At 45.3% G+C, this 144,179-nt stretch overlaps 1 protein-coding gene and 1 non-coding gene across 2 annotated transcripts; one reads left to right on the plus strand and one right to left on the minus strand.

Moving 5' to 3' along the window:
- Positions 1-17,955: 17,955 nt before the first annotated feature.
- Positions 17,956-92,503, plus strand: LOC146868751 (uncharacterized). The gene is made up of 3 exons (XM_085616178.1): positions 17,956-18,028; positions 84,418-84,478; positions 90,974-92,503. The coding sequence occupies exon 3, from the start codon at positions 91,030-91,032 to the stop codon at positions 92,329-92,331; it is 1,302 nt and encodes a 433-aa protein (XP_085472304.1). The 5' UTR covers positions 17,956-18,028; positions 84,418-84,478; positions 90,974-91,029; the 3' UTR covers positions 92,332-92,503.
- A 34,704-nt stretch (positions 92,504-127,207) lies between these two features.
- On the minus strand, positions 127,208-127,361 carry LOC146868752 (5.8S ribosomal RNA). Its single transcript, XR_014968897.1, has one exon. It is a non-coding gene; the product is annotated as a 5.8S ribosomal RNA (ribosomal RNA).
- Between the last annotated feature and the right edge of the window lie 16,818 nt (positions 127,362-144,179).

The following is a 144,179-nucleotide window of genomic DNA, read 5'->3' on the forward strand; positions in this document are numbered from 1 at the left end:
GTCCTCGTCATGTTGATTCAGGATGAGTGGCACAGCTCTTTCAACTGCCATGTTGTGCAGCATGCAGCAGACCATGAAGATCTTGCAAACCTTTGCCGGGGCATATGGGAGTGCGCCGCCGGTCTTGTGGAGGCACCGGAATCGGCTCTTCAGCATGCCAAACGTCCTCTCTATCACTCGCCTTGTCCGGCCATGGGCGGTGTTGTAGCGGAGCTGGGCCGGCGTGATGGGGTTGCGGAGAGGTGTCAGCAGCCAAGGCATGTTGGGATAGCCAGCGTCCCCTAAATGGAAAGCACATGGATATCGTTAGAACTGGCGAAGCGGTAGTGCTGCTCGGCCAAACAGAATACAGGACAGACAGACTGTACCCACCAACAACACATGCTCGTTCGTTGCGCAGCTGCATCATCATATCAGGCATCCCGCTACGCCTCATGATGTAGGCATCGTGTGCTAATCCTGGGAAACGAGCACAGACATGTGAAATCACCATGTTGGACAGACACACCACAAGGGCATTGATGGAGTGGTAGTGCTTCCGATTGCGGTACGCCACCTCCCGTGTGTGTGGTGGTACCAAACCTACATGTGTCCCATCTATGGACCCAATGACATGGGGCATCCCTCCCAGGGCATAGAAACCACGCTTGACCTCAGTCATCTGTTCAGGGGTTGGGAACTTGATGAAGTCATCCAGGTGAATCAACATGGCCTCCAAGAAATCATGCAGCACACCGCTGAACATGCTCTGGGACATGCCACCAACATGAGCTATGGTATTTTGGAAGGTACCCGTGGCAAGGAAATGTAGGGCAGCCATTACCTTCAGCTGGGGTGTCAGTGCCGTAGGATACCTGTGCTGCGGTTGCAGGTGTGGTGCCAGTCTCGCCGTCAGCTCCAGAATCAACGGTTGGGTGAAGCGGTAGAGCCGGATCCTGTCATTCTCCTGCATGGTGGCCAAGTCTGGAATTCTTCGGGCAACAGGAGGCGCTCTGCAGTAATTTGGAAGTGACAAGGAAGAGTGAGTGCACTACGAGAACAACTCATGTCTACTGAGCACATGTAAATCTGGCAATACACACATGCCACATAGGGAGTCAGGCATGTGCTACATGCCCAGGACACGTATGGATGCAAGGTGACACTCCTTCCAAGACCCAGCTACACACGGTGATTGAGAACCTCCCCATGCCACGCCATGGAAATAGCTGTGTCCCAGTGCAAGTGCACTGCCCGACGCAAGACAGGAGTGACATACACCCACACATCAGCAGAAGTGTGATGCCGATTGCAGAGACTGGCAGCGGAACACTTGAGCCACAGGTCACATGACATTACACTAGTCCAGCCCACACACCTTGCCATGAAGGTGCACATGTCATGACTCACCACACATTCCTTGTGAGTTTGCTGACATGGCCTTGTCACGCTACTCCGTGTCCCTTGCATACATGTGCACCTCACATCCGAGAACACATGTGGCATGGTGTTGGGAACAGTGTGCAATGACAATCTACACACAGCCACATGTTGGTTGCTGCAACGGCTGCAGCTTTTGAGGGTGCTACAACATCAACCTGATGTAAATCCCGGACACATATATGGCATAGTCACATTGTGCACTGTGGGTAGTGATAAGTCATGTGTCATGACCCCTGTACCTGGCATCATGGGACACTTCCGTGTGTTGGTGTCGGTGCCATGCCAGTGACGCTCACCCCAAGTGCGCAGTCCCACATGCACACATGTCAAAGGAGTCAAGGGCATGCCTGGCACACATTGCACCCTCACACAGTACACATGTACACATCTCATCATACATCTGGTGCCTTCTCCACTCAGGAGGCATGTTCCACATCACAGCCTGTGACACCTGTGCCCCACACATGTGGTAATGCACAGACGATGCCTTGATGTCCATTCCTGGACAAGTATGTCCATCCATGGACAAGTATGTCCGCCCTATTCCTACATGTGTGTCGCCTATCACCACAGTGATGTGTACAATCCGCCGTACTGCTGCTGAGAGGGCCTGTGCATGTTCCCAAATCACTGTGGGAGTGCTGCCGTATGTGTACCCATCGTGATGGCGAGCGTAGATGCGAGTGTACGGTCCGTGTCACTACGGGTACGCATACGCGTGCAGACCCATAGTGATGGAGTGCGTAAATGTGAGTGTACGGTCCGTACCACTACGAGTACGCATACGCGTGCAGACCCATAGTGATAGAGAGCGTAGATGCGAGTGTACGGCCCTATCACTATGGGTCTGCACGCGTATGCGTACCCGTAGTGGTACGGACCGTACACTCGCATCTACGCTCACTATCACTATGGGTCTGCACGCGTATGCGTACCCGTAGTGGTACGGACCGTACACTCGCATCTACGCTCACTATCACTATGGGTCTGCACGCGTATGCGTACCCGTAGTGGTACGGACCGTACACTTGCATCTACGCTCACTATCACTATGGGTCTGCACGCGTATGCGTACCCGTAGTGGTACGGACCGTACACTCGCATCTACGCTCACTATCACTATGGGTCTGCACGCGTATGCGTACCCGTAGTGGTACGGACCGTACACTCGCATCTACGCTCACTATCACTATGGGTCTGCACGCGTATGCGTACCCGTAGTGGTACGGACCGTACACTCGCATCTACGCTCACTATCACTACGAGTACGCATACGCGTGCAGACCCATAGTGATGGAGAGCGTAGATGCGAGTGTACGGTCCGTACCACTACGGGTACGCATACGCGTGCAGACCCATAGTGATAGTGAGCGTAGATGCGAGTGTACGGTCCGTACCACTACGGGTACGCATACGCGTGCAGACCCATAGTGATGGAGAGGGTAGGCATGCATGTACGGGCCGTTGCCATGCATTTGGGGTGCCCTAGGGCCCCCACACGCACCGTACCTGTGTGTGATGCTCCAAATTACATAGGGGACAAGTATTAAGGCCTACATGCATGCTGGTTGTCATGGAGACCAAGTTCAAAATTCGAAATTGTTCTGGAAGGTGCACAGCAGAAGTCAGTTGGAATTTGTCTACTTTGTTGCAATGTGTTTGTGGGGCTGACATCATGCAGGAGAATGAAACCGATAGAGAACACACAGACTGCTAGGTTTGTAGGGATTGGTGGAAACATAGGATGCAAATGCGAGTGACCAATCTCTCTGTACTCCTGTGCATGAGACTGGGCAGAAGGGCACATATAAGGCAGCCAGGTCCCATGAGGGAGCACTTGCCTGCACATCTTTGCATTCGTCGACCCAGCTGCTGCTACTGATTCCCTGGAACCATGTCAAGGGCTGTGGAGAGGACACAGCCATTCACCCTGGAGGAGAACATGGCTCTGCTGGATGTGATCCTCCCACAGTACCCCATGCTGTATGGGCGACCAGGGTATCAGGTGAGTGCATAGGCCACTGCCACAGACTGTCCCTATGTTGTGACTGTGACTTCTGCCATTGCGTCCAGGTGTAACACACATGCCATGTACTGTCGGGGGGGTCCCGGGGGGGGGTGCCTGATGTCTCCCAGCAGTGCCCTGAGACAGGAGGGGTGGGGGCCTATCACTCACAGCAGTGCCCTGAGACAGGAGGGGTGGGTACAGAGTGCTCCCAGCAGTGCCCTGAGACAGGAGGGGTGGGTACAGTGTGCTCCCAGCAGTGCCCTGAGACAGGAGGGGTGTGTGCCTATCACTAACAGCAGTGCCCTGAGACAGGAGGGGTGGGTACAGTGTGCTCCCAGCAGTGCCCTGAGACAGGAGGGGTGGGGGCCTATCACTAACAGCAGTGCCCTGAGACAGGAGGGGTGGGTACAGAGTGCTCCCAGCAGTGCCCTGAGACAGGAGGGGTGGGTACAGTGTGCTCCCAGCAGTGCCCTGAGACAGGAGGGGTGTGTGCCTATCACTAACAGCAGTGCCCTGAGACAGGAGGGGTGGGTGTGATGCACAGTGTGAGCCTTGATCATTGATTGTGACATTGCCATCATTCCACCTGTGTACCCACTGTGGCACGTAGTGCTTTTTCCCCTCACCAGGGGATGATGTCCCTATGACAAAGGTGCAATGCGTTGGCTGCATGACATGCCTTGTTGTAACCAGCTAATTTGTACCCATATGTCTCTCTGTGACATGTGGCTGGTGTATTGATGTGGTGTCACTTGTTCTACCTCACAGGTAGGCGCCACTGCCAAGGAGCAGATCTGGCTGACCGCCGTCAGTGCCGTGAGGCGTGTGGATGGTCGGAGGCGGAGCCTGCCCCAGGTGAGGAAACGCTGGCAGGATATCCGGTGCTGGACGCGGAGGATTGCACGGCTCCTGCTGGGGGACTCACCTGAGAGCCACAAGAACCGCGGCCGCCGCCGTCTGAGCCACCTCCACAGGCGTGTGCTGCCGGTGGTCTTTCCAGACCTGGAGAGGCGCTTACAGGCGATGCAGCAGCCGGAAGGGGGTAGGTACATGTGTGTTTGTTGTGTGTCACCGGCATTTGTAAGGGCACAGTAGCATGAATTCACTGGCAGGGTTTAAAGGTGCTGTGCAGATCCTGTTTGCCCCAGTATAGCGCTGTGCCCCTGCCACCCTTCCCCTCCTTGCAATGTGTTCCCTGGTCTGTGTGTAGTCACTCCTCCACAGGGTAATGTAGGCTGGCGCTTTGTCCACGGGAACAATGTCTGTAGCATCATGTGTGGGGGTGGTGTGTAACAAGTTCACTGCATGTGGGTTCCATATCAGTTGGCACTGATGCTGACTCCAGACATGGGAGTTGGTCTCTCATGTGTCATGCCTTACAGCGCGCATGTCCCATGTAGTGGCCTGTGACATGATGTGCATGAGTGTGCGATACACATAGTGCAGGGATGGTGACGTGTGTTGCAGTCATTACCATTCAGTAGCATGTAGTTGCGTGCCCACTACTGTCCCCTGGGGCACCTTTTCCTCAGTGGTGTATGTGTCATCATAAACGTGGCCACTGTCAGTGTCTACAGCGTAAGTTGTGCTCTCTGCCATTGTCCCCTGTCACCATGTATATAGACGTGCTATTTTGTACAGGTGTCCACTGTGCAGCCTGACCTGATTGTCCTTCTTCATACTCACAGTTGCCAGTGCCTGTGTGTCTTGCTATACTCATCTGAGGATGGGCACTGGTACCACATTATTTGTACAGGCGCACCTTGGCTGTTTGGCGTTCAATCTCGCTTTTTGCCTGCCCCTGTGTGTATCACCCAGACTATGAGATGTTGGTGCCACCTGTGTCTCAACAATTTGCCTCGTGTAGGGTCTTGTTGGGGCGGGCAATGCCTATGTGTTAAATCCTGATTACCACTTGCTGGGTCTGGGCAGTGTGTGATGTGTCTGGACACACACGCAATGTGCAGTGACAGAGTCATGTTGTGCATGTTTTCAGCATTACCTATGCAGCATGTGTCTCAAGTTCATGGATATGGTCCCTGGTCATCGGTATTTTCGCCAACGCTGTGTGGTGCAGATGCAGTGCTGGATTGTCCCCAGGGCCTGGGTGCTATGTCAGACTCCTTTTCCTGTGTTTAGCTATTGTCTCATGCTCTCCATGGTATTTCAGTGGCATGGTGGCTCAACCAACTGTGTGTTTCATGCCCTACATCGGTACCCTGTTCAGTAGATGTTAGGGATCTTCCTTTTCAGGCCATGCAATGTTACCTATGTGGATTGGACTCATGTGACAGATGTGTACAGATGTCTGATTATTTCTGTCTCTCCACCCTGCCCACAGCATCGTCGGGGGACACAGAGGGAGACATGGACACAGACCAGGCGGAGGGACCGAGCACCAGTGCCAGCCGTGACATCGGGTCTGGCACATCGAGTGGTACAGAGGCGGAGGAGAGTGTGGCCGAGGACCTGTCGACTGGCACATCAGACTACGAAGCTGACAGGTCCGGGGACGATGTCTCCGAGTGGGCGGAGGCTGCACCAGCAGCTGACAGCGGAACAACACCTCGCACCGCCCCCTCAGTTTCCACCAGCCGCCTCCCACTTGCTCGTGTCCCTTCCCAGCGTGCCCGGTCACAGCATGTCTCCTTCCTGCCAGGCACCGCACCCCCTGCCCCTGTCTCCACTGCTGCCGCCAATGCAGAGTCTGTGGACATCCAGCGGCAACTGCAGGTTGGTCAGGCTGCGATCCTTAATGTCCTCCATGCCCACGGCAAAACCCTCACCAACATCGAGGCTTTCTTGGAGGGCATTCATTCATCGCAGGCTGACCAACGCAACTTGCTGAGGTCCATCGACTCCACACTGACTGCAGCAGTGGGTCTCCTGCAGCGTGACCTCCCCCCACCTACCCCTGCCCCATCCACACTTCCCACTCCCATGCCTGTCACACGTACACCCAGACGTCGGCATGCACCCACATCAACGGACACGGGCACCACACCAGCAGGGAAGGTCCACCGCACTCCTCCTGACACGCACACACAGGGTGAGGTAGGCACACCCACTGGGTCGGGGGGCAAACGTGTGACACGCAGCCATAGTGGGAGTCCGCATTCCACCCAGTCCACTCCCTCCAAATCCCCTCCCCTCAGCTCTCCTGGCCACATCTCCCCCAAGGACACCTTCATGGCCGCTCTGTCCCTGAGCCCCACAGTTACACCACCACGCAAGCGGTCAAGGAGGTCCCCGGTCAGGGTGGTTGAGTCTCCCCCCCTGTCTCCACCCTCCCCCGGTGGCGCTGCGACCCATCCCTCTGACCCCCCCCCCTCCTTGGGGCCTGAGGTCCCTTCGGGTGCAGGGGACTCCCTGGAGGACCTTGCAAAGGTGTGTAGTGCCATCCTGGCCTCCGCCTTTGGCACTGACCCACCCCCTGTGGTGGAGTCCTCCATCCCTGCACCCACAACGCCGCCCCTTTGCCCTGATGTCCCTGCGGTGCCTGTTGCTTCCCCCCCCCTGATGCCCTCACCAGTGTGGAAGACGATGCCATTTGACTGTGCAGGCAATGTAGGGGACACGCATCCCACTGTGTCCCCCATCCAGCTGAGAATCATTGACTGCCCTATGGGCTTTGTGAAGATTGAACTGCCTGCGATCCACGGACATTGTGCTCATGCTGAATAAAGCTTAATTTTGTTTTCATTATCACACTACTGCTATGCTGGTATTGGTGTTGGTGGGGCTGCTACATGGTTTTGGGTGGTGTGTAAGGGTTTGGGTGTGTGGGATGTGTAGTAGTGTACTGCTCATTGGTGGGACCCTGTGATCTGTGTGCCATCACAAGGTGTTGGCTAACTTTCTTTGTTCATGTAAGCAGTTACTGCATGGTGCACTTGTCCCAGGGTGTATTCCTTCCTCTGTGTACCCAGCTTTCTTCCCTGCAGGGTGTTCCCAATGTTTAGCGCAGAGCTGTGTCTACATGAGCTGTGTGTGTGACGGAGCCCTTCTACTTTGGCCATGCATGCAGGGCCATGTCTCCACCTGCGACAATCGTGGCATCCTTGGTGATCACTGTACTTGTGTGTGGAGTCTGTTGACATGAGTTCATGGGGACATGTTCCCTTGTAGCCAGTATGCATGTGGATAATTCTGGCCTCACACACATGTGTTACACCCCTCCTGTATCAGGGCACTGCTGGGAGTGATGGGCACCCACCCCTCCTGTCTCAGGGCACTGCTGGGAGCGCTCTGCACACACACCTCCTGTCTCTGGGCACTGCTGGGAGGACTCTGCACACACCCCTCCTGGGTCTGGACACTGCTGGGGGGACTCTGCACACACCCCTCCTGGGTCTGGACACTGCTGGGAGGACTCTGCACCCACCCCTCCTGTCTCTGGGCACTGCTGGGAGGACTCTGCACACACCCCTCCTGGGTCTGGACACTGCTGGGGGGACTCTGCACACACCCCTCCTGGGTCTGGACACTGCTGGGAGGACTCTGCACCCACCCCTCCTGTCTCAGGGCACTGCTGGGAGGACTCTGCACACACCCTCCTGTCTCTGGGCACTGCTGGGAGGACTCTGCACACACACCTCCAATTTCTGGATATGTACGCTTGGGACATACACGGTGTGGGTGCGCTCCATGCATTCGAGGTGAGGGTACGGGTCGTACTTACACTGTTGGCATGGGGGGTACTCTCCATGCATACGCGGGTGGGGGTACGGGTCGTACTTACACTGGTGGGGGTGGGGGTACGGTCCGTACGTCCGCGGGTGAGGGTTCGAGTCGTACTTACACTGTTGGGGTGGGGGGTAAGCTCCTTGCATACGCGGGTGGGGGTACGGGTCGTACTTACACTGGTGGGGGTGGGGGTACGGTCCGTACGTCCGCGGGTGAGGGTTCGAGTCGTACTTACACTGTTGGGGTGGGGGGTACGCTCCATGCATACGCGGGTGGGGGTACGGGTCGTACTTACACTGTTGGCATGGGGGGTACGCTCCATGCATACGCGGGTGGGGGTACGGGTCGTACTTACACTGTTGGCATGGGGGGTACGCTCCATGCATACGCGGGTGGGGGTACGGGTCGTACTTCCACTGTTGGCATGGGGGGTACGGTCCGTACGTCCGCGGGTGAGGGTTCGAGTCGTACTTACACTGTTGGGGTGGGGGTACGCTCCATGCATACGCGGGTGGGGGTAGGGTCCGTACATATCCGTCCCCACGCTATGTGATGCTTGTGCGGGCCGTACCCAGGCCTTTGCCACGTGGGTACGATCCGTCCCGCCATTGTTGGGGTGACGTGTGTGTGGGCGTGGTACGACTCGTACCCACGCTCTTGAGGCGTGGGTACGGGACGTACCTGTCTGGTTGTGTTGCCGGTTCGCGTGGTGACGGACTTCCGTTGTGGCGGTCGCTGGCTTATCAGGACACACCCCCACCCCCTCGTGGTGACCAGGGCATGGGAGTCAGGTATGTCCAGGCCATGTGTGACTTATGTGGTTGTTTTGTGGTCTGCCCTGGTCGTGCCACCCCCACCCCACCCCACTTTCCCCCCTCCCTTAGTTATTCTGACCTTCTGCGGCGTCTGCGTCGGTGCCTGTAGAGCAGGTGGACTGCTATGAGGGCAGGGATGACTCGTAGGTTCGGGTCCATGTCTGTCCGTCGCGTACTGGTACTCCAATCGCGTCGTCCTGTCGCGTACGGGTCCTCCTTGGTGGCGTCGTCCTGTGTGTCCGTCACGAACTGGTCCTCCTTGTTCGCGTCGTCGTCTGTCCGTCGCGTACTGGTGGTCCTTGTTCGCGTCGTCCTGATTTCCCGGCAGTTTTTGGCTGCCGCAAAATATTCACCGTGCGGGGTGACGTCGGTGCGAATCGTGATTCCTGGGTCGTGAATGGCTGGCTGCGAGCGTCCCGACGTCAGGTCGGCACTTTCCCGGTTCGCATTGGTAGGTGTTTTTTTGTTCGGTCGGACTTTTTTACGAATCGTACGGTCATGGTGTACCCGTGCGATTCGTAATTCCTTGTTTGTAGAAATTGACGACCGGGTACGCGTCGGACGGAGAATATGCTCCGTCCGACGGTTCGTACCCGGTTTTTACCGGATCGTGATCGGCACCTTAATGTTAACTGGAGTGGGAATATTAAATTATATAGGGTTACTATATAGCACCTTCCTTGACTTTATGTTAACTGGAGTGGGAATAGTAAATTATATATGGTTACTGGCCAGCACCTTTCCTGAGTTTATGTTAACTGGAGTGGGAATAGTAAATTATATAGGTTTACTGTCCAGCACCTTCCTTGACTTTATGTTAATTGGAGTGGGAATAGTAAATTATATAGGGTTACTGGCCAGCACCTTTCCTGAGTTTATGTTAACTGGAGTGGGAATAGTAAATTATATAGGGTTAGTGTCCAGCATCTTCTCTGACTTTATGTTAACTGGAGTGGAAATAGTAAATTATATAGGGTTACTGTCCACCACCTTCTCAGAATTTATGTTAACTGGAGTGGGAATAGTAAATTATATAGGGTTACTGTCAAGCATTTTCCCTGAATTTATGTTAACTGGAGTGGGAATAGTAAATTATATAGGGTTACTGTCCAGCACCTTCCTTGACTTTATGTTAACTGGAGTGGGAATAGTAAATTATATAGGGTTACTGTCCAGCACCTTCCTTGACTTTATGTTAACTGGAGTGGGAATAGTAAATGATATAGGGTTACTGTCCAGCACCTTTCCTGACTTTATGTTAACTGGAGTGGGAATAGTAAATTATATAGGGTTAGTGTCCAGCAGTTTTCCTAACTTTAATGTAGGTGAAATGGGAATAGTAATTTGTATAGGGTTAGTGTGCTGAATGTATATGTATTGTGTTAATGAAGTATGTTTTTGGATTAAATGTTGGAAAAAAATGTGATTATTTACATTTTTAAACAATTAAATTAGCTACATTATATATGTGAGAGTTATAAATTATGAAATCCAATGACACATTTTATATTTTTAGATAAGCTTTATTTTTGTTGAAGAAAGTAGACAGATTATTTTTTTTTTATTTACAGAATGGAGTATACATTAGTAGACATACAGCAAATATGCATTCATTTGTGTCTTTTTGCAATGTTTTAAGGAAAATAAAATGTATTGATATTATCACATTTTATAACAGAAGTATTGATAATTACAAAAAAACATGCATAACATTTATTACTTTTTAACATTGTTTGCAAATAAACATATTCTTACAGTATTCATATCATAATGTTTTTGTTGGCTATATACATAAAAAAAATCATTGCATATTTAATTTCTGAAGAATATTGTTTCATTTTTATTTTGTTGTTGTACATAATTAGTACATGACAAAAAGTATATTTTTATGCTATGTATTTTTAATGATGATTAATAATATTATTGTAGGAAATGTTAATATTATTAATTTTTATATTTTATAATTATATGAAAAAAATTGTTTTGCAACATGTACATTTTGTAAATAATTTTTAAATAATAAAAACATTTTATTATAGTTTGTACAGTTGTGAAAAAAAATTACTGTATTATAATCATAATAATAATGTATTTATAATTATTATGAATATAATTTTTTAAGGTATTGTTTATTACAAAATAATTTTCAAAAAATTTAGATACATTTATGTTATATTTATATATGATTATAATGTTTTAATGTATTTACACTGATTTAAGTAGGGACTTTCATTTGAATGGGATTATTTTGTAACCGCTTCATGTTATTTTGGGTCATTTTGGACTGAGGAAGCTCGCGGTTGGAAGCTGCGTCGCGTTGAGCAAGGTAAGGGGTGTTTTAAGTATTAAGTGTTATTAAATACTTATGTTTAGGGTAGTTAGGATGTTTATAGTGTATTGATAGATAATTTAAAATGTTTTGGGTGTTTTTGACGTGTTAGTAATGATTTAGTTACGTCTGGTTGTTTACTGGTTGTGACGTAGTTTTCGAAGTAAATATTGTGATTAAATATGTGTTGTTTTGAAATGATGTAATTGTATTTATTAAATGTATTTGGGTGTGATTGTGTGGGTGGGTATGTTTTGTTCTGTTTTTCAGGTAAATGTTGATCGATGTTTTTTCGAAGACCAAGACGCGTTTTTTTTTTTTAAAGTGTGTGTTACTTGATTTAAGTAATAATGTTAACACACTTTTTAACTTTTTACGGGATTTCATGGAGCGTTTATTTTGATTTTTCACTTCTTTTCGGGTTTTTGAGGGTTTGGATATTATGATGGAAAGAGAGACGTTATTTTTTTTTTTTTTTTACAGTGTGTTTTAGTTAATGAAACTAATAAAGTTATCACACTGTTTTTTTCACCGGGATTTCCAGGAGCGTTTGTTACTATTTTGACCTATTTTTCGGGTTTTTGAGGGTTTCACGTTTTTGGATTTGTCGAGGATGGATTTACATTGGATGTGTTGATATTTTCATTTTTGGTGCGGCAAATGTTTTATTATTACTATGGATTGACATAGAAATGGAAGGAGTATTACTTGGTGGAATTCATCTTGTATGGCTACATCAATGGTAAGTTATATTTTGTTATAATTTGGGTGGGAAATGTTATTATAGTTTATTGTTATATATATTATATTTACAGAAATAATATTTAATTGTACAGATATATTTCCTATATGAAAATGAAATGTATCTGACAATTATATATTATTTAGGAAAATATAGTATTAATATATGATTGCAATTGTTTATTGTATTGACCTATTTCATTTATTAGCTGTGTGTATGTTAATTATAAAATGCTTTTGGCTATTAGTGATAGGTAGTCTAGGCCACTTGTTGATGGGTATAGGTTTACTTGACTTTGTAGTAGATCAAACATTTGTTTGGTTTGTTTAGTTAATTTAGGACCTATTTGAGTAACAGATTGTTGCATCCGTAATTCTTGGTAGCTTTGTTCTTTTTGTAGAGATTCCAGGAGTTTTTGTAGGGTAGGTTTCCCTCTGCTTGTAGTTGCTTGGAAGGCATTATGCCATCCTTCAACACTATTGTTTGTTTTGTATTGTTTATTTAAGGTACTCAGGTATACATTCCACCAAGGAATGTGGAACTTTGGTTGTCTTCTATGTCCTGATCGATGTAATCTTCCCACCCAGGTGTCCTCAAAGTAGTCTAGGAGTTGGCTTAATTTGTCTTCGTTCTTTTTGTAATAGGGACTTTCTATTAGAATATTATAGTGTTCTGCTACATCTGTTACAGGTACGTATGCTAGTGCTATTAGTTTTTTAACCTGGTAGGCAAAAGTACTATCTGTAGCATATTGTACACTTAGGGTGGACTTTTGCAGATGTCTCCATAGACTCTGGTTAAAATGATAATAGCAACCTTGGATTGCTGTGTGTGGATAATTTTTTAGTATTGAATTGATCATGGCTAATTCGAAATCAATAATTATTTTTTGTGGGAAATAATTATTGGTTTCTTCTTTAATTTTGGTTAATATTTCTATGTATGTTGTTTGCTGTTTATTTGGTAAGAGGGCATAGATGAATGGAATGTTAGAATGTTGGTACAATCCATGCACTGTGTACAGCTGGTAAAATGGTTTTGGACAAACTTTAAAAGTTCCATCCATCATCCAAGTGTCACATTGTTGTAATTTCACTAAATTGTTTGCAGTAGCAAACATAATTATTCTTTTCTCAGGAGATTTGTTGTCAAAAAAAATAAATGGTTCATTAGTGTGAGTTATGCTTAATTCTGGGGGAATGATTACTGTATCAAATGTTTTAGGGGTAGGTAAAGTTTTGGTAGTTAGTTTTTTTTGTCTAGCTATAGTTCTTTTTAAACAATCAATTGGGGGTAATTGTGCTGATGCATGGTGTGGTATTTTTATTAACCCCTTCCCCGCTCATGACGGAACCGTTCCGTCATGAGCCACGGTTGCCGTGTGCTCATGACGGAACGGTTCCGTCATGACACGCCCGTTGGCGGCCGCTCCGCCTACGCGGCGCTGTTTCCCCGCCTGTGCGGGGGGACAACGCAAATGGGCGGAGTCATGACGGAACCGTTCCGTCATGAGCACACGCCAACCGTGGCTCATGACGGAGCGGCTCCGTCATGAGCACGGCGCCACCGCGCTGCCCCCCCGCACCCCCCCGCGCCGCGGCGGAATTCCCGCCGCGGCGAAAGGGTTAATTGTTCTTTGAGTATTTGGGTGGTGGGTTTATCAGTGCTAGTACTTGCTTCTTTAATGTTTTCAAGAGCATTTCTAACTTCTATCTCTGTAATATTGGGGGGGTGATTATGTTCTTTTACAGAAAGAACAGTGGTTTCTTTTGTAATAGCTCTACCATAGCATTTGTTTGAGTAGTATTTGCTACATTTCCAAAACATTTTCAGACCACTTTGCTTTTCTTGTGTATATACATAACCCATATAACATAACAACATTTTATTTTTTTGAGACGTTATAAATTCAGCACCTTCAGTCATGTTGTTCTGTATTATGCTAGGGGAGATGAAAAAATATTTTGTAAATATAAACAATGTTATCGATATTTTAAATATATTTACATTTTAGTGAATATACTTACAATGTATAATTTGATGTGTTGAAAGATGTTAATTAGCTGACTTCAAGCTTTCAGTTTAATCTTGGAGATAGATTTTCTGTTGATAAGAGAAAAAAATTTGTTAATAGTTGGATACATTTTTTTGAATGTGCTACTGTTTTAAGGGGAAAGTAACATTCTGGCTGCGTATTTTAGGCTGTTTAATGATTGAGGTTTATATACTTACTTATTTCTTTGGTCCAGTAGGTGATTGCGTAGAAGGTAGTTTTGGATGGTTCAGTGGTTTTCTGTAGAGGAGACAAATAAGGAATAAATATTTTTTAGAATTATTTTTTTATTTAATAGTTGTAGGTGGGTAGGAAAAAGTAAAACAATACTTACATTGATTAATATTAGAGTTGTGGGGATGTCCAAAATATTTCTGTCTTTTTAGAAGGTATCTATAGAGGCGAAATGAATGTAATTAAATGAAGTGTAGTACATTAATTTATAGAAATAGTTTCAGCTGTAGCATTCTAGATTAGTTGCTTTATAAACAGAGTTTAACTTACTTTCTGTAGTTGTTAAATTTTCTTTTGGACTGTAATTCTTCTTTCAGGAAACAGTTGAGTAGAGTTTCGTCTTATTTCTTCTTTTCAGTTTGTAGTGTGAAAGAGATGTTGAAATGTAGTGTTTTTATAGTGTGCAATTAATTAGTTGCTTCATTTCATTGGTTTAATTTGAAATGTGAGCATGTCATTGGTCCACCTTAATTTTTTTTTTCTTTTCTGGCTGTTTGTTTCCTTGTAAGGGAAACGCTAATTAGCAACTTATTAGTAGTAAGTCATTGTTTATTTGTAGTATTAAATGCTTTACAGAGATTTTTAAATGTGGTTTAATGCATGTATAATAATTATAAAATTATTTATGTAGTGAAATGTATTCATATTGTTTATGGAATGTTTATTTTTAAATGTATGTGTTTGAACGAAAATTTTAATGTTATTTACGTGTTTTATTATGTATTGCAATGTTAATGTATGTGTTGTGCTTAAAGTATATTTTCTTCATAGTTTTTTAGATAGTCGATATTGTGAAATATTCTATATTTTGGTTGTCTATATTTCTGGTTTCGATAATTTTGTCATTTACATTGTCATTTAAGAGTAGACGATAATTTTGTTAACGATATTTTTAACTTCGATATAATGATATACGATATTTTGTTAAGACGATATTGTGTACTCGATATTTTTGTATTTTGTTTAATAAGTATGGTGAGTCGATAATATTGTAGTCGATAATTTAGCAACGATATTTTAAGTAGTCGATATTTTGGTAATCGATATTATGTCAGTGATCCCACTCAACTACCTGTTGCCAATGGCAACTTTGTAAAATGATGTCTTGCCGTGGACCAGGAAAGAGAGGTGGGGTCCCCAATGATTTCGCACGTATACAGTGTCCCTGGCTGGAATTGTTTTATAAGGATTGACCAAACAAAAGATTAGGATGCCTTCCCAGACCTAAAGTGGTAGTGATGTCTGATTTCATTTGTGTACCACAATACCACCTCCTCCACAACATCACACCTATCAATGTCTGTCACACATAAGACTTGACCTTTCTCACTTGTCTGGCATGTCACTACTTATCTTCACCAATCATGAAGCTCACCATTTCTCAAGTCACACTGAATTGACTACAACTACCAAGAGGACTTGTATTTCAAACACCGACCAAGATGCCTCAGTGAATATGACATGATCACAAGGCGCACATCCCTGCTGCCGTCGTGAGGTGAAAGTATCATCAGAATGGATGTGTCGTCAAAGTCAAAAACACCTTCTTAGCTACAACTCTGTAGTCGACTCTCACACATATCCTACATCAAACGGCAATGTCACTCAATGGGATTACATAGAAGCAGTGGGAAAAAACATCCTAAGTGCACAATGGAAACACTCTCTGCAGGATAACTATGCCTCCATCGGGGTAACCATGAAAGCCTGGGGCAGTGGGCACACTTCATTTTGCGCATGCCTGACAAATTCCATGAGCATTAGACATAAGAACTGAAGTGTATCAGGGACAACCAATGGACTAACCAAGTGCCAGGCATCTGTAGGCAGTGAGTAAGTGCAATTTAGGAAAGCAAACACAGCACTAACAGCATCAGGCACACATCTAGAGGAAGTAGCTGAAATATATACACTGCAAAATGGACACAGAAATACACAAAGGAATGAGAAGTTGACACCCTCCATGTGTGCATACACAAATATCTAACTTCAACACACCTAACACATACCCAACCTACATCGTAGAGAGAAGGGCAAGCTAGATGTGGTTGACTGTGGCCAAGCCGAAATACTTACCTAATGAAAAACCACACAATGCACCCCTATTTGTTTTTCATCCCACATATTCATTCAATGAACATGTCCCCTAATCTACTGAAATTCCAGAACAGGTGAAAAGGTCAGATTACACTCACCACTTCCAATGGACCACTAATCTGGCTCAAAGTTACACAGCTGTAGTCGCACGTTCTTAAGAAAGTCATATCAGCCAACAGCATGAAACGGAATGGCAGGACTGAGGTGTCATCAATTAGTAAACAGTTTTAATTTAAAAGAAAAGATAACAACGAAGGCCAATGGCCAGTCCAGAAGTCCAATGTGGCCCAGCACAGTGCTGTACCACTCCACTTGCCTACCATGACAATGCCAGGCAAACCTCCCAAGGAAGGGGCATCCAGTGGGCAGGGTTTGGGCCGACTATGGGGGGGGGGGGGGGGGCAGTGGTTGTGGTAGAGGAAACTCCATGTAGAAACTGAGAGTTTTCAATGGGAATCTCAGGAGGTGGGATGACAGGGGGTGGGCTTTGGGAGTTAGAGGAAGTGTTGGTCTGTGTAATGGGTCTGCCTGTTGTTGATGCTGGTGTCTGCGGGTCTGATGTCTATTGTGTCTGGGCTGTGTCTGTTAATGCTGGCTCAGTGGGTATCTGTGTGGTGTTGCTGGGGGTCTGTTCTGTGGGTGCATGTTTGGATTACTTTCTGCGTTTGGGGAAGGGGGTGCTGCATGTGGATGTTGTTGAGGGTGCATGCTTCTGATTGCATTTGCATTGGACAGGTAACTTTATCTCTTTGACCTTTAACTTTATTCTAGCTCTCTATCTTAACCTTTCTCCCAATCTGCCTTTAACTCTGTCTCTCTTCCTCATGTTGCCTTAAGGGTTTTTGTGGTCCCAAGAAAGGCATTAGAACTATTTTTTTGCCTTAAAGGGCCCCCAAAATGCTTCTTGCGCAAGGCCCGAATCCTTAACATGACTCCGGGGGTGTCATTCTTGGTTGATGCACAATCCATTCTCTGCTATCTTCACTTGGGTGCATGGGTGAGCTGTACCCATGCCTAGGGTGCCAATCGTCAGAGGGGGGCATAGAGGGGTCTGCATTAATATCCTATGGACACTTTGCAAATGCCCTTTTACGCCCCCGTAGGCCCCTCCCTTCACCTCTCGAGCCCTGCTGACGCACAATGACAACCCTATCCACCACACCAACAACTTGCCCCCAGTGTGATGGTGTTAAGTTGTGAATGAATCAGGCTATTTCAGGGGAGTTGTTCGTTCAGAGGCCAGTCACTGCTTGGATGTAATCACATCGTGACCGACCTGCGCACACTCAATGGGACCCCTGCTGCCTCCGTGTATTCACCGGCAGCAGTGAGGGGGCCACGTTTCTATCCGCCCAGGGCGCTATCCGAGCAATGACTGGTTCTCTAAATGGGTTGGTGGGATCCCTTCCTTAAGCTCATAGCGTGCGGCACGAGCCTCCTTTGAAACGGGACGCTCGCTTGTACGAAATTGGCTCCGCGTGCGGATATAGCCGGATTGAAAGAAGTGGTCACACCCTGCCTCTCCTCCCTGTATAAACACTAGTGTCGCCGGCGCGTGCAGCGATAACAAGGAAGGCAGTGCACCTTGCTCGGGTGACATTCACGTCTGAAGGAGTGCTGGAGGACGCAGCGGAGACTGCAAGTAAGACTCTCTTAGAAGATGCGGACCATGCGAGGGTCAGAGTGGGGTGGTTCTTTTCCTGCCTGCCTCACCCTATCAGTCCCGCGGACCTGTTTTCGTCATCTGACTCGTTTTAAGCCTACACACTCTCTCTGCCTCAAAGCCCTCCTTCCTCTCCCCCTCACCGCCTTTTGTTCCCTTTTTCAGGCGGGCTGGCCTCACAGGTGGTCCAGTTTTAGCTGTTAGGGGACCATTTCAGTGGTCTGAGGGGCTGTTTTTAACAATTGAGGGGCTTATTTACAAGCCCCTTGCGCCACTTTTGCGTCATTTTTACTATGTTAAAAGTGACGCAAAAGTGGCGAAAGGGGCTTGTAAATCTGCCTGTGAATTCTTACAGATCACACAAAGTGTGCACAGCAATCACACACTCATTCAGTCTCCCACACCTGTACAGGGCCTGTCTTTATGAGTTCAAAGCTGCTCCAATTCACAAATGTGGCCACCTTTTACCTGTCTGATTCGATTGCACTTTTATATTGGTTCAAGGGGCTAATGTATGTCTCAGTCCGACCATGTTATTGCTCCTGTCACTAGTCACCAATAGTGTGACCCCCGAAGGTCAACGCCACTCAGGAAGCTGCCCCCCACCGCCACCCATTCCCTTGTGTGGGACACAGGACATGAATGACTTTGAATTGACTCCGTGTGCCCACTGCCAGTCCCTGCCCAGGTGCCTTTTATCACACAGGTCTGCTGCCCAAACGACTAAGAGCCCACTCCGGCTTCAAACGCTGCTGTCATCTGACGAAATTGATGTGAGACTCGCTTCTTTCTGGGAATATACTTCGGTCTTCGCAGATGGCTCTGAGAAATATTGCTTTTGGTGCACAGTCTTTTCATTTTCTAGCCAGCTGTGAATTGATTCTAAAACTTGCATTCGTTTATTGAGAAATATTTTTGAGGAAATAGACGAAGAGTGATACAATGTCCCTCAAAGTGAGTTCGGGGGTTTCAAACTTGTTTTGCCACTTAATAAATCCATTTGTCAACAGTGTCTTTATTGAAGGATTGGCTAAAAACTGGTGCCATGCAGACTGCGCGCACCTTTTTGCAGAAAGTGCCTGGCTCACCGGACTGTAACTTGCGACCTGCAGTTCGCAGAATGATCTCTGCAGCAAAGCATTTACTCATTGAGCTATCTAACACTGAGCGACTGGTTCTTTGCCGCAGGCATGGTCAACCTCTGAGCTATTTTAGGATCATTGAAACTTGTTGAAGATTTCATAAAAGTATTTCACTTTTTTATTATTTTTTATTATAAGGTAGGACATGTAGTGGTGTGAAGACCTTAATGTGTGATGCTATTTGTTGTGCTATATTATGCTACGTAACCATATGCTCTATGAAGAGCTTTATAAAAGACAAGTCATTACTTAACACTGGGGGAATTGTGTTCAGACGTCAATAATTGATAGGAAAGACCGGTATTTGCTTTGAGTGTCCCAGTGTCCTGCTTTACTTTTAAAAAAAATTTATTTTAGCCAGAAAGGTACAAAAGTAGAAATACATTACAGTTTCAATAATTTCATCAATAAATAGATTACAGGTTCATCTATAACATAATATGCATGCTTGTCGGGCTGACAAATTTCGAGACTGGGGGAACCGCTTTAATATGTTTCATATACTAAATCCATCTTGCAGTCTCCCATTGTATGCATGATTAATCCCTGGCTTCTACCCCAAGAACCCCCGGTGATCTCTAAAAAGAGTAGATGTTTCTCTTGTTATACAGTGGGCTATACATATGTCAACCTCTTCATCCTGTCTTTTTGCTAAGCCACATGGTCATGAATGCCCAGATCTTTCAACCTTTCTCCCTACCCCGAAGGCCATTGTTCTTATATAATGCCGTTTCTTGAGTATAAATGCTTAGCAAGCGATTGAGCCATGCCAAGTATGTGGGGGGTTCAATATCCTTCCATGCCATATCTATCAATAACCTAGCTACAGCTATTGTGATGAATACAAAATCCCTTTGTGACGTAGGTAATCCAGCTCGGCTATCGTAACCCAGTATCATCAGTGCTGGACTAATTGGAATCGCCCTGTTGATTGTTTGCTGCCAGAAATTTTCTATGCCAGTTTTTGAAGACGTCAGTTTACTACATGCATAGAACATGTGTATGCTGTCCGCCGGGCCGGTTTGGCATGTAGGACATTTATCGGTCTCCCTTTTCCTCCATTCATAAAGTTTCGTGAGGGTATAATACAAATTAAAAAGGGTTTTATAGTGCTGAGCTTTTAAATTTGCAGATAGAAAGATCTTCTTCCCCAGTTCAATTGACATATCTAAATCAACCTCCTCATCCCCTGTTTTTTCTGCCCATTTCGCCTCCGTTTTCTCCAGATCTTTGGGGAGGGTTTCCATTAATATCGTATAATAGTCCCTGATCCTACCATCCCCTCGGCATATCGTATCCAATAATGGTATTTCGCAGAGATTGAAAGACCCTCTAGGAAAGTTCCTTAAACAGCCTCTGAACTGTATGTATTTGAATTGTGTCCTGTGATCTCACCCCAGGTTTTGGACTAATTCTGAAAAGGGAATGATCTCTGAATTATTAAATAAGCTCTCTATCCTTTCTATTCCAGCCTGCTCCCAACCTCTACCCATGACATCATACATCTACGCTGGAAGAAATGAGGAGCGCCATAAAGGCGTATATCCATTATATTTTGGAATTTTTTGTAGTCTGGTGACTTTACCCCACATCTTCCAGGCAACCTTTATGCATTTGAACCGTGTTTTTATGTAATAACTGGATTCCAACTACCTAAGAGAGAGCTCCACCGCCTCTTTGCCAACAGCTAAGTGATAGATGGAAGGTAGATCTTCCTCACTTCTCGGCCTATGTGTCATCAACAGAGTGCCCATCTGTTGCAAGGCAGCAGCCCAGTAATAAACCAGCAAGTTAGGAGCAGCCCCCCCCCCTATCTTACAGGAGTGTTAACGTTTTCAAAGCCCGTCTAGTTTTTTGATAATTGCGTATACATTTTCTGTATTATGGTATCTGTCAATTCCAGGGGAATGGAGCGGAACAGTTATAGCACTCTAGGAAATATTTTCACTTTTTATACATTAACCCTGCCTCTGATTGTTAGATGCTGTTTATCCAGACGCCTCAGCTCCGTGACTATTTCATCCAACGCCGGGTCAAGATTAGTAGGCCAAATTGCATCGATGTTAGAGCTTATCCTGACCACCAAGTACACGGCCGACTCAGTTTGGCGCTGGTCTGGTATAATGCATTGCCGTGAGCTAATTATATGTGTCTTCTCTTTGTTCAACAGATATCCTGACCTGCTCCCGAATTCCTATGCCATGCTCTCAGTTTCTTTGATTGCCTTCTCTGGTTTGATGTAATAATAGCAATATCATCCGCATAGTCCAAAACCTTGGTCTCATACCAATTAGTTGCTATAGTTTTAATCGCAGTGTTTAGAAGTATCTGATTGATAAAAGGATCTAAATACATGGTGAAGAGAATTGGGGAACACGGGCATCCCTGTCTCTTCACCCTGGCCACTTCGATTCTCCCCGATGTGTTCCCCATCATCTGCAGCCTTGCATAGGGTGTATAATACATTGCTCGAATAGCTGTAATTACTTCTGGGCCAAACCCTCTCTCTGATAAGACTTCCCAAAGACATTGCCATGCCAAGCGGTCGACAGCTTTCTCAGCGACTAAGAGGATCACACCCATATTGTCTCCTGTTGCCTCTGCTATATCCAGTAGGGAGATCACCCGTCTCACATGGTCTGTGGTTTCCCTGCCCGGTACAAAGCCGTGCTGCCATGGTGAGACTAGTTTGGCTATGACCCTCTGTAGCCGGTTTGCTAAAACTTTGGAATACATTTTGGCATTGGAATTTATCAGAAAGATAGGGCGATACGAGGCAGGCAACGCCAGTGGTTTCCGCTTCTTAGAAATACTATGTCTGTTCCCTGCTAAGAAGTAGGTGGAATTCCACAGTACACCTAGAAAAAGATCATGTAATAGTGGGGCCAGATCGTGTTGAAGCATCTTATATAACTAGATCGGGAGTTTATCCGGGCCTGAGGCCTTCCTGGAAGATAGAGAGCATAGAGCAGTCACCACCTCATCAAGCGTAAATTCTGCTTCCATCTCCAAGTATGTAGCTTCGTCAATTTTATTCATCGCCGGCTGTCTACTCCCAGTTCCCATTTGGGCGAAGTCAGTGGGGCCTAATTGGTATAGCTTTGATAAAATTGTTCGAAAACCCCTTTAATCTCCATAGGTTGGGTTTCATACTGCCCTTCACTGTTCTTTATTTTAGTTATACTATTCCTAGCTATCTTCTGCCTTGTCCGAAGGGCCAGTAGTCTTCCTGCCGCTTCCCGTATTTGCAAATCTCCCTTTGGTGTGTTTGAAAAGTCTGGGCCACTTGCACCTGAAAATAGCTGTTTATTTCTGACGTAGCTGTAGCTATTTTCGCCATGACCTCACTTGATGTCTCCTGCCCCCGACAGATCAGTTTTGTGTGCTCTAGCTCCAGTTGTGTCAGCCGTACAATTAAAGAATTAACCTAATTTCTCTGCGTCTTACGCCGCTGGTCAACATAGCTTATAACTTCCCCCCTCAGCCCAGCATTAAATGAGTCCCACACTATAGTACATGAGGCGCTGTATTGATTCATATTGAAAAACTCTCTTACCCACTTCTTTATATAGAAAAGGAATTCTTCGTCTACTAGTAGTTTCTTATCAAATGACCAGCAGCACTGCTTCCCCTCTATTTCTTGCCCTGTTATTTCCAGCAGAAGCGTGTTATGGTCCGAAAAGAGTTGGGCAGTTTGGTTATCTCTACCTCATCAAGCACATTAGTAGGGATCAAAAAATAATCTAAGCAAACATATTTTTGATGGGGGTGCGAAAAGTAGGTGTATCTTGGGTTAATAGTATTCTTATATGTCCAGACGTCTGACAGACCATGACACTCCTCAAAAATGTTTAGTGCTCTATATACCTGAGGTTTCCTCCCATTGTATTGCAGCCCATCATCCAGAGAGAGCCCCAGATGTATATTAAAATCCCCACATATTATTAATGGGGTCAGCCAGGAAGCAAGTTCCACTCGCAAATCCTCCCAAATTTTAGGGATGTCTTGGTTTGAACCATATATAGGCCCTATTGTCACCCCAGTACTTAATGTAGCTATTGCCTAGCGCCCCCACTTATCTGCCATTATGCGCTTTACTATCCCAGCCTGATGTCTTATGTATATGGCAACTCCTCTTATCATAGAGGTTTGTGTAGAGCATACTGCCAATTCATAGCCCCTTATCTGAAGGGCATCTTTATTGCACCATGGGATATGTGTCTCTTGAAGACAGATTACCTCTGGATTCATACATTTCCACATCTCATAATCCTTTGATCTTTCCTTTTTATCATTCAGCCCCCCTACATTCGCTGAACAAATCCTCAACTTAGCCATAGCTAGTTACAGAGACCATCCATCTGTATTGTCTAGTTCTAGGACACGAGGGGAAGCAAGATGGTGGTGGGCTAAGGCAACTGCTCACAGCATGTAAACACCCTGATCTAGTGAGACCCCCCGAAATGCCCCCCCGGCAATAAAACAAGGATTCTACTGAGACTTTGAACTCCCTGTTGAAATTGCTAAGGGAAGAGACCAACAGCTGTCCCCCACTTGCAGGATTGCAGCTAAACAGCAGGAGCTCCTACTAACCTGCCAACAGCTCTACGGCAAGCTAAGCCTCTCCGGTTGCTGCTGCACGGAAGTGCGGCTCCTAAATGGGCTGAAACCAGAGGGACAGCCGGTAACCTGAGGGAAGATGGGGACAACCCAGGCCACCGGTGGCCCGACATCTGCCCGCTCCACATCACAGTTCTGTGCCGGGACAGAGGTAATGGCTTGACAGCCCGGGCGCTGAGGACAAACCGCGACCCTGAAGAACGATATTCCAGACTGGAAGGGCGGGCCAATGCCCCAGCAGCGCCTGCCCAGTCCGACGATTGTGGAAGTACTCGGAGGTTCCAAGCCACAAGCAGGGCTTAGAGCTGGAGTTAGGACTGCGGAGCAAGGTGGAATGGAGGATCTAGATGCTGAGACGAGGAAGACAGTAACATCAGCCAGCCTACAGGTAAATGAAAACGTGAGTATCTATCCAGCCAATACCAGTGCCTAAGCATGCAGCTCTCGTCTCGGTAGAGGCCGCCTCCCCATAGGTACGGGATGACTGTGTAGGGGAAACTAGGACAATGAATGCAGGCAATTTGGACTGGAGCGGAAAAAGAAAGGAGTAAAGAAGACCAAGTTGGGGATAGCAACACCCATTCTAGCAACAGCATACAGCTTGAAAATGCAATAGAGAACATCGCAGGTGGGGAGGAGGCAGAAGTACAATCAGAGCTAACAAAAAACGACTCTGAGAACTCTCAACAGAGTAGGATTAAGAAAATCCGAGACAAAACTCTGGGGGAAAAATGGCAAAACCTAACAGGGAAAGAAGGCAATAAAGGAAGGATACTGATGTGCAGGTAACGGACTACTTCTATTCATTATCGGACGATACTGGGTCAATGGTGGATTCTCTATCCTTATCAAGCTTGAGTGAAAGCGAGAGCGAAAGTTTACCCGATACTAGTGGGATGGACTCTGTCTAAACCACGTTTAGAGCCAAACGGGCTCTAGAACCTTCAATTTAGTAAAAAAAGGAAAAGTTCTAAATTGGGATTGCTGACCATCAAATCAACTAATGGGGGAGGCTGGGGGCAAAGCACCGGATCCTGAAGATGCACCCATCACAACTTTGGACGCTATCTTGCAATCCATCATGGCACACTGGGAAGAAACAAGGCAGGATAGAAGACGCTCCCAGGCAGCTATTCGCAAGGTGCAGGGGTCAGTACGGAAAGTTGTTCAAGTATGCAATGATATTTCTGACGACTGACAGAGCTGGAGACAAGAACTAGAAATCTTGAGACAGATATTGCAGCAACCCAGAGTGAGACGGAATCGCATGAGGCCATGCTAGTAGATATTCAATGGAACTTGGAGGATCAAGAAAACCGCCAACGCCAGAACAACCTGCGATTCCTGGGCAGTCCAGAGGATAAAGAAGGCATGGACATTTGTCTCTGTATGGTGAAGCTATTAAGAAAGGTGTTTCCCGACGTGGAAGGGTGGAACTGGACTCAAGAAGTTTAACGGGCCCATCAGGTCCCCCTGACATTGAAAAAGCTTGTTGGAGCAGATGCAAGACCCAGATCTGTGCTAGTCTACTTTGAGAATTATCTTCTCAGGCAGAACATCTTCGAGAAAGCTAGACCAGAAAGTAAACGCAAGATAGATGTATTGAATTTTTCACCCGACCTGACTGCTGCCAAGTAACAGTTGAGAGACGCTGGAGACTACTGCAGATGATCAGCCCATTCCAGGCAAAAGGCGCACAGGCTTACCTGATGAATCCAGCCAAACTAAAGGTGGTAGCTGGGGACAGGACCCGCTACTTTACATCCGAGATTAAAGAGAAAGAATTCTTGGGAGAACTTAATGGAAGGGCTCAGGGAAAATAGGATTCAAGATATACGTGAGTCGCCTTGATGGTAAGGAGATGTGATCAGGCGTAGAATAGGGATGGAACAGAGACTTACTGAGATTTAGTCTAATCACAATGTTCCTTTCTCTTTTTATCTCTCTCTCTTTTGTCTCTCTTTTCTTTCTGCTTTTCTCTTCTTCCTATTATGCAAGTTTGGATAGGTTGCTGTTTCCGGAGGGACCCTTTTTTTTCCTTCTTCTTCTTTTGGTGTGCTGGAAATTTGATGGATCTAAGGAAGGGGGGTGTTCACTGATCACGGTGCAGGGCTGCCTCATCTCTTCACAGACCACCGATCTGGACGCTTCCTGGGGAAGGGAGACGGGGGGGAGGGCTAGGGGTTTGTTTACGGGCGGCGGGCAGAGGGGGAGGGAGACGGCAGCTCCAGGGGGGCTAGGAGGGGCACTAAGGGGGAAAAAGCCAGAAAAGAAATACAGAAATGGAAAATGTTCATAAAAGTATTTCTAAGAAGTTCGTTAACCAAGTTTTTTCAGAATATTATATCCTGAAACTGGACGTACACAGATGTTTGCTGCAGGTGGCTAAACCTCTAAGATATGTTAAAATGTAGTGTTGGTATGACCACTTATTTAAGCCACGATATCTTCGCAGGCAGGTTTATTAAGAGATAAAATGATCTTCTCAGGCTCTACGAGCATAGGCTGACTCTCAGGAACAGGGCACTTTATTCCTCATATTTGCAGACCCTCGGCCCACCCATGATCTGAGCCACTGTGTGCTGCCACTTCCCACTGTGAGTTTCCGGATTTTTGGTGTAACTTTTGTTCATTTGCTGAACTTCCTAGAAGTTCAGAACATACACTCACATTGCGATACAAACATTATCATAGACCCTGGTAGCTGTGTGTCTATCACCTTACCTCCTGGTATGTCTTTCAGCGTCCTTCTATGTTCTTTAGCTTTCCACACATGGGCTCTACTTTGCTGTTTATTCCTCTGGAGTGTTGTGAAGTAGGCCCGGGCATAAAACTCTGCCAAGCTTGCAGAGTTTGTCGATATCGGGCACTTACCGAACCTGCAGAGGAGCTCGGAGTTACTGAATTCTGCCCTTCGGGAGCAAAGCAGAGTTCTGTTTCCATTTGCGTGCTCAAGGTTTGTTTTGGCACTCACTCACGAGTGCCACAACACTCTTGGGCCACTAGCAAGCGAGTGCTAGACTTTGTGCTCCCTTGCACCACTATCTAGCTTTCTGCTAGGCTTCGCGCTTACTCGCACTACTTCTGGCCGCGACGGTGCCAATGCAGTGCCGATTGCTATTGAAAATGGAGCGCTCGAGCAGCTTGTGTGCTCAAGAAGCAGCTGAGAGGCTTTTCAAGTGTATTTTCTTCTCCATCTGTCCATTGGAGCAGTTTTTTGTGCAAGAAGCTTTTTTTTCCAACAGAAAGGAAGTGCCTCAATGACTCCAACTTCCTGTTCCTGTCCAACAGGCTCCCCTCAGTGTATTGTCCACCTCCTGTTTAAGTTTCATTGGGATTTGGAGCTGGAAGGATCACTCTCCTTGTCAACTGCATATATTCCATTGGATTTAAGGACTTTGTATTGAGATTTCAAGAAGTAAGTTGAAAAACGGGTGTATAAGTGTGTTGTTTGTGTGTTTGGTTGTTTGCACCAGGATTTGTTTGTACTTTATTCAATTTTTAAAATGTATTGTGGTGGGTGGCCTGCATTTTCAGTAGGGGTCTAGGTTTTTTATTTTTGCATGCAATTCTTTTTCTTTTGTAAAGGAAAAATGTTGCACAGTTTTGTACATGTTCTCCATGTTTTTTAATAAATTTGCAATATTCATTACATTTATTATGTGGCTTAGTCTACCAATGGGCCTTTCAGCCAGTAGGCCCAGTAGTAGTTATGAGTGCATGAAAGAACTGTTTCTGTGGTGTCCGTTGAGTTGAAACTAGGCCTGGGGTGTGAACTCCACTCCATTCGCTGAGTTTGTGGAGTTTTCAGCACACTGCAAATTCAGAGAGTTTTTTCCTCGCTCCTGCTCGCTAGTTGGCAATCGGGTAGAATCCAAGGCTAGATCACCTCCTAGTGAGATTTCTCAATGCGAGCAGGTGCGGATGGTCGTGACCACTCGCGTTGAGAAACCAGCTGTTCGCGTTGAGGAAGCTGCTGAGTGGCAGAAAGAAGCAGCTCTCTCTTGTTCTGTGCATGGTGCAGTTTGCTCTGATTTTTCAGTGTGGGACAAACACCCGGTGCTAAAAATCAGAGTGTACAGTGAGTTTTTTAATAACTGTGCAGAGTTATGCATAGCGGAACTCAGCGAACTCCACCCACGCATAATTAAAACATCATTTAGGCCATAGATGGCATTGGATTAAATTACTAAATGTGTATTCTTTGCTGCGTGTTTCACATTTTTCTGCAAACAGCAAATAAGGGGGTAATTATATTTGACACCTTTAGGGGATGTGTGTTGTTTTAAAATGTCTTAGCCCAGTTAATTTTTGTTTTAGGCATTGCTGAATTAATTATATTTTTTCTGTGTTACCATGCCTCCTTTGTTTGGCCAGTGTGTGAGAGTGTTTGTCATAGGCCACCATTTGTCTTTGTTCCCTATGCCATGTGGCCAGGGGCCATTTTTTTGTATAGTCGGTGTCCATAGGCCTGTATGTGTTCTTTGCTTTCCATGTCTCCTGCTTGTTGTTGTTTGAACATGTGACTGGTGGCCATTTTGTGTAGGCAGCCAGTTTGCTTTTGCCTTATGCCTGCATGTGCTCTTTGTTGCGACCATGCCTCCTTGCTGGTTATTGTTGTTGTGACCATGTGGCTGGCAGCCATTTTATGTAGCCAGCCAGTGTGCTTTTGCCATACGCCTGCATGTGTTCTTTGTTGTGGCCATGCCTCCTTGCTGGTTGCTGTTGTTGTGACCTAGTGGCTAGAGACCATTTTGTGTAGGCAACCAGTGTGCTTTTGCCATAGGCCTGCATGTGTTCTTTTTTGTGGGCATGCCTCCTTGCTTGTCATTGTTGTTGTGACCATGTAGCTGGTGGCCATTTTGTGTAGCCAGCCAGTGTGCTTTTGCCATAGACCTGTATGTTATCTCTCTTTTTCAGGCCTCCTGCTTGTTGTTGTGACCATGTGGCTGGCGGCCATTTTGTGAAGGCAGCCAGTGTGTTTTTACCATAGGCCTGCATGTGCTCATTATTGTGGCCATGCCTCCTCGCTTGTTGTTGTGACTATGTGTCTAGTGGCCACTTTGTGCAGCCAGCCATAGTGCTTTTGCCATAGGCCTGCATGTGCTATTTGTTTTCCAGGCCTCCTGCTTGGTGTAGTGACCATGTGGCTGGCGGTCATTTTGTGTAGGCAGCCAGTGTGCCTTCGCCATAGGCCTTCATGTGTTCTTTGTTGTGGCCATGTCTCCTTGCTGGTTGTTGTTGTTGTGACCATGTGGTTGGTGGCCATTTTGTGTAACCAGCCAGTGGGCTTTTGCCCTAGAACAGCATGTGTTCTTTTTTTCCCATGCTTTCTTGCTCAGTGTTGTTGCTGACCACGTGGCACTGGCTGGCAGCCATTTTTATGTGTCCAGCCAGTGTGCCATTGCCATAGGTTTGCATGGAAAGATATCAGTTTAATAATATGCCTGATGACCATTCACTTATTGGTAATATTTTTGTATTACATTTTTTTGAATCTGTTGTTTTAATTGTCATTCTTTTTATAATTTTCAATGTAGAAATTTTTTAATGTACAATTTTTTAATGTTGCCATTTTTAAATTTTTGTATTTTTTTTTTTTTAATTGTAAATAATTTTTTCCCGTTTTGCCTCGGTCTATCCAAAATCCATCTATCCATCCACCATAGGCTCACAGCCTCACAACAGCATTCAGTTTTTTAGGCATATAATTAAATTTCTTCCTGGTGGACACCCTAGCTGCGGTGCACTCTAGACTCTAGCATTATTAATTTTTTTAAAGATTACTATTCCATTTACCCAATTAGTTCATTGAGTGCCACAGATGTCTCTTTTTGAATATATGAACATAGAGTAAAGTGCTCTATCATTCTGTATATTCTGTGTTGTATTCTCATGCCCAATTATGGTATTGTGGTGTGGTTTGACTTTAAAGTAGTTACCTAAGTTAACAAAACAATCACACTACTATTGCCTTTGTCTGTACTAGTTCAAACTCCTAACAATGCCACGTTTCACACTAAATGTTTTTCTTGCTTGTTTGCTTTTAGATGTACAAGACAAGGGAAGAGACATCACCCGCAGTACTGCCAAACAGAAAGCCTGTGCAGTCACACATCAGTCCCTCAATCACTTCCTCTTGTGCAGCTTGATGCAACTGCCAACTGAGAGCTTTAAGATGGCCCCAAAGAAAGATGCTGCCAAGAAAATACCCAGTGAGAAGAAGTAGCTCTCCGCCACTGACGTGGTGAACCAGAACCTTTTTTGGCAAACTTGTGCCTGCTGCACTGGTCTCTGGAGAGCAAGCTGGGAGCAGCACTCCTGCATCAACAGCACCACCCCAACCTAAGCCCAGGACCATCTCTGTCAGTGAGGCAGCCACTGCAGTCATGTCGACACCAACAAGTATTGACATTGAATTGAATTTGACTCTTTTGCAGAGTAGTACACAATTGGCTTAGGAAACACAGTAAAGTGGACAGAAGCTGCAATAGTACATTTTCCTGATGTTGGAGCAGAACGGGAGGTTGAGTTCCGTCCGAGCAAGAACCCCCTCTTTTAGAATAGTTGGCTCCCAGATCTCCAACAAGGTAAAGTAAGGGTACTACTCTACCATCTTTTCCAAGCACCACTTCTGACGATGATAATAGGGACATGGAGAGGTCCTCGGCAGAGTCCAGGAGACAACAGGAGATTCAAGGGAAAAGTAAAGTTGCTGAAAGACTCAGACTTATGGAAGGGGATGATGAGGAAGGAGGATGACGACGACGAGGCAGTCATTGTGGAGGGTGACACAGAGGAGTATGAGATTGCTATTCAACCTTCCCCGAGGGATGAGGCATAGGTAGCACCGGCTGCTCCCATATTTGCAAAGCCCCAGCTGAGACCTGCACCAACCTCTACCTCAGGCGAAGCAGAAAGGCAATAAACAACATGCCCACCTTCCTTCAGTTTTTCTTCAGGCATTGGCAGTGGCACATTAAAACAGTACTCCTCCCCAGTTTGGGACTTTTTAATGGTTAGCAAAGAGGGGGAGCACATTGAAGTATGCATCATTTGCCGCACAAATGTTTGTTGAAGTAAGCCTGGTAAAATTATGGTACTGGAGGCCAAACGACCCATATGAAAAAACCCCTAAAAAAAAAAGTGGGAAGAGCACCTTAAAAATATTGCTGAACGTGGTCGTGATGGTGAGCTGGGGAACATCAGCTAAAAGTCCAATCACAGTGGAAAGTGATGATGAGGAAGAAGAGGGTGACATCTTCGCACAAAGCAGCCCTGTCCCCAGCAGTGCACCAGCAGATTCACCCACCTCTGCGACTTCACATTGGCACAAAATTCGGAGTGAGATGGTGACAGCACAGCATACAGTGATTGCCCCCAACAACTCACATTGAGTCTACCAACACCATCTACTTCTCTAAAGACGCCGATGTCAGTGGCCCCAGAAAAGAAGAAAGTCCAGGCTACTATTACAAGTATGTTTAGGCAGGAGGTGCCCTATGAGCAGAACCACCCAACTGCATGCTTGTAAAATGGGAAACTGGAAACATTTTAGCGCTGGTCCTCTTCCCTTCACTTTTGTGGAAGGAGTGAAATTCTTACAAGCCATCTGCCAAAAATGGATGGTACCATGTCGGACCTATTTTGCCAAAGTTGCTGTTCCAGTGCTGCATCACGATATGCTGCAGTTGGTTGGAGAAGCTTTACAGAAAAGTGTTCTTCATACTATCCGCCTGACGATAGACATGTGGAACAGTTGTCAGGTAACTGATTACATGTGTATCACTGCACACTGGATCACTTTTGCGGGGGTAAATTAAAATAAATCTGCAGGTCTTGACCCGGACAAAAGTTTTAATAGCGCTCAGCGGCATGCAACACTACTTGATCCTTTTTCTGAAGGGGATGTTTCAAAACATAAGAGGTGGATTGTAGAGCAAGCTGGAGACCTGGAAGAAGAATGACTGAAACTTAGAGTCCCTCCCCACAGTTCTAGGGTGCCAACTTCAACTTCCAAAGAGGGCAGTCTTGTCTCACAGCAGCCAACAACACCATCAACTATAACACCGTCAACAGCAGCAACAGAAGGACTGGACCCAACTTCTGCATTGTATTGGTTTCAATCAGCAGGACTTAAGTTCAGTGAAGGGGCGATTTCAGACAAGGTTGCGCAAGTGGCAGCACAAATGACCATACACAGGATGTTCCAGGAGTAGCTGGATGATCAAAATCTATTGTTGTGTTGGTATGGGACAAAGCACCAATGGCCAAAGCTCAAGAGGCTTGTAATAAAGTATTCTGAAGCCAGTGTCTCCAGAGCATGTGTTCATTGAAGCTGATGCAGCTGTTACAGTGAGAAGGACCAGTCTCTTGCCTCAAAATGTGGAACGATTGACAATGATAAAAATGAACCATCATTTTATGCCATACAATTACACCATTCCTGAAACAGCACAGGTGGAGGAGGAGGATGATTGGTCCGAATTAAGGGCGGGCGATGAACTCCGCTCCGCCATCAAAGATTGTGGAGATTTAGTCATTTGGAGTGGGAAGTTTTCCAAATCTCCACCTATGCAGTGGAGCAGGGTTTACCGTTGTAGGGAGGCTTACCTGCCACCCAAATCGGTGTCTCCTCTGTCCTGCTCCTGCTGCTGGGCCTCGCTCCACTTCTTCCACTGCTCTGGGAGAATTACAGGAAGAACTACAGTGAGCATGACTTACTGCGTGAAGGCATGCCTGACCTATATCAATGGGGGGCACTATGCCTGGCCACGGGACTCTGCAGAATTCCACAGAGTTTTCTAGTACTTCATGAAATTCCAAGGAGTACCACTACGTGAGCTCTGCCCACCCCTAGTCAGAATCAAGTGTGTTAGCTGATAAACATCTGGGTAAACCACCTGAGTTTGGGGACGAACTCTGCTTCCTGGACTAAGTATGTCAGTGCCCCGACAGAACCTTTTAATTATTTCTCGTTGAACTCCTATCTTTGCAACAAAAAAAGTAGCTTGTGGAACATTATTATTTTTGCTGCCCCACCATTTTTTAATCACATATTATGCTGGATAGCAATTGGATCAGTGTGCACTGAAGAAGCCTCCACAATTTCTTCATGACATTTGTAACAATGCCTGCCCACCTCGCATACCTATTGCCTATCCTTTTTTGCATCACTTAGCACTAGCAGGCCTGCCACAGAAGATCATTGATTTACAAGAGTGCCAATACCAAATTCCAATGTGCTGCCTGCGTCAAATATGAATACCTAATACCTAAACTATCCATGCTTGAATTGGAAGAGGCAACTACAATTATCGCATGTTAGACCTGGCACCATTGGCGTGAGTCTCCCTTCCATTTTTTCACTGTGCCTCCTCTGTTTTTTCTGGTAATAGATGCTCTGGGCGCTGCACCACTGCCATTCAGTGCCGCAGCGTGGATGCTCCCTGTATAAAGATGACACATGGATTGGTGTATCCCTGATTGGCTTATTTGGTCTACCTGTTAGTCCCTAGTAATGTGGCCTGTGTGTGCCCAGGGCTGGTAACCCAAGTGCTGCTGGTGGGCCTGCAGCGCTGATTTGCGCCACTCACAGAAGCAGCTAGTAAAGTATGTCTCAGGCCTACCACTGCAGTGTCTGTGTGCAGTCTTGAACTGCCATCTTGGCTGTGAAGTGCACCCACTTCCCAGCCCTGAACCTTCCCTTGGCATCATGTAAGCCACCCCTATGGTAAGGTGCATTGTATGTGTAAGGTAGGACATGCTCTGATGTGTGTAGCATGTCCTGGTAGTCAATTACACCCAATTTAGTTTTTCACTACTGTAAGGCTACCTGTTCTCCATAGGCCAGAATGGGAGGTTTTGGCTATTACATTCTATAGTCCTAACTGACCCATAGAACATGGTAGAAAAACAAATTTAGTATGCCTGAGCTCAGAATATTAAAATACATCTTTTAGTGAAGGTTATTTTTATATCCTGTGTTTGAAACTACCACTTTTAGAATGTAGGTACTTTCTTGCCTAAGCCTTCCAGTGTGCTCTGCTATTATGTGTATTGGCTGTCTGGTTTTGGAGGGACAGGGCAGGCTGAGTCAGACCTAGGTTGAATAGAGAGATCTACCTTGGAGTGAGGGAAGGGGTAGCTCCTGCACTTGAATAGGGCTGTGCCTGGCAAGGTGAATGATGGCTCCACCTCCCACTGTGCGTCTGAGGGCAGGCCCCCTCTTTCTGCAAGGAAGGATGCAGCCTGGTAAACAAAGTGCTCCAGGGCTGGGCAGAACTGGTTCTGGCTGGGTTCAGTGACTTGTAGCTTCTAAGAACAAAGACTTTGGGGGTATAAATATTTGTGCCCAAACCCCTACAATTTGTATTGCCCCTGGATTTCAAGACGAACCTCTGTCGGTGGAACTGAAGAAATCTGCAGGAGAGGACTGCCCTGGTGTTGTGTGCTGTTCCCTGGATTGGCCTGCAGTAGTTTTCATTGGACTGGAAAAAGGAGGGAAAAGGAGCTGTAAGAGCACTTTTTAATCTTGACTCTGCAATCACCCAAGGGCTAGAGAGAGAACTAGCCTCCTGACTGAAGTCTCAGGACCAGTGGACTTCATTTTCATCGCTAACAGGCCTGTTAGCAAGCCTCCGCAGCCGAGGAGCGTGAAGAAAATCATCGCTGCACTTGCTGAGCGTGAAGAAAATCTTCGCATCACTGCCGCTGAAGGCTCGCTGGCCTGATCATCGCCCCACATGTTTGCGGCCAGTAAATCATCGCTGCAACTGCTGAGCGTGAAGAAAATCGTCGCATCGCTGCCGCTGAAGGCTCGCTGGCCTGATCATCGCCCCGCACGTTTGCGGCCAGAAAATCAACGCTGCAACTGCTGAGCGTGAAGAAAATCATCGCATCGCTGCCGCTGAAGGCTCGCTGGCCTGATCATCGCCCCGCACGTTTGCGGCCAGAAAATCATCGCTACAGCTGCTGAGCGTACAGAAAAACGCTGCTAACCCCTGTTAGCGAGCGGCCGCGACCAGAGCGTGAGGAAAAACATCACTAACCTGCCAGAGCGACATTTCTTGTGGATTATTTGTCAACATCTCAGAACTGTGAGTAGAGGGGTCGCAGAGACCACTGTCCTGAACTAAACTATACCTTACTCCTTGGAACTATTTTTGCAGCATCCAGAGAGAACTATTTTTGTACAGTATAGGGATTTCCTCGTTATTTGGTCTTGTGATGAGCCTCTATAAATATAACTACTTCCTTTGATAACTACCTGTGTTGTGTTCATTTGTAGTGTTCCTCACTGTATTTACTGTGTATGATTATCAATGCTTTACACATTGCCTCTGAGATTAGCCTAACTGCTCGGGCTACGTTACCACAAGGTGGAGCAGGGGTTGTCAAGGGGGTGCAGCCCTTCACTCTGACTTAGAAAGAAGGGTCCCTGCTTGGACGGTGGCCATCCACTGCCAACCAGAGACCCCCATTTCTAACATTGGTGGTCAGCGGTGGGGATCTGGACTTGCGTTGGTGACCGCATGCAGTAATTATAGTGTACACTACTAGTGAGTGCAGACCATAGCGTGCCACATACGTACTTGAGGATTTTTTGGGGATTTTTTTTTAAGTCTATTTTTGATAAAGAGTGCCAGTTGTTGTAACAATGGCCAAGCCCAGAGTTGTTGACCCAGAAGAGTTTTCCTGGGAAGAGGAGAAGATAGATACCTACACGTCCAAGGAGCTAACAATAAATTGTGAGAAATTTACAGTCCCCACCACAGGGTTCACCAGGAAAAAATAATTCTGCAAGGCACTGAAGGCCTGGCTAGCAGCCAGGGATGCCCCTAGGAATGTGGGAGAGCCTGTGGTGGAGGGAGAAAATGTGGATGAAGTGTTTGATGCAGTAGGTAGGAAAGCGCTTTCCAGCCCGGGCACAAGTGTGTCGGCGAGGGGTCTGTCCCCAGAGGAGATGGAGGACAGGGAAAGAGAGAGACGCCATAATAGGGAAATGTGTGAACACTCGTTTTTCTGACACAGGAGCCCATAGGCCCATCAATGTGATTGAATCCACCTACATGGTTGTGGTGAATACAAGGTGAACATATATTGTCAATCTACTTACCTTACCATTAATCGTTTCCATCACCTTTAGTAATGTGGTCATTTTTATTTTAAATAACCCATAGGTGGCTCCATTTGTCCTGATGAAGACCCCGTCTTAAGGATTCAATTTACCTTCACCTATCATTGGGCTCGAAACGTCGACTGTCCCTCATTCCTGTACCTGTACCGCGCTTATATTCACATATAGACAACAGCAATTGATTTACTGTGTCTCTTCAATACTGTATATTTTAATTCATCTCTAGCCAAGAATGTGGCTGGACATGTTAATCAACTATGTAAATACTGTGCATTTCCCCATCTCTTCTCTTTGAAACCCTCACTAGAGCGCATTCTCAAGCACACTTTTTTCACTTCCCCATGGAGCACCTCTGTGCAATTGTATAGATGTTTTGCATATCACTAATGCTCCTATAAATACACTTGAACTTGAGAGGGAATTGAATAATGTGTTTATTTTGGGTGATGGTGACTTGTTCTTCCACTGTGACCACCTTATTCTGTACTGTTCTTGATACGGTCCGGTGGATTTTTGGGTTTCCCCATTGTTTTGCAATGCATTAACTATAGCAGGCACACATTGAACAGCCAACACTGCAGTCCAGAATTGAATCATACTGCACTTCGGTCATGAGTGACAAAATTCCATGGGTGGGGAGGGGAGGTGACAGGTGGGATACATCTGGCTCACTTAACAAATGTAGGTCAATGAAAGACTTTTGGTGTTGGATGGCAAATGCAATGGGAGTGGGACCTCATCAATTATGTCCAGCCAATGTCATGGAAAACTCCTGGTATACTGTATAAATGAATGAGACAGTACACAACATGAGGGGTGTCCATGACCATGGTCGCTCTCTAGTGAACTCAACTGTTAGAGCATGAGCAGGAAAGAAAAAGCCTTCTCAACAAACATACATGGTGAATATAATTTATAATACTAGCTTACTTGGGTGTGCAATCATCATGGTAAACAGTAGAGTACCACATTTTTTTATTCTTAGTCTTACTCTTACAGTACCACAAAATATATAGGAGGGAGGGAAAGATTGCCAACAATGCAGAATATAAGAAAACTAGAGACTAGAGTAGAGACCGGAAAAAGTGAGCTGCCAAAAAGAAAATCATGTAATATAAGGGTAAAAAAGATAATACAGGGATTACAGGTGTTTGTCGCAACGTGGAATTAAGACGGCTGGTAAGGGTGTCAGAGAAATGTTATTTCTTACCTGCAACACCAGCCTCCAGGCAACAATTTTCATACTAGAAGCCGGCACCAGCATTCCAATACCCCAAGATTCAACACTAAGCCCACAACAATCATAAAAACCGACATTAGGGAAACAGTAATAATAAATAGTAAGACCTGCTAGCAGAGACCTCAGCAGCTGCACTGATGGATGCCTCCTCGTGCTAACCAGCTACTCCTTGACCCACCTCCTCAACGTTCCTCTTCTTGCCCTTGGGTGCTGATGTAAGAAATGATGAAGACAAACAAAATATATTAGTGAGTCAGGTAATCTCCACAACATTATTATGACAGGCAAACACAGTCACATTGTGCTTCTCTAAAACAGATCACCTTCACCTATAGTACTAGTTTTGAGTCTATTGACTATCATTGCGTTGCCCATATTTACTAATCCTAAAATCCATATTCAAAGTTTCCATAACAAAAACTACCTTTGTAACTAATGCATTCTAGTGAATGATCCTTGACTCTATTTCATTTCTCAACCCCCTTGATGGACCAACTCAGTCTCCCTTTTATGCATTGCATGGATGCATACTACACATCCCTGTGAAATAGCTTGGAACTGTATGTGCTACATAAACAAAGTCACAGAGAAAATGCACTACTCACTGATATCAATGATTCACTATAGTGACAGGATGACAGTCTGCAATGGCTTCTTAATTAATCAGCTAAAGCAAGCATCAATGATGAGTATGATTAGGTAGCATTGAGCACCTGCCTAGTAGAAACTAGAAATTAGATCACATAATAATAGTATTCCAAATTAAACTAAATGTAACTTACCTCTGAGTGTTAGCAGCCTGGCATTCTGAAAAAAATGTTAGCAATGTAAAACAAAAAGAAAAATAATTTATACTCATTGAGCCCCAGAATCTTGACGCCTAGCAAGTCGAGCTGGACGGTGCGCCGAACCTGGCTGGTGTGCCACACCTACCGCTGCACCCTCTCCCAGTGTAGCCAACACTCTCACAGGGGGTATCCACTGCCAGGTCTGCCAACAGCTTGGAGGAGAGGTCGCGCTGCACAAAATATACGGATGCTGCCACCTACTCCTCACTAAAGACTACCCTGGTCTGCACAACTGGGAGGCAATGCCACCTACAACTAAGACACCCCTCTGCCATAGTGATGGGTAGTATAGAAAAGAAGGAAAAGGAAGGGAAAGGAAAGAAGAAATAAGGAACTAAGGGGAAAAAAACCAAAATAAAAAAGTCATGAAAAACACCAAAAACAATTTCCAAAAAACATAAAATACAGAAACAAAAAGACACCCACTAATACAATAAATAAAAATGAGGGGTGGATAAGTTTTAAATAGTGAGGATTACACATATTAAGAGGGATTCTGAAAATAGGCCCGCACCATAGCAGAGAGTAGAAGAACAAGATGTCTGCACCCAGATGAACCGCGTGGTGCAGTTTGTGTGTGATTTCCAATGCAAAGATGTACATGAGAACCACATAGTGCCGTTCGCTCGCAATTTGCAATGTGAGGATGCACTCCATGTTGCACATTGCAACATGAACGGGTGCCTGGCAAACTGCACCCGCACGTGGAACTCTACGTAAAACGGAGGATTTTAGTCACGTTGCAGAGTTCCATGTAGCAGAACTCCGCTAACTTCACCCAGGCCTCTTATAACACAGGCTTAGAATAGTTTAAGCACTGGATACCTTCCTTTCTTTATTTTTACTAACCCTGGGCATAGTTCGCGGAGTTTTGCCACGCGGAACTCCACGAAAACTCCTGGAGTCCCGCAAGTGGCAGAGTGCAGTGCGAACTGCCATTCGCATTGGTTTTCTTGCCACTCAGGTAGAAATTCTACCCGAGCTGCAGCTCGTGTACGCGAACTTGCCGTTCGTGAGTGCGAGTGGGGAAAAATCTCCTTGGCACTAAGTGAAGCGGAGTTTTCTGCATTCTGCAAGCTCCACAGAGCGCGGAGTGCAGAAAACTCAGCAAACTCCGTGAGCGGAGCGGAATTCACCGCCGAGGCCTTATTGTTTCTCCTCTGCCGCGTTCGCTTGTCAGTCCTTTTCACCTTAGTTTTTTTAATCAGTCTGAAGGCGGTCAAAGCGCTTCAGAAACACATAGCATGAAATAACGTCATGCTCTCTTCTCTCTCAACAAACATTTCTCCCATCTATCCCTTTACTCATTCACTCTCATTGCCAATCTTTTTCTGTTCCCTGTCGTGCTTTGAAGCAGCTTTATTGATGTATGAGTGATACATAAGTAAGTAACAAGGCACCTTTTTCTTTTTTGTACAGTTTTTATTCTCTGTACTTCTCTCTACATCCTACGTCTTCTCACTTGCTTCATCCAATAACACATTCTTTCAATGCATTCTATATGCTGCAGCCATTGATGTAGGTATTGTGTGATGCGTTTGCATGTCAGCATAGGTTTTGTAAATAAAGCATAAATCCCATGAGTTGCAATTCCCCTCTTTGGAGCACGTCCCTTCGAGTCCAGTGCAGATGGCCCTCTAAGGTAATGAATCTTCTTCAAACTTGCGTCACAGTCAGAGAAAGCACACCTTCTGTTAGGGTGTTTCAAGGTGAGTCATTCCACAGAACATGAATCCCCATCAAATTTTACAAATCACACACATTTATTCTTCTAATTTTGATTTAAGTTGTACAGACATAGAGCATTTATGTTACTGTATGTTATGCAGATTTGTAGAGCACACTATCACATGGAAGGGGTCCTGGCACTGAGCAGGTATTAGTATAGGCACACTAAGGCCTAGAGGGACAACTCAAAAAGCCAGATCTTCCACTTCTTGCATAATTCAAGAAGTGAGGAGGAGGAAGCTCTTATGTCTAGTGGCAGGTAGTTTTTTGCTTGAGAAAAAGTAGATATGGGTTCTGGTCTTCCATATGTGTAATGTATGTGCAAGTTGGAGTCCGAACAAGTGGAGGTGTGTAGAAGGTATGAGAAAGCAGATGCAATTGTTGGCTTCTGCTGGGCCTGTGTTATATAGTGTCTTGAGAGTGTGGGTGAGGAGTTTGAATTGTGCTCTTTTGTGTATGAGGAGCCAGTGGAGACCCTGCAGGTGTGGTGTGATTGAGTGAGCGGTGGGAGGTTGAGACAGATTTTGGCCACTGAGTTCTGAATGGTCTGCAGCCTGTTGGTGAGTTCCTTGTTGATCCCAGCAATTAAGGGTGTTCCCATAGTCCAGCTTACATGTGACAAGACTGTGCATGACGGTTTCCTGGGTGCTGACTGGGAGCCAATTGAAATTATTCTGTAGCATCTTCAGGTTATAGATGCAAGCATGTTGATGGCATAGACTTGGGCCATCATGCCTAGCTTGCTGTCTGATGATCCCAAGTTTATTTGCAAGGGTGGTAGGGTCAGTCCTAGCTCTGTTGACCACTATGAGTCCCACCGTAAAGTGATATTCGTGAAGCTCATGATTTCAGTCTTTTTGATGTTCAGTTTCAGACAGTTGATCTTCATCCAGTGGGCAATTTCAGTCATGCATGCATTGCATTTATTCCGGGGACTAAGCTTCTTGTCTGTGAGCGAGAGAATGATTTGCATGTCATTGGTGTAGGAGAGGACATTGATGTTGTCAGAGCTGGTGATGGTGACTAGAGGAATTATGTTTGTTTTGAAGAGGGTCGATCTCTGTGAGGATCCATTCTGACCTCTGCAGATGAGGTTGTGGGCATTTGAGGTGTTCGGTGCCAGGCTGACTGACTGGGTCCTTCCAGTCAGGAAGGAGCAGATATTTTAGAGTACATGTTCTTTGTTTACAATGTTATGTGGCATTAGATGAGGATGGGATAGAAAACCATGTCAAATGCTGTGGAGAGATCCAGGAGGATGAGGGCCACCGTGACTCCACTCCATCCATAGTCATGCGGTGTCCTCTGTGGCAGTGATGAGGGCAGTTTACTTGCTGCGGTTGGGTCTGAGACCAAAATAAGTGGTGTTGAGGAGTTGGTGGTCACTAAAGTATTAGTAAGGCATATTTTGTGATTATTTTCAAAAACCTTGTCTGGGAATGGTAGCAGGGAGATTAGCCTGTATTTGAAGAGTATTGAAGGTTCCACAGAGGATTTCTTCAGCAGTGGGAGGACAGTTGTGTATTTCAAAGTATCTGGGAAGGTCGCAGAAGTGGTGGAAGTGTTGAGAATCAGTATGAGCATGACTTTGGAGAAGGAGTGGTTGGGGCAGGGGTCAGATGGGGCCCCGGCTGGATAGATTTGATGGTGAATCAGTTTATCCTGGGTTGATGATGGCCAGGTGGTTAGCATGTCGTTGAATAAGACTGGGATGTTTTTGGTGAGGTCTGAGAGAGATTGCTGCAAAGGTCCCACGGGGGGGTGGCAAGTGCAAGGTAGTCGCTGGTGAGGTAAAATCCTTCACAATGATGAAGATGTCTTTGCTTATGTTGGTGCTGGCATCAGTGCGGTCCCCCAGAGTGGCCCCCCAGAGTGGCATGTTTGTTGTCAAGACAATTTTGTGGTAGCATCTCTTGGCAAATTTGAACATTCTCCTGTCTGCATTGTCTGGGATCATTCTCAGGTTCAGTTGCTTGTAGTAGCATTTCATCAGTCTGTGTTACTCCAAGTAGGAACTGTCCTGGAGTCTATATTTTGTTGCATTGCTGTGCTTTTGGGGGGGGGGGAGCATAGAAAGTTGGTGCTGGAGATGATCTGATTGTTGAAATTCCCGAAGACTTTAGGGAGGCTGTTGCTATGTTTGGGTTGCTGGGTGTTGAAAAGCGTGTTCCAGTTCTTGTCAGTGAAGCTTTTCCAGTTTCAGCAGGCTGGTCTGGCGGTGGTGCATATGTGTTGGATGAGGACGAGAATTCTAAACTTGATGAGGACGTGGTCTGTTCAGGAGAGTGGTGTGACTCATTAACTCAGATGTTGTTGAAGGTGGTGAAAATAAGGTCCAGGAGTTGTCCAGCAATGTGGGTAGGTCCCTTCACTCATTGAGTGAGGTCTAGGCTTCCAAGGTGTTAGATGATTGCTTTTGATTTGGATTTAGCCTGGTCTTCCAGGTGGAAGTTCAGGTCTCCAAGTAGGATGTAACTGCTAGTGTTGAGGGAGTGATGTGCAATGGACCCTGTGATGGTGTTGATGAAATTGGTGTGTGCTCCCAGTGGTCAGTAGATAAGAGTGCCACTTAGGGTGACGTTTGCTGTGATGTGGAGCTTGAACAACAGGTGTTCCATGTTGCAGGGTGATGTGTCCGCGAAGTTGTGCAGCTGATGGCATTCCTGTGGATGATGGCAATTCTACATGCGAAGTCTGTCTTGCCTCGCAATCCTGTAATGGGGTGCTTTGCTGTGACAGTGTCAGCTGCCGATGCAAGGATCAGACAGAACTCCCTCAAAGTTGAGTGGTGTGTCAAGGCACCAGTGTGTGGAGTGATGGGTGGAGTTGATGGCATGGAGGATCACAGCCGGGTAGCGGCGGGAGAGTGGAGGATCAGGGTTTCTGATGCTACGTGTGGTCCAGGAAAGGACATGCATAGACGGACTTGCCTTTGGCACCTCTACGGCATGTCTGCTGTTCTCGCCTGCTGCATGCAACCATTGAGGCCTCCATTAAGTAGGTCCTGGAAGGCAGCAGGAGTGAGATAATTTCCTGTGCCGATGGATGATGGGAAATCCATTATGAAACGTCCTGTACAGATGGATGTGGTGAAATCCAGTGATTTCACTTCTTAGATTTTCCGGATTAACTCCTGAATTAAATATGTTGTTCTTTGGAAACCACCAGTTCTGTTTGGTTGAGAGGTAACTACAGGTGTTTGTAAATGGGCCCAGTGCTGAATTAAAATGCACCAACAAACATTATTATATTAGACCAGGTTTCTTGACCTAGCCTGATGTCAGAGTAGAAAGACAAAATTGCAATGGATAAATAAATTACCTACTGGGGTTTTCCAGTAGGTAGTTATAGCTAGGACCTAGTTTCCATAACTTGTGCCCTAAGGTAACTATAAATTGCGCCCTCGCCATGCACAGCTAATTACCCCAGATATTACAACACTCATGACATCTTTGATAACATCATTGATAATATAACCATGACATTTTCAGTAACTTTATTGATGAGAAAACTGTGCATTGCAGAGGTGCAAGTTATAGTTACCTTAGGGCAAGAGTTATAGTTACTTGATATAACTAACTATAACAGATGAATTGGTATGGTTTTGTACATCTAAAATATGAGCCTAACTATAATATCTCTGTAACTTTTAGTTTTTTAAGTGAATCTCTATGTTGTTTTTTTAATTCGTTTTCCTAACTATAATGTCCCTGTAACCTTTGATTATGCACATTGAATACACACACACACACACACATATATATATATATATATATATGTGTGTGTGTGTATATATATATATACACATACATATATATATATATATATATATATATCGCTCTCGTCACCACACAAAACTGATCACTTCAACATGGATGCCGGTGCCATCGACGGGCTGTTGAACCCGTAGGTATGTCTGCTCCTGAGATAAATATAATTTAAGGCACTCCTCCACAGTATCTATATAGACTTTTATTTTTTATTTGTTTTACATCATAAAAATACAAATATATTCATCATGTGGAGGAGTGCCCTGGATTAATTTTTTCTGAGGAGTGTTTGTATGTGTGTGTGTGTATATATATAGATCTATATATATACACACACACACATACAAACACTCCTTAAAAAATATAATCCAGGGCACTCCTCCACATGATGAATATATTTTTATTTTTATGATGTATTTATACATATATATATATATATATATTATCTACTGGTAGTTATAGTTAGGACCACGTTTCCATAGGAAATCCGCAACATTCTATTTGGAATAACTTTGGCGCCGATCGACGAATCCTCGCAAAATTTTCAAAATAGGTGGGGCGCTATGCTCGGCTCCTACCCTGAAAGTCTCGGGGGGATTCATCAAGCGGGGGCTGAGAAAAAAGGGGGGTCCCAAACGCGTTTTTCCCATGCATTTTTCCATAGGACCTTTAGACACAGCTACAGACCGAACGGCTGAACAGAGTTACTTGAAATTTGGCAGAGAGGTAGTCTACAGGTCATGGAAGTGCCTTTTGTAGGTTTGGTGTAAATCTGTTCAGTAGATCCTGAGAAAATAGCCTTTAAATCAATATATATATCTGTGGCAGCTTACGGTGCGCTTACCGTGCGCTTACGGTAAGCTTACCGTACGCGTACGGTGCCGTGCGCGAGCGCGATTCTGATTGGCTGTTAGATCTTAGTAAACATTCGAATCGGTCGAAACCAGGAAGCGGCGGCCGCCATTTTCTATCTCGCACTCTGAGGGGGGGGAGGAAATACAAAGGCAAAAAACATGTAAAGGGGCTGTTTAGACTGCCCCCAACCACCTAGCCTTGATGAAGGTGTCCCCAAAGAACCCCCAAGGCAAAAAATTCAATTTAATTGTTTTTTGAAAAATCGCCGTTTACCCTTACCGTACAAAAAAAAAAATATCCACACTCTCCACACCCCGTGTGCAAATGGTGGCCGAAGGGCACCATTTGCGCATGGCTTATGTAAACGTCATAAATAATCCAACATTACCTTTCACAACGAAGCGCATAATATGTCCTCCATGTGCCCACCATGCGTGCACGGCACTAACTGCGTAAAGTGGGCGCGCGGTGCGCGAAGCGCACCGTGCGCGCACGGAACAAACTGCGTTAAGTGGGCGCGCACGCCACGAATGGCGTAAAGTAACTTAGCATTTAAAAAACCGTACAAATTCACTGAAAAAACCATAGGTTTCACACACGTTATAGTTAGGAATTAGCATTTAAAAAACCTTGCAAATTCACTGAAAAAACCATAGGTTTCACACAGATTATAGTTAGCTGGACATTTTACTGATAAAAAACCAATGAAATTCCCCCGTTATAGTTAGTGCAGGCAACTATAACTCACGCGACCGCAATCCTCTGCTGATGCTAATACTGTATTTAGACACTTATTTGCCCATGTCTTCTTCCATTAAATTTTAGCTATACATATATTACAAATATTTTTTTTTCATAAAGACACATATGTCATCAGCAGAGGATTGCGGTCGCGTGAGTTATAGTTGCCTGCACTAACTATAACGGGGGAATTTCATTGGGTTTTTATCAGTAAAATGTCCAGCTAACTATAACGTGTGTGAAACCTATGGTTTTTTCAGTGAATTTGCAAGGTTTTTTAAATGCTAATTCCTAACTATAACGTGTGTGAAACCTATGGTTTTTTCAGTGAATATATATATATTCAGTGGAATTAAAACCCAAAGGTTATGGGGACCTTAAAGTTAGGCTCAGATTTCACTTGTACAAAACCAGCAAAATTCAGCAGTTAACTGAGCTAAATATAACTTATGCCCCGCAATGAACTGTTGTCACCTCTCATATTACATAATTCATGACATAGTCAGTGGCATCACTGATGACATCATTTATGACATCTCAAATGACATCACTGATGACATTATCCAGCGAGGGTAAGTATTTTGTAAGAGTTTATGATTGTTAAACATATATACTAAGGTACTACAAAAGTTAAAGTAGTGTACTAGGTGTACTACTATTTCTAATATATATTATGTGAGTGGTTGTGTGACTGTATGTATCCTTAACCTCTTCAGTGCCCATGACGAGATAGTCTCGTCATGGAGCACGGTTGTGCTGTGCTTATGACGAGACTATCTCGTCATGAACCCCACCCACTAGTGCAACGCCCGGCACAGGAGGGGGAAAGGGCGTGGCACTGAAGGGGTTAAGAGTATGGGTGTGTGAGTGGCTGTATACGTGTGTGTGTGTGTGTATCTGTGTGGGTAAGTGAGATGCTGTTTGAGTGGCTGTATTGGTGAGTGAGTTTGTGTGTCAGTGACTGTATGTATCCTTGAGAGTATGGGTGTGTGAGTGGCTGTATAAGTGTGTGTGAGTGAGTAGCTGTGTGGGTAAGTGAGATGCTGTGTGAGTTTTTTAGTAAGTCTAACAACCCGTCGGTAGAGGCTGCAATAGAAGAGAAGAAATGGGTTGATTTTTTCTCTGGTGTCTATAATTCACAGGCAGACACTGAAAGGGACACAGCTCCTCTGAGTCAGCTTGGGGGACGTTCCCATATTTTTTCATCTATTGATCTCCAATTCACTCATTAGGAGGTTATCCGGGCAGTAAATGCAAGCAAGAGTGTAAAGGCCCCCGGTCAAGATGGGGTGCCAATTGATTTGTAATCTTCCACTCTGGACTCTGCTAATAACACGGGTCCTACAAGCCTGCTGTGTGAAGGGTTTTATTAAAACATGGTCGGAGTCAATAATTGTACCCATCTTTAAGAAGGGGGACCGGGAAAATCCGGCCTGCTACCGCCCAATATCTTTACTAGATTCCCTGATGAAGGTAGCAGGTAGGATTGTTTTAAACTTGGGCAGAGGAAACTAATATTTTAACAGACGTGCAATATGGTTTTAGGCAGGGGCTGGGAACTACGGAGCAGGTTTTAAATCACAGCATTTTAATAGGAAAATATACCCAGGCTAAGGCAGGGAAATTTGATCTTCCATTTGTAGACCTCACAGCCGCTTTGACTGTGTCATACACAGCAAACTATGGGCCATTCTAACGGAACTGAAAGTGGATCCACTATTGGTTCAGTTTCTGCAACAACTGTACAGCGGGGCGACTGCCAAGGTTTGATATTGAACCAAAGGGGAATGCACAGCGTTGTTTAAGGTAGAGAGGGGGGTTAGACAGGGCTGCATCCTGGCCCCATTCTTGTTTACCCTATACACAAACATCTTGGAACAAAAATTGGTGGAAAAGGCAAGGGACCCACTTTATATTAACAAGAGCTCGATAGTCTCCCTGCTCTACGCAGACGACGCAGTGCTGATGGCCCGCACCAAGAAAGGCCTACAATAAGCCCTCGCTTCTTATACCACTTTTATGGATAATTTGGGCCGAAAACTGAATGCTGAAAAAACATACGTTACAATCTGTGGCAAAAGGAGACAGAAATGTAGAAGTATACCCCTTGGGAGCAGTAGGGTAGAATCAACTAAAATGTTCACGTATTTAGGTATTTTATTTGATAGCACTGGTTTGTGGCTCCAGGCCATCAAAAGTAGGAGTCTTCTTTTTATGAAGTCGACTGCTGCAGTGTCCAATTTTGCAAAAAAGCTGGGAATGAGATACTCCTTAAGATCTACCAGGCAAAATGTGTGAGCGTTGCCACCATTGGTGTGGGTGTGAGGGGTTTTTATGATTCATATCCCATCCAGTCTGTCGAGAATACCTTTTTAAAGTTTATTTTAGCAGTACCCGGTAGTATCTCTGTTTACAACTCTCATAGCGAGTTGGGCATTCCATATATTGCGGATGTTATTAAAGCTCAACCAGTGTTACTTTGGCACAGGATCCGGACTTCTAGTAGCATAGGTTTGAATCAAGAAATAATTAAAGATTCAATCAAGCTGGACCATTCTGCCAAGATCTCCTGGTTGAAATATATAACACAAATTATGTATGACCTAGGTACCCTGAACAGTGGTGCAGCATCAACTGATTTTAATAACATACAACATTCAACCTTATCTTTTATTTTGTTTAAGTGGATACGACAGATATGTTTTAACTCGTTTTATATTTGGGAACTTTCACTGATTAATTAGCTACCCAGAAGTGAATAACTGGTCTAGAGAATTGTGCTGCTGTCCTTGTGATGACTTATCCCCACAATCAACGATACATGTGGTTCTTTTCTGTAAATTTTATACATAGGAGAGATCGAGATGGATTTTGCCCATACTAAGGACAGGGAGTTGGAGGCAGTGTTGACCAGCCTTCTTATATCTGCGGTTTTTAGGCAGCGAATGCAGCATTGGAGCTATGGCCAGTTTCTTAAAAAACTTACTCAGAGCCAGAAAAAGTGCTAATGTTGAATCCCTGTTAAGACCTGGAATTAGTCAAAATGCGTAACATTGAACTGTTTCTGATACGTGTTTGGTACACTAATCTCCCCTTTTAATTTTTAGAGCTATGTGTATTTTAATTTCTTTTTAAACTATGAGGAAAATGAATTTTTGGGTATATTGTATGTTCATATCCAGATTTAATAATGTGCAAACCGTCGTATTCTTTTATCGGGTATGCTTGCTTTTGTGATTTTACATGACTAAAATCGAATAAAGCTGATTCTGATTCTGAGTGGCAGTATTGGTGAGTGAGTGTGTGCGTCAGTGGCTGTATGGGTGGGTGCGTAGGTGTGTAGTGACTATATGGGTGAGTGAGTGGGTGTCTCAATGGCTGTTTGAGTGAGTGACTGGGAGTATGAGTGGCTGCATTGAAGAAAGAGTGTGTGTGAATGGATGTATTGATGAGTACAAAGATGTGTGAATTGGTATGTGAGTGGTTGAGTGGGTATGTGAGTAAGTGTGTGAGGGTTTTAATGGGCAAGTGAGTGGCTGTGTTAAGAGGCTGATTGGGTGAGTGACTGGGTGTTTTTTTGACTTTTAATTAAATATGCGGGTGTGCGAGTAGCTCTATGAATGAGTGTGGTTTTGTGACTTGCTGTAAGGGTGAGTATCTAGTTGTATGAGTGGCTGTAAGGGTGAGTGAATTGTTGTGTGAGTAGCTACATGAGTGAGTGAGTGAATGAATGGGTGTGTTAGTGACTCTATGGAGGAGTGAGTGGGTGTGTGAGTACTGGAATAGGATTATGAATGGGTGTATGAGTGGTTGTGTGGGTGTGTGTGTGGGACTGTGGATGATGTCATGAGTGATGTCACTGACCATGTCATGAGTTATGTCACTGACCATGTCATGAGTGATGTAATATTGCAAGGTTATAAGCAGTGCATTGCTGGGGCACACGTTATAGTTAGCTCAGGTAACAATAATGGCCGAATTTCACTGGTTTTGCACAAGTGAAATCTGAGCCTAGCTATAATGTCCCTGTAACCTTTGATTTTTCAGTGAATTTCTAAGGTTTTTTTAATTCTACTTCCTAACTATAACAACCCTGTAACCTGTGGTTTTTCAAGTAAATATCTAAGGTTTTTCAAAATCTATTCCCTAACTATAACATCCCTGTAACCTTTGGTTTTTAAAGTGAATGGTGGAAAAAGGGAGCCGGGCCTCCAACCAGCTCTCAGGAATCTTGATGTGTCAGACTTCTGGGCCCAGAAGAACTGTCAGCATCCAAGAGGACTTCATTTCCCAACCAGCAGTGCACCAGGAGGTGCATTTGCAGAGTGGTAGAGAAAGGGAGCATGGCCTCCGAAGATCTTACAGCAATTCCACTGTGTGGGACTTACTGGAGGTACCAGGAGGGCTTGATGGCCCCCAAGGACCCTCAGCACCCAAGGGGACTTCATCCCCCAAGCAGCATTGCGTCAGAGTGGTGGAGAAAGGGGGGGCTGGCCTTTGGTGACTTACCAGTCTTTTTTTATTTTTTCAGTTATTTGGGAGGGGGGCTGAGTTACCCCTGTCCTGGGTCGATTTCGGTCCGGGGACCCCATCCCCGGGCTTGGCCTCACTTGTGGTTACCCTGGTCCCACCCAGGGAACCCACTCTGTTGTGGTCCACAAGAAGCACCTCAAGGTCCCTGGTCCCTACTGGCTCCCTGCCTCCTGTGGGAGCCGGCATTTCTTTGACAGAGAAGGAACTGCTAAAATGCAGCTCCCTCTCTGTCAAAGCAATGAGAGCATCAATGCTCTTGCTTGCTGAAAACAAGCACAGTTTGCCATAGCAACCAGCTATGTCCTGGGGGTGGGCACCCTGGGGGGCCGTCTGCAGACGGCCCCTTAGCCCCGGGGACCACGACCTCCCTGGGGCTTTTGCAAATTTGAATGCGGTGGCACTCTGTCCCCCCACAGCCAAGGTGACCATCACCTCCTCGAGGTAAATGACAAAGAAGGTGGGGGCCCCTTCCTGGAGCCAATAATGGCCCTGGGGACCACTACTCCCCATGGCTGGCTCCTTTAATGTCCTTTGGTGCCCACCACTGCAACATTGCAGCTTGCTATGGCTTGGTGGGAGCATTACAAACTCCCACCAAGCCATAGCAAATGCTGATCTGCTTTCAGCAAACGACAGCATTCGGCAGCGTTTGTGGCATTTGGTGGGAAAAAGGAAAAATATATATATATCGTAGGAAATCCTTGTCCTGCGAGTCAGGTAAGGAAGGAGCCACTCCGGTTTTAGATGCTTCAATTTTTGTTTATTCGGCAAAGAAACAAGACCCGTTTCGACCTCACACGGGGTCTATATATATACCACCAAGCCTCCCCACAATGAGAGATATTTAATGTTTATTGTTCCAAAAACCACTGAAAACACTGAACACAGATGTGAAGCGTTCCTCAAATTGCAAAGCGCCATTTTGTGCTAATTTAAATACAAATAGTATCAAACAAACATAATGAAAATATTATGTCTTAGTTCTCTTATCAAATATAAATGAACACCACATCGGAGTTGAAAGCCCAAAACTAATAATGCTAAATCATTTGTGTGATACAAGGTAAGAATGTAACAAACACAGCAATACTTTGTATATCATCCTACAAACTGCGCTGATCGATTTCCATGTTGAATTCTTTCAGGAGACTAATCACATAAGACCTTCTGTCCCCCCCTTCAAGACACTCAGGAACATTCAAAATTCGAATGTTGTTCCTTCTGGCATTAATTTCCAGGGATTCCAGCTAATCTCTCAGATCTTTCTCGCTATTCTTCAAACTCTGTATCTCTCCCTTGTTAGCATTCACTATTCTGGAGAGATCCTCTACTGAAACCTCCAACACCCCAACTCTCTCCATGATACACAAAGAGTCCATAGGGATTCATATACAAGGCGACCAGGAAAGAAAACCCCAAAAAGGATACTTGTGAACTTTAAATCCTATACTATAAAAGAACAAATCCTTAAAGCAGGAGTTTTTAAGAAAGATGACTGGTCTTTCTGTATAAGATCAGATATTTCTCGTACCACTCAAGACAGACAGTGGGAACTGGGAAAATGTATTCAAGAATTGAGGGAGATGGGCGTCACTGCAAATATAAGACTCCCCGCCTCGCTGAGGGTAATGCGAAACAATAAAATGTATAATTGTAGGGACCCAGCTGAAGTTATTACATTTATGGACCAGATCAAAGCACAACAAATATCATCTCTAGTCTTTCACTATAGCACAGCGGGAGAGCTTACATGAGGCAAATAACATAGTTTACCTCTAGATAATAGGGAGGGTTCCCCGGGGTGGGGAAATTAGCAAGGAGGGGAGTTCACAAGGAGATGTAAATAAAACATTCTTGCACTGGGTGGGGAAGCATGTGGGAAAAAAATATGAAAAAGATCTGACTGTATGCGGACGATCTGATGATCTTTACAGGTCACCTAGCCCCGTCCCTCCCAGCAATTTGGGAAACGCTTGAGGTTTTTGGGAAAGTTTCGGGTTATGCTATAAATCAGTAAAAAACTGAGGAAATGCAGTGGAACACACACTTCCCAACTGACCTAATCAAACACAACATGAGATATTTAGGCATCTAAATTCTGCAAAATCTAACTAAAATCGCAAAAGTGAATTTTGATATTTTTAGCATTAAATGTACGGAAACAACTACAGGCCTGGAGTGCTCTTCCTTTATCGTTCTTAGGCAGATCTAATTTGATTAAGAAGTCCATTCTTCCTAAATTCACCTTTTTGTTTAATTCCATACCATTAGAATTCAGAAAAGATTGGATTAGGAAGGTCCAGGGAGACTTCACGAGTTTTAATTGGGGAAATAAAAAGCCGAGATGTGCTTGGAGAAAACTTAGAGTGAAAAAGGCATCAGGCGGGATAGTCAGCCCGGATCTTTTTCAGTATTATCGGGCTTTTCTTTTAAAGATTTTTAGACAAATGTTGAGAGATACCTCTGAGATGTCATCACTTTTTCAGGCCCTTACAACTGGTCCCCCAGATTTCAACGGCTTTTTCCTTTTTAAATTTGGTCATCCTAAGTTTTTCAAAAAAGTTAGGCTAAAGATCCCTTTGAGTGCATGCGAGGTTTGGTATCAGATAAGACAGTCTCTACAAATACCCTACTTCGGTCATAATGCCCCTATCTGGAATTCACAGGGTACGCCTGCCTGTCTTCAAGACTCCTTAGCAATCCCGCTAAAGCAGTGTGGCATTCATAGATGGGGCCAACTCCTAGAAGACACAGAGTTAATCTCTTGGCACCGCATACAGGAATTGTCAAAAGGGACGGTATCAAGATTTAAGTACTATCAATTAACGAGTTGGGCAAAAACACTGGGCAAAGACGGAAAAGGGAATTCATTTTGGGAGTTAAGGTAGTTTCCCGTCCCCTTTTGCCAAAGGATGTATGTGAGTGGTACTGGATTATGATTCAGGTACCTGAGGAGGAGCAAGCCCCACCGGTGTCGATCTTGAGGAGGGAACTGCCGGCTCTAGGCCTTGATTGGATATGGCAAGTATCTATGTCTTATTTATGGCTGTATGCAAAGTCTGCTCCACTCAGGAAGAATCATCTTTTTACATTCCACAAGGCCTACTGGACGCCCATCGTAACTGGGTACTCAGGTGGAAAAGAGGTGCCGCAAGTGCGGTGAGGTCAATGCAAATGAAGCCCACATGTTTTGACAGTGTCCCTCGATTCAGATTTTTTGGCAGAAAGTAGGTATGACACTTTCTGGTATATTGGGGCAAGAAGTTCAGGTGAGATTGGCTTTGGTTATTTTGGGGGTGATGTTAGAGGGGAAGGGAATAGGGCACTAACAAAAGCACATAGAGCCCTTGTATTTATGCTAATTCTTCTTGCACGTAGAGAACTCTGCATAAAGTGGATTACACCCAATCCCCCTCTAGAAATAGAGTGGGTGAAGTCAATAAAGAGAATAGGGACATTGGACCAAGCCACAGCTAATTCTAAGAGAATGATGATATGGGATATTTGGGATAACTGGACAAAGATAGCTCGACACTGATTGGTATCTCTTTTTCTGCTTCTTTCTTCTTTTTCTGTCTTTCCTTCTTTTTCCTTCATTATATTATGAGTCCTAATATTATTCACTGGCCAAATGAATAATACCAAGGTAAACAGGTAGCTTGAATGGGGAAAAGGAGTATTTTCCCCTATTGGTATCATGGTCTAAAGCCTAGCATCGGTTTAAAGTAGTCTGTTCCGAGCCGGCAGCATGTTTAAGACTCAGCATGTTTTTTAACATGCCTCCATTTGAGGAGAGGCGAGATCTTCTAGTCAGCTGCAGCTACTTGGATCTTTTGACACCTAATACAAAATGGCAAATGAGGACTAAAAAAAGAACGCAATACACCCATTCACACTTCATACTTTCCAGGCTATCTAGAAACCCACCGCAATACACCCATTCACACTTCATACTTTCCAGGCTATCTAGAAACCCACCGCAATACACCCATTCACACTTCATACTTTCCAGGCTATCTAGAAACCCAGTATCAGCAATGCGTTACATACTAAGAATTGATAGCAATTCAAATTCTTGTTCTGCAAGGCATGCCTCATGTTTAACAAAGATCTAGGAGTTTCTTTAGTATAGTATTGGCTGCAATTAACATTTCTACTCCATGTACCGGCATGCATCATTTTGAACATAATCTCCTTTGCTGAGTAAAGAAAATGCAATTCTTTCATGTTTTCTGTCAATTAATTACTATATCACTATCCCTGTCACTAATAAAATCCAAATTGGTATATATATATATATATATATATATATGTGAAACGAGATCCTCCTTTCGTATCCTCAATCTATTGCAGGGTGGCGCGAGACCGGCGGAGCAAAACCGGCACTTTTTCTCCATTTGCTAAGCCATACCTTGGGGGTGTGGTCTACCCCCATATGCCGCACCAGCAGTAAGAGCGCGCCGCAGGTCTGACCATTTTGCTTTGAATAACTTTACCATCGGCAGCGCCCGGTGCACGGAAATCGTACGGAGCGGATGAGGAGATACATATCCCCTGCGGAGTGCACTTAGCACTTGAAGACTATTAGACTGGAATGTCTGCATACTTCAAATTCCGCCTGGCAGGGCTCCGTTTCAAAAGAAGAGCCTCATCGTTTACTAAAGGTGATGCTCGAATCTTTGGTTCTAGAGCACCGATGCGGCCCGTGAATGAAAGGGGAGAATGGGTCTAGGAGTCAGCATTGAACTTAACAAACAAAGAAATGTTGTATGAATTAAGCAAGGAATACTTATGGGCAACCTAGCACTGAGCTTAATAGTGATCTGCACTCAGCACAGAACTACACATCCCATAATACCCTGCATCAGACAAAAAGCACGACACAAGCAACAGCTGCAAGCAGTTACCATCTGAGGAGGTCGTAAGACGAAACGCGTCATGGAACTGTTCAAATCAGCTGAAAAGAAGCCGGTGCAAGAATAAAGAATTGCTTGTATTTAAACTCCTGGGAGTGCGGCATAATTTTTCTCCATTTGCTAAGCCATACCTTGGGGGTGTGGTCTACCCCCCTATGCCGCACCAGCAGTAAGAGCGCGCCGCAGGTCTGACCATTTTGCTTTGAATATATATATATATATATATATATATATTTTTCAAAAACGGAATCCCACTCGCGCTCTCGGATGGCAGTTGGCAATTAGACAACGAACTTCAATCCAAACAAAAGGGAGTTTATTCACTTCATAAACTCGCCGTGACGCGTTTCGCCACTGTCGTGGCTTGTTCACACAGCGATACACCGTAAAAAACACCATTACATAGTTTCGCTTTTCATAAACAAAGAAAGAGGACTGTATCCTCGCAACATCGCTGGGAAACTTATGAACAAAACGGTCGCCATATTGGCAAGTGCAAAATGCAATGTTACGTACAAGATATAAATGTTAAATGGCACCATTGTTTACGTAGCAAGGGGCATTATGACATAGAAACATTTGTCAAAAAAACTCTATAGTTATTCCAAAATAATTAGTACATAGGAAATTGGAGAAAATGGAGAAAAATTATGCCGCACTCCCAGGAGTTTAAATACAAGCAATTCTTTATTCTTGCACCGGCTTCTTTTCAACTGATTTGAACAGTTACATAATGCGTTTCGTCTTACGACCTCCTCAGATGGTAACTGCTTGCAGCTGTTGCTCGTGTCGTGCTTATTGTCTGATGCAGGGTATTATGGGATGTGTAGTTCTGTGCTGAGTGCAGATCACTATTAAGCTGAGTGCTAGGTTGCCCGCGCGACCGCCACTCTATCACAAGGATGATGTCATTAGTGGTGTCATGAGTGATGTCACTGACCATGTCATAAGTGATGTAATATGTGACGTCATCAGCAGTGCATTGCGGGCGCGCGAGTTATAGTTATCTGAACTAACTATAACGGGGGAATTTCAATGTTTTTTTACGAGTGAAATATCCACCTAACTATAACTTGTGTGAAACCTATGGTTTTTTAAGTGAATATCTATCAAAGAAATTCCCTTTCAGGCATAGAGTGACGAATAAATTATGCAAAAAAGAAGCAGAGAACACTGGGTAGTTCTCAGGTTTAGGTGGAAAGCAGCTCCTGTATGGAGCACTCTCAACACCAGCGACACTCTAGATCTGCTCACCTCAACTGTCTGTTTTTCTATCAAAATCTTTAAGCATAGGATTAGCACAGTGCCATCCACGCCGAGATAGAAAAGGACAAAGTCTTTTGCCATTTGTACAGCAAAGTCTTTAAGCTTAGGACTAGCACAGTGCTGTCCTTGCCGAGCTGTAAAATGACAAAAGCCATTTACCACTCCAGGCACAGTATTACAGCTTTGAATTGGTAAAATACCAACCAAGCCAACCTGAAATGAGTAAAAGCAACCCCTGACACAGTGTTTCGCTCTAATTAGAGCTCTTCAGAGAGGTATAGCTTTGTCCAGGCACAAGGGAGCACCCAGTATAAGTCAAAGAAATACCCTTTCAGGCATAGAGTGACGAATAAATTATGCAAAAAAGAAGCAGAGAACTCTGGGTAGTTCTCAGGTTTAGGTGGAAAGCAGCTCCTGTATGGAGCACTCTCAACACCAGCGACACTCTAGATCTGCTCACCTCAAATGTCTGTTTTTCTATAAAAATCTTTAAACATAGGATTAGCACAGTGCCATCCACGCCGAGATATATATATATACTGACTGCGCCAGGCACAGCAGCGGTTTGCTGCAGGGCCCGTAGCACATGGCTTTCAGCTGTGAGCTATGGGAGATTGGCCAATAGGCCTGGCCCTGGAGACCTTAACCCCAAGGGCTGTTTTTTTTAATTAATGGGGAGGGGGGGCGTACGCCCCCTTCCTTGAGCCATTATTGTTCCTGGGACTCCATCAACTTGGACCACTTATTTAATTAAAGTGGAGGAGGACCTTGTGTCTCCCTGCCCCAATCCTTGTTAGGCCCTGGGGACCCCATTGGCAAGGGTCACTCTTTAAAATAAAAGGAAGGGAGCACATGTGACCCACTTTCCTGGTCGATTTTGGTTAAGGGGACCCCATTTCCGGAAACCCGGCATAATTTCCAGATCATGCAGCCGTCCTTCCAGTGCCAATGTTTTCAATGAAGGGGAGGGGGCACGCGTGGCTCCCCCCTTCCCAGGCCAATTTTTGGTCCTGGGGATCCCATCTCCATGGAATGTTTTTTTTTTATTAAAGGGGAAGCGGGGTCACATGGCCCTCTTCCTGCAAGCTTATTGCCCCGGGGACCCCATCCACTGGGACCACATATTCAAATGAAGGTGAGGGGGGCCATGAGGCCCCTCTCTTCAAGCTTTGTTAGGCCCTACGGACCCCATCCCCCAAGGCCACTCTTTTAAATAAAGGGAAGAGGGCACGGGGGTACCCCTTTCTGGGCCAATTTTGGACCCAGGGAGCAGATCCCCCAGGAGCTAGTGTAGTTTTTATAGGGAGGTGGGCATACAGCCCCCTCCCTGGTCCGGATTTAATCCCAGTGACCCCATCCCAGGGCCCGTTGCACTTTTCAGGGGAAGGGGGACTTGCAGACCCCCTCTCCAGGGTAATTTCTTTCTCTGGGACTCCATCCTCTAGGCCTGGCATAACTTTGATGGGGAGGTGGGTACACAGCCCCTCTCAAAGGGCCACTCTATTCAATGAAGGGGAGGGGGCACACATGGCTAACCTTTCTAGTTCGATTTTGGTCCCGGGGACCCCATCCCTGGGGTCCGGCATCCTTGTTTGGGTAGGGGAGCATGCAGCCCACCTTCCCAGGCTGATTTTGTCTCCAGCAGTTCAACCTGGGCACGTTTCAGACACTCACCCCCAGTCACATATCTGGGTTGAATCCATCATCAATCTTTAGCTCACTTCACCACTCCAGTTCAGACCCAGCCATATGTAAATCTGGCTGGACCATGTTTCTCATGGGAACAGTCCAGCCCGAACTGCCATGCCAAGTCTTTCCTGGACCGGAATCAAGAATCCTGGGACCAATTTTGGTGTAACACCCATCATCAGCCAGGCTAGCTTGAATCCAGTGGCTAAGTGAGCAAGGGACCCCCGTCTGGGCATAACCTGCCAACTTAGGGTGAACAAAGGAAACACAAAGAGATGATGGGCGGAGCACTGGAACTTTTCAGACACTCACCCCAAGTCACAGATCTGGGTTGAATTCCCAGTTCAGACCCAGCCATATGCAAATCAGTCTTGACCCTGTTCCTCATGGGAACAGTCCAGCCTGAACTGCCAAGCCGGGTCTTCCCTGGAGCGGAAGCAAGCATCCTGGTACCGGTGATGGACGGAGCGATGAAAGTTTTCGGACACTCACGCCCAGTCACAGATCTGGGTTGAATCCATCATCGTTCTTTAGCTCACTTTCCTACCCCAGTTTAGACCCAGCCATATACAAATCAGTCTTGACCCTGTTCCTCGTGGGAACACGTTTTTCATTGTCTGGCTGGTGGCGTGGTGGTCCAGCTGCGGTGCCTTTCAAAGGCACCTAGGTATGCCTTAGAAAGGCACCGCTGCAGTATTGCCACTCTGAAGTCCATTCCGTGGAGGAACAGGGGTGCATGCACACAGGGGGCACAGCATGGGCCCCTTTGCATGCACCCTCGTGCACGGGCCCCCTTAGTTTTATAACTGCCAGCAGTTTCATGGAGGAAGAACCTCCATGACACGTCTGGCGGTCCTGAAACTCCTAATATGCATGGCGGTGCTGCAGCAGCAACACCAGCATATTGTGAATCCTGGACCATAGCGGGACCACCATGGAATGTGGTTGCCTGTATGTTGCGGTGGTGCAATGGTTGTCCAACCACTTAAGTTGCACTACAGTGGTCGAACCACTGGTGTGGCAGGCTCTTGTGAGTCTGTCGGTCCTCGGACCACCAGACTCGTAATCATGCCCTAGTCTGAAGATACAATCTTTGATTGAGATTGAACACCCGCATGGTGTTTTCAACATCTTCTCCATCGCAGTCTGCCGAAAATTCACAGTACACTGAGAACTGTTTTTCCATTCTGCTTGACAATTTCTAGGCACTTTTTTGCCTTAAAACCTTAACAATTCATATCTCTTAAACTATTTTGAAGATGAACTTAGTGTCTTTTTGCTCATTAAAGTTTTTCTATTTTCCTAAACAGGTTTGGGAATTTCGTTTGGTTGCATTCTTTACTTCAAAATTGTTGGTGCTGTTTAACGTAGCATGTACTACTCTGGGGACTGCCTGCTGCTAATGCCATAGCTACCAGAGGATGAGCAGGGATTCTCTCAGAACTGTGTTTGACCTAACTTCATCCTAAAATGGTCCACATCTTTCAGCCCCTATTTATTATCCCTTCAGGTCATTAAGCTTTCATCAGAACCCAAAAGGACCATACGTATTAGCTACCCCTCTTATTCCTGTATTGTGAGTTGTGTCGAGAAGGTAATAGTCAAATGTAACAGAAAATCTCTGTGCCAGAAATGCACATGCTTTGTTTGTCGTAGAGCAAAGTCCTGTAAAACATTTATCACAATGCATATTAAACAACGAAGTTTAGGTTGGCAACGCTGCCTGTATGTGCCTAACCTCTTATCATAATATTATGTAAGGAAGTTATTTCTTCTGGTGTACATATCCAGCTAAACATTAACCACTAGCATTGCACTTCGTTCAGGGTCAATTCACTTCAAGCTCACTCATTTGGTGATGAGAAAGTACCTTATTCTAGACTTACAGCCCACCACAGTGGGATATACCAGCCATTAACAGCCCACTCTGATGCTATAAAACTGAGTTAAGAAGAGGGCCTATACCAAGGCAGTGATACTTTAATGGCTTGTGTAGCCTGCTGTAGTAGGCTATAAGGCTTTTAGAACATTCCATTCCAGGAGGGTAGAATGTTCTAGTTGAAAAAAAAGCTTTTTTGGTAGAGTAAGGGCAGTTAAACCTATCCAGGGCTCACATGCTGAGGAGCCTTTCACAGCTTCTGTACGGCCATGACAGCCAGTGACAAATATCAAACAGGGACCGAAAAAATATGAAAGGTGCTGATGTCAGGCCCTCATTCTCCCTTGGCTCTGCCAAACTGCCTTTCTTCATTTGGCATAGACAATGCAGACACATAAGCTTTGTAGTCCACTTTCTCTTCTTCTGCGGCTACAGTGGCCCTCCTCTATATGTCCTATGCAATACAGGTACCTTGGAGATGCAGGAGAGAGAGCCTGAAGCTGTGAATTAGGGCATTGCAATGTTGAAAGCACCACACCTATACCAATGTTTATAGCCTCTACTACTTCGTTGTCTTCAATGTACTGTATAAACAACTGCAAAATAATGCTCTAAACCTGCTGAAGGTGATGGGGGCCCCCAAGACGTCCACATCTCATAACGATTCACATACAATTGAGCCTGAATGATGCCCCCTGAATGGTGGGGGTGCCGCAAAGGCTGCAGGGAACTTTGATGCGTGTGTATGTTCAAAAAGTCTTTTGAAGAGGTAATTTCAAGATTCCTGCTCATGCATTCAGAAGGACCTATAGTGTAACTGCAGAAAATCACCTCAAAAACTGAGTAAGTTGGTACAGTGGACTAGACTCCACAGGAAGCTTCTGCATTTAGTCCTATTCCACTGTTAAAATCCTAATAGGTCCCCTTAATATTTTATCATTCCGAGGTCATTAAATGAGTAGCAATTTATGATTGCTCAAAGATAAACCTTGTGATGCAAGTCCAACTTGCAACTGACCATCTGTTTACTATTTATAGAAATGCCTGTCGAAATGGGGCTACCGACTGACTTCTACCAGCGCCGGACTCATGCAACCCAAATCCATGTGCATGTACAGGGTCGGACTCGGATTTTAAATAGCTCTGAATAGCTCTGAAATCGCCCTGAAATCAAAATAAAAGTGGCTACCCTTAGTGAATGGGGTATCTATAAAAAAGTGGGCCACCTTTGCAGATCAAGGCAGCTTTGAGCATGTAAAGAAATGCTATGCAGGTGTTTGTAAGGTACGGGAGGGTGCATACATTTGTGTTTGCTGAATTGGCCCGGGGGCACAATACTCTAAACCTGCCCATGTTGAATGCATTTAATGGGCGGAGAGGCTGAGATTATGCATCAGATTTTGCCTCTGCCTAGAGAAAGCCTTTGCATTTGTCGTAGTTGCCTAACAAACTATGGGGCATATTATAAAGGACGGCGGTAAAAATTATCGTCGATTTAGTGGCAGAAATCTGCCGCTAAAACGGCGATAATGGGCTTGATAATATGCTCTCGAGAATTCCAATAGAAGCCCATGTCCTAGTGTGAACATGAGCTTCTATTGAAATTCTCCAAGGCATATTATCAAGCTCATTATCGCCGCTTTAGCGGCAGTTTTCTGCCGCTAAACTGGCGATAATTTTAACGCCGACCTTGATAATATGCCCCTATGCTTTTCTACGGCCTACGAACTCTCACAAAGATTGTAGACGGTGGCGGACATTATGAAGTGCCAAATATAATGTTTGCTCGTGGAGTCCTTGGTAGGCAGTTAAGCTACTCTGTTGCTGCAGCAAGGACCCTTGCTTCATCGATTTGTATTTGAGAAACAGCTGTCTTCCTTGGGGGCTTGATCAAAGACATTGTTGATTCGGACAAATATTTTGAATATCAGGTCATGTGGGAAAACGAATTTTGAACTGTTTTTTAGTTAACATTTTGAGTCAAAGATTTTGGAACTACTTCATTATTTTTTGAACTTTGAATCCGTATTGAGGAATTTTAGTATCAAACATCTGTTGCAGGGATTCTGCTCAGGAACAGAACTATGTTTGGGACCATAGAACATTAGTAGATAGGGATTAAGTGACCATAGAACCTCAGTACCATGGCCCGGGTCCGACTAGCCACAGTGTCTCACTTCCCCTCCTACTCATAACCAGAGGAACAAGTGATTGACACCCCAGAACACAACAATCGACCCTCTCAAGGATGATGGTGACAGGACACTCCCTTTCGCTCACACACTTGTACTTGCCCACAACAAGATATATGAAAGAGGCGCCAAGGAAATTTGAAATGTTTATTTAAACATTTTTGCTCTAGAATGCAGTATATGTGCCACAATCAGAAAACAACTGCCTAGCCAAAAAAACATCAATATTGTCTATAAACTGTATATTATGAAAAGTTCTGTCATATTATAAGACAGAATAACCTAACCTTCTCCCCTTATATAGAAGCAAACTGATCACACATCAAAGATCTCTGGATTTAGCAGTAGACCCCGTACCTTAGCATACACTGATGGACGTTCTGCATCTCAGATACACCTGTGATCTTCATTCAGAAAATATCTTTCTCTCTCTCTCTATGTTACATTACTGTGCGTACCGATATGGCAAGGTTCACATGTTCATAAACAACAGCTGCATTTCTATGTTGTGTATAGGTGTGAGTGCCTGCCCAGAACAAAATAACAAGGTACGTTGTTGCTTGACCTTGTCTGCTGTTCAGACTAAATCACAGGAAAGAACAGAATGAGAAAAAAGCTGCAGGTTCTGTGTGAAAATATGATGAGGCACAGAAGTAAACGTGTTTATATAGTAATGTGTGCAAAGCTAGCACAGCCTGTGTCGTGCCCCGTTAGGCTAACATAGGGAAAACAGCAATGAACCCTGTATAGAACACATAACACATCATTGATTCTGATATTTATATTTAATGTGTATTTGAGGATCGATCAGTATTCAGTAGGTGAAATTTGTATGGTTAGATTAGAAACCATCAATTGCTAATGAATGTCAACTATTTTCTAGTTGTGCAAAGACAAGTCCGAACCAAAGTCAAACAATGTTAAAAGGCTCATGAATGTGAAGTTGGAGATAATTATCTTGCCAGGAGGGAGGGAGATTAATAGGGGTTTTTGTGACTACTTATAATTGACCATTTTCCTGTGAGCTTTCAACTATCGTCAACACCATTTTTTTAACAGGGCCGTGATTAATCTATCCCACAAGTGGAAAAGATTGAATTAGCAAGATGTAATGGTTACACCTTGCGCTAGACACAGTTTACCCCAGAAGGGTTCCTTATATATAATAATAAAAATCCACATTTTGTAAAGTGCGAACAATCACCCGTAAGGGTCTCTAGGCGCTGGGGGCCGTCGGGAAGATTAAGCAAGCTATTGCCCAGAGTCATATGGTGCTGGGCTAATCGGCCGCCGGCGCCTGGGGATCAAACCGCGATCCCCAGATTCCCGAGTCAGTCGCCCTGGCCGCGGCGCCACACATCCCCAATTCCTTAAACAATTGATAGGAAATAACAGAGAAGCCTTTGAGGTACCCCTAAACGACACTACTCCTACTAATGAAATCATATCAGCTTTCCTGACTGTTACACAGGGTATAGAGAAGAGTCTTTTTGTCGAAAGAGAGAAAGTAAAGCAAGAAGGAAAGGGGTGGTTTAACACGTTATGTATTAGGGCTCACACAGACTTAAAGGAGGCATTACATAAATCCTCAAGGAGCACTATTGAAGTCCGTCTCTGTAGAGCAGAATATAAACAGGCTGTGAAGTGGAGGAAATTACATCCAAGGGAGATGGCCTGGGAGTTCCTACAAGAGGCAAGCACTCGCAATGATAATAGAGCCTTTTGGCGGGTAATTAACTCTTCACCATTGAGTACAGACGAGGCCCCTAGGATCGAGCTTGCAATGCTGGAGGAAGAATGGATAAAGCACTTTGCTAGTATGTATTCCTTGCCCGACACAGTACTAGCATCAGAGCAGGGACACAGTACAAATGATACCATCATTCCTTCTCAAACAGCCTCCATTGCTCCTTTCACCCTGGAGGAAGTTAACAAAGCAATACAAGCAGGTAAAAGCTGTAAAGCACCAGGACCTGATGCAATCCCAGTAGATTTATACAAAGAAAACATCGCTTTGTGGGGGTCCTTACTGACTTTGTATCGAGGGCCAACTGTACAGCAAGTTTTTTTGTCATCATGGTGCGAATCAATTATTGTACCTATTTACAAAAAGGGAGACCGCTCAAATCCAGCAAGTTACAGGCCGATCTCCTTGCTTGATTCTTCAGTAAAGATAACGGGTCGTATAATTTTGAACAGATTGCAGGACTGGGCAGAAGTGCAAGGTAAAATGTCAGATCTACAATACGGCTTCCGTTCTGGGATTGGGACAATGGAACAGAGTCTCAATTTGAATATGGTTATTGGGAAATATGTAAAAGTTAAAAAAGGGAAGATCTATTAGCGTTCCTCGATATTTCATCGGCCTTTGATTGCATTATAAACGCTAAATTATGGACAAAAATGAAAGAAATGGGGGTGGAGATTCCAATTATTAGCTTTCTGAGGGATCTATATTTGGGTTGAAGAGTGAGGGTCAGATATGGGGAAAGAGGAGAATGCACTGAAGCAAACAGTGTGGAGAGAGGGGTGAGACACGGGTGCATTCTGGCCACTTTCCTGTTCTCATTATATATAAACATTGTGGGTGAGGGACTCGTGGCATCCTCAAAAGATCTCCCACAAATAGGAAAGCACCCTGTCTTGGCCCTCCTCTACGCCGATAATGCAGTTCTCATGGCTCGCACCCCACTGGCCCTACAGTCCCTGCTTACTAACTTTGTCGAGCATATATCAAGGAACTCGGCCTCCAAGTTAACCAAACAAAGACCTTCATTATGAAGGGCGGAAAGAACAGCATGACATGCAGAGATATAAAATTAAATGGCACAAATATTGGTTTTACTGACACCTTTTCCTACCTGGGGATTTTATTCAATAGGGACGGTTCATGGAATAAGGCTATTACTAATAGGAAGCTACAATTCAGCAAGTCTTGTATGGCCCTCAGAGGCTTCGCAAGACGATTGGGCTCCAGCCTATCTGAGACGATTATGACGATCTATAAATGCCTTAGTATAGCACTTTACAGGGCAAAAGTATGGGGATATAAGAAATGTGCAGATATGCAACTGATAGAAAATGAATTCTTCAGATATCTTCTAGCAACCCCAAAAGTACATCAGTGTATGTATGCCACACAGAATTGGGTGCTCCATTTCTTACAGATTTAATCAAGTTACAGCCAATCCTACTGTGGCAAACAAATCTGGATATCAGAATACACAGATTTTAATCGAGCGATAATAGGGGACTGTCTCAAACAAAGATCACATTTAAGTATCTCGTGGTTGGCCTATGTCCAGCGGTTCCTTTGTTACATGGGCCACCTCAAATGCTTTAAGAAGCCTGAAACACTAGAGTCTATTAGTAGAAATACTCTAAAAAGGAAGGAATGATACACTTGGAAAATCTTAGATTGATGACTGAAACCCCTAAACCTAGTGTTTTAAAAAATCAATTAATCTTAGAACTGTTTTAAATGCATGGCACAGGTTTGTTTTGACTCGCCTAAGATTGGACATATTTCATCGATTAGCTACTTTCCCAAACATGAAGAAATAGTCCATAAAATTGAAAAACTGCTCATGCAAAGTAAAGATGCCCCAGAAGACCATGCATGTGGTTCTTTTATGTAAATTTTATAGTCAATTTAGGAAACGATACGTTCTAGCTAAGATTAGACCATCAGGTTTTACACAATACTGCCATGCATATTTATTTTTACAGTCACTACCTATGTTGGAGACCTGCTGTGGAATATCATCTTTTTTATGGGTTGTTTTTTATGCCTGGAAGAATATGTCACTAGATACAGATGAGAAAGGGGTATAAAGCATATATATCCAATGTGTTTTAGCAGTATGAACCTGGTACACAATGTGTAACATATCGCACTATCGCACTTTAATAATCGTAATACTCTTTTATACATTTTTAACCCTGATTGATAAGGAAAGTGCCTTGTAAGGTGGATGGCCTGAAAATGCATGGGTAGGAAAGGTATTTTAGGAAATGTTTTCTGAAAATTGGCAGTTATACGTTTAACAATTTTTGGCTTGTGTGCACATTGTACCTCTGCCTATGCTCATATTTTTATCTCACTGTATGAAATTAATATTTATATATGTATGTTTTGGGAAAATACTTTTATGGATGTCTCTTATGCTTCAGAATAAAGTTATTAAAGAACAATAAAGAAGACTACTTATATCTTACTATATTTTAGTTTCAGGAAAGCCAGCTTCATAATCAGAACTCAGAACTGAGTTACACAGAGATGACGTCATAATATATCACTGTAATGGTGAGAATTAAATGTTGAAAATTCTTGGTAGTTTAATAAGGATCTCTTATTTGTGTTTAGATAGCCAGTCCAACCTGCAGACGTCAGTGACCCACAGAGTGAAATGGCAGAGGGCTGATAGGTTGTGTCTCTGTGTTCTCTTTTATCCCATTCCCCTTATTTTTCCTCTACTACTTGTCTCTCAAAGCATAGTATGTGTGGGCAATGGTGGATTTGGCAAGGGGTGGAAGTGGGTATTACTCCTGTTGGATCCGAGTGCAAAGCTAATGCATTTTGATAGAACGGTCGTTATGCCATGCATATATTTCAGATTTCATTCCAGCCATGGTCTGTGGATTGATGCGGACTCAAAGTCCTTGGCACGGCAAGAAGGCAGACTCCTCTGCTTGTCTTTGCACACACAAGCTGCTCTCTTGAAGTCATACTTGACACTGTCAATATATTTTCTACCTTTGAGGCTAACAAACATCTTAGCTGTCCCCCTACCTCCAATTCAGTTTCACCCACTTTTTGTAAATTTCCCTTTCAGCTCAAATCTGTTAAATCCTTCTTTCACAATATGGGTCATATTCAAACTTTCCATAAAGATGAAGGGAGTGACATGTTTGGTTCCTCCCAAAACATCCTGGTTGCATTCCAACCTATCGCGATGTCACTACTTCCTTCATGCCCTCTTCTGCATTCTATTTCACCTACCTCCTATTTCACCTTACAGACGGAGGTAGACCTCTCGGTACCACACATCACAAATACTCCACTACCTATGGTGGTGGGTTTTCTCTTCTGGTTATTTGCTTATAGTTTCCAGAGTTTTCTTCCTCTGTTTCCTGCAATCCTGCTTTTTCTTCTGGAATCATGCTTTATCTCAGGAAATCTTTGTCTTTCTTGGTCTGATCCTTATCTACTCCGGTCTGGGTTTTGTGAATGACAGATTCCCCAAGAGTTCTCTACTTTAAATCTTTTTGCCTGGGGATTGTTTATGTTGCATTGCTTTTTCTTCCAATCAATAAACCTTCAAGGAGACACCTGTGCTTCCATGTGATATTTGATGTGGTGGTTATAGGAATCGGTCACCCTTACTTCTAGTACTTCGAGAGAACGGGGTGTAACAATGCGTCCAGCTTTTGACAAAGGTACCATTCTTACATTCTCACATTTATTTCCAACATTTTGCTTAAGAGGAAGAACCTGAATAGCATTGCCAGTTCATCTGTATCACACAAAATAGCTGAAACATCAACTGCACCTCAAAATATTCTGCGCTCCAATTGATATGACATGACATATTTCACATTGTCTGTCTCATAATCAATACTGACTATGCACTTAGCTACCATCGTAATGATCGTTTCTGTTTCTTATGCAAATGGAATTCATCTCAGATAGTTCAACATATCACTACTGTGCTTAGTTATTATATTACATAACATAACAACTTATTCTTTCTTTACTATATCTCATTTCTTAGTCTACATGCCATAAACTAGGATGGTTATGGTTACCGAAATGTTATGACTTAAATATCGTTTAACATGAATCCAACCTTCCCGTTTGGTTTCCCGCACATTTATAAAATGTCATATCGACAGGCAAATAAGTCCACTTCGTTACTAATAAAACAGTGCATTCCTGTTTAACTCATGTTCAAACCTCTTTCCTACCACTGTAAATCCACATAATTCATATTTGCCACACTTGCTGTGATAGGAAGTCACCTTCGGAAACCCCCACAGTCTTCTTTTGTTCTCTTTTTGTAACTATTATCTTATTTATATCTTAATCAAATGGTCTTGCAAGATGCAATTGTGTCCGAGGGTCTATAAATGATATTTCAGGTGTCATATATCCTTTGAATAAAGAAGACACAATTTTGAACGGATGGGATTTTTTAATGTGGTTGGTTAAATAATTAAATATGGTTAAAAAGAATAGTCTTTGATCGTTTTCATTTAACGTCTCTGATTCAAACATCTATGTCATACACATTTACGTGCAAGTGGTTACATAAGTACTCATTGCATTGAAAAAGCAGTACCATGGTGGTCGCGCGAGTGCGCTAAATCACTGCGGCTTCGACCCTTTATTGATAAAAATGATAAAAACAATACAATTAGGCTCGTCTTACCGATTGTTGTATCTACGGGCGCTTACTAAGACCAGCGTTTTCCAGATTAATCGGTGCTTCCTTCCAGGTACTGCTGAGTTTCCTAGTCAGGAGGGTTGAGTCACTCTGAAAAAAGGGCCAGGCTGTGGCCTAGACACTCCCACCACTGGTTTTAGCCGCTGTACAGCCTCATATTGCAAAGCCTTTCATTTCAGCTTTCCTATTTTTTTTTTAATAATTATTGCGCCTAGCTTTAAAATAATTTATTTCATACTATGGAAAATATACTCATTTGATGCATAGCAAGCATAATCAAAATATTTCTCCTCTGCCAGTCAAGTCAAATTTAGTATAAGCTAAAGAACCTTCTTTATCCATTGTACTTGACAAAATACAAGCTATTTATTCCAACACAGGCACTATTGCCTCAGAAATAAAAAAAATATAAACAAAGACATGGCTTTCGATGAAAGTATCTGACAACGCAATCAAAATTTAGGACAATAAAGTCAATCTAGATAGTCTTACTCCTTACTGCAGCAAAAATAGGGCCAAAAAGCAAAATATTACTTTTTTTTCTGCAGAGTTTTATATAGCGCAAACTTGACCCGAATCCAACCAGGTATCAGTGCGCTTTACATAGCACCAGTTACGTTACATGAGGACACACATTCATTTTTATTTTGTTAGGCACGGGGAGATTAAGTGATTTGCCCAGAATCACAGGATGTTTAGCGTCGTTACCGAGACTCGAACCCAGTTCCCCCAGGTCCGAGGTCCAGCACCCTAACCGTTAGGCCAACTCCTCTCCCTTAGAAAATCATACTTAACAGTACAACTTGAGAATTTTTTATTTACCGGAAGATGTAAATGGTAATGATTGCAGGATGTACTTGGGAAAAATATTGCCTGGTCTTTTATGCTTAAAGTTTACTGGAAAATTTGAGATTGACAAGCCACATAGAATTCCTTCACATAGACGTCCAAGCCAGAACAAACCTCGTCAAATGATATTTATTGTTTTGCACCATCATCATCTAGTGCTGATACAGAAAGCAGCAAGGGATATTCCATCTTTAGTGATCAATAGAAACAAAATATTCATCAAGACTTTGCTAAAGAGACTGTAAAAATTTGCAAAGAGTTCACTGATCTTCAACCAAGACTGAGAAGTTGTAGCTTCAACTATGGCTTATTCAATGCAAATATGGAAAGATGGTTTCTTGAAGTCCTTCTAGCATACTGATGATCTATGTCTATACTTAGATCAGCAATCACAGATCTCCATGGAAACCAATGAGAATGATACTTAAGAACTATGCTTTAAATTTCCTTGTAACTAGCCTAAATAGCTGGATATCCTAAAAGGGCATTTCAGAATCGAATATTCTTGTCATGCATGTGTGTGATTCATAAATCCTTTCTATCTTTCTATGTTGTCTTTCTTACGTGTTGGTCTGTGTCTTTTCTTTTCTCTTCTCTTTTTATATTAGAGCCACTTTTATTCTGTCAATGTTCTTTATTCTTTCCTCTCTTCTGTTTTTGCTCTTTTATGATGAAGTCTGATATTAAACGAATTAAAATTGTTTCTTTTAGCGTTAAAGGTTTACACACCCTGTTTAACGTACTAAGGTTTTATATTATTTAGCTAGACATAAGGCTGATATATGTTCAGGAGACTCATACAGATGATACTGCTTTATCTTACATGAACTAAAAATTGGTTGGAAATATTATCTCTTCACCTGCTCTCAATAGGAAAGATGGAGTTGCTATTTTGATGCATATTCATCTTCAAATATTACACCAATGTTCTGATTCTAATTGTTGTTTTCTTACAGCCAAAATAGAAATTGATTATAGGTTTTTACACTTGATTAATGTATATCGTCCCATGAATGATGACCCTTATTTTTGGTCTCTTTTTACATCAGAAGTCCTAAAATTGCTAATGTTCCACTTATTATTGGAGGTGCTTTTAACCTTAAATGTGATCCATTATTGGATAGTATTTCCCAAACCAAATATTGTCCTCGAAAAGCTTAGCTTACCCTCGAATACTTTTTTAGAACTACGAAATTAGTGGATATTTGGCGTTTGCATCATCCAACGGATAAACAATTTACTTTTTTTGTAATCCTCATAATTCATATTCTCAAATTGATGTTTTTAAATTTCCTGTCATTTAATACCTTCTATGTCTGACCCTACTATCCAGAATATTGATATTTCTGATCATGCACTTGCTTCATGCAATTTCTGCCCTAACGTTTCTCAACAAAATCGAAGGAGATGGCACATGAATACCAATGTGGTCCTTAATGACAAAAACAAACCAAAACTTTTATAGACAAATCATGAGTATTTTTCTTTTAATTCTGAAGGTTCTACATCAATTGGTAATCAAGGGGATGCATTTAAGGCATATATCAGAGAGGCAACAATGTCAACTATGGTGCATAAATTATTCAATGCTAGAATTAAAGACTTGGATAATCAAATAGCTAAGCACAAACATCTCTTTTTATCACCTCAAATCACATCAAATACAAGGTTACAAAAACTTCATTATTAAGTACTAGGGTAGGTATACAAATTTCTAATAATAAAGCTACATTTTGTTTTAATGCTAATAGCTCTTGAAGAGTTTTAGCCAAATATCTTCATATTAAGAAAGATAAAGATTAAATTAATGCTATTCACAATTCCAATGGTTAAATTGTTTAATCCCATAAAGAAATACTAAATTGATTTATGAATTACTATTTAACTTAATGTAAACCTCCTTCTAATGATTTATATTACATATTGATTGATTTTTAGAGAGGTGTGGTTTACCTAAAATGTCATTGTCTACTAAAAATAAACCAGATTTGCCAATCTCTTTAGATGAAGTACATTCAGCTATTAAGTCTTGTAAGCTACTTAAATCTCCAGGTCCAGATGGAATTACCTGCTGAATTTTATAAATAATTTTCTCCTTACCTATCATCTCATTTACTCAAATTATTTACTCACTTTCGTATTACAGGAACCTTTACTGAAGCTTTCATTATAGTTCTTCTGAAACCTAATAAAGGTACTCCTATTGTTTCAAATTATCACCCCATTTCTTAAGTTATTCAAGATTGTAAGCCAATTGCAAAGATCCTTGCAAATAGGTTGACCTCTGTGGTTCCTACCATCGTCCATATTGACCAATCTAGTTTTATCAAAAACAGACATTCAGTGAATAATGTAAGATTATTATTTCATGCAATTGAAGCTGGATCATCATTACCTCAGCCAGCTGGTGTTCTGGCATTAGATGCGGAAAAGGCTTTCGATAAAGTCCATTGGCAGTATCTTTCTCATACCTTGTATGTATTTAATTTTGGCACCTTGTTTATTTGTATTATCTTAGCTCTAGATTCTGGTCCATCTGCAAAGCTCTTTATTAATAGTCAACTATCAAATACATTTTTACTTTTTAGTGTACTAGAAAAAAAGCCCCATATCACCTTTACTTTTTCTTCTTGCTATTGAACCTTTGCAAATTGGCAATCAGAAATTGTATGGGAATCGAATGCCTCATTATAAATAATGTTCCTATTGAAACGTCACCTTATGCTGATGATGTAGTTCTATAAATTGGTAATCCGGAATCTTCCATACCTCCATTATTAAATTAAATTAATGCTTATTCTCAGTTTTCTGGATACATGCTAAACACCTATAAAACTGATTTTTTTTCCCCTTTAAATGTTCATTGTACACCTGATATTCTCCCAAACAAAAAATTATTTAGGCAAAAGACAAACCCAAATATCTTGGTATACCATTTTCACATACCATAAAACTAATAATTAAATTGTGATTGTATTCTTGCTCATATTAAGGACACATTTCAAAAATTGTCCATACTACATTTAACCGGTTTCGGAAAAGTTGATGCTATCAAAATGGTTATTGCTCCAAAATGTTTTTTTGTTTTCTTTATGATACCTACTCAACTTTCTCTTAAGTTCTATAAAAATATGGGAAAAATTATTTCTGCATTTATTTGGAATAAGAAATATCCTCGTTTAAGTTATAAAAAATAAAAATTGCCTAAGAACAATGGTTTTCTTGGTTTACAAGATTTTTTAAAATTATCAAAAATCTTTAATTTGAAAACAAAGTATGTTATGGTTTCAGACTATAGACCTTATTAATTCACCTTCATAGTTCTGTATTGAACAACATTTGAAATCATCATTTCTTTTACCTGCATTGCTCACCATGACTAACTCTACTGTTTTGCTCAAAAGATCAGTAATATTGAAGTCTTCAAAATTATTATTATAAGATTTTGTCTCAATTTTCCATTCTCCTATGTCACTTACACTAAATGCCTCATTATGGTATAACCCTATGTTTAAACTAACTTGCACTCAAAAAATTTGGTATTCTTGAATTAAAGCTTGTATTTTCTATTTAAAAGTAACAATGTATGTTTAACCTTTAATGAATTGCAACAAAGATTTAAGTGAAAGTCATCAGATAGTTATAAATATTAACTTTTATGTAATTCAATCCTTGACTCATTTCCAAATAATTTTCCTTTGAATGAATCCTCTAATTTGACATTGTATATTCAAACTATTGCTTTATCATCTCACGCTGTGTTGCTCTTTTATAAAAAATGTAATAGTTATGTGGGAGACAAAATCAACTTTCTATCCTCCTTTTGGAATAAGGAGTTAGATTTATAATTTTCTCAAGATTTATGGAAGAAAATTTGGATTAATAGTATCTCTGGATGGCTGCCGGTTTCTCTATATCAAACTAATTCCTTTATACTGTTCAATTGCCTGTGGACTCCTTTAAGGGTATTCAAGGCAAAATGTTTGGATTCATCAAATTGTTGGAATTGCTCACTGCATATTAGCTCGTTAAGACACGTGCTTTATGAATGTCCTATTGTTGATAAATTTGGAAATAGGTTTGGAATATTGTGACTAAAGCACTGAATATCACAGATACTTCTTCATGCACTATGTCAATTTGTAAGTCAATCTTACGTTCGACAAAATTGTCTGATATTTTGTAATTTCTGCAGCTATATAAATGAATCTTATTACTAATGATTGCCGCTATGTTGGGGTCCGTTGAACTGGCGGGGGGTTCTGGCTGAGGAAGGCGGAGAGCTGGTTGTTGGTGGTCTTGTTCCAGCTTCTGCGAGGGGCCTGTTGTGGGCGGTGGTGGGTCATTGTTCGTCTGAAGCTGAAGTGTACGCAGCTGTGGTCAGTCCATTGGAGATTGGTGGAGCGGTTGAAGGCGACGTACTTGCTGGATGAGAAGATTGGGTCCAGCGTGTGGCCTGCGTAGTGGGTGGGGGTGGTAACCAGTTGCTTGAGTCCGAGGTTGGCAAGGTTGTCCAGCAGGGCGGCGGTGTTGCGATCCTTGCTGTTTTCCAGGTGGAAGTTGAGGTCTCCCAGGAGGATGTAGTCGGTGGAGTTGATGGCGTGCGGGCTGACGAAGTCTGTGATGTCTTCGCTGAATTGTGTGCATGGTCCCGGTGGTCTGTAGATGAGCGTGCCTCTGAGCGTGGTCTTGGGGTCGATGTGTATCTGGAAGTGGAGGTGTTCGGCGGAGGTGAGGATGTCATCGGAGTTGGTCGTGATGCGGATGGTGTTCTTGTGGATGATGGCGATGCCTCCTCCCGTCTGGTTGACGCGGTCCCTCCTGGTGATCTTGTAGTCATCTGGGATGGCGATGGCGCCGTCGGGCGCTGAGGAGGCGTTCATCCAGGTTTCCGTCAGGAAGGCGATGTCTGGTGATGTTGAGTCGAGGAGGTTCCAGAGTTCGACGGCATGCCTGTGGACGGAGCGGGTGTTGAGCAAGATGCACTTCAGATGATTGTTGCTGGGCCTGCTCGGTTTGGCTGGGGTGGGGCAGGTACGGAGGCAGGTGAAGCGGCAGGCTTTGCAGGTGAAGGGTCCGTGAGTGCATCTCGGGGTGGCTCGGTAGCAGGCGGTGTTTCGTTCGGCGTTGAGTGCGTGGAGGGTTGAGGTGGCGTAGGTGAGTCGGGTGCGCTGGCGACGGCGACGACCAGGGGGTCTGGCGCTGGGCGCGGTCCAGGCGCGGACGGACGCAGACGGGCTTACCTTTGGCGCACCTTCGGCGCAGATACGGCGCTCCCGCTGCGCGCGTCCGCTGCGCGGTCGCTCTGAGGGCGTCATAAGTAAGGAGCCGGGAGGGAGGGTGAGCTGGGTGGCGGGAGCGGGGCAGCGAATGGGCAGGAGGGGGGTGGGGCCGCAGGGAGGCAGCAGCGGGAAAAAGGAAAAAATTGGCGGGAAGGGATCGGCGGGAGAAGCAGGAGAGGGCGGCTCAGCAGAGGCTGGGTCATCCACAAGAACGGCAAATCCGGTGGTGCCCGGGGAGGGCAGGGGTCAGGAGGCAGTGGAGCGTGGGGGCGACCTCGCCTGGGAGGGCTCAGCGGTCGCTACCTGCCCTCAGCGCGGTCCCCTTAAGTAAGGAGCCGGGAGGGAGGGTCAGCTGGGTGGCGGGAGCGGGGCAGCGAATGGGCAGGAGGGGGGCGGGGCCGCAGGGAGGCAGCGGCGGGAAAAAGGAAAAAATCGGCGGGAAGGGATCGGCGGGAGAAGCAGGAGGGGGCGGCTCAGCAGAGGCTGGGTCATCCACAAGAACGGCAAATCCGGTGGTGCCCGGGGAGGGCAGGGGTCAGGAGGCAGTGGAGCGTGGGGGTGACCTCGCCTGGGAGGGCTCAGCGGTCGCTACCTGCCCTCAGCGCGGTCCCCTTAAGTAAGGAGCCGGGAGGGAGGGTCAGCTGGGTGACGGGAGCGGGGCAGCGAATGGGCAGGAGGGGGGCGGGGCCGCAGGGAGGCAGCGGCGGGTAAAAGGAAAAAATCGGCGGGAAGGGTTCGGTGGGAGAAGCAGGAGGGGGCGGCTCAGCAGAGGCTGGGTCATCCACAAGAACGGCAAATCCGGTGGTGCCCGGGGAGGGCAGGGGTCAGGAGGCAGTGGAGCGTGGGGGCGACCTCGTCTGGGAGGGCTCAGCGGTCGCTACCTGCCCTCAGCGCGGTCCCCTTAAGTAAGGAGCCGGGAGGGAGGGTCAGCTGGGTGGCGGGAGCGGGGCAGCGAATGGGCAGGAGGGAGGCGGGGCCGCAGGGAGGCAGCGGCGGGTAAAAGGAAAAAATCGGCGGGAAGGGATCGGCGGGAGAAGCAGGAGGGGGCGGCTCAGCAGAGGCTGGGTCGCCCACAAGAACGGCAAATCCGGTGGTGCCCGGGCAGGGCAGGGGTCAGGAGGCAGGAGGCAGCAAGAGGCAGTGGAGTGTGGGGGCGACCTCACCTGGGAGGGCTCAGCGGTCGCTCAATGACGTGTCTCCATTACGAACCTTAACCTCTTCCAGACTCATTGATAGCACCTCCCCTGTGTCCCAGTGGAAACCTGTGTTTTCTAGGCTGAGTTTGGAATCGCATTAATAAATTCTTATATATATGCAGGGCCACTGCAGTTATGTGGTACGAGAGGGTCAAATTACGCAGAAGGGTTGACTAAATTATGCAGCTACAAAAGGCAAAATTTGTGGCATAACACAGCGCATTTTGGTAACACTCTCTAGGCATTGGTTGCACCTCATTAGTACCAGCTTAACGTACACATATAGCAATACGCAACAGAAAGGTGTGCAGGTTAGCTTTTGAACCGTTTGAGCTAGAAACAAAATTTCGTTTTTGTTAAAATCCATAGATTATGCAGCAGATGATGGATTAAGTGACAAATGCTGCAAATCTATAATTATGCGAAAATCGCCATGGCTGCACAATTACTTAATTGCAGAGGCTCTGCATATATGCCATTTTCATCCTATTGGTGGTTGAGTCTCAAAAATGTGGCAGCTGCTATCACCTCCTCCCATCAAACTAACAAGCACTGGAAAAGGCAACACGTTTCGCCTATGCGAGTTCTATTGGTGTTTTCAATGTTTCTTTAAGATGTTGCACAGAAGCGTCTGCTGCTTTGTAACATGACTCAAAGTAAGTAAAAAAAGCTGTATGACGTGGCCAGCGTTAACCACCTCGTTGTGCTTTTCTTTGTTTATTTTAAGCCATGTTGCAAAGCAGACCGTTCTGCTCTACAACATCATTAAAAAACACATTAACAAAGCTAACTAGCTCTGAGCAACAAGCGTTTACATGGTCTCTTCTATCCTTTGTATTATTCAAGTCTCCAAATCATCACTGCTTGTACTCTCTTTACATTCCTCATATACATTGTGAAGAAAGAAGACAACAGCATACTCCTATTAATGTAATCTTGCAGAAAGAAACAGGAATAAATGTATAGAATAGATTTCCCTGAGAGCAGGTGACTGATCTTAGTAAGCAAAAATAAGTACTTGATTAACAACTTACCTCGGGAAAAAGAGCAGCGTGCTGCTGGTGTAAAGCACTTTAATGCCTTCTCAGAAGGAATACATGCTATATAATTCCAGCACAATACAACTGTAACCAAAGTGAAGTTCAAAAGACATCTGGGTTTTTTAACATTTGTGTTAAAGTTACAAGTGATCCAAAGGTGGCACTTGTGGCTCTCTTTTGAGATGACATGCACACCGCAGTCAGAAGTATTAAACAAAAAAAGAGTGGTGGTATCTATATTTGAATGCCAATCTTTTCAATGGCAATATGTAGCAGACATTCATCACAGTAGGGGTATGTTAAATCTAATGTTGGCTGGGGTCTCCAAAGTATTAACAAGGAAGTGCGCTCCTTGCTTGCTCAGTTTGAATAGAAAGCCTAAGAGTTAACATACACTGCATTGTTCGAAAGAAGGCCATCAGAAGTGATACCACTGCATACTTATGAGTACAGCTTTAAGTAAATAAAAAAAAGAGCTCAATGACTAAGTCAGTGCTAGCCGTGTCATAGCGCTTGGGGTTTTGTTTTACTTTAAAGGGGGGTAAACAAGAGGGACTGTAGAGACATGCACTTAAAGGACCCTGCACTGTAAGGACATAGGCCACCGGAAGCAGTAATTGGTCCAGGCTCCACGGCGAGACAACAACTCAACTCGAAGCCCAGGAGAAGACAGAGGTGAGGAGAAGTTGCTGACCAATTGTATGCAACAAAACCAGAATGACTTAGGAGCCATGTCGGGGCGAGTCAATGATAAGTAAAGTGATGTGGAAGCCACGTGGGTGCCAGCCAATGGTAAGTAAAGGTAATCAATGGGCGGGCCTATTTTTAAGTTGTTTTTTTTTAATACAAGAAACTTTGCAAGCACAGCGCAAGTGCTGTGCAGATGAAACATAAAAACGGAGGTTAGTGTAAATCAGGTGTCTCCAATGAGTAGCTCACCAGCTACCTGTGAGTAGCTCTTCTCTGTTCATCCCAGCCTATTAATATGGAAGGTTTTGCTCGGTTGAATTGTTATATGTATACTAATATTTAAAACCATGTTCTCAAGATGAAAATGAGTCTATTTTCAGAATTCATAAACTGATGTTTGGTGAAAAATAGTTGTGTTTTCAAAATGTTTTTAAAGCTATTATTGAGTTGGTGAGATTTATTGCCTTAATGCCAGGGGGATTGCAGCTATGGCCTTTTCCCATGTACAGTCATTCCAAATTCTCAAACAATTTTTTTTTACATTAGTGTTGGAAACCCTGCCTCATGCACTGATGTGATCACTGCTGACAATTTTGGATTGGGTGGTCACAATTACGTCACTAATAGTAGCTAGGGTTGATTTCCATAGAACATAAGTAGCTCTTATTACAGAAAAGGTTGGAGACATCTGGTGTAAAGTGTGCCTTTAAATAGCTGGTAAAGATGCTCTTTAAAAAATCCAATATATGTTTAATTTTATGTCATAAATTGTTACTTCGAAAATGCGACAGGCGCTCATTTTCAGCATACTATTACTTTAAAAAGATCCACCATTGCAACAGACTAATACACAATGGGATGTATGACGTTACAACGCACACTTTTACAACGCATGCACTTACAACGCATTTTTTACAACGCATAATCCATTACAACGCACTACACTTACAACGCATGACACTACAACGCATTTTAAAAAACTACCATTACAACGCATACCATTACAACGCATAATATTTAATTGCATTTAAGGTAAGTATTAGATAGTATAGGGGTAAAAATTACTTTTCTAACTCCAGGGGGTGCAACAGTAGGGTAAGTGTTGGATAGTATAGGGGTAAAAATTACTATTCTAACTCCAGGGGGTGCAACAGTAGGGTAAGTGTTGGATAGTATAGGGGTAAAAATTACTATTCTAACTCCAGGGGGTGCAACAGTAGGGTAAGTGTTGGATAGTATAGGGGTAAAAATTACTATTCTAACTCCAGGGGGTGCAACAGTAGGGTAAGTGTTGGATAGTATAGGGGTAAAAATTGCTATTCTAACTCCAGGGGGTGCAACAGTAGGGTAAGTGTTGGATAGTATAGGGGTACAAATTACTATTCTAACTCCAGGGGGTGCAACAGTAGGATAAGTGTTGGATAGTATAGGGGTAAAAATTACTATTCTAACTCCAGGGGGTGCAACAGTAGGGTAAGTGTTGGATAGTATAGGGGTAAAAATTACTATTCTAACTCCAGGGGGTGCAACAGTAGGGTAAGTGTTGGATAGTATAGGGGTAAAAATTACTATTCTAACTCCAGGGGGTGCAACAGTAGGGTAAGTGTTGGATATTATAGGGGTAAAAATTACTATTCTAACTCCAGGGGGTGCAACAGTAGGGTAAGTGTTGGATAGTATAGGGGTAAAAATTACTATTCTAACTCCAGGGGGTGCAACAGTAGGGTAAGTGTTGGATAGTGTAGTGTAATATTATGCGTTGTAATGGTAGGCGTTGTAATGGTATGCGTTGTAAAGGTATTTTTTAAAAATGCGTTGTAGTGTCATGCGTTGTAAGTGTAGTGCGTTGTAATGGATTATGCGTTGTAAAAAATGCGTTGTAAGTGTAGTGCATTGTAACAGTTGCGTTGTAAAGGTTGTTCCCCACACAATGCGGCCTATGTTGCTTGAGTTTGAAATCTCTTAAATAACGGAAGACAAGAGGCGATGGCAAAACATTAACAGTTTGTTTAATTAAACATTATAGGTGGGAGAACAGTTACAGGCAAAGGTCTGAGGACTGTCTCAATTTACAATTGGTATGTGTTCTTGGTTTATACAAAACATGATGGGTTGTAAAAATTTCCGGTGTACCATATATGGTGAAGAATGTTGGTTCTTGCCTTTCGAATCATAAATTAGTTGTCTAAAGGGTACTACAGAGGGGTCTTGACCTCGTGTGGACACAATCTAGCCTGTGGATAACATGTACAGGTGTTGGGCTTGGGGAGCACGTGATCACTGGGTTTGTTAGATCCTGATTGGGTATGTGTTCCTAACTCATGTGGCATCTGACTTTTTATGGTTTTTAGGAGCTCGCATACCCCCTATGGCCATGTGTGCTTTACTGGTGCAATCTCCCTTGACCCATTGTAATGTTGATGCACCTATCTGTGGGATTTATCAAGAGTTACATTCCTGAGCATTTGCCTTCCAGCTACACACCCTCCCAACTATTAATCAGCAATCCCAGGCCTTGGTCTCAGGGCCTGCTTGACTACATATTTGTGAGTCAAGGTTGGCATTCATAATATGTAATTCTGTTAATAAGGACGAGATTTCATGTTCATCCATTAATGTATTGATTTCCATATTAACATTACCCCCTCTCGTTGATTCTTCAACTACACTACCTAACTCATGAATTTTGACAGTTACTTTTTTGGGGCCCGTTGTTTCCTATGACCACTTTTGACAATAACTACCTTCTTATTTACCTGCATTCTTCCCAGTTTTACAACTGCGTTTTTACAACAGGTGATCCCCAATTGCATAACCCCACCTACCAATAGAAACATAGTGATAACTGGTGACAGTGATTTACATAAATAGGATATCCATTGTTGGGGCCAGAAGAACCAATTCAAAAACCACTCCTGCTCAGGGGCACCTTCCTCTTTTCACATGTTTCTTTGCAGATTGTTAAGTGCTTGAATGGCAAGTGTCAGTGTCCCAATATCCATGCTATTCCCTGGTATGAAAATGGAGCAAGCGGCTCCAATCTTGGCACTGACCCCTCCCTCCATTGCAGTCACAAAGTCCAGCACATATTGGTGCAGCATTACCATGAGGCAGATTTCTCCCAATATTTCTTTGATGGAAGTGAAGTTCATCATTTTGAGCATCTCTCACCAGCTTATTTGTAGCCAGTAGGCATTAGCTTTTATTTGCAGAGTGAAGAAGGGTATCAACTCCCCACCAGCCCCCAGATGTGCTTCCCTAAACAGTCTAAATCCTTCTGGAATGTATTTGAATTGTGCCCAGCCCAAAAAATCTGCAGCTCTCCTTTAACGAGCTTGGTGCAGCAAGGTTGCCTTTTTTCTTATCAGGTGCTAGTACAAATCTGATTTCTCTTCTCCAGGAAAGATCAGGGTCAGGTTGTGCAGGGTGACCAGGGAATACAGTCCCCTCCATCCGAGAGCAAGCTGAGTGTAGGCGTGCTCAACGTTTTGCCAGTAGTAATCCATCAGCGTGGAGTTGCCCCATTACATACCCAGAATATATAGTTAGTATTCGTGCCCATCTGTAGTGTTTATTTTTCTATGAAACATAAGGAATACAGTGTTAGTTTCCAAGCAATCAGGAGTTGTCCTTTCCATTCTAACTAAGTGTATCCAGTATCCACCCCACCTCGGTTTCCCAGGTTTCCTGACATTGAGTGGTCATATGTACATTCAGTCTTCCTCATGTGACCCATTTCCATTTTACACCCCTAGCTGGATTGCCGTTCATAGGAATTCGATGTTGAGAGACCATTTGTTGTTTAAGAAGACCAACCTGGTCACACTAAGAGCCACTCACGGTCCACAGATGGATGGCGGAGCAGACATGTTTGTGCACTGAGTTGGTGGTTTTGCCACCTCCAAAAATATTTTCTCCGGAAAATCTCAGGGCCATGCGGTATCTTCCCCTGTGTGACCCTTCCTACGCATCCTGTCCCGTTCGGTTTGGATATCAGTGGGTTCAGTTAGGATGAATGGAGCTTTTGCGTTGGTGTCATATTATGTTATGTTTACAACTTCCCTGTGTGGTTTTATCTTGTTGAGTTCGATCTAGGTCCTTATTCTACATAGGTGGAGGTGCATACGGCATTTTGCTTTCTCAGGGGCTACTTCTTGGGACAAGTAAATCCTGTCTTTGCCTACCACATGCACGAATAATGAACAGATATAACATGACCTAGCTGATACTTGGGAGCGGACTGTGGTCATGTGCTGGTACCATATGTTATGCAAAAGGGTGCTGTGTGGTGCATGTGGGATGCTGATGTTCTCTTTGGTGTAATTGTAGGTAACATAGGAGAGACCCCTACGCAGGTGCTGTTGTTCCCTTTTAGTGAACCTCGTTTGACACAGTAGCTCGTCAATAGTAATTAAGTGTGGCAGTGTTCGTAGTAGGTAGATCGGATATAACCACATAAATATACATAACGTTTGTTGAAACACCGCAGTTCTAGGCATGGGTCCCGTGTGAGTTGTCTGCACTCCTCCAGTGGCTCTGTTTCTTCTGACTAGTTCCTGAAAGTTCAAATTTTTAGGTTATGGAGACTATGTTGTGGAAGGGTTAAACCACACATTGGCTAGGCAAACCCACAAACTTTTTCCCTCTACCTTGATGGCCATGGGTGTTGAAAAGACCAACTGGTAGGGCCCCACAAACGTAGCCTTCTTCCAATTTCTCACAAAGTTCTGAACACTCTTGTCCAGGCTTAGATATGGCAACTTGGCATTGTTGCACGTAGATGCTCTCTGGCTGACTGGTTTGGACAAGAACCTAGCAGATTTGGGTAATTTGGAAAGGTATATATGCAGCTCATCTCCCAGGGCTTTGGAGCTATACTCCGTACTTAACCTGGTCCTTGGTGTTGGGATGGGCATCTCCATCAGTCTACCAGTCGTGTACTGGTGTGGTGTGAGATTGCAATCACTGCTAGCTATGTTTCTCAGTGGAAACAAGGCTAGGGGTTGATAGTGTAGTCATTTCTTCTTGAGGGTGGAACACGTTTTACTTATTTTAATTACCCATTGAGCCTTTCTACAATGCTGTTACTTTGGGGATGGTAAGCCAATACTACTTTTTGTATGATTCCTCTCAGGGTACAGATGTTGTCGAACATGGTGCTGACAAAGTATTTCCCATTATCTGATCTAATAACATCTATCAGCCCCCACCTGGGTATTACCTCTCTCACCAGGAAGGTTGCTGCTGCTTTGGCATCACAGTGCATGCAAGGGCCTTCTTTGCTCCATCTAGAGTGTGGACAAATAACCACAATCAGAAACCTGTAGTTGGCACATCAATTGATCATGTGAATGAAGTTGATGTGCAGTACCTTTTTAGGGTCCCATTGCTCTAGGGAAGGCTGAAGCTATGACCTTGAGTGTGGGTTTAGGTGAGTACAATTGATAAATTGTGCATCATTTAAGTATATTGCTACTGCTTCTGCAACGTTGGGGATAAATTGATTTGAGGTAACACCAACATATTTTCTGTTGTAGTGTGTGCTGGAAGGCGCAATTTCGGCAATGCTATTTTTACTTATCTCTGAGGCATGACTGGTTTTCCCATGGGTGTGTGCCAATATATTAGGCTGTGTGCTGTCATTGTGCAGCCCTGGATTCTCATAACTCTTTCTCATGTGAGAACTCTGTTTCTTGCAAATCTCTCAGATATAATTATGCTGTCTCTGTGTATGGTCTATCCTGAGTGGGTGTCGTCTCTGCAAGATGCTGTACAGGGAGTATGCGTGTCTCCTCAACAATTCCATGAGCTTCCTTCTTTGCCATACGGATGGCTAGTGCATTTCCCTGTGATATAATGATATAAAGTCCTTAGCTCCAGTATGCACGGCACACTTTACTGCGGCTATGCATTTAGGTATGGTCAATGCATTAATTAGTAGTTCAACGAGGTCCTTATGCAAGAGTGTTGTACCGTTTGATTTCAGGAAGCCTCACCTTTTCCACCTTTCTTTGCACTGTACCGGTGACATAGTCTGAGTCAAAGTAAATTGTTGCTGTCTTCGTCATGCTTTGGGTGAGTGCTCCAATCAACACTATTAACTCTGCCGCCTGCGCTGATAGATGTGGTAGGAGGATTAGCTGCTCAGTGACATGTGGCATTTCTGAAGGTGTGTGGCTACGCTCTGTCACTACCGATGCCCCCATATGTCTTACTCCTATTTCCTGATCTATCACAGAGGACCCGTCAATGAATGGTGCCTCACTGTCTGGGATGGGATCCTCCTCTGCTTGGCTGATCCCATCAGGTGTGTATGTTGCACAGTCATGAATCTCCTCTCCTTCCTGTACTTCATGGGCTATGAAGGTGGCTGGGTTCCCCAGATGGCACTGCACTATTTTTAGTAATGGTCTAGAGAGCATCAGTTCAATCACAACCCAAACCCCGTTGCATAGTCAGCATGCTTTTACCCTTTTGTATGACCCAAATACTGAATGTTCTGCATGCAGTGTTAGTGGTGCCCCCATTACAATGGAAGTATTTTTATTGATGGAAAAAGCTGCTGCTGACAGAGCTTGCTCGCATGGGAAGTGACCCTACAAAATCACCTCTAGGTGCAAGGGGTTTGTGCCCCATGAATATTTCTGCGTTAGAACTGCTGACATCACTCACCCATCACTTACTTAATAAGAAGAATTCCTTATTATACTCAGGTGTCCCTATGTCACGTTATGCCTCTCGATTACTTGCACAGGAGCAGAACGACGCCAGATCCCAATGCCATACTCCGACTTCCCCGTCAACAATAATTTACTTGCACGACAAGTAAACTCAAGAGGGGCAAAGGGGAATTGGGACAGAGAAGAGACTGCCAAGCCGTCATGAGGTCTTCTTCTATCTTCGAACTTGTTCTGGATTTTTCTTATCATTAGTGCGCTGCTCTTGGTGAATTACTGCAACAACATATTACACTTACTCTCGTACTTTAGTGTTTCTCCATTCTCATTTTACAGTAACTTTAATGACCTACTTATCATTCGCATGGCTGTTGCCTCTCTTCTGTTCTTTCTTTTGATTTCTTTGCTTATGCCTTTTTCCTCTAAGTCATAATCTGCACTCTCTCTCTCTCTTTCTCTTCCTTCTGTACTCTGTACTTAGTGGAATCTATAACAACATAGATAACTTAACCCTGCAATCTTATTAAACATTCATTATGTATTTACTATAATTCCCTAATACATACTTTACTCTTTTCTTGTAGTGTTTTAGATTAATTTGCTCTAATTGTCTTTTGTTACTTCCTTCAGGCTGAAGACTCCCAGAGATGTGTAATCAGCTACTACGGATTATCAACCCTTCTTTAACAAGGTAAGTGAATTTAGCTCTCCTATTGTCAAATCACTGTTGTGAAAATGTTTATATTTCACGGACCTCGAAAATGCTCATAACGTGTATAAGAAGACTTACAAGGCAAACTCAAGCAAACGGGAATGCGTGTGAGGTCTTCGCTAACGCTGTCACTGTGTTACGATACAACTAAATATACACATTACCGTACCTCATAGCACAGACGCGTCAATCCTTTTACTCCCAACTGCACTGCACACAAGCAAAACGAGACGCTAGCCTTACGCACATGTATAACGAGACGCTGACTACTTTGCGCATGCTAAACAACGCTTCGTTTTTCACACATGCTCAGACACCCGTTACTTCGCAGGGTCTACAAGAACAGTTCTCTAAAAGGAGACACTGCGCAGCTGCAATTCGAGACAGGAACTAATGCGCAGTCTCACTTTGAATCAACATGAAACAGCCTTACTTGAATATAGTTGATGTACAACACATCAGGTAAACACTATTTATAAGGCGCGGCAAAACTAAACGTCAAGTACAATTCGCAATGCTCTACCCTGACTAACTAATGCGCCAAAACACGAACAAGGTCCTACTCCTCTGGAATCAGGCTGCTAATCAAGTGGAAGTTAGCAAGATCCCTTTTCAGTATTTAATTAAAGATAGTTGAGGAATCACAGTACCCTTGTGGCAATCTCTGGAATAGCAGCTGAACCCCTCGTAATATAAATGCGGTCAGGTACTGACTGTCAGGGTGGAGCAGGATACTAAAGAATGTGTTTTTTATATCTATTACAGAAAAGTAATTTGCATCCGCCGGTATATTCGTTAAGATGATGGAGGGGTCCAGTACTTTGGGGAATTCTGGCACCACGATGTCAGTGAGGGGGTGGAGGTCTTGTACCAAGCGCCACATTCCCCTTTACTCTTTTTTACGGGGAAAAAACATTTATTACAGGGGGATACTCCCACGTAGAGGACCCCTTGATCAATTAGAGCCTGGAGAGTGGGTATTGGCACACTCAGAGTAGGAAGGCCCTTCTTTCAACGTTATTTTCACACTTTCATCAGTATTGATGAGGCTCACTTCATGCGGCTCTTTTGCCCATAGTTGTGGTGGTAGGGTTGACAAGTCTTGCTCCTGGAAGGTTGTCAGCAATGCTATTGGTTATGGGGCCTTATTTCGTAGTTCTACCCTAAGCTCTATTGGGTCCTTGAAAATAAATGATAAAGTTCCTGGGCTTTTGTCGTGCAGCTGGTCATCTGTTACCTCTTATACACTGAGGCCAGGTGTTATAAAGATGATACACACCAACATCACAACTGCTTGGTCGGTGGCCAGCAGTCGAGGGCCAGCAAGACACCATAATCAGGCCGTCTTTCCACTGACTCTAAGCAGAGTAACACTTCCTCTTGGGGTTCCCAGTCATGGTGTCCCTCCTGGCAGAATGCGAATTGGTTGGGCAGTTGCAACTCCTGTCCCAACAATTCCTGCGTGTTTGCTACAATCGTTAAGACTGCCTTAATGAAGGCAGTCTAATGGGCAGGTGATGTTCTCATTTGTTGACCTGTGCTGTGGGGGCACTTTAATGACATGATTCTTAGGGGTGAAACTAACCCTGGGCGGAGCTGGCGTTGTGGGACTATGCGGAGGTCTACGGAGTTGGGACCCAACTCTGTGGAACTCTTTTCTGCTCCGCTACGCCACCCGCCTCCATCCCCCTATTAAAAATTAATTAGACATTACCTAAAACCAAAAAAACACTTACCTGAACTGCGGCGTCCCTGGGCAGCCCTGCTCCTCTACCTCGCCTAATTCTGTCTCTCGAAACTTGGGGGATCATTGCAAAAACTGCACATGCATGCAAGGCCGCGCATGTGCATTTCTTGTGAGAAATGAGCATGAGCGCACATGCGCGCATGCACAGTATTTGCCAAGGTGAAACCTCATGGATCGAGCATGTCATAGTTCCGTTGTCAGGGAAGTAAATGGTCATGTTTAGCTTGCCCATCAAATCTCAACCTAATAGGTTAGTTGGGGGGCAAAAGATGATATAATAGCTGCCCCTCGATGCGACTACCTCCTATATCCCGTTCTAGGGTCTTTGTGAATGGTATTCTCATCACTGTACCTGAAAACCCTGAGTATCCATAGTGCCTCTTGATAAAGTACTATCTTCTCCCTTAGGGATGACTTTGTTGCCCCTGTGTCTATCAGGAAGCTATAAGGTGTGTTGTTTATGAGTACTGTTACTGTAGGTTCATCTTCATATTAGCACGTGACTCATAGTACATGAAATGTTGTGTGTGTGCTCCCTATGTACTGAATGCTGGGTTGACCATTGTTGTTTCTGTTCCTCATTTTCTCCTGGGACCTGAGGAGGAACTACAACCATTTCTTGCCACTGGGAGTTCTGTGATGTCTGGCCATTTCTCTCTGTCCACCGCATAATACTTCCTCAGGTCCCTCTCTGTCTTTCTAAAACACTGTGGTGGTACCCCCATCGTTATGTGCTACTGTAGCTACAGGTGCTCTTCCCAGGACCACCCATTCCCAGATGCCTTTCATTGATTCCACAGTGGTACCCTAGTTCTGCTCCGGCTTGTTTCTGTCCTTTTCCCTCTCTTTCTCTATTGTTATCTCTCTATTGTTGCTTTTTCTAATGATAATTGAGCATATGAGTTTTGTATTTCCCGCCAGGGTTTGGTATCTCTACCAGCTATGCTGTCCATCTGCTCTATATCTCAGTGGATAACCCTTTCTTCAAAATATTATAGAAAAATGTGACCTGTGGACCTCTGTTGGGCCACAACTGTCCGGTTTCCTGTCCCCATCTTTCCCTCATTCTATTTAGGAAATTGTTTAGGGGGTCTTTCGGCTTCATGATCTCTGCCATTAGCCCTCCTACATCTGGGTGGTCAGGAAATATTTCTCTCAGGGTGTTCCATATTGGATGCCTGTGCATATTAACCGTTTTGATGCGCATGACGGAGCGGTTCCGTCATGCGCATCGGTTGCCCTGTGCGTATGACGGAACCGCTCCGTCACGGCCCTGCCCGCTCAATAGAACCTTCAGCACGGCGCGGTAATCCCGCCGCGCTGAAGGGGTTAAATGTGGTCCCGTCATGCTGGATTTTTGTCAGCATTATTGCTGGAATGCGAGCTTAGATGAACACCGTGTTTGTCTGTTCCCCAAATAGGCTGCTTAGCAGGCTCTTAATGTCACCTATCTCTAGGTTAATACCTGATGTGTTTTTCTCAAAGCATGTAGTCCATTTCCCTTCCCTATCCAGTAATGAGAGTACCTTTGTTCTCATCCCCTCTTTGTCCATCTGGGCCAATGGCATGTATTTAATCCCCACCACACCCTTCTGCAGTAACGGCTACATTCTTATTCTAGGTGACTCTATGGGTTTCTCCTCAACATAGCGCTCCCATCTTGTGAGGCATTGCTGCAGGTAGAGGAAGTCGCAACTGGGTTTTCCTCCTTCATGCCTGATGCAATACTCCCCTACTGCCATGTCCTCTGGCTCAAACAATCCTTCACTCAGCCAAGACTTGTCATATTGAACCCTCTACTCAGTCAAATCTGCTAAAAGGTTGCAAAACAGGCACGCAAATGTCTTGCCTCCTTTTTTGGCTATTATCTTCCTCGGAGTTGGTTTATCCCTGTCATGCAGCCATGCGGAGCAGCATGTATCCTCATCAAGGATTCGTTATGTGTTCCTAACACATGTTATAATGCTCCACCGCGCTCCTCCTTTACTCATGTAAGTGACCTTGATCTACTCCTGGCATCTTGCTTCATAGATGTAACCCGTTCACGCATTATTACCACAACCATTCTGTAATAATTCCCGGGTTTTCATAAGAACCTTTACTTTAAAAATATACCATCACTGATACGCCATAACTTCCCTCATAGATGTAATCTGTTCACGCATAAATACCACATTCATTCCGTAATTATTGGCGCACCATATTCCCCGGATTTCATAAGACCCCTCGCTTTAAATTCACCATCACTGCTACAACATAAGGTGCACAATTGGAACCCGTTCATGTGTTGGGTTCACATTCCGCTTCAGTGGAATAAATCCCCTTCCTTTAAAGGCTTTTGATGCATAAGTTTCCGCTTCTAGTATAGCATCACTGCTCCAAATGTAAGGTTAGGCACATTTTTTATCTCTTTGGTATTCATGGGTGTAGACTGCAGGCACACTCCTTTGCCTTTATAATAACATAGGTGAGAGTTACAGTACTATTATCCACGAGCGGTCTAGTCATTGTACTGATTGCCTCCTTTGCCCTCACAGTTATTAGATCGCATTGGTGGCTTCTCATTTATTACTTCCACCGGCTGGTGAAGACAGATTTTCATGTGCTTAAACAGGTATGTAGGCATCTGACTGGGCCTCCTTTAACTATATACGGTTACTGACATGCACTGTGGCACAGGACCTTGTACCACAATTAATGCTCCACATTATTTCCACGACCACAATCCACGGATGTGAGTCGGAGGTGTCGGCTGACACCTCCCCGAATATCGCTGCAAGTTGGATGCCCATGTATTAGGACCCCAAGTTATTGGTAAGCATGATGTTGCTAGTGCACCTCTTGCTTTTGTCACACCAAGTACACACTCATCTGTCCTAAATATTTATTATTCAACAGGCTGTCCCCCCTGTCCTAATGAAGACCTGCTCTGATGCCTAATAAACTGCACTATTGTTAATGGTCGAAAGGTTGATGTTATTGTCTCAATTAGTCCACGCAAATTCCCTGACTTGAACAAAAACTCATAACTACTGTTGGGATTTATGCATTGATTTCTGGACTTGAAAGCTAAATACCTTTTTGTGTTATATATATGTTACTTATGTCACCTTTGTACAGCACTTTGTCACATATCCTTACCAGTCACTAAGTGTACACCATAGTCATTTGTTTCTTTGCCGTATGTGTTTTATGTCACAGACAGCCATTTCATTGATTTGCATATATACAAATATAAAGTAAAGAAATTCATTTTTTACATAAGCAAGTTGTTCTTCTTGCTGTGTCACTTGGATATATGACTGAGACATAGATTCCTTAAATGGATCCAATACCTTGTGCAAATCAGTTGATCTACCCAACAGAACCACTGTTTTCTCTAGTGCACTTACCTGGGTTCTGAGGGTTACTGGGTTACCCCATTATCATTAATGCATGTGGCATGTGGCTTCTTATGGTGTTTTAGGAGTGTGCGTACCCCCACTCCGGCAATGTGTGCTTTGTTGGGGCAATCTCCCTTCACCCTTTGTAATGCGCCTATCTGTGGGACTAATCAAGAGTTTCCTGTCCAAGTGTTTCCCTGCCAGCTACGCACCCTCCCAACTGTGATCTATCAATCAGCAATCCCAGGCCTAGGTCTTAGGGCCTGCTTGACTACATATTTGCGAGTCGAGTTTGATGTGGAGTTCACAACAGGCGATTCTGTTAATAAGGACGAGATTTCATTTTCTTCGATGAATGCATCGATTTCCATGTTAACACCCATTCACAAGCGTATATTTAAACTTGTAGATTACTCATGTGTAAACTTACTACCACACCTCTTAGTAATGTTACACTCTTTTGGTATTAACCATTTCCAAGTGTAAATTCATTACTAGGTGCAGACTTCCATGTCTCCACATCCTCAAAACAGAGGGTGGAGCCTACAAAGAAAAGGATTTATGAGTGTAATGTGATTATTTAGTACTTTTTATAAAATGTGTTATTTTAAGTCCCTGTCTCCATTATTTTCTATGGGAATGTTTTTCAGGACTTCTGAGCAGCCATGTGAAGTGCTGGACTTACTTCCAAATTGGGCTGTAGTACATTATGACTGTATTGCATGGATACTCCCAAACATTTTCTCAGGGGCTCAAACATACAGCCTGGTATCAATGCTGTGGCATTCCCAATGAGACAGAGTATGGTAAGGGGTTATGGGGATGGGAAAAAACACACATTTTCCAAAGATTTCTAGAAAATTATTTCCTTCAAATCTTTTTTGCACATTTTACATTCTGTTACCTCTAGATTTCAAGAAGGAAAATAGATACAGAATTTTTTGTTCATTTTAACTGCCTGCCTCCCCTACCCACACTGCTTGACCCTGCTCCACAGTTCTCATAGTCACAGTTTACTTACCATTGTTTATACACCCCTAAGGCAATTAAGATAAAAAGAAAATGGTTTGAAATGGGAGCACCCAAAGCTCACTCGGAGTATATGTTAACATGTTAGCTACAATAGGTTTGCTGATGACAAAAAATAAAGCTGCGGGCAAGACCTAAAAATGGCAGTGTGCATTTGATATCTGTGCTGAAGGGACAAAATTGCTTTGCCAGACAAATATATGTTTGACTTGTATTAAACTTGTGTTTATCATGATTACTGATGTTTACTAAATGATTGGCTTTACAAATACACTCAGGTTTAAAACTCTTTTTTCACCTGCCTCTTTTTTATAGGCTTTGCACTTTGGGATGCTAGGCTTTCAACCTCATACACATCTAACTCCTAAGACATGGCTCCTCTAAAAACAAAGCAGCTGATATCACTTCTTTGCTTTCTGTCAGTGGCCACTTGTATGGCATTGGTCTACAATATCAATCGATATCACCATCTGTTGGAGATGTTAAAAACACAACAACTGAAAACATGCTCCCAGAAGGCTACCATAGCCAGCAGCACCATCACAGCATTGAATGGCACTAGAGCCTTTGTCATTGCAGCCTACTATGACAACAGAAGCACAAACCTTGTTCGCATCATTGGGATTGTCCACCATGAAGAAACAAAGGACCTGTATTGCTGGTTTCACTGTCGATCCAAAAACAGCAATGTATTGATAATCAGGGCACGCATTGACATGCATTCAGATAGATTTGGATTCCCTTACGGTACAGCAGATATCCTCTGCCCTGAGCCAATTGACTGTGATCCGAAATATGTGTCGATTCACTGGTCACGAAAAGGGGACTGCGAACACATACCTATGTTTGAAATAAGAAATCGCCACCCAGAGGCGTTGTCTGCAAATTTTACTGTTTGTATTTCTACAATGTTTGGTAATTATAGCAATGTTCTACAGTTTGTGCAGTCAGTCGAGATGTATAAGTTGCTGGGGGTGCAGAAAGTGGTGATTTACAAGAGTGATTGCAGCACCTGGATGGAAAGAGTCTTGCACCACTACCTGTCGGACGGCACCGTTGAGATCGTGCCCTGGCCGATTGCATCACACCTCAAAGTTTCTAAGAGATGGCATTATGATATTGTTCCAGCAGACCTGGGTTACTATGGGCAGCTGACAGCCCTCAACGACTGTATCTACAGGAATATGTACCGCAGCAGGTACTTACTGCTCCATGACATTGATGAAATGATCATACCGTTAGAGTCCAAGAATCTGAAGAGCATGATGGCTCAGCTTGAGGATAGAGGGGACAACATTGCCGCCTTCTACTTTGAAAACTTTGTCTTCCGCTTTGACGTGTTTGATTATACTTTCAACATTTCAGCCTGGGGTGGAGTACCAGGAACAAATGTACTCCAGCACATCTACAGAGAGCCGCGTAGAGAGGACAGGAAATCCAAGGGGAGAAAGATGATCATCAACCCAAGAAAAGTCATTCAGACGTCAGTCCACAAAGTCTTGCATGTGAGTGGGGACATCATCAGTGTTCCTCACAATATTGCAGTTCTTTACCATTGTAGAAAACAATATCAACCAAACCTGAAAATAGATTCTCTAATTAAAGACACAACAATATGGAAATACAGCGCAACACTGATTCCTAGAGTTACAAATGTCCTTAAGAACCTTTAGGAATTAGCTGAAGGACAGGCTTGCTAAAGAAATTAAAGTGTATTTATATGGAGACACTCTATAGAAAAATTACATCAAACTGAATTATGTGGGTTCAGTAATGAAAGGACTGGTTGTTAAACTGCTTTCATTGGGTCAGTAACAGCTGAGTATACTACTGGAATATTGAGTATTAAATATCTAAGTGACAAAATATTGTGGCACAAATGTTGGAAACTAGAATTTAATGAAGGTACGTATATATGTGCAGATAATTACAGATTTCATGTACTTAACCCTTTCACTGGTAGGCCTTTCCCCCGTGCTAAGCCTTTTTTTGGCAATTTGGGGTAGTGTGCGCTTAAGCCCCTGTATCTATTTGTCCTCATATGGTATTACCGTCAACTTTGGGCCCTTTTTTTCCAACATCCTGAGGACTCTAAAGGTACCCAAAGTTTGGGGATTCCCTGGAGGGGACCCAAAAAGTAGCCAAAATACAGCAGACTTTTTCTCTTTTTCAAAAATGGGAACAAAATGTTGCAGAAGAAAGCGTCTGTTTTTTTTCACTTGAAAATGGCATCAAAAAAGGATTTATGGTGCCGAAATCACCATCTTTTCAGCTTTCAGGGACAGGCAGACTTTTGCCAAAAAACCAAAATGTTCTGCACAGTTTTGGCTTTTTACTGGGACATAGCCTATTTTTACTATTTTTTGTGCTTTCAACTTCCTTCCAGTTAGTGGTAGAAATGGGTCGGAAACCAATAATGGATCACAGAAAGCTATACATTTCTGAAAACTAGACACAATTCTGAATTCAGCAAGGGGTCAGTTGTGTAGATCCTTCAAGGATTTTTATACAAACTAATTATTGAAATTAGAACATTTTGAAATTGAGTTGAAAAAAAAAGCCAATTTTGCCAACGTTTTCATCTGTAACTTCTTCTAAGTATGACAGATTTTTGGAAGCAGTATACCATTACACCCGCTGGACTCTTCAGGTTGTGGGGATTTATAGGACTTGTAGGTTTACCAAGAACCCAAGGAACCCAGAGCCAATAACTGAGCTGCGTCATGCAATAGTTTTTCATTGTGTACCGGGTATATCGCAAATAATTTGGTAAAATATAAAGAGTGAAAAATAGGTACAGAGGAAACCAATATAAATCCGAAATGGGAACAACATATAGAGTTTATAGGCAGTGTTTTTTTGTACATCGCAAAATTGTGGGTACCCCTACAAGCATTTGAATTAGAGGTCATTGTCTCACATTTGGAAGGCAGAAATGCAAAGAAAGTCAATTGGTGAATAAGACTTGTTCTACGATTCTGTGTTCCCCTAAGTCTTCTGATAAAAACGCTACCTCACTTGTGTGGGCAGGCCTAGTGTCCGTGACAGGAAACGGTCCAAATCGCAACGTGTATACATACAATTCTTTAAATTTCTGACAACTAGACACTCAGAGGAATCCAGGATGGGGTGACTTGTGTGGCTCTCACCAGGTTCTGTCACCCAGAATCCCTTGCAAACCTCAAACTTTGTTAAAAAAAACACATTTTCCTCAAATTTCTATGATGGAAAGTTCTGGAATCTGCGTGGATCCACCAACTTCCACCCACCCTGCATTCCCCAAAGTCTTCCAATAAAAATGGTATATCACTTGTGTGGGTAGGCCTAGTGCCCACGACAAGAAACTGGCCAAAACGCAACATGGACACAACACTTTTTCACAGTGAAAACTGACCCTTTTTTGCAAAGTGCCTAGCTGTGGATTTTGAACACTAGCTCTGCCGGCACTTAGGGAATCCTAGCTAGTCTATATATTTTTGTTGGCTCCCGCGGACTGCAAAGCTGATTTTCTCGTGACACGCCGACTCACCGACAACAGAAGGTAAAAACCACGTTTAACCAGACAGAAATATATCTCCTAGGGTGGGCAAGTGGAGGAACTCTGCCCGCTTGCGAACTCCACAGAGTTTTCCTGCAACTCTGCGGAATTCCACGTAGTACAACTCCGCAAGCTCTGCCCACCCTTACTGGGCACCCAGTTGAGCGGTGTTGGAGGTTTCTATGTTTAGAGATAGATATTGCCAAAGTGTGGCACCAAACATGTGTTGTAGGGCACAAGGCACTGACATCTAATACTACCTTTGAATGGGAAACAGCATTTAGATTGCATGCGATACATCATATGCCATTGGAATGCGGTTGTTACAACGACGAGTTGTTACATCGTGAATCATTATATCGCAAGCCGCTACAACGACTTGCGATAGGAGGCACAAGGTGTTGGATTTGCAATCAAACACCTTCCCTGCTGTTGCACAAACTGGAGCTGGAATATTAAATTGTACTATTCCTAAGTCCAGCACGCCCCCTACAGCAAGTCATTGTAACGACTTACGATGTGATGGTTCGTGATGTATCAATGCGGTCGTTGTACCGACCGCGTTGTAATGGCATGTGATGTATCGCATGCGTAGTAAAGAGACAAATTCCCTTCGAATATCATGGAAAATAATGAAAATTTGAAGAGATGCAGGGGGAAGGGTAAGGTTGAAAATTGTGGAGATAGAAGACAGTGCTAAGCACGAAGGCATGTGCTGGGCACAGCTGGGATATGATGAAGTGTTGTGGAAGGACGGACACCAGTAAGGGAAGGGTGGTGTCTGGGGCAAGGTTTGGTACAGGGGAGCCCTGGGGTAGGAGTTTTTTTTTTATTTATGTAGTTTTCTAGACCTCAAACATGCCCAAAATATTAAAAGTGCTTTACACAAACAATTGTAAAGTTACAAGGTAAAATAGGACAATTACTCTTAACCCCAGAAAAATGTGTATGACTTAATTGGTGATATAAAGTAAGAATTGGGTTATATACACTGATAAATATATACATAAACGTATAAGTACCTGGAAGGAAAGATCTGGTATTATACATTTTATGAGGAAAGGAACTATTAAACCCTTACTCTGCTCAGATGCGTGTGAAAGGGGTGAACATGGGTCAGATCGTCTCTCCCGCATAGCACATGTCGCGTGTAATCACAATTCGAGGGTGTCTCTTGGGCCCTCGGACATCGAGATGTGGTTAGTTCAGGGTTATTCACACATATAAGGGTGCTTCTGAGATGTTCACACAGGTGTCTTTCTCTCGGTCCTCGCAAGTAGACAAGTGGCTAGCTCTGGAGCTCTCACACTTCTGGGGGTGACTCTTGGGTCTTCCTCACACATCTAAGGTGGCTCTGGGGTGCTCTTATCTAGTTGGTGGGGTGCTGGCTCCAGGGGGTTCACACTTTGGGGGTGCCTCTGCCTTGTGCAGCACACATGGAAAAAGCAAACTGCCATGAATTGTTTATGTACAGGAAGGTGTCCCTACCTGTACATAAACAATCTCTAACAAAAATGCCATGTGACAAAATGGCATTTTAGGATTGTTTATGTGCAGGAAGGGACACCTTCCTACACATAAACAATCCTCCCCTGCACACAGACACCTTTGCACTATGGTGCAAGGGTGCCTGCGTTGGCGCTACACTGCTAAGTGTAGCGCCAGTGCAGGGGTAAACGCAAGGCTGCACCATATTCTCATAAATATGGTGCAGCCGTGCGTTTCAGAAGTGGCAGAGTGAGGCTTTCAGCTATGACGGCTAATGCCTCACTCCGCCACTTCCTCCTACATATGCCCCACAGTTTTAAAATCCAAGTCCTGCGTAGAAACAACCAAACTGCGTGCAAAGAAAACCACGGTCCTGCCCAAGTTTGAGGTTTCAGACGGTGAGAAGAGGACGGTCTGGTATAATTTAATTTAAATATTTGTGAAGCACATGTTTACTGAGGTACTGTTTTTCTGGCACTAGGAAATTTTGATAAATTAATAAATGAGTGATTTAAAATAAATATAACACATAAGTTTTCATCGCTCTCTTAAAACCTTCCTCCATCCAAGTGGTGCACATCAGTGGGAGGGCATACACGGTGAGTTAGAAGTGAAAAGGAACACAGAAAACTCTGGCGGGAGAGGGGACACGCAGGGTTGTAGGTTTAGAGGGAAGAAGCGGTCAATTACCCTTGCACCTTTAAAAACATATTTCATCATAAATATTTGGACACCGCTCAGATTGTGAAGGTGACTAGTGCATGATGGGAGAGGTTGCTTTGACAGAGCAGCTCTTCCAGAAGGCGGATGAAGGCATTTTATTTCATTACACCTTGAAGGACCAGGGGGTTGGGGGGGGGGGTTTCAGCCACTGTATATGCAGTGTGCTGTCCGTGATAAATTTAATTTTGACTCGGTTAGCAATACATCACGCACTCATGTTATTTTCATTTCCTCATGTAGCCCTTTGGGCGGATGTACCCTGATACCAATCAATGAGGAAATCTATCAGCAGAAATGAGAAGCAGTCCTGTAAAAGCGGAGGCATGTTACGCCCTGGGCCACACCATGATCCAGACGCCAGCAGGTGGTGATTCCGTAACTCCCTCACATGACACTGTCAAATGTGTTACTCAGGGCTGCACATAGTTAATTCACAAACTTTGCACATTAAATCTTAAGCAGAACAGACTAACTTTTCCACATTCCAAAGACCTGCACAGCACACAGGCAAGTTCTAATGGCGCACCAGGGTGCCACGGCACACAGTTTGGAAGCCACTGGTCTAGACTCTAAAGGCCCCTTACGTGGTTAAGCGTTTACTATGCACAGCCTTTGTCCTACACAAAACTATTTACTGAGAGTACACTCCCTCCCGACACCCAAGCCCACCTCGTTGCCTCAGCCTCTACTATGTACAGCCTTCACCCTGTAAACAACTCTTCACGGAGAACACACTGCCTCCAGACACCCAAGCTCTCTTGGGTGGCCAAGCCTGTAGTATGCACAGCCTTCCCCCTACACTGAACCCATCGCTTTTGTGGATAGCTGACCTTTCATGGGGGTGAAGCGACCACGTACAAGTGGGTAAGTACCCGCTGCTCATGGTCTTCACCCTGAACATGGAAAGCCCACTTTCTATAGACACCCAAGGCCCCTTGGATCGCTAAGCCCTTATTACACTCACCCTTCCCGCTGTGCATAAATGTTCATAGAGAGTCAACTCTCTCTAAACATAAATGCCCCAATAAATGGTCCACATTATGTACAGCCATAGCTCTGTACTGAACTCTTGATGGACAGCTGACCTCTCATGGGCAACTAACCACACATGAGTGGGAAAGTACCAGTTGCATACAGTGTTTGGCCTGTGCAGACCCCTCCACGGAGAGCCCAATCCCTCTAGAACACTCACACTCAACAGGCCAAGCCACTACTGTGTACAGCCTTCACCCTGTGCACAACCATTCACATAAAGCCCACTCCCTCCATCCCTCCAGACACCCACGCCCCTTTAGGAGGTCATACCTCTAATACACACAGCTTTCACCCTCTAAATAACTGTTCATGGCAAGCCCACTCCAGTCAGATTCTCAGGCCCCATTAGGTTTTCAAGCAGGAGCGGCCCGTGCAGGTAAGAGCGGTGGGGCCTGATTAGAGGGGAGTCAACATACGTCCACGAGGGAAAATTAAATAATTAACTAATTTTCCCTCGTCATCGTGTCGAAATCCCCACCACCTGGCTCCACCGCCCCACCCCTTTTACCTGCATGGGCTGCGGCTGTGTTCAAGCCCTTACTACTCACTGCATTTGGCCTATAATGACTCTTCTTGGATAGCTGACCTCTTGTGGGCAACCAACTACAAATAGGCAGACAAGTACCTAAAGTGCATGGCATTCCCTCTTGTACAACCCCTTCACAGAGAATTCACTCCTTTCAGACACCTAAACTTGATTAGCTGGCCAAGCAACTACTAAGCATAGCATTTGCCCTGTGCACAGCTCTTCACAAAGATCCCACTCCTTCCGGACACCTAAGCCCCTTAGGTGCCAACCCTTAGTACACACAGCTTTCGCCCTGTATCAAAGTCTTTAATGGTAGTGAACCACTCGTGAGAATGAATCAGACGTGGGTGGCCAGGCCCCTACTATGCACAATCTTCATCCTGTTCATAAAACTTTGTGAAGAATTCACTCCCTCCATACTATGAAGCCCCCTTCCGTGGCCAAGAGTCTACTACGCCCAGCATTTGCCTTGTCCCAAACCCTTTTTGGTTAGCCGATCTCTCATACTCAATCAGTCAGATGTGGGTGGCCAAGACCGTAATACCACCCCCCTTTGACCTATACACAAGTATTCATGAAGAGTTAACTCGTTTCAGACTACCAAGCCCCCTTAGGTGGCCAAATTGCTTTTACACAGAGCCTTCACCCTGTACACAAGTCTTCACAGCGAGTCCACTCCCTCCAGACATCCGAGCTGCATTAGGTGGCCAACCCCTACTGCACACAGCCTTCGCTCTGTATCAAACTCTTTGTGGGTAGTCCACCTCTTTTGCACAGTCAATTAGCCATGTGTGGCCAACCCTCTACTACGTAGAGGCATCCCCCTGTCTTTATAAAGAGTCCACTCCTTTCAAACACCCAAACACACTTAATTGGCGAAACACCCTACTACGCACAGCCTTCCCACTTGCACAACTCTTAACAGAGAGCCCACACCTTCCAGAAAGCCAATGGGGTTGTCCAACCACTACAAAACAGAGTGATCACCCTGTACCAACAAATTTGTGGGGATCGCACCCTTTGTGCGCAGTCAATTACACATGCATGTCCTAGCCTCTTCTGTGCAAAGCCTTTGCCCTGTACACAAGTCTTCATGGAGTACTCACTCCCGTTAGACACCTAAGACCCCTTTAGGTAGCCAACCCTACTACATACAGCTTTCGGCTTATACCAGACTCCCTGGGGGTAGTCTTGTGGAAATGAATCAGACATGGGTGGCCAAGCCCCTACTATGCTCTACTTTGCCGTGCACAGAAATCTTCGCAAAGTGTCCTTCCTTCCAAACACAGACGTCCGATTAAGTGGCCCATACCCTACTACGCACAGCCTTTGCCCCGTACATGAGGCTTCACAGAGAGCCCACTCCCTCCAAACATCTAAGCCACTTTAGATGACCAACCCTTACTACACACAGCCTTGGTCCTGTATTGAACGGTTTGTGAGTAGTCCACCTCTCACACGCAGTTTACATTTTGTCCAGCAATGTTGTGAACTACACTGAAGACACTGCAGTTTCTCTGTAAATACTGGCTGGTACGAACCTACTTGTAGAACATTGCAATGTTTGCCGTTCTGTTTCTTCCTGTTTAATTAACAACATTCAAATGTCATTGGGTGGAATGTTGTACTACCTTTATGGTGTTTGTGCCTCGGGTGAAAGCTTCTATTCTTCTTTACAGGCACTCATTTGCAGCACAGGCCTATATCTTCAGTAGAGAGTTCTTAACAACCGGTGTAATCATCAAAAACAGACTGTAATACTATAGTGTAACAGCAATCTTAGAAGGAGGGATCCCTTAGGTATGGTGTGGTTCTCTGCCCTTCATCTGTGCCAAAATGATGAGAAATGTTTTGGTACAGCTGAAGGACAACTGCCTTGATTGTTGGACATTTCACAACTCTTTCTGTGTGTATGTGTGCTAGTAACTAATGCATACTCACAACAAGATCTCAGGAAGCTACATAAAACTTAAGAGGAGCAAGGGACTGCAAAGGTCCTGTATGATCCTAGAGTCTGTTTTGTTCTCTTATATGTGCACTTATAGCGCAAAATGTTTTAATAGTTTTGTAGCTATCCCAGCAGTACCTACTAGCCCTTTGAAGCGTATTCTCTTCTTCTATGCCTTAGGGCCTGATCCGCAAAGGGCCTCCGCACTTGTGGAGAAGGCCCTGCAGTCGTGGCGGACCTCTGCAAAGAGAAACTGCAATGCGGAGGACCCGCCGCGACTGCGGGGACTCCATCACGATTACGGAGACTCCCCCATGACTGCGGGGCCCCCGTCATGAGTGAGGTTGCACATTTGTTAATTGGACCCCTTGCTTTTCAGTTGGGAAAATTACTCTAGAGAGGCCCTTTTCTGGTTGGCATATACTACTGAGTTAGACCGTATGGATATATAAAAGTGCAATGTGTTATCATGTAGCAGAATGTTCTTATATGTTTATAGTTTGCTATTGTAAATATTAAAGTGCAAGTGGCAGATTTACAAAGACTTGAGACAGCACACAGCAGTTTAAAAGTGAACTGGGCAGACAACAACTGTGCCATATCTGCAATGAAGTGGTGCCATTCTGCCAAAACTGGGGTGGCGTAGTGGGCAAAAGAACGATGGATTTAACCCAGATCTCTTGAGTGGGGGAAAACGTTTTAATCATTCAGCATTCTGTCCATCATTTGTTGCAGTTACACATTTTGCCCTAAGTGGGATGGGTATGCCCAGACGAGGGTCCCTTGCTCACTGTGCTACTGGATTCAAGCTAGCCTGGCTGATGAATAGTGACATACCCCAAAACCGGTCCCAGGTTGCTTGTTTCTGGTCCAGGGAGGACCTGGCTTGGCAGTTTGATCTGTACTGTTCCCATGAGGCACTGTGTCTTGACTGATTTGCATATGGCTGGGTCCAAACTGGGGTGGCGTAGTGGGCAAAAGAACGATGGAGTTAACCAAGATCTCTTGACTGGGGGAGAATGTTTGAATCATTCAGCATTCCGCCAATCATTTGTTGCGGTTACACATTCTGCCCACACTGGCACACTTTCTACAGCCATGCACCAATGTCGGCACTATTGTGGTACATTGGACCGAACGTTAGCTTTGTTGTAATCAGCGTCGTTTTTGTGTATGAAGTGTTCCCTTTCTGCACATGATACATGCATTGAAAATATGTTCCATTTGCATTTGTTGCAGAATTCAGCACAAATGCAAAGATGAAAAAACAAAGAGAAATACAAATATTTCTGCTCATTATGGCAGTCTAAGAGAGGCGCAGGATTTTAAAGCACAGTCTTGTGTATAATTCTTTGTAGATATGGATTTGAGGCACAATAAATGTGTGGAAGCATCAGAATGCCCATACACCGCATATGGAATGCTCCTTGGCAAAATGTAATGTACTACAGTCTGGCACTTATTTGTTTAATTTAGAAATGAATCACTGGATCTGCTCAGGTGTTGAAGGAAAGCTTGGCTTTACCTCGAGGTAGTGGTCACAGCCAGATCCAGTGGCCTTGTAGCGAAATGTGTTTAGTTTCAGTTTGTGCACAAACCCTTCCAAAGACCACATGTTGTCAGAAGGCCACATGCTTGTTCGGTGTTCTTTGGTTACAGTTTAGCACATGTTGCTGGTCCTTGCCACGAGTGGGAAGTAAAACCAAATTAGAGGGACTATGGATAATAACTTTCAGGGAAAATACTGATGTTGTTACATAAGTAATGGGTTTGGCTGATACATATTTCCGGACATAAATACTTTTTTCAAATCAAAATTCCAAAACATGTCAATGCATAAGTTGATGCTTAAAAAATGGCTCAACTATTCTGAGACTGTAGGGAACCAACTGCACGTGATAACATGGAGCCCTGGCAATGAAGGGACCTGGGGGAGCAACAGGCGAAGCTAGATCCCCCCTTCTTGCTTCATGAGATGGAGCAGGCCAAGACACAGTAGGGGATAGGCTATGCACAGGGGAAGGGGCGGGTCTTAGGGAAAGTTATTTAAGCTAGGGAAGGTCAGGAGTTCAGCCTCTTGCTCACTCCTTCACCAGTGCCAGGGAGAGTTTGAAGTGAGGTGCAAACAAACCCTGCATTCGTTGAGGGCAGGAGTGAGTTTTTGAGCTACTGCCACAGTAGGAGAAGGGTTGTACATTTCTGGGGGTATGCAGTGGTTTGGGGGGATAGTGAGTCAGATGCGGGAGTTTCCACCCCAAGGAGGGGTGAAGCACATAAATTGGACGGACGGAGTGTGGGGTTTGAAACAGGAAAAGGAGGCTTCTTTGCAGTATGTTTTATAGGGTAAGAGAGAGAGACTGGGGGAATTCAAGCAGGGCAGTGGATGAAAGATGAAAGAATGAGGTTGGTGTATGGGGACTTGGGGGATCAGTTGGTACACCTTGAGAATTGTGCGTCTGCCAGAAATGTTGTGGTTTTATGAATTTTACATTTGATTAAAGTTGTGTTCAAGCTGAGAAGCAGTGACATAAACCAGCCCTAATAAAGAGGCCTTTTATGCTTCATTGTGGGTGTGGTGTGTGATTATTTCACGAGTCTGACTCAGCTGTTCATGTTTGCTAGGTTGAGCATTAAATTGGGTAATAACAACACCTCGCATTACAGCTCACAGAAAAGCCAACAACGTGGTATAAGAGCTCAATTGAATGTAAATTAATCTGCATTGTGGGCTTGCAGTGAACCTTTCCTTGTTGCCCAGTTCTTGTAAGTTCAAGCACCTTAAGGAAGTGACAATCGCATGTATCTCTGCCCCGCTGCACTCAGTAATCCAGATCGACCGGTTTGCATGTTTTTCTGCCAGTGACAGCCAGATCCCAGGGGCTTGGCCTCTCACAAAGGAATGGAGAAGCCCACAGGTACCACACTACGAGTACACCGCTCAGCGAGTTAAACCCTTGCTGCTGAAATCTATGCGAAACCGGAAGGTGACAAGTGTATATTTTAGGCCTTATTCTTCAAGGTGGATACAATGAATGTCATTCATTCAACTGATTAATAATAGCTACTATTTGCATTCCAGAAGGAGTTCAGTCCGCGGTGAGTGTTACATGAAAAGTCAGTGTTGCTCTTGGGATTATTTTGGACACGATCATTATGATCGATCCTGACTGGGCGGGTGTGGATTAAGGGAGGAGTTGTCTTGTTCAGGATCTAAGATTTTCCATAGAGAGGCATTGGCGCACCTTAGAGTAAAGCACTCAGTTTTGTTATTTCCTAAATTTACTCCTAGGCGAATATAAACTGACATGACAATGACCTGCTGGGAGAAGCTGCCTCGCAAACATGGGGACCTGAAGTTTACATATTACGCTCAAATGAATTGCAGTAGGTGCATTTACCCGCTGACTAAATGGAATTCGAATCTGTAGCTTGTCTGATGCTCTTCAGAGCTCTGCATTGGGTGAATTTACCTACTGATTTCTACTTGGATCAAAAGCCTGCTGTGTCTTCCATGCTATGTACACGGATCCCTGGAGTCACTCTATGTACCCACTGATCATTCCAACAAGGGTTGGAGCTCCGGGCAGGCTTACGCAAACACATAGTTCTGCTAAAGTAAAATTCTTGAAATGTGGTATCTCACTTTAACTTTTGATGTACAGAGCAGCAGCTGCTCCTATAGGAGCGTCGACCACGAAAGTCAGCAGTCAGCCAGAAGCCAAAAAATGAAAAATAAAAAGATGATAAACCTGTATTTATAATCGTTTAATTTCTCTCTGTAGTGTCGCCTAGGGGGAGTTGTAGGTGCACTGGTTGTCAGTGCGCATGAACCCTCATGCTCCTTGAAGCTCTCTCCAACCAGCTGCGCTGCGGGGTTGGAGAGAACAGCGGGCACATGCGCCCAGTCTCCCTGCGAGCGCAAATAATCAGCGCTCAAGCCAATCCTGATGCTGCTTTCATGCAACGTCAGGATTGGCCCAGGGGATTCTGGGAGCCTGTGCCTGCAGTGCACTTAACGGAGGCAGAGAGCAGCGTCAGAGCGTCAAACGGGTAAGTTATTTTATTAGTTTTTTTTTTGTTCCTCCTGGTCCCCTGTAGTGTCGCGATATCACCCCTGACGTGACACGCGTTGGCGTGCACGTCAGGGCACGTCACTTTAGCCCCTAATAAATGCTACGTCACGCAGGCACGTAGGCAGAAGCGCCACGGCTGCGGAGACGGAGAGTACACCACACCAGTGTCCCGTGTAATTATTCCTGCACACGTGTTGGGCCTATCCAGTGGGGGTCATCAGCATAGGCCCCCAGCGACACCACAAACTGGCGACGAGGGTGGGCGTGCCCCCGCTCCAGCTCTGCGCGTCCGGTCGGTGTGGCGGCCGTCAGAGCTCCTCGCTCGCGGTGCTCGTGCCCCGCCGGAGCGCGCTGCTGTCCCTGCCTCCCAGGTTTGCCTGAGACGTGCGCGGAAGCGCCGGAGTGCTCTGCGTTGACTGGTGGTTCGCGCTGGGGCCGTCTCTGGCATCGGCGCCCCAGTGCGCTTCGTTCACCTCACGTGCCCTGCCCCCCCCGGGCCTGGAGAGCGCGCAGCGCCTGTCGTGCCCCGCCTCCTGTCTACTGTGGGGTCAAATAGCGCCGCCTGGGCCTGCAGCTGCCTGGAAGGTAGGACCACGTGCCCTGAGCCTGTAAGAGCCCTTCATCACGATCCCGGCTGTTCTGGAGCCCCCCCCCCTGGGGAATCTGACACTGCCTAAGGGTGAAGGTCCCGCAGCCCACGTGGAGGCCCTCATTGTCCTGGGGTGGAGAAGGTCTCGCCCAGCGCTAGAGCGCACGTGCCCGAAGGTCTCGCCCAGCGCTAGCACACACGCGAGAAGGAGGTTCTGCCCAGCGCAAGCCGCGCACGTGCAACATGGCGACAATTCCGCCAATAGAGCCATTCTCTGTCGAGGGGCCCCCATCGACGGTTGCGGCCCGATGGAGAGACTGGGAGGACAGAGTACGCATATTCTTCGAAGCCACGAAGGTCCACAGGGATCAAAAGCGCGCAATGATAATTCACCTAGGTGGGAAAGAGATCCACAATATAGTGAAGACGCTTGCGGAAGCCACCCCCAAGACGCACACAACGCTAATAGCGGCGCTCAACGAACACTTTGAGCCAATGGCAAACCGCGACTATGAACGCTTCATATTTCGCCAGGCGCGCCAATTGCCGGAGGAGTCCCTTGACAAATTCTACGCTCGTCTAAAGAACTTGGCGGCCACCTGTGGGTTTCGAGACGAGACGGAGGAGATAAGAGGCCAGATAATACAAGGGTGTGCGTCCGTCAAGCTGAGGGAGAGGATCTTGGAGGAATCCGGTAAGCCCCTAGCTGATATCCTGACGATGGGCCGAACGAAGGAACTGTCCAAGGCGCGCGCTGCGCACATGAAGGCGGCCCTGCAAGTACCAGTAAAGACCGAGCCGGTCAACGCTGTGGCAGTCAAGCCTAAACAGAGGTGGCCCCGACGAAAGCCAGGCCCGGCTGCTCAAGAACAACCAAAGTCCTGTGGGTACTGCGGTGGCTCGCCCCACACCCCGTCGGAGTGCCCAGCGCGAGGGACCAAGTGCAGAGGGTGTGGACGTTTTAACCACTTTGAAAAAGTGTGCCGATCGAAGGGTTTCCGAAAGCCCCGCCAAGCCGTCAACACGGTCGAGGAAGGAGGTCCGGGGGCCAGCGACATGGACGACGATGAAGAGGAGGAAAAAGTCATACACCGGGTACACATGATAGGCACGGCGGCCCGCCGGACTAGGAGACTGCCGCAATGCAGCATCCGAGTAGGGTCACAAGAAGTCACGACCGTGGTAGACACAGGAGCCAGCATCAACATCATGGCTGCCGCGATGCACAAATCCATGCGCCCACAGCCCACGCTCCAACCCTCGACAATCACGGTGTTCGCCTATGGACAGGAAGAACCGTTAAAGGTACGAGGAAAGTTCAGAACGGTGATATCCCATGGGACGAGGTCCATCACGTCGAATGTCTACGTCACCGAAGACGGACAAGGCATGCTCCTGGGCTGTCGGGCGGCAGAAGATCTGGGAGTGGTGACGTTCGCGTTCGGAGTACACCAAGAATCAGTACACCACACCCTGGAGGAGTTCGAGGAAATCTTTCGAGGGATAGGCAAGTTCCGGGGAAAAGAAGTCCACCTGCATATCGATCCCACTGTCCAGCCGATAGCCCTCCGGCACCGCCGCATAGCGTTCCACCTCAGGCCACTGGTGGAAGCGGAATTGAAGAAGCTAGAGGCAGCGGGGATCATTGAGAAAGTATCCGGACCGACCCCGTGGGTGTCGCCAATTGTCGTGGCGAAGAAACCCAAGCAGCCAGGCGCTGTCAGAATATGCGTGGACATGAGGCTCCCCAACGCTGCCATCAAACGGGAGCGACACATCACCCCGACCATCGATGACATTGTTGGGGAAATGGCCGGCGCCAAGTGGTTCTCAAAGCTGGACCTACGATCGGGGTATCACCAGTTAGTTCTAGACGAAGCATCCCGGAACATAACCACGTTCTCCACCCATGTAGGTCTGAGGCGGTACACGAGGCTGAGCTTCGGGGTGTCGAGCGCTGCGGAGGTATTCCAGAACGTAATACAGGAACTAATCGCAGGGATCCCCGGAGCGATCAACGTCAGCGATGACATCATGGTCCATGCCACGACCGTAGCGGAACACAACGAGAGACTGGTGCAGGTGCTACGACGCATACGAGACGCAGGCCTCACGCTACATCGGGAGAAGTGCGAATTCCTGTGCCGGAAAATCCAGTTCTTCGGCTATACCTTCTCGGCCGATGGTGTCAACCCGGATCCGGACAAGGTCAAGGACATCAAGGAGGCAGCCGCCCCTGCCAATGTCACGGAGGTGAGGAGCTTTCTAGGAATGGTGAACTACTGTGGCAGGTTCATCAAGGATCTGGCGAACCTCACGGCGCCACTGAGAGAACTCACTAAGGACTCAACCCCCTGGACATGGCACAGTGACCAGAGCCGAGCATTCGAGGAAGTCAAACAGGCACTCTCAGAAGCCACGACGCTGGCCTTCTTCGACCCGGCCAAGCTGACACAGATCGCTGTCGATGCCGGTCCAGTCGGGCTGGGCGCGGTCCTGCTGCAAAGGAAGACAAGTGCCGAGGAATGGGCCCCGGTGGCTTTCGCCAGCCGGTCCCTCACTGAGACGGAGCAGAGATACTCCCAAATAGAAAAAGAGGCGATCGCCATTCACTGGGGTTGTCGTCACTTCCACCTGTATGTCTACGGCAAACCCTTTGTTGTGACCACGGATCACAAGCCACTGGTATCCCTGTTTGCAGGCACCTCCACTAAGCCGCCGCCAAGAATCGAAAAATGGATGTTGCAACTACAGGACTATAACTGCAAGATCGAGTATCAGCCGGGTGCGCGGAACCCGGCGGACTACCTATCTCGCCACCCTCGCACAGCCACTCCAAAAGAAATGAAGGAGGCGGCAGAAACAGAAGAGTATGTCCGGTGCATCACGGCGCGGTCATGTCCCCGGCCAGTGTCCATGGCTAGCCTGTCTCAGGCCACCAGCGAAGACGAGTGCCTACAAAGAGCAAGAGTGGCGGTCCGAGACAACAGCTGGGCCCGCGCCAGAGAGGAGTGGAAGAGTTTGACGCCTCAGGCGAAACAGATAATGGAGAGCCTGTACCATGTGAGAACAGAACTGACGGAAGACGATACAGGGTGTTTGCTGAGAGGCCACCGGCTGGTCATACCGACGTCCCTCACCCAGAGAGTGGTGAATCTGGCTCACGTCGGTCACCAAGGCATGGTCAAGACTAAGTCAAGGCTCCGAACCAAGGTGTGGTTCCCTCTCATGGACGAAATTGTGGAGGCCACTGTTCGAGAATGCCAAGCGTGCCAGTTAACCGGAGATGTGCCCCGGCCAGCCCCCGTGGTGATGGAGCCTCGCCCGAGGAGGCCCTGGTCCAAGATCAGCGTCGATTTTGGCAGCTTGCCAGACGGACGGCACACCTTGGTGGCCATAGATGATCACTCCAAGTACCCGGAAGTGGAAATATTGGCGGTCCTGAGTGCTCAGGAAGTAATCCCGAAGCTCGAGAAAATCATGGCAACACACGGTATCATCAAGGAGATCAGAACTGATAATGGGTCACCTTTTCAGAGTCAAGACTTCGCGGCGTACCTACAGACTCTTGGGGTTCATCACCGGCGAGTCACCCCCCGATGGCCTCAAGCGAACGGAGAAGCTGAGCGCTTCATGAGGACACTCAATAAAGTGATACGGATTGCCCATGAAAAGAGCCAGTCTGTGGAGCTTGCCATTTTCACATTTCTCCGCAGCTATCGCCAAACGCCCCACTCAATTACGGGAGTAGCCCCGGCGCACCTGCTGATGGGGCGGGTTGTCACCGACTCAATACCGCATCACCCAGAATGGAAGCCCGAAACTCCCAATGACAGTGCCATTAATGCGCATCGACGGGAAGCGTTTGCTCACGCCGACGCCCGACGGCGGGCAGTGTCCTCACCACTAGCCCCAGGTGACAATGTACTGATCCGCAATCGGATGCCAGGGGGCAAGTTTCGTCTGAACTTTGAACCTCAGCCCTGGACTGTGGAGAAAGTCAGAGGCACGTGCGTGACAGCCCGAAAAGGGGCCGAAAAGATAACAAGGAATGTTTCATACTTCAAGAAAGTCCCAGTGCCCTCCGGAGTGGAGGAACGACGCCAGGACAGGGCTATGATGGACATGCCGAGAGATGAGAGGCCCGTAGAGCTCGAGGGCCAGGCGAGTGGAGGAGCGGAGTCCACAGGTCATGGACTTGACACCAGGCAGCACCAGCCAGAGAACTTGCCACCCGAAGCAGCCGGCGTGCCTGAGACCGGAGAGAGCGGTGCAGATGGCGACTCCGGGAGCGGAGGTCAGGATGTTGTGGTGGACCGTGGTGGAGTGCGATATGACCTGCGGCCGCACCCCGCGCCCTCCAGGCGGCTACGTGACTACGTCAAGTAAGACTGTTTAAGTTTTTGTTTGTTACAATTTCAGACTGCAGATGCCGAAGGCAGAGGTGCGGGACACTATGAGACCTGTTGTCCATACCTTAGGGTGCCGTCACAAATCTGGGGTCATGCTATCTTGTTGCTTTGTGTGTTGGGGAGGAATGTAGTGTCGCGATATCACCCCTGACGTGACACGCATTGGCGTGCACGTCAGGGCACGTCACTTTAGCCCCTAATAAATGCTACGTCACGCAGGCACGTAGGCAGAAGCGCCACGGCTGCGGAGACGGAGAGTACACCACACCAGTGTCCCGTGTACTTATTCCTGCACACGTGTTGGGCCTATCCAGTGGGGGTCATCAGCATAGGCCCCCAGCGACACCACAGTCCCCCCTCGCCCTATGCCCCTCCACTTTGCAGAAAAACCGGCCGTTACTGGTACAGAACTTTTTTTTTTTTGTCAGTGTCATTGAAATATGCATTTATTCTCAGTTTCTCTCCTTCATCCTTTTTTTCGAGTTCTGTTTTTGCCTGCACGCTCGTTTCATTTTTTAGTCTCTTGTTTGTTTTTATATTTTGCAATTTATTTTTTCATCTTTTTACTTTTGTCAGTTATTATTGTATGTTTCCCTTGCATACCTCTGCCATTATTGAATTGCTATTGTTTATATTATTTAATCCCTCAATCCTATTTCCACTTTCTGCAGAAGCCTAGTGTCTCTCAGGCAATAAGCCACCACAGGGATCGCCGCCACGGGGGGGGGGGGGGCCTTAGACGTCGCACCCCGGGCAGTAGGAGGCAAATGACAGGACTGTCATCTGATGAGGACTGGCCCTTCTCGTGGTGTGGACACAGGCGAGCGCACTGCAGGGACAAGCATGTATCAAACGCAATCAGCAGAGTCAGGTATTGGCAGATAAAGGCCAGCATGTTCACCTCACAATTTGGTCGGCCGCATCAGCAGTGTTACATTTGTCTCCAGCTCACATCCCACAGGGCTGAGGGCGTCAGGGTACTTAGCCGCCTGACATCACAGGGGATGCATAACCTCCAGACCAGGTCAAAGTACAGGCTCTATACAGGCCTTCGGGTTCCCGGCTCATGCCAAGCCATACCACTCCCATGCCTGGTTGACTACCTTGGTGGGACGCTCCCTCCTCAGCTACAAGAGCCCCGTTCTCCATCCATGTCACGCCCCCCCAGCGCCGGCAGAGAGAGCAACGAGCTAAAGACATGGCCACACACCACCAGGGGTTTGCACATGTATGTTTCATTGCCCCTGTATGTGTGTGTGATGCAAAGTGCTTCAACACCCTACGCTGCTATGAAAGGTGCTACAAACAAATGAAATACATGTGAGGGAGAGGTTATGGAGAGATGAGAGGCACTGTTGGAGGGTGATAGTCAGGGAATCATTGAAGAGCCGGCAACAAAGATTGCTGTATCCTGATGCACTGTAAAGTTATCATTTACTATGCTTTAAAAGCTAATGCAATTGAAAATATAATTAAGGCTCCTTGCTTTCCATTTTTACAGATAAATACAGATGGAAAACCATTGGATCCTTGTCTGTATTTATTTTAAATGTGTGTTAAAACAGAAATTTGTTTGCTTTTGGGTGATTCTAAATAATCTCTGCTATGACTGCCAGGCCAATAGCTGTGTGGATTGATAGGTAAGGGGTTAAAAAAGAAAGGGGTTTTAGTAACAAAGCTTTAACAGCAGTAGATATGCACGTGGTTGATACTGAAATTTGCATATTTTCACATAAGGCGCATTGATTTATCTTCTTCGAATGTTCCTAACACTCAAACCTGGCAGGCATTTACGCATGAGTTCATATTTATCTGTAAATAATGTGGAAATATACCAATTTCAGTCTCATTTTTTTAAACAAAATAAATATGGATAAATACAGATAAAATTACCCCAAAATAAATATGGATAAATACAGACAGAAATGTCAAATTAATTAATACCATAAAACCGGGAGCCCTAAGTATAATGAACAAGCATTGGCATAGCCAATAGGTCTCGACTTTGGGACCTTTTAAGTATTTAGCCATGCAGCACATTATCCTGGGTGCTACAATAACGATGTGCCACGGAATATATGTTTGCTTGGAGTGTATCTGGATATCATCTGCATTTATATGGTACCTAGGTTGTAGCTGTCAGTGTTGCTCACAAGGTAGGTGTTAACAAGGAAACCAGGTGATCATGTAATTGGGGCCATACTAAACAGAACAATGTATAGATGTTTTCTGAATGTTTACATTAGACATTATTGACAACTTGAGGCACATGGAGATAAAGCTGCTTGCCCCAAATCCCCTGATATTTTTGATCGATCACTAAATACGAATAATACTAAATAAAGGGTGATTATTTTGCAGACTCCCTAATGGAGTGGTTTCTTTGCAGGCCAAAAAAACAATGTAAATCAGCAGCACTAAAAAGAAGCAATGCTTCCTTAAATGCAACCTAAGCTACCGAGCTGGGTCATAGAGAGCTCTCTTGAGAGAGAGAGATTTGTGAACAGATGTTACCACAAATTGTTGGTAACTTATGAAGTTTTCATATAAACGGCAGTTCATTCATAACAGCCAGGAACCCATAACCACTGTTGGGGAGGGAGATACAAGCTAGAAGCAAACAGAAGAAACAAACAAAAACAATAGAAAGAGCGCACAGCACAGAAGACACAATCTAGAATCATATTAGAAGACTCTGGGGCAGATTTACAAGCCCCTTGCGCCTCTTTTACGCCGCCGTTGCGTCACTTTTGTGACGCAGCAGCGGCGTAAAGCCAGCGCCATGCTGCGGGGTATTTACAACGTGATGCATCTGGGAGATGCGTCACGTTGTAAAGCCCTGCGCCACATGTAGGCGTTCCGGCGCAGGGGGGGTGTTCCGGCGCAGGAACGCCTCCTAAAAGTGGCTGAGTGAAATCTACAAGATTTCACTCAGTCACTTTTAGGGCCATGCTGCGTCAAAACCCTGCGCCTGCTTGAAGCAGGCGTAAGGATTGACGCAGCATGTCAGGGATAGAGCACCCCCGAGCCTTGCTGGAGCTGCGTCGCGCTTGCGACGCAACTGCAGCAATGCACCACCTTTCCGACGGGGGAGGCGGTACGCATCTGCCCATCCGAGCGCCACGGTGCATTGTAAATGCGGCACATCAGTGGTGGCGCACGGGTGGGCAGATGCGTCGCAACTCTTCTGGCGCATCTCTGCTGATTAGCAAAGATGCGCCAGAAGTCGTAAATCTGCCCCTCTATGTTTACGCAGGGCATCAGTTTTAGCCTTGCTGTCATGCAGATTCTTTTAAATATGCAATGGAAGACCAGACGGGGGGGCCACGTCTGGCCGTAAAGGCCTTGCCGTGTAAAATGTGCATTTAGTGAGCTGACGACGAGTGACACGCGTCTGTTTGAACATGTATTGTTTTAAAATATGAGGAAGGAGGGTAAGGTGAGGGCTGGGCGGAGGAGGGATCTCTGAGGCCCACAACAGACTCCACACCTCACAGCGACGGCTTCAGTGAGGGGCTGCTGGAACGAGGTGCCATTCACTGCAATGCAGCAGCAGCATGCAAATACATTACAGTTTGATTAAATACAAACTGCACAATTCTGTCCAGAAATTAAAGTATAAAACATGGCCTTCCATGAACAAAACAAAACAAAACAAAAAGCAGTGGCATTCTTCTGAGTCAACAAATGGTTGCCTTGCACACACATGATGGATGAGAGAAGGGCTGTCAATAGACATACATCAATTGCATGCAGCCCAGTAAGATCACTAGCTGTAAGGGTACACCAGGGTTGAAACACAGCTGTGTGCATTAAAGTCCATGGGGCATATTAACAAGCCAGGCGATACAATTATCGCCGCTTTAGCGACAGAAAACTGCCGCTAAAACGGCGATAATGGGCTTGATAATATGCTCTATGGAATTCCAATTGAAGCCCATGTTAGATGTCCTTCACATCTAACCTGAGCTTCAATTGGAATTTCATAGAGCATATTATTAAGCCCATTATCGCCGCTTTAGCGGCAGTTTTCTGTCGCTAAAGCGGCGATAATTGTATCGCCTGGCTTGATAATATGCCCCCAACACTGTTAATTACATTTGAAGACAGGCTTAGAGTATTTACTTTATAGCTCCTGTCGCGTGTACCAACTATTCAGTGTAAGCATGTGCAGTTATTGTGTGTGTTTGTGTGGCGTGAGAGGGCATGTCGTTTGTGCGTGTGTTTGCATGTGGCCGACTGCATGTATGAATTTTGCTAATGAAATTTCAACCTTGCGATAGTTCTCCACCTCGCGGCCCGTGTCATTAGAGTGCGATATTTTTTAGCACAAGGCGCAGGTTTTTTCCCTGTAACCAGCTAACACATCTGTGCCGCTGATGCGGGAACTGTTAATAGTGTCTTAAAGAGGCTCCAACGTGAAGGATGGGAAAGCCTTTTGGAATTTATAACTGCTTTGCAATAGCAAGAAAAATAAGTAATGCAACGGCGCCACCTGCTGCACACAACTGATATTACAAATGCAGAGCTTCTTACGCAAAAGCAAAAGAAAACCAGCAGGAGTAGGGTGACCTCCAGAGCTGCCATCTTCGGACCGGAGGAACTGGGTTCAAGTCTTGGCGTTGGTAAAACTGGGCCATTAAAAAAAATATATAATGTGAATACAGGACGATCAATGTCACTAAAACAATGGCAGGAATGTGAAAAGCTACAGTCCACGGTCCGACCAGGAGGAACCGTGAATGTGTTGGATGGCAAAAAGAAGGAACAATGAGTGAAATCTCCTGGGAGGGAACCAAGCACCCAAAGGCAGGACAAAAATGAAAGATTATTGTAAGATTCTCATGCAGCTGAAGGATGACACAAGACGCAGGTAAGGTGAAGAGCTTGAAGTTTATTCCAAAGAAGGTAAGGACCCATCTAAGCCACAGCCAGTCTGGGTAAAAGCTCCAGGCATTTGAACAAAGACATTCTAAACAACTCAATACAGAACATAACCATAGCACCATGACATCAGAGACTAGCAAGTCTCATGCCACACACCTACCCCCGTTAATACAGATAAGAAAGATATATGAAGGCTAAAGAGAGCACAAAAGAAAAAAAAACATCGAAGAGAAAAAAAAAAAATGATCATGACACATAATCCTTCAAATAGCATGGCTTCTTAACCACCCTAGAAGACACACGTGGAGAAACCACCGAGTCAAAAGAAGAATCTTCTTCGGGGGTAGATTTTTCACATAAAATGGGACCAGAACACACAGAAATTCTACTTAGATTCCAAATTCTGTGGTCCTGAGTCCTTACAGTATTTTTGAACACCTTAACAACACACATAGGCTTAGAAAACCTAACTTTAGAACCCGGGAGTTTGACAACCACCCTGTCACCAACCTTGACTATTGTATCTTTAGTGGATTTCCTGGCTTCAAAATTATATTTCCAAGCTAGACATTTTGTCTCTTCCTTCTTCCGCCAGTCAATTGCAGATTTTTGGGGAGAGGATCCAGAGACAGACTCCTCAAGACATCTTACCCATGAGGGTTCAACTAGAGTACATGGAGCCCTTCCTTTGAAGAGAACAAAGGGAGACTGACCAGTAGAACTGTGAGGAGTTATTCTATAATTCTCATCCATTCATCCCAACATGTTCGTTCCAATTAAGCCCAGAGTTTTTGGCCCAGGAGATAGTTTCCTTCAACGCCCTATTGAACCTTTCCACCATGCCATTGGTTTCAGGATGGTACAGAGAGCATTTTTTATGTTTTATACCCCGGTTTTTCAAAAAGTTCTCCATTTCTTTTGAGACTAACTGCACCCCATTATCCGTGAGAATGGATTCAGGGTATCCTTCTCTGGCTATGAGAGTCTCCAAAAACTTAATTACTTGAAAAGTCTCTATATTAGAGGTAAAGTGAATCTCATGCCACCTTGAAAATAAATCTAAGAGAACCAAAATGAATATTTGCTGACCATTGGAATGAACAGGACCCACAATGTCCAGAGTCACTTCTTTCCAAGGCTCGCGAGGAAGCTCCCTGATAACCATCGGTTGAACTCTCAGAAGTTTGGATTTTTCACTCGAAGCATACACCATGCAGTCCCTTATGATCAACCTGTATATCCATTCCAGGCCACCAGTAAGAGGATCGTAGCCTCTCCTTGGTCCTAGACATACCAGAGTGACACTCATAAGCTAAATCCACCAATTCCTGGCAAAGCTCACATGGAGGTATTAAATGTGTCCCACGCACAAGCATCTCATCACACACTACCAATTCATCTTTGACCCCCCAAAACTTGGAAGCCTCCTTAGATGCCTGTTTTTTCGTGTGCCACCCATGGCGGATGAAACACATTACTTCAGACAACACAGGATCTGAGGATAACTTGAGGGGCCACTGACATTCATCAATGATCCCTTCACCCTCCAAAGACACAAGAATATAATTTTCACACCAATCTTCATCCATGCCATCATCAAGAAGTCCATCAACAAACAATCTGGAAAGCGTATCAGCACACTGTTCTCCACACCGGGGATGTATCTTACCTCAACATCATATTCTTCGAGAGCTATGACCCATTTGCTAAATGTACTGGAAACTTGATCAATTCCTTTTTTAGAGAAAATTTCACACAAGGGCTTGTGATCAGTCTTAACCAAGAATTTTGTACCCCAAAGAAATGTCTTCAGTATTCTGATGGCCCAAAACACTGCAAGAGCCTCGCGCTCAATCACAGAATAACGCGACTCAGGGTCCTTAAGCCCTCGCGAGATGAACGTGATAGTTTCCATGCCTTTCTCACCTTCTTGCTGGAGTACAGCACCCAACCCTTCCAGGCTGGCATCAGTGGTAAAAATAGAGGTTTTGGAGGGATTAAAACTTCTGAGATTAGGGGCATCACTGAGAATCCTCTTAAGGGAGACAAAGTCACGATTACAATCATCACTCCACTTAAACTCAATACCTTTCTTCAAGAGCCCCCTCATACAGATGCAATGCTCTGTAAAGCCCTCAACAAACTTATTATCGTATTCAATCATACAGAAAAACTTCATAAATTCTTCTCTACAATTTGGAACTGGCATGTGTGAGATAGTGTCTACTAGATCGGCTTTGGGTGTAATACCTTCTCCTGAGATTGTGTTCCCCAAGTAGTGAGTGGAAGAAGTGGCAAACCGACACTTCTCCAACTTTATGGTGAGATTAACTGCCTTAAGCCTACCCAAGACAACATCTAGACGATTCCCATGCTCCTCATGATCTTTACCGAACACAAGAATGCCATCTTGGTAGACACAGACACCATTGCAATCTTTGAGAACCCTCTCCATTGCACATTGAAAAACGGACGCCGCTGTCACCAAGCCAAATGGCATCCGGACAAACCTAAAGGTCCCAAACGGGGTAATGAAGACAGCAAGATCCCTAGAAGTTAATGCTAGCTCAATCTGGTGATAAGCGGATGCCAAATCGATGGTACTGAAGACTTTGGCGCCTCCCAACAAGGCTAGCAGTTCTGAAATGTTAGGCAGTGGGTATCTCTCCACCACCACACATTTGTTAAGCTGTCTCAAGTCCACACACAAGCGGAGTGAACCATTGGCCTTGCGTGCAGCCACAACCGGAGCAAGCCAATCAGTACCAGTAACCTCCTAAATTATTCCCCCTTCTTTGAGCTTCTCCAATTCCTTCTTCATTCCTTGTCTCACAGCTAAAGGTACCCTTCTAACCTTACAGCTAGAGGGTTGTGAATTGGGGCGTAAAGGAATGTCCAATTTAAAATCTTTCAGATAACCAAGTCCTTCACTAAAAACATTGGGAATTTTTTTTCTAATGCGCGTTTCAACATTAGCATCAGAATTCACATGAATAGCTTGAATATCCTGTTTAAGAATGATGGGAGAAGAACTACTTAGGTCCAGCATGACTCCTAAGTCCCCCTGGTGAAACCAGCTAATGATGCTGTCACCTTTTTGAGAAACGTAAACCTTACTAGAAACATATCGCCCCCCGAACTCAATGAGACCCAAGAAGTAACCACAAAGAGGAATGGGCTCACCACCATAGGCCAAAGGGCGTATATCTGGCTTTAGAAGGGAAATCTTGTTGGCTAGTTTAGTTTGATAGAAGGTTTTGGAAACTATGGTGATTGTATCCCCCGAATCAACAAGGACTGTGGTAGATTCACCTTCCACCTGAATTGTGTCAACAGGACAAGATTTGTGGTCCAAACCAGGCTCAATTTGTAGAACAATTTGCCCACATACAAAGTCTTCCTCAAGAATATCAGGTTCTATACACTTAACATTAGATGCAGATAACTTGCTCTTACAAACGACAGAAAGATTACCTTTTTTCTTGCATTTGGAACAGATCACATTTAAAGCAGGACACTTTTTATCATTGGCAAAATGTCAGATTTTGTCGCACCTAAAACATTTAGGAACAAACGGCTTGTTTTTAGACTTAACAGCGTTATCACTTGTTGACACCGTCTTGCCTTCATCCTTGACATTTTGAACAGAGACCTGCTTGTCTTTCTTCAACGTATCAACACACTTTAAAGAATGTTCGATCCTTTTCGCCCCTTGTAACACTTCATCTAAAGAAAGTTCGTCTCTCAGCCAGAGTGCCTCGCGAACCCTTTCCATACTGCACCCCAACATAAATTGGTCCCCGATTCTCTCATTAAGCAACTCACCAAATTTGCAAGAAGAGGCAAGTTTCCTAAGTTGAGTGACATACACTTCGATTGATTCACCATCATTTTGTACTCTTTTGGCAAATTAGTATCTTTCTAGTATAGTGCTTACGTTTGGCAGATAATGCTTGTCAAGCTTTTTCATGCAGATCTCAAATTCGTTGAAGTCTCTGCTTTCTGCATCACTAAGCTCGGGAAGGTGATCAAAAACATCTTGCCCTTCCGAGCCAAGGCAATGCAAAAAGAGAGATGTTCTGCGCTCAGCACTGAGGCTTACTCTGCAAACCTTGGCATAGCGCTCGAAAACCTTTTTCCACTTCTGCCATTTAATTCCAGGTTCACCAGGTGACATCAAAAAGAAGGGAGGAGCTGTTACATTTTGCATGACTGCCAATAAAGAAAGTAACTCTAAATTAACTTAATCCAATTGAAGATTGAAGTTACTGTAAACTACATGAACATTAACCTAAGGTGCACACGTAATAAAAATTAAAACAGATAATGAATTCAATAACTTGCATGTGTTGCAGATGGCAGCCAATGTGTATAAAAACGTTGCAGGAATGTGAGTGCGTCAAAGATGTGGCACACAACAAAAACCCAGCATAAGCAGTTAATGTGTGCGTGTCACAGAAGTGGCACGCAATGATGTTAACATATGCAGGAGACGAGTGAAACTTACGATAAGCAGCCAATGTGTGCGTGCCACTTCTGTGACATGCACACATTGAAACAAGGCCAGAATGTGAGCGTGTCACAGATGTGGCACACAAGTGAAACTTTCAGCTGGCAGCAACTGTGTGCGTGTCACAGATGTGGCACGCAGCGATGTCTCCCAAGATATATAGAAAAAAAGCGTGTGTTCGTTAACTGCTGATGCAAAAACAACAGTTGATGGACAAATGCAGAACAATTCACCCCAGTACAGAGATCTGGGCCTAAATCCATTGTTTTTTTGCTCACCATGCCGTTCCAGATTGAACTCAGCCATATGCAAATCAGTCTTGACCCTGTGCCTCATGGGTACAGTCCAGCCCAAACTGCCAAGCCAGGTCCTCCCTGGACTCGAAACAAGCATCCTAGGACCGGTTTCGGGGTTTCACCCCTCTTCTGCCAGGATAGCTTGATTCCAGTGGCGTGGAGAGCATGGGACCCATGTCTGGGCATACCCTTCCCACTCGGGGTGACAAATGCAAAAACAACTGTGTTAGAAATGGGATTTCTGGTTGGCTAGGGCTTGCGCCAAAGCCAGGCAGAAACCACCACTCTAGTCAGGGCTGGGGAGTTACACGCCAAAGATAACCACTGCTCACCCCCTTGGTAGCTTGGCACGAGCAGTCAGGCTTATCTCAGAGGCAATGTGTAAAGCGTTTGTGCGCGCACCCAGCAACAACACCCAAGGCCCACCACAAAAGAAACTCCACACAAGGTATTATATAAAAATAGCCTTTGTATTATACCAAAACACATTAGATAATATTCACACAATTTACACTGTGCCAACTGGCACTGGGCAGAATTTTACAAGGGACTATTTACACGGGACAGGGCCACATGGACCACTGTCAGAATCAGCACAAATCACCAATTGTACATGTAGAACATATACTAACTGTAACACAAATTAGCACTGTAGAACACAACCAGTAACTACTGGCGCAATGATGACCTCAGCGTCATCACACTAGCATCAGGTATAAAACCTATCCTGCATCCATCACAGGGGCATAAACACATTATGCAATTTCTCAGTAGTCTAACGCATTAGACCTAACCACCTAAGTATAACTACTCTGGGGCGTACATCACACAGGGAAGTACAATCTCCCTAACATCAACCTAAACAGGTAAAACAACCTCCTATGCAGAAATGACCACATTTAGAGGTATAAAACACAGGGTGCGCAAAACATGCTATACACAGTACATTTCCTAACACCCAATCACGTTAGCACATAAATCACAATTACACCTAAATTACATTAGGGTCCAGGTTGCGCCAGAACCTAAACGTAGCAGCTGCCCACTACTTGCTGGGTAGCTGGGGACAAGAACAGGGCCTAAACGCTGCAGCTGGCACTAAGTGCTGTGCAGCTGTGGAAGGCCAAGGGTGAGGAAATCACTGGGCCTCACGTTGGAGCCATCTGGCTCAGAAAATAACATGTCCCCATGGAGCGCACGGGCTCCTTAAATAAATGTGCGCCAATATAGGAAAGGAACTTGCCCCAAAGTACTGTGGAGCGCACTGGCGGTTTAAATAGAATATGCCCCTGTTGTTGGAGCTACCTAGGCTCTAAGGATGATGGGGCCAACGTTGGAGCCACCTCGGCTCTGAACAAACACGGCCCATGTTGGAGCCACGGGGCTCTTAAACGAACATTGGGCCCCGCGGTAGAGCCTCTTGGGGCTCTAGAACACTAGTGTCCGTTGTTGGGGCCATCTGGGGTTCTGACAACTAATACGCCCGCCTAAGCGTAGGAGCCACACGGGGCTCGTAAACTAAACATGCCCCCGTAGCGTTGGAGCGGCCCACTGCACAAACGGGGCCGCTCTGACTCGGTGCCCCGCACCGAACGCCAAACCTGCTCCCTTGGTGGAGCGTGAGGGATGTGCAGCCCTGTCCCCTGCCCCGCCCTTACTCACCGGGCTCCGGCGCAGGGGACTCCTCTTCTGGAGGTGGCAGCGGGCGGCAGCACTTCTCATGCGGCGCGGGGCTTCCCTCACTCCTGGGAGCCCCGCGCTGCCATCTTCACCCGGGCCCCCTCCTGGGACCCGGGACTTTATCTCTCAGCTCTGGGAAGCGGGGAGGGCTCCCGTTCTCCCTCGCGCTCTCCACATCGGGGCTCCCATCGGCTTACGGGGGCCCCGCATCGACGTCGCACCACTTCCGGTCCTGCCGCGGCGCCGCCCTGTCACAGGCCGACCTGCCTGACTTCCGGGGCGGCCGCGGCAGCGACAATCTCGGGCACAATGAGGGGTAGGCTCCCTCCTTCATAACCACGTACAGCGGGGTGAGCACCCGCTTATTAAAATATCAAAATAGGCGGCCATGTGGGGTGGGCATCCACTATTAAAATATCGATAAATGCGGGGTGGGCACCCGCGAGACCCGCATCACGGGGGAATCCCTCCAGTGGGGACTCCCTCCATCGAGGCGACCAGCATCGCGCTGCACAGCCCACGCTCCTCCTCAGGTGGGTAATTAAAGGATAGCGCTTCCAGGCGCTAGATGAAGCGAAAGTCCTGGGGAAAGGAGAATAAAGCAAATCGTCCTAAAAGTCCTGGAGGCATCAAGGGGACAATGTAGGGCCCAGGGGCCAGCACACAGAGCCCTCCAGCAGGGAGGCAGCCCCCATGGCGGTCCCTCCTGGGCCCCACAGAGCAGCAAGCCCCCCTCTGTCAGGATCCAAGAGCAGAACATTTTCATGGGGTTACAGCCCCTCTTTTATACACCAAATCCTTTGTTTCCAAAGGTACAGGGAAGGGGCGAACCAGATGCAACTGGTTCTTGAGCACTTTGGTTTGCTCAGCCCCTCTCCCTATTCACAGAACAGGCCAGGGTCATCAGTCGCACCACAGGGGGTGGAGCCAGCATTGTGTGGGGAAAGCCCAGCCCTATTCAGGTCCCAGGTGTACTCCTCCCACTCATCAACATGTATCTCTCTCCACCCACCACTGGGGCAGACCTATCCTGACTCCTGGAGCCAGGCTCACCAGCCAATCACACGCCAGTCACTGCACATTTATGCCAGCGTCTAGAAGTGGCACTTCTACACTAGATACAGTAACGCCGCACACATCATCGCGCAGCATTCACTCTCACGAGTTCGTACATACCAAACTCGACCCTGCACTCCCCACGCATCAGGAACTACCATGGGCACTCAGATCCCCCATGCATTCCTATTGGAGGGCAGGTCAGCATCACTAAACCATACACAGAACACACGCGCTTTCCACTGGGACACAGTGTGCAAGCGCCTAGAGGCCTAAAACCACTAGTACAACACAGGAAAAAGGCTAGGATAATGCAAAAAGGGCCAAGTCCAACAAACTGTTGATGGACAGAATGCAGAACAATGTCATACATTCACCCCAGTACATAGATCTGGGCCTAAACCCACAATAGAAGAATGGAACCAGGAAACAAGATGGCGGCATGTTACGTGAAAAGCGTGCTGCCAAAGGTCAAGCTCAAATGTAAAACGCTACGTGATGACACAAGAGACAGCATAGAGAAGATCCAGTGAAGGAACACGGCAGAGAGAACACAAGGATGGAATGGAAGACTCCACACGGCTCGTGAGAGCAAGGTAAGAGTAGCGGTTGGGAGGCTTTTGAACAATAACAACCGCAGGTCAAAGCGAAGTCTCCACACCCCTTAACAAAGTCTTCTGATAAGCAGGGTGATGGAGATTGATGACCTTAATTGTTGTAACAAGCACAGACACTACATTGCGTAATAAAGATAATTGAATCAGCTGGGAGGGTAATAACAGCCACACAACCCACCAAATAGAGAGCTCTGTCTCAAAAATAACGGGGTCAGGTAGAAACGTAGTCCCTTAGAAAGACTAACACAACGTTGTATTCCCAGAATGTGCAATTCCTACTGCTCGCACACAGCACTGAATAAGCCAAAGGTAAAGGCTGCATTAAAGTAAAAATAGGGACGAGCCTGCGTCAACTTTAAATCACAGGGGTACAGGTAACAAACACGGCGAAAACTCCCAGTCTCCAAAAAGAAGTAGCATAGTACAGTACCTTGAAGATGGTAAATAGATTCAAAGTTGACAAAAAGTTGAGGTTGTTAGGCCCTCCTTCATTCCAGCTGCCGACTACACCAGTGTAAGATTCTCATGCAGCTGAAGAATGATACAAGACACAGGGAAGGTGAAGAGCTTGAAGTTTATTCCAAATAAGGTAAGGACCCATCCAAGCCACAGCCAGTCTGGGTAACAGCTCCAGGCATTTGAACAAAGCCATTCTAAACAACACAATACACAACATAACCATGGTCATGGAACCATAGGTAACCATAGCACCATGACATCAGAGACTAGCAAGTCTTAGATGCCACAATTATCCAATAGAATGCAAAGCTGTCTAAAGGACAATGCAAGTCATCAATAAAAAGCCAATAGGCGAGATTAAAGCCCAAACAGTGATTACAGCATGTCTTGCATTAGCGCATGTGCGCTGCCTAGGTTTGACCTGAAAATGAGCTGTAGAATGTGCCATTTTCCCCCCCAGATTCTCTTGTCGATAGAACCCACCCAAGCATCCCTTGTAGTTATCAGGCTTACACGCTGTGCTCATTCGCTATGCACTGTACAAAGGCTAATCTGACAAGATTTGCAAGGGTTGCTTTGGGTTCCCAGTCTAGAACTAAAATGAAAGAGAACAACCCCAAAAAATAGCAGTTTCCACTAAAAATGGATTGTGATAAAATGTGCATACAAACTACAGGGCAACGGTTTACGGATTGGTAAAAGAGTGCCAATCCCTGCTGAAGAGATACCAGCGTGCCAATCACTGCTGAAGAAAAGAAAAATCAGAGATTGGAAAAAGTGTGCTCCTTGCTGTAGAATGCTCTGGTTACTTACAAGTGAGCTTCATTACTCCTAGGCCTAATCTTCCTCTATACAGACCTAAGTTTCCCACTCTCCCTTCCCTTGGGAGTTGATCATAAGTTGTTGTTATTTATGTGGTTTGCTTGGTCCTACAAGATGCTTAGCGTGACTACTCCCCCTTTGTAGTGGCACATGGGTAATGGTGGCCATGTTGGGGAAAGCATTTTGAGTTAAGAAGGGAAAAATACCTGCTAGGTGGAGATGGGATCTCACATGTAAGGACTGGATCGGGAAAGATGGATGAGGAGGTAATAAAAAAACAGCACCAGTCTTCCAATAACAGCTGAAGAACAAATGGTTCACTTGAGTGAAAATATTTCCAAACTCCATCACCGGAAATATCTTATATACTCATAAACTTGCCATTTTACAGATGAAACACTCCTGAAGCTTTGGAATCTGACATGAGTCTTTCAGAGTATTTATGAGAACAGGCAAGGGCAGTCCGTTTTGGAAATATGCTCACTTAAAAGAAATTTGGAAAGAATTGTGCAAAACTGTTGTGCATTTGGTGCTGCATTTAACTTGACAATTCAGATCTTGCATGTTATGGCAATAAAATAGTTTGCCTAGCATTTTTCGCTGAGCCACTATGCAATGGTGACTCTGTGAAAAACCTGCAACAGATCAACACCTGAAAAGCAATAAATATATATAATATATTTACCTACTGAAGGTCACCAGTAAGTAGTTATAGTTAGGACCAATTTTCCTTAGATAAAGTGCTTTTTGTTTTGCCCAATAACTGTAGCGCAATTTGATGAATTTTCACGAAATTGTCAAAATTAATTTATCGCTCATTTCAGCTGGTTTTTGGAAAATATTGGGGGTATCTGTCATGCAGGGGCTGAGAAAAAGGGTGGGTCCCGACACACTTTTTCCCCATAGAATTTCTAGTCTAGATTTTAGACATGACAACAGCCCGAACCGCTGAATGAACCTACTCCAAATTTGGTCGAAAGTTAGATCTCGGTCCAGAAAGAATGCTTTCTGTAATTTGGAGTAAAAATGTTCAGCAGTCTTGGAGTTATTAAAGAAAAAAGATGTATGCATATCTAGAGTTGCGGATCCACGTGCCAACAGCAATGCCGTGATTGGCTGGCTGAAATCTGAAAGGAAAGTTGCAGCCGCCATTTTGTGTATCAGGACTCGGTACCTGTGAAAAAATGAAAGTCAAAATTGATAGAAGGTGTCTGGGTAGAGGTACCCTGACATCACAGGACTGATAGAGGTGTCTTTGATGGATCCCTTGTGGGCATGAAATTGCCTCAATTTCTTTTTTTGAGTGTGCCAGCATCCACAGATCCACAACAGTGCTCAGCGGGGTTCCCCATGTGAATGTTCGATGGCTCTGTGGATCCAGTGCTCAATTAAAGAAAATTACACGCACTCACACACTCTCACGCTCGGCACAACCACTCACACACCTACCCACACATACATAATCTACTCACACACCCATAAAGTCACTCAGACATACACTCAGACCCAGTGAACCACTGTAAATAGGGGGCAGCATCAAAATCAATGGGTGATGCGGTGGAACGCCCACAGCAACACCCACTGCCCACCCCTCTCACGCTAAGCATTGCGTGAAAGGGGGCCTTATTTACAAGGCAGCGTTAAGCCATGTCAAGTGGCTTAATGTTGCCTTGTAAATAAGGCAAGGCCCCTATTGCCACCGGAACGTCACAAAATGTGATGTCCCCATGGCAATAGGGGCTTGTACATATGCCCCTATGTGTCTGGCATCATACTCAGCTTTTATTTTTGCTTGAAACATTTCAACTCTGGGTCTTACAATCTTATCTACAGTGACCATCCGATCAGATTTCCATTGACCCACTCTCAACCATGCAGGACATAACCTTGACGCTGGAACACGTCCCTCATGATGTCAAAAGGAGATAATCCAGTGACAGCATTAGGACTGGACCGGTGGGAGCAAAGAATGCTTTCTACAGCTTCACACAACTCCACCCTGTTTTGTAAAGCCCACTGAATGCACTCCACCAAAGTTCGGTTAATTTTTTCTACCAGTCTGTTAGCCTGTGGGTGATACAGGCTACATATTTGTGTTTTCTAGCATTTAGTGTCCAAGAAAACCTTCATCTCTCTGGATATAAATTGCATTCCGTTGTCAGAAACGATCTCCTTGGGCCAACCCTCTTTCAAAAACAAATTCTTCAGAAACTTGATGACACCTGAGGTGTTGAGTTCCTCCATGAATTTAACTTCCCACCACTTGCTATAATAATCTACAACCACAACGGTGGGGTACTAAAATGACCAATGAAATCAATTGCAAGTTTAGACCATACACTCTCAGATAGGTTGGAGAGGAACAGCTTCAGTTTTTAAGCTTTTATCATTGGTGGCACATATAACTCATGCACGCACACTTGCAATCATTTCAGCATCCATCCCCAGCCACCAGTAACTGTCTCTAATCTTCCTCTTGGTGATCGTCTGGCCCAAATGTCCTTCATGCCCATACAGAATAATCTTATCTCTTAAACCAGTGGGAGGTATGAATTTGTCACCTCGGACCAACATCCCTTTTTCTTCAATAGAAAGCTCATCAGCCACCTTGAAAATAGGCGTGCAACCCTACTGGCAACACTTATCCTTTAGGCCAACGCCCCCATAACAAACCTCCTCACACTCTCAAGTTCCTTATCTTTCACTGTCTTATTATTCCACTCATCTTCTATGACGGCATTGTCTTGACACACATCTATTATCGCAATCAAACACTCCTCATCATCTTCATCCCCATTGTCAGTATCTTCCTCAACATTAAGTGGTGAATGTGATAAATAATCTCCTCTTGCGTTTTTCCCCCTGGAATGTACTCTACATTGAAGTTGCATTGTAGTAGTTTTGAACTCTAACTTGCCAACCTTGGTGTATGATCCTTAATAACCGTGCCCCAAAGAATACTGACTAAAGGCTTGTGATCGGTCCTGAGAGTAAACCTTCCTCAAATGAAACATTTGAAACATTCTACCGATGTGTGCATATCACAATTGCTATAGCAAAAAATAGTAGAAACACACTGTATTTGTGTGCATATCACAGTCAGAAGGATCACAAGTAGTGCAAAGAATGTGTGAGCATCACAGTTGAAGAAAAGGAGAACAACAACAAAACAAAAAACATCGTAATGAAGACGATTTTTCCTACACTTTATTCGGCCGAGACTGGGTCAACTCTGATTTGTATATGCCTAGGTCCAAACTGGAGTGGGGTGGTAAGCAAAAGAACAATGGATTAAACCCAGATCTTTGTGACTGGGGTGAATGTTTGCATTGTTCAGCATTCCATCCATCATTTGTACCTTTTTCTTTTGTCGCCCTAAGTGGGAAGGGTATGCCCAGACGTGGGTCCCGTGCTCACTGCGCCACTGGATTCAAGCTAGCCTGGAGGATGAGGGGTGATGCCGAAGCCTCGGGGGGAGCCGCCAGGGAAGGCCAGGCCCCTGCCGGAGCAGGGGCCTGGCATCCCGGCAGCGTGCGCGCCCTCTTTCCCCGGATCGGACCTGGAGGGGGTTCGCCCTCCCCAGGAAGCCAGCCGCAGAGGTGGGTGGCCGAGGGGCGTGCGCGTGGGCAGCCGGTAGGATATCACAGAGAGCCACATACGGCACGCAGCCAGGCGCCCCGAGATGGGCCCGGGGTGGACCGGTCGCCAGACCCCTTCTCGGGGCAAGGTGTGCCAGCAGCTTATCTCCGTGGCAGGACCAGGTGAGGGACCCGGCCAAGGGCGATCGGGGGGGTCTGACCATGTGGGGGGGACAAAGGGAAGCGGAGCTAACCCTGCGACGGCCCCAGCCGCATCCCGGGGAAGCCCTGGGGCGATTGACGATTGAGCGATCCTCAGACAGGCGTTGCCCCAGGAGGAACCCAGGGCCGCAAGGTGCGTTCGATGTGTCGATGTTCAATGTGTCCTGCAATTCACAATAATTCTCGCAGCTAGCTGTGTTCTTCATCAACACGCGAGCCGAGTGATCCACCTCCAAGAGTCACAGGGAACTTTCAAAAATGTTCTCCCACCTGCATGCGCAGGAGAGGCAGGAGGAAGGCGATGCTGTCCGTCTACCGCCCGCTCGGCGAGACAGCCCGGGCGCCCCATTCAAGGTTTCCCTCTGGGAGTCAGACTGCACTGTTGGGAGTAAAAAAAGACACCCAGACCTGGTAGAGTGGGGTAGGTGAACAGGAGACACGGACTCGGCGTGTCAAACGCAAGGAACTCCTTGCGTAGCCTACCAGGAACTGCAGAGGATTATCCTATGAAAACTTAGGGTAGACCGAGCTGCAGGTAAACTACTGGTTAACAATTAATGTTGAGAAATGTTCACTGTTACTTAGGATTATCAGTGTAGATTCACATGTAGATAGAAAAACTCTTGGTCCTGAAGAATCGCCAGAGAATTTCTCTATTTGAGCGAGAAACATGTCGACCCCAATGAGGCAGTGTGCATAACCTAGTTCATTAGTCTAAGTTAGCAACACCTTACCTCAAAAATTTTAATTAGGGAAGGAGGCTTCCTAAATAAATATTTTGAGACAAGCACTCCGAACCCTATTTTAATTATTTTCTTTCATCTACATTACAAAAAAACCAGCCCCACACTCCCACCTCAACCACCGGCTGTACCGGATAAAAAGATCTCCAGAAGAGTGCTCCCCAAAAAGAGCCCGTCGGGTATTGCACCAGCCGACTCGACGCAGGAGCAGCCCGATGATGAAACGATACATCCTGAAGGGTACGTGATTCACGACATCCTGAGGGTTGTGTGAGGGCCACAATATCCGATGAATCAAAACTCTTTGCACACTACATGGTTTGTCTCATCCCCTTTGTAAAGGAACAGCTTTGTAATTAATTTTCTGTAGTAAAAAAAGTTACAAGGTGCTCTGGCCGGGAGATGGGCGAGGAAGGGAGCTCCCGAAGCAGGCAGCTCCGCCGCCGCAGGTCCCTCCCAGAGTAACAGGGAGGGACCGTGCGAGTCTTCAAACCCCTTGGCTCAGCCACATGGGACCGGGTCGAACCGGGTACCTGGCAACGAGGAAGGGTCGCCCCACAGGCACGTCAGCCGTCCATCACCAGGTGGCCCCAAGCCGTGTCGGCGGGCTGGCGATTAACCCACCCCATCCTCGCCAGGGTCGGAGGTACCGGAAGGGAAGAGCCAGGCTGCTCCCCATCCCGCACGCATCCCACTGAGAGGAGCCGGGGTCCCCTTGCAGGCCCACGGCTCCTTCTTTTCCAGGCTGTCTTGCCACGCGAGAAGGGCTGCTCCTCAGTCGCCCGAAGCCCGGTAGGGCCGGGACTTGGGACAGGAGAACCCAGCTGGCAGCAAGGCCTTTCAAGGGGGGGTGGTACCAGCCGGGGCGGCACTGCCATTCGGTTTCCCCTCCACCACAGGGGGTTCGTGCTGGGTCCCCGGTCCCTCACGCGTCGCTCGGGTCCTCCCCGGTGGAAGAGGCCCGCCGAAGGCCCAATCCTCACCCGAGTGCCCCATGCGGCTGCGGCCCGCTCCGCCGGCTGGGGCGTGCCAGGGCAGTGCCAGGCCCTGTGCCTACGGGGTGTGCTTGCAGGAGGCCACCGAGGACTTCGGGCTAGCACTATCAATCGCTTGGGCCGCGCCGCTGTTAATGATCCTTCCGCAGGTTCACCTACGGAAACCTTGTTACGACTTTTATTTCCTCTTGATAGGCAAGTTTGATCGTCTTCTCGGCGCTCCGCCAGGACTGTTGCCGACCCCGATAGGGCCGATCCGAGGACCTCACTAAACCATCCAATTGGTAGTAGCGACGGGCGGTGTGTACAAAGGGCAAGGACTTAATCAACGCAAGCTTATGACCCGCACTTACTGGGAATTACTCGTTCATGGGAAATGATTGCAATCACTATCAGGAACTGGGTTCAGCGGGTTACCCGCATTTGTCAGCAAAGGGTAGACACATGCTGATCCGTTCAGTATAGCGCGCGTGCAACCCCGGACATCTAAGGGCATCACAGACTTGTTATTGCTTGATCTCATGTGGCTGAACGTCACTTGTCCCTCTAAGAAGTTGGACAAAGACCACTGAGGGTCTCATAACTAGTCGGCCTTCGCTCTGCTGGGTAGGGTGAAGGGCCAGGCGGCAGGCCCTTGAGTCGGACAGTCCATGCGGGGTGGAAGTTCTTTGCTTAAAACAACAACCAAGGCTAGCCAAGCAGTCCATCCCTAAATGGGCTGACAGTGCCCAATCGATCGCAGTACGGCCGGGGCAGCCCCTGGCAGGCCGCCCTGCACGGGAGATGATGGCTTCGCATCCCTTCCTGCTCCCGGGGTGAGCAGACTCAGAGGAAAGGCCCATCAGGAAGGGGCTGGGAGGCAGGCACAGACCCGGGCCCCTGGGGGCCCCGGCGGGTGGGCCCGGGTGCTGCCTTCCTCTGTCTCGGAATTGCCAGACCTCACTGAGGTCTGACTGAGCAGGCTCGGAGGAAAAGGACCATCGGGAAGGGGCTGAGAGGCAGGTGCGTACCCGGGCCCCTGGGGGCCCCCGCGGGCAGGCCCGTGTTTTGCTTTCACCTGTCACGGAATCGCAGACCTCACGTAGGTCTGACTGACCCTCTCCCTAGTAATCCAGAGGAAAATTACCCCCCTTTCTTGTAATCCATGCACACAAGGTGACAGAGGGGACCCAAGGCACGAATGTGCCCGGCCTCCTGGAGCCCTCGCTGGGATCGGGGAAGCAAATGAGCCCTTATCGGGACTTCCAGGGAAACCCGGCCATCTGGTCGCCCCATAGAAAAGCATTGCATGTGACCAGATGGCTGAGGGGATAGGTGGGACCAGATTGCCGAGGGGATCGGTGCGACCAGATGGGCGAGGGGATAGGTGCGACCAGATGGCCGGGCTCGAAAGGGAGGCCATCTGGTCGCTCTGTGACCCAACAAAAGAGTGAGCGGGTGCCGGGCAGGGCTTAGGCCCGGAGCCCCAGGAGGGGCTTCGCCATGGGGGCTGCGAGGGGGAGCCGACAGGCTCTCTGACCCAGGGCCCGCAGACACCTTGACAAGCAGGTGAAGCGGGGGAGGCCTGCACAGGACCGACGGAGAGCAGCAGGCCAGGGGATGGGGCCCAGGGCTGCGGGCCCCTGGACCCAGCCGTAGCTCCCGGGCCCGTTGGCTCAGAGGAAGCCTCCCCGGACCCGCTGGACCCCGTCCTGGGCACCCTGCCATGTGGCAGGACCAAGGACGGAGCCCGGGGTGGGGATGCCATCCTTCCTGTGGCCCCTGGGAGCCCCTGAACCCAGCTGAGCAGGGGTAGCCTCCCCGGGCATGACGTAACCCTGTCCCGGGCCTCTGGCAGAGCAGCAGGCTGGGGGACGGGGCCCAGGACCGGAGCACCCGACCCGGGACCCGGCGGGGTCCCTGTATCCAGCTGGGGCTCCCGGGCCCAAAGGCGCAGGGGAAGCCTCCCTGGGCCCGTGGGACCCTGTTCTGGGCACCCTGCCACATAGCAGGACCAGGTATGGAGCCTGGGGTGGGTAGACCATCCTTCCTAGGGCCCTCAGGGGCCCCGGCCTGAGCTCTTGAACCCAGCCAAGCAGCGGGAGGCTCCCCGGGCATGACGGAACCCCGTCTCGGGGTTTTGGCAGAGCGGCCGGCCGGGGGAAGGGGCTTAAGTGGTAAATGATCACGTTTTTTAGCCCAATTAACAAGAATCTCATTAATTTTGTTGTTGCTTGTATGGCCAGTGTGTGGATCAAGTTCAATCCGAGGTATCTCTCACTTTCTCCTGGATGAATGTTTTCAATATTTTGTTTTTCAAATTGCCATGGTTTACAGTTGTTAATCAGGATTTTATCTTTATGGTGACTGATATAAAATCCATGTGTCTTTTTTTTCACATTAAGTTTTAATCCTGTTGTTTTACTGAATTATTCAATGATTTTCAGATTTGTACTCATTCCTTCCTAGGTGCTGCTGAGTACTGTGATGTCATCGGCAAAGGCGAGAGCGGTGATTTGCTCAATAAGACCATCAGTTCGAATGTGAAGTCCTTGCCGTTTTCCTGAAGATCACAGATCAGAGGATCCATGGCAATGTTAAATAGCAGGGGGATAAAGAGTCGCTTTGTTTAACCCCAGATTTCATTGTTATTTCAGGAGTTGCTTTGTTGTTCTTTCACTTGAAAAATGTTGAGTCAGTGTATAGGTCTTTTATTATGTCTCTGATGTATGATGGAACTCTGCGCCTTGTGAGACTCTGTGGAATGTGACCATGGCCGACAAAGGCTTTTGAGATATCTGTGAACACTACTGCTAATGAATGACTGTTTTTCCGTGCCCCTTTTATGATATTTTGCAGAAGACTCAGATTCTCGAGACAGCCTCTCACCTTCATGAAGCCTTTTTGTCTCATATTCAATTCAACAAAAAATGAGAGTCTTTTAGTTAGTATTTTTGTGAATAACTTCATGAATGCAGTACCGATGGTAATTGGATGCCAATTACTGATTTTTAAGTTCACTAATCGGTACATTCTTAGGTATCAATATCGACTTGTTCTTTTTGATACTTTCTGGAACTCTTCTCATCTATAACCAAGACGATAAAATTCTGGGCAGTAATCTTGGTTGCCTGCTATGCACTTTATTCAAGTCATTCAGACCAATCTTATCAGGCACCACTGCTTTCTTTAAATCTGAGTCATCGAAGGCATTAGTTATTTCGAGCAGTGTCATTTCTTTACATACATTTCCAATTTCCCATTCATCGGTATCCAATCAATCAGTATGAATTTAGGTATTTTTTTGTTTTCTTTTTCAATTATGCATTCGTAGTATTGGAATGTTTCATCAGCACTGATTTGGCAAGTGGCATCTTATGCCACATCAGTGATAATCCTGGCAATTTTCTTTTTGTCTTTTTTAAACATTGCCTGGTATTCTTTATAGCTGCCCTTTGCTTTTGCATAATTTTTCTTGCGTGTCTGATTAAGCCTTCCGTTTTTATTGTCTTTCTTTGTTATCTTGTTCTCCACTGAGGCATTCTGGTGCTCATCTTGAGCAGAGTTCATAGGCTTATTATTGAGGTCACTTGCTGGTTCTCTACAATTTGCTGGTACAGGACTTATATCAGTGGTATTTTCTAAGATATAAGTCATTATCTCATCCATCAGATCCATAGCAGCATCGTGTTGCTCTATGTTTTGGGTGTACTTCTCGACTTCTGTGATTCTGTCCTCCAGCTCATCAAAGTTCTTGATTTTTTTCGCACGTTTACGATTGACAAAGTCTCTGCCCTTTTCTGTTGTTACTTCCACTGTAACCTCTGGTTCATCGCAAGAGTCATTCTCAGAAACACTTGATGCTTGCAGTACATCTTTTGCTGATTTTATACTCTTAGCTCTTGTATCTCTTCTTTTTTCTGCAATTTGTTTTCTGTTTTTATTGTCAAAAAATGGAACCATTAGCGCATTAATTTTTCTCTTGTTCTCATACACTTTTTCCAATTCTGCTAATAGCAGTATTTCTTCCTGTGTCCATAATTTTGATGGTGTGTGGCTTGCTAGAGCTGCTAGTCTAGCCTCATTTTGCACTCTTGGATGCGCATGCCGAGCATGTTGTGAAACTCCAATCTTTGTTCCAAATCTGAGGTCACAGAAGCTGCACAGGAATGGCAGCTTTCATTTTTGAGGTCTTTCTTTGCATTTGGCATAATGGCATGCCATTTTGTGGTATTCGGCTTCTTTGTCACATTTTGAGCAATGTTTTGAGATAGAAGCCTTTATGATTGTTGGAGACATGTTTTCTCAGTTCTTTAAAAGTTCCCAATATGTCTCCACAAAAGTCACATTTATACTTTTCGTTTGGGTATTTCCAATCTGTGACTTTTTTGTGTAGTCACTTTTCTTTGTTATTAATTCTTTGCTGACCTCGTACACATCGGGTAGATTTTCAAAGTTGGTGGTAACAATGCCATTCTTGGCTGAGGAGGCCACAAACTCGATGGTTTTGCTGAGGTCTACTGTTGTGTCTTCGTCTGCTATGGAGGGTGAACTAGGGCCTATATTGTGATCTGAATCATGTTGCTTGTTGCATTGTTTGACGTCGGTGCTGGTTTGTCAAATTCGGTGAGGAGGTTAATGATTTCTGGAAAAGACAGCACCTTCTTACGCCATCTTAACAGGGTTTTTAATCTCCTAGAACTACCCCATCTGGAATTGTGTTCGTTTGCTTCGCCATTTCTCACTATCACGCTCGCCACCATGATAGAACCTTGTTTGGCCTGTCTCTATAGACTTCTCTACGCAGAGTCTAGCACCATAGAGGCAGTTACCGGCGGGACCACTGGGAGGTAAAGACCACTACAACTGAGAGTAGGTTAAGCGAGTCATAGTTACTCCCGCCGTTTACCCGCACCTTATTGAATTTCTTCACTTTGAAGTACAATTGATCAGGATTTCAGGCTTTTATGCATTCTCTGGAAATACTTCAAAACAAAGGGTGGTCACATGTATGTTGCATTTATAGACCTGAGGGCAGCGTTTGACCTTGTTCCTCAAGGGCCATTATGGGCCTCATTAAAGAAGCAAGGTGCAGCAGGACATTTTAACACAGGTTATCAGGTTGCACCATGGTAATTATGCCCAAGTCTGTTGAGGTGTGAATGGGAATCTTATGAAATCAATCCCCATAAATAGAGAAGTGAAGCAGGGGTGGGTACTTGCACCTACCCTGTTCTCAGTCTATATCAATGATGTTGTTGACCATCGCAGGAAATGCCGCTATGATTCCCCAAAACTCTATGGGACCCCAGTCCCTGCATTACTTTTCACAGATAACACCATTTTGGTCTCACAGATGCAGAGGGGTCTTCAAAATGTGCTTGATGGATGTAACACATATTGCATTAGAATGGGTCTAGAGAAATCTATCAGTCGGCAAACAAATATTGGAGCATGTACGAAACTTCAATTATATGAGAGTAACATTAGAATCCAGATTATCATGGAATCCACAAAAAATGGTTCTCGCTCACCGCTATAGGGCTATTTCCAATAAATACCATATGTCCATGACTAATGCAATCTCAGCGGCGCTGTTGATTAATATTTGCAGGGCACAAGCAGCATCCTTATAAGGGGCCGAGTTGTGGGGCACATGAAATACGAAATAGTTCGCCATAGGTGAGAATTGGTTTATTAGAGGGCTGTTAGGCCTACCACTGTCGACACCACTAATAACGATGTATCCTCATCAAGCAGGAATTGCACATTGTAGTCTTGAGACCTTTAGTTTACTGGATAAGATTTTGGACAACACACAAACTGATACATTACATACAGAGAAAGCCTTAGTGAACTGCTGGAACTCACTATAACCTTAACGTTTCCTTGGTTCTGGCATGTCCAGGCTTGGCTCACTAAACTTGGCCTATCCTCTTTTTGGAGTGAGCCACAAGCACTATCATTAAGTTCCAAGAATCATCTGAAACTGGGATTATTTTTGGAATATTCCTCTCCGCAATCCAAGTTTAGGCAGGCTGACTGCAGAATTTCTTATCGCTAAGCCTAGCCCATGCTTTGAGGAGTTCTCAGACAGTGTCCAGAACCATTTGGCAAGAATATTATATTAAAGTTTCGTTTTGAAACTCTCCAAATGAAAGTTTTCACCATGAAATGAAAGTTGCATAAAATAGCTGGTGATTAGCCCATTTGCACTTTATGCACTTTAGGATGCATTGAAAATATTGCACATATCTTGTTTTATTGCATGGCCTAGGACAGGAGTAGGAAGCAATGGAATTGTGCACTCTGCAATCAAATAGAGTTAAGGAAACACTAAGAAGACCAAAAAGTCCTGAAATACGACACAACTCCTTACACAATGTTTTGCTGATACAGATATTTACTTGCAGTTCGATTCGTATGTGACAAGATGGGCCTGAAATGTTAACATGTTATGAACTTATTATTTATTGATTTTAACTAAACCATGTCTCATATAATATTGCTTGACTGTGCAAATGAGTACATGTGCATGAGGTGTATTGGTTTTATCAAATGTAATAGAGGATTCAGTGTATGCTTCTAATAGTTTTTAACCGAAATAAAAGCACTTCAATGAGGACTGATTGATTTAGTTGTAGCCAATGATTAAATAAATACATTATAAATATGACCACAATAAATGTATGCTTTCTGAACTTAAAATGATTTTCAAAACCTAAAAACCAAACGTGATTAAAAGAAAATGATACACCGAGGTGGGAAGCTTGCACAAGAGCTTCGGGGTTTGAGGGTACTCTGGAAGGCCAGTCTGCTCCAGAGTTTTTCTCATGATATTCCTTTCTCAACATTTAGAGGGAACATTTTATAACAGTGCTATTGACCTTACAACATTAAGATGGGCAATGTGCTGATAACATAGTTCAGGTTGAAGTAACCTTGTAGATGTTTGTGATGATAGATTTAAGAGTGGCTTACATGGCTGATTTCCCATTCAGATACGTGACTCTGGAACTTCCTCAAAGCTCCACACAATTCCGCTCTGTTTAGATTCAACATGAATACGCTTGTACAGAGGCTTGGTGTTCTAACATTTACTTACATAACAAATTATTTAGTACTATTTTGCGTTACTTCTAGTTTTTTAAATGTTTATCACGGAGTCTGTGCATCCACATTGTGTATTTCTAGTTTAAACTCACAGAATGTTGCTCTATTTTTAGATTGCTAATTTTCATTTTCATAGTTTAAAAAAAAAAAAAACATATGCATCTTCAGTGTGCTTGAATGGATGAAGGGCTCTGCTATGAAATTGTGTCACGAAAATATTGTTTTTGTGAAAGGTATCTCAATGAATTTTCAGAAACAATTTGTTCTCTTTGTTCCCGTTTTACATGTCTGTTTTCTTTGACTTATGCTCAGAAAGTTCATGTCTGAACACAGCAGCTGAATACACGCCATTGTTGAAAAGAATATTATTGAAATCTTGAGGAGCTGAACTATGTGCCTAAGACTCAGGGCCATATTCACAAGAACGTGTGATAACTACCGCAAGAGTAGCATAACGCAACTTTCAATATCGCAGCCTATCGCGGGACAATAACCCCGTGTCAACGTGGAATTCACAACAAGGCGGTACCATGCGATAGGCACCAGATAACGCGGACAATGTCCACGGTACGACCACCCCGACGGGGATAAAAACACAAACCACAACACCAGAAAACCTGCGATGAGCCCTTCCGCAAATACTGAAAATGCCACTGAACAAAATACAGCAACAGTGGAGTACCACGGATGCACCCTGGCCAACTGCAAAGGACAACATGCACACCATAACATCCAAGCACCGTGGAAGGACAGAACCGACAGGCACACCGCATGAAAGAGATCAGTGGCAGGCAAATCTGGACCGCTGGAGCGACACACCCACCGTGCAGCATATACACATAAGCAGAAGTGCACCTCGACATTAACAACATCCTGATACAAACAGCAACCCCTCCACAACTGAACACATGACACACCTGGACTGCAAAATGTGCACAACCAGGCAAATCACATCTATCACCCCAGGGATATGTAACATGACAATGCACAATTCCAAACGTTAACCTGCAAAAATGTTTAATCCACACATGCAGTGCAATTGGACAGCTACTACAGTCCCATGATTGACGCGGCCCAACACAATGTGACGTGCTCATGAGAAGTAGGTGTCAATGATGGAGTTCCTATGGGCCATTCCAGCAGCAGCTGCAGTGGGATGTGGCCCACCTGCCCCCTCACCATCATCATCGTTCGGTACCTCTGGAACTGGGATCCATGGGGCCATGGTGCGAACACAGATGTTGTGCAACACACAACATGCAACGAGATCCGGGCCGTATAGGAGCTTGCCACCTGTCCGTCCAGGCACCTGAAACGTGACTTCAATATGCCAAATGTGCGTTCCACAATGCCCCTGGTGTGTATTTGGGCCACATTGTACTGCCTCTGGGCGGGTGTATTCGGGCCTCGGAGGGGGTGTCATCATCCAAGGGCAGAGTGCATATCCTTGATCACCTGTGACAGTGCAGGGAGAAAAGAGTCAATATTTTGTTCGTCAGGATGTGATGGCAGGCCCACAAATTCAGTGACGCCTGTGCTGGCTGTGTGTGGAGTGAGCGTAAGCCAGCCCTCAGGGTGTAGCCCCGGATTACCATGGAGTGGTGTAGTCGTGTCTTGTAGGTGGTCATGTAGTCTGACATGTCGAATGTGGGTTGGACACGTGTGCATCCACCCTGATGTGCTTTGTGCGTTGGTGGCTGTGGGATGTGTGGTGTATTGATTTGGTACTTACCAACGAGCAGTCCCATTCCATATGTGTCAACCTGGAAGTGCTGGTTGATGATGGACTGTCGGAAGATGAAGGAATCGTGCACACTGCCTGGGTAGTTGGCGACGACATTGGTGAAGAGTCCCCGGCACGTATCCAGCAGAGGATAAATGCGATTGGTGCGACAAACAGGAGTTTGGAAGAAATTTGAAAAAAATGGTATGACCTACGGCAAGTGCAGTGATTGAGATCAAACTGAAAACAGGGGTGTGCTGTTGGTGGAGGGGTGGGGTCCTCCACTGCAAGAAATGTGTTTGCAAAATATGGGAATCAAATGGTAGATTTTACTGCAAACATTTATGACAAATGTTTGAAAAAATGGGATCCAAATGGGGCATTTGACTGCAGGAGTTTCAAGAAAATATTAGAAGCATACCAAGAAATATGCAAACTTTAATACCAAATTTGTCTGTTTGGGAAATACGCTGCAACCCACAAACCAAGTACACACTCACTCACAAAAATAGGCACCCCAAGTGTCTCCCACCTGTAACACATCTGTAAAGAACTATCAGATGTCCTGACTTGGCTATTTGGGGGGTAAGTATGTTATCACCACCACCAGAGACTACAAAAGAGTTTTGAAACATAGCTCAGTGAGATAAATGTGCCTTCTTCAGACAAGTGTGTGGAACTGGATGTGCAAACTCTATCAAGGGCTTCCTCAGCCAACCGATCATTTCCATTAAGATAATTCAATGAGCTGCAGCACGTTTGTTACTTGTGATGACAAGTAACCTGCTAGGCAGGATGCACATTTTTGGTAGTGTAAGTAGTCCTGCCAAATAATGTACCAACAAACATAGACAATTTCACGTTTAGGTACTCGATGAAAATATGTATATTTTCACAAGCAAGGCACCAGCTGAGAAGTTGGTGTGGCTTACTTTCTGCTAGTAAGTAATCAGGCAGGAAGCATTGTGTTCCTCACAACAGTTTAACTGAGATGGCAGTAAGCAACATCAAACAGTACCTAACAGTTCGCTGGTCTTCTCCACCTGCCACCCACATTCCACATATTCTCATTCTACCCAGAACAATAACATAGTAATATTCCATACCGGAATCTTGCCAGTAGGGATCAGCAGAGAGACAACAAATAACACATCCCCATCCCCCATAATAACACCAACAAAAAGTAAAATTATGCATCACATTGCGAATATATACAAAAAGAGAAAAAACTAAATGTAAAAAAAATGAAGCAGGAAATGACAAGATATAACAATTAGACCCAGAACGACTAGAACCATCACCCACTAGCATAATCTTTCAGCCATGCAGGAAGATGAATACCCCTCTTGGTTTCTTTCACAGGGATCAACGTTGAGGAAAAAGAATCCCCAAGATCAGTATCATCTCTATGATTCTCTACTTTCTTTCCACACTTCACCAACTGAGACCATCACCCATTTGTACTCTTACCACATTGAATTTGACTTTTCCCATATATTTGCTCATTCCTTTCTTGCAGAATTGAGGGTTCTTTATCCGGACCTCATCACCCACACTTCAAACCATTATATTCACATCATGCTTATGATCAAACTCATCCTTGTAAGTTTTTGATATTCCTAATCTTACTCATGGTTTACTTGCTCAAAGAAAATTCTATGCACCAATAACTGCGCTCTAAGCAACTCATTGAGGGAGTTACCACTTAGTACAGCTTGTTTCCTACATGTTTTCACCTACCTATTCATGCCATCCACCAACCCTTCAGCTTGGAAAATACAAAGAGCAGCTCTTATATGTTTTACTCTCATGTCAATCCTGCATTACCTTGGGAATGAATTGCTCATCATTATCATTTATAATGTCATCAGGTACCCCATCTCTGGCAAACTCCTTCAGAAAAAGATGAATAACTTCTTGAGTAGTTACTGTACTGACACAACTCCTAGAAACCAATTTGGACTTGTAATCCACCAGTGGCAAAACAACTTTCTCTACAGGACGCAGCAATTCGAACTGGCCCCCTATATCGCAACATAATTTATTCTGTTTATTTTTACCACAGAACACAGGGGCACCTCTCTAGTCACTTTGCTTTTGTCAATACGTGCACACTGCCTGCATTCCTTCATCAACAATTCAATCATGCAATTCATTACGGGTCACCAATAACTTTCCAGAATTCTAGATTTTGTCCTGTTTCTCCCTAAATGACATTCATGCTCCAAGTTTATGACCATATTGTGCAAACCTTCAGGAGGCAAAAACCTTTAAACCCTACTCAAGAACTCACCATCCACAGACAACTCATCGCGTACTGACCAATTCCTTTCACTTTTTTCTCTAAGCACCTCCGTTCAGGCCAACCTCAGACCTCAGACCACAGACACATAATAACATACAATCGACATAACACCATCCTCCTCTGCTTCTGTTTTTACATTCAGCCCTGGACAGAGCACTCTCATGCATCCAGCATACACTGTTCTGTACACACATATGCCTCAGATCCTCCAAAGGCAAGAGGGACAAACAAACAGCAGTGAGATTAGATGATCCAGCCATATATTACACCTGAAAACTAACTCCCTCCATGCATCTACAAATGCATTAAGTAGCCTTCTTGCTGCCTTAGCATGAGAGCAATGCAAGTAAAGGCCTGTGATCCATTCTCACATCAAATGGTAACCCCCACAAATAGAACTTAAAATGCTGGATGCCCCAAGTACAATGCAACACTTCCCTCTTAAATACAGATGGATTCTCCTCTGCCCCCTTTAAAACTCTTAAAGCAAATGCCACCACTCTCTCCTCACCATCTGTGTTTTGAGATAGTACTGCTTCTAAACCTTTCATACTAGCGTTGGTGGTCAAAATGGTTTTCATGAATACATTGAAATGTCCCAGGGTAGGCAATTTTCCAATACATTGCTTTATGATCAAAAATGACTCTTTACATTCACTGGGCCACTCAAACCTCCCCGCTTTCTTGAGCAAAGGCCCTATGGGTTGTACTAATCCCAGAAAACGCTGTGCAAATTTATTGTAGTATTCTGCAGGCCCAAGAAAGAACATACTTCATCTTCGTTGGAAGGTTCTGATGCATCTACGAAAGACGTGGCGACATTTGGTTTAGGACTAAATGGTTCACTAGAGATTATATGCCCCATATATGTCACTGTAGACACCCTGAACCTACACTTCTCCTTTTGTAGTGACAATCCACACTCCTGAAATCTTTCTAAATGTTTAAATCTTCACTTTAACATTATCCTATTGAATCAACCCATACACCATTATGTCATCCAGGAAAACCTTCACCTGGTCAATACCCCCCAAAACCTTCAATGTAACACGCTGAAAACATTCTGCGGCTGATGCCAGACCAAAAGGCATGCAGGGGAAATGAAAAGCCCCCAGTTGTGTAACAAAATATGTTAAAAGCCTGGATTCTTCACTTAGCACCACCTGGAGGTAAGCAGCTGACAAATCCATCCCACTGAAAACACAAGCCTTTCCAACATTGAGAGTTCTTGACCAATATTCAACAAATGTTGTTCATCAGCCCAAATATTTTTGTTCAAGTCTCATAGATCTATGCATTTCCTCACACTTTTACCATTGAATTTTGGTGTCACGATCGCTCGGGTCAACCAATTAGATGACTCAATACTTTCAACTTCTCCTGTTGCAAGCAACTTTTCTTACTCAGCTTTTAGTGCCTTCACCATGAGATGTGGTACTTTCCAAATCTCATGTACCACTGGCTTTGCACCACTCATAAGAGTTATGCAGTGCTTGAACCCCTTAAGCGCCCCAGCTTTTCTTTAAAGACTTCAGAAAACGTATCAACTATGTCTTCTTCCACCTTCATGTCTTTCACTAGCATAATCTGCTCCCCTGCATTGAGATTGAGAGTTTTGCCCAAATCTCTTTGATGTCTCCACCCAAGCAGGCGAAGTCCTCTCTGACACATACATTTTTCTTCATGTTTCCCTACCTTTAAAGTTTATCTGCATGGGTATAAAACCAATTACGTACCACCATACCCAAATGGTTTCATGTCATGCTCCTTCAATTTAATATCGGCACAAGTAACCACTCTCCCACATGAGATCACCAACTAAAGTGTATGGTGACCTGGAATCTTCAAGAATGGTTAATTCCTTAACTCCTATTATGACCTTGCAATCTTACATAATCAATTTGCCAACATCACACACATTAGGCTAGTTGTTCACTGCCCTGCACCCACCAGTTTCACCATTCTCTTCTCCATCACCAACATTGTGACTATCCATTGATCTCCCAATCGTCAAATTCATACTTTTTTTTTTTTTTTTTTTTTTTTTGTGAAACCGTTTATTGCAATCTCAAGAATATACAAGTATGGGCCTACAACCTTCCGGCCGGCCGCTAGAATGACAGGAGCATATGACATTCATATAAGAACACTGGGCGGTGCAGAGAAGCAAAATCAGGAGGTATCGGCGTAGTGGGCCACATCACTCTGACCCCACAATACGGTTTCATTTTATACACACAACACAAAAACCACACCCGCAAGGCAACCCGCAATCGAAAGTAACAGCACGTGCTCCCCGAATGGGGAACCCCAGCCATCAACAGGAGTCTAAAGAGGGGAAAGGGAACAAATCGAGGACTGGGGGAACTCCGTGCTCGGGGCTATGGAAAGGAGTCAACTAAGGGGACGGGGCTGGTGAGGCCGCAGGCAGCAGTGGTGGCGCGCAGATACCCCCGCGGTAGGCGTTCCAGGGGCCCCATACTTTCACCCATGCCCCAGGCTTACCCCTCGCCACATACACCACCTTTTCTCGGAACATGCACCAATCCATGTGTTCTTTCCAGGTCGACACCGCCGGGGGCCTCTGGGATCCCCACAATTGAGCAATGTCACGCTTAGCTATCATATATCCCAGAGTCACCCATCGCGTCTGCGGAACCGAGTAGTCAGTTGGTTCCCACACATTCAGCAGGCATCTCCTCGCTTCAGGCAGCAGCGCGACATGCGTAACCACTCGCAGGACCTCATGCACACCACGCCAGAATCGCTCCACCTTCGGGCATTCCCACAAAATATGCAAAAAAGTCGCCAAAGCACCACACCCACGCTTACACAATCCATCCTCAGCATAGCCCATACGCAGAAGCCTTGGCCCCGTCATGTAAACCCGATGGAGTATCTTAAGCTGGACAAAGCGAAGGCGAGCCGGTATGGCCACCTCCTTCGGAGAGGCCACCGCGGAAATCCAGTCTTCGTCGTCCAACTCCAGCCCGTCGGCAACCCAAGCCTCGCGGAGGCCAGTCAGCAAGCCCGAGCGATCATTAATCAATTTTTTGTAAATGAGGGAGATCGTGCTGTCCGGAACATGGCCATCCAGCACTCTATCCTCCAGGGGGGAAGACTCCGGGATGGAGGCGACGTCTGGGAAGACTGAGCCCAGCGCGTGACGGACCTGCAAGTACCGAAAGTATTCACCGCCCTGCAGCTGAAACTCCGTCTGCAGCGTCTCGAATGTTTTAAATCCCCCCCTCGTCCAGAGGTCCCCCACTTTACTGATGCCGATCGTGTCCCACTTCTCGAAGCCCTTCGAGGTCCACAGGGAGCCCAATCTCTCAGACGCGTACAACGGTGATGCCCGGGTCAAACGGTCCTTCCACCCCATAGCTGCGTTAGCCGCGTGCCATACTCGTACCATGACACGCGTAGGTCCCGCCAGGCGGGGTCCGGGCGCGCCAGAGTAGAGCGCTCGATTATAGTCGCCACCAGGCAGGAGCATCTTGTCCATTTCAAATGCCGGGTTTAAGGCGGGCCCGTAAAGGCCATGATTAATTGCAGCTAGCTGGGAGGCCCAGTAATACCGTTTAATATCCGGGAGGGCAATCCCCCCGTCGTACCATGGGAGCGTCAACTTCGCCAGGGCAATACGCGGCCTCCCGTCCCAGAACAGGCGGCGCTGTAGACTCTCCACCTCACGGAAGTAGCGCGCCGGGACTAAATCCATAGTATTCTGGAGAGCGTTCAGGAAGCGTGGCAACGACATCATCTTAAACAATGCCGCCCGGCCGAGCGGCGAAAGCGGCAGGCGCCGCCAGCGCGCGACGTCCTCCTTCAAGCGCTGGAGGGGGGGAAGCAAATTCCGCTCGTAGCGGGCCTCCGGGTCCAGAGTAATGTAAACCCCCAGGTACCGAAACCCCTGCGAGGCAATCTGGATCGGACAGCCCCGCGGGAGGACGGGAGCCTCCCCGGAAACACATACACACATGATTTAGCCCAGTTGATGACAAGGCCTGAGTTGCGGCCGAATGAGCGCAAAACATCAACCAGGACAATCAGTGATTTACGCGGGGAGGCTAGGTACAATAGGATATCGTCAGCGTATAGGGGCACGCGGTCCTCATACTCGGGGGTCCAACGGAGACCACGGATGGAAGGGTGCCACCGCAGCCACTCCGCCAGGGGTTCCAAGGCCAGCGCGAACAGG

This window comes from Triturus cristatus, chromosome 1_2 (genome assembly GCF_964204655.1).
Source record: "Triturus cristatus chromosome 1_2, aTriCri1.1, whole genome shotgun sequence".
NCBI lineage: Eukaryota > Metazoa > Chordata > Amphibia > Caudata > Salamandridae > Triturus > Triturus cristatus.

Coding starts and splice junctions, on each gene's coding strand:
- LOC146868751 (XM_085616178.1), top strand. CDS start 91,030: ATGGCTCCTCTAAAAACAAAGCAGCTGATATCACTTCTTTGCTTTCTG.